The sequence below is a fragment of the Phlebotomus papatasi genome, chromosome 3 (genome assembly GCF_024763615.1).
Source record: "Phlebotomus papatasi isolate M1 chromosome 3, Ppap_2.1, whole genome shotgun sequence".
NCBI classification, from domain to species: domain Eukaryota; kingdom Metazoa; phylum Arthropoda; class Insecta; order Diptera; family Psychodidae; genus Phlebotomus; species Phlebotomus papatasi.
The window spans coordinates 85,688,891-85,802,785 of NC_077224.1; the positions used below are offsets into that span (position 1 = coordinate 85,688,891).

The window sequence follows — 113,895 nt, forward strand, 5'->3', positions numbered from 1 at the left end:
ATATCCTGTAATTTAGTTTTAGTTATTCCCGATTGTTTTCAGTAGCAAAACCATCTCAAAGAATCAACTACTTATTGCATTTAGGGGAAACTGGGGTACCACCAAACATTTTTTTTAAAGATGCGATTTTGACTGAATTTCCTAAGAAAACTGAATTTTAGAAAAATGTTGCTTACCCCATGTTATAGTCTTAGGTATAGGCTGCATATTAATGTATACAAGGATGATGTGAAATACTTCAATTTTCCGTAAAAAGAAAAATTGTATTACCATGCATTTTTCGCTTTTTTTCAACCACCCGGGGTACCAATAAACACTTTCTGAAGCACCAAAAAACACCTCATTTTCTCACTCATTGAAGTTATTTTGGGCATTCACGACAACTCTTAATTATAAAGAAGGTATTGAAAATGTAAATAATTCTCAAAAAAGCACTGCAAAATTTAGAATGAGTGACTAAAATAGCAAAAAACTAAAGCACTGCACACCGAACATATTTTTCAATGGATTTTTCATCATTTTGACAACATTCGACTTCTGAATGGAAAGCAACGCCACTAAAATCGTGGCAAACACTATACCTAAAGTTCAAATTTTGCGCGCTCTTCTGATTATTTGTAATAAAATCGAGAAATCATTCGTCAATCCTTGATTAAAATCATTTAAGAATCATTAAGAATCATTTAATGCAAAATTGGGTTCTTGAAACTATATTTCTCCTGAGTCTTGAATGAAAATCCCATGAATGGATATAAATTTCAGAAATCGAACAAAGAGGGAGATGAAGAGTAAGAAAGATAAGAGGAAAAATTTTGCCATTCAAGCTACGCTCGCGACATCTGCAATTGTGAGAAATTTGCCTGTTTGTTGGTGCCCCAAACTCTATTTTGTGATGGATTTTATATTATTTTTAAAAAATGTGAACATTAATTTCTTTAGTAGATACATAAATAAATCCCAAAACATGTAGGAAAGTACTGGTGTAGTGAAATTTGATGTAACTTATTTCAGTTTTATTTTCCAGGTAGATATATAAATGACTAAAATGATCAGAATCTCACAATTTTGCGAAAAAAGATTCTTATTTCTAAACTACTTGAACTATGTGGATTATTATTTCTCTGGACAAGCATCCCTATAGTATCTATGATTTCATGTAAGTCTCATTCTCTGAAATCTTATATCTATTTAAAAAATCTCAGTGTTTGGTGGTACCCCTGTTTGGTGGTGCCCCAGTTTCCCCTAATATTTTTAATAGAAATTGAATTATCTTATTACTTCTTGTTCAGGAGTGTTCACTGGAACTTTGCAGACAGTTTATCTTCATTATTTTCTCTAAAATCATTTTTAGTACATTTTAAAATGAATAAAAATGTAGACATAGAATTAGTGGCCTATTCCGGCCACCTTCATTCTTATAGTTTCTTCTCCCTCCGGAATTCTACCAATGTCTCTTTCAAGCCATCTTGTTCGTCGATGCGACATTTTTTGTTATTTTTTTGCATAGTATAATCTGTAGAAAATGCAAAAACTGAAAAAAATTCATGGAAATTCGACGAACAAAAAATGTGGCTGAAATTGCAAGCTGGACGGAATTTGGCACACTTACCCTATTTGAATTTTTTAACGAGGATTTTAATTAGGAATTGACGATAATTGCGATCAAAAACGACATAAACTTAGTTTTCCAGGACAAGCTTTAAATGCGCTAAATGTTTCTCAGCACTTTTCGTATTGTAATTAATTTAAAAAAAAATTCAAAGATCATTTCATTTTTTGAGATTTCCACTTCCGCAGTACTTCCATCTCAGTGTACACCACTTCCAAGAATATCTCCCCCTTGAGTAAATCGCGGTTTACCGCAGATGTCGCTAGGGTCTGTCGATGTGTCATTTGTTTGTCAGGAAAATTCTCTGGAATTTTGCGGGTGTGAGGAAAAAAAAGTGTCTTTTTTGTGATTTTTAGTGAAAATTGCCCCGTTATCTGAAGCATGGATGGAGTGTCGCCACAAAAGGAAGCTCCTCCGCTCTTTGACAATGTAGACATCACAAGTCCCGACGAGGAAAACGACATTTTCGAATCTGCCGTGCAGGTAAGACAAAACATTCTTCTGCATCTTTATCTGCAATTCCTTCACACTTCTGCCCATATTCCGTCCACCACGAGTCTCTCAAATGTTCCGGTGGAATCTCTAGAAACTTTCTAGTGCAATTGATCCGGTGTGAAGGTTACACGTGAGGAGGAAAAGTGACTAACAAGGACACGTTATTGGTTTTTTTTTATTCCACACGATACTCCCTTCCGGAACCTCCTTTAGAGCTTCCCTGCTCCCGTATTCCCGGCCTCTGGCCCCAAGAATCTCATGATGCCGAATTGTATGGGCGTATTTGTATCAAACAATACACGATAATTGAATTAGTGCAAGGGAATGCGTCTCTGTCTCTCACGCGTCAATTTGCCCAGATACCCAAATGTTTTCTCTCATCCACTCCCGCGATAAGATACCCCATCCCCGCCCGGACAAAGATTATTCATCCTCCATCCAGTTGTACAAGCAAAAGGAACAAAAGAGAGAGATTAATATAAGTTTTTATTGGAATTTTCTGCCACACAAACAACTTCCATGGATCCATCCGGATGTCCGCAGGAGCCACTCTCGCCCACGATGGAGGAAGTGGAGACAAATGACAATGGGGACCAGTACATCGAGATCACGGTGTCAGAACCACAGAAGATGGGCGACGGAATTGGCTCTTTTATTGCCTACAAGTGAGTTCTTTAAGTGTAATCATTGGGCTGCCTTTTGCTCACGAGCCATGGGAATTTTTTGTGGGCAACAGAGTGCAATATTGGGCATAAAAAAGCGCTTTTTATCTCAGCTACAGGGTTGGGTAATTATCTAAGAAATTGCAAAATTTGCCAACTCTGGCGAAAATAAAAATTACTGGGTTGTTCATAAATTCTTGCGTATTTTTCGGAAGTTCCTTTGAGGTCACAATGAATATTATTAACCTATAATTTCCAGTCATTTGAGATTGCAAACTGATAAAATGTGAAATTTTAATTAGTCAGGGAAGAATTGAAATATTGAAGCTTGAAATTGAATGAGTAATGGTGCTATTCCAATGAAAAATGAAACGGAGAATTTTACTCCTGAACATTTTTTTAGTACATGACTGTTCTAAAAAGATTAGTTCCTATCACGACTATTTAGTGATTTTAGAACACGACGATGACTAGGGAAAACGGTCGTGACAGGAATCAACACAAAGAAAAATCGATAACGCATAAGCACACGAAACCAATCAAGTACTAAAGAAATTGTTCAGGAAATAGAATACCCTTTTCATTTTTCATTGGAATAGCACTATTGTGGTGAATTTTTTAGTACAAAAAATGTTCTGGAGAAAGATTTCTCCCTTTTTGAGATATGAAAAGAGGAAATCTTTCCTGAACATTTTTTAGTACATGACTGCTTTCATGTGCTTGACTTTTATTTGTGTTGGTTTCTTCAAAGAAAAATCGACAATGCAGAGGCACATGAGAGCAATCATGTACTAAAAAAATGTTCAGGAGAAAGACTTACAATTATAGTCTTTCACCGTGATAGCACCAAAAATCAACTGCGATCTCTGATTGATTTAAACACTGAGAAAAATCCGAAAAAGTTAAAATAACATTCCGGAAATGTTTATTTTACCCTGCATTATTGTTCCGAAATCGGTGTAAATATTATATTTTTTAGGTGTATTAGTGGTTAAAGTTACCCTTTTTATGTTAATTTTACCCTTAAAAAGGTGTAAAATTAACATAAAAAAAATGTTGATATATTTTTACACCTATAAAGTTTTAAAATTCTGAGGAAAAAAGTTAATCACACCCCCTTTTTTTCTCAGTGAAGACACTTAAAGCCCTCACCAATCAGAGAAACAGACTGAGATTAAATATTTTAAAGGATTAAAATATTTAATAAAGATGTTGATAATGCTTAAAAACTGATAACGTAGATTTCCTTTTTTCTCTTTATCATCATCTTGCATATCTTGTATCTAACTTGAACTAAAAAAAAATTTAACATTTTTTGAACATAGGGGAAGTGCTCATAATTTTGGACAGTCTGCATATAAGCATCGATATCCTAAGTTTGAAGTGCGATATTTTCAATACTAATTGACTTTTTTTGTTACTCTCTTTTCAGAAGGATTGTTTAGAAACTTGGCAAGCCATTTATCATCTCATTTTTACTAAAATTAGTTTTAATACGTTTAAAAATGAATTGATATGTAGAGGTGAATTTGACTCTTATTTTGGACAACTTGATTATTAATTTTTACAACTTCTCTGTAAATTTGGACAGATAATCCGCCTCGACAGGATGCCCATTGTTCTTCATTTTATGAACCAATCTTACCAAGTCCTCTTCCTGTTCATGTAAGGGAAACGTAAAATGTCACAAGAAACCCGGAAACTTTCCATATCATTCGTTAAAGTGAGTTGACTTCGGTACTCCAAGTACGTGCGGATTCGCTCATTCCCTGCCCTTTCCGGGAGCCTTTCAAGGCATTTCTCACTGCATCTCTTTCGTAGAGATGATGCTCCTTTGTTTCTCCAGGCATTTGTCCAACCTAGTCATCACGAAAGCTAAAACTTTACGAAATTTCGTGAGAAAAACACCTGTCCAAAATAAGAATCATCACCTCACTGGTGAATGTCTTAAAAAATTTCCCATTTTTCACACGAAAAATATAATTCACAAGGCAAATCTCACTTCAGGTCAAATGTACAAATCATCAGTAACGTGAATCAACACAATATTCAATGAATATTCAATAATATCACTCAAAAACAGCGAACAAACATTGTTAGTACTTCACCAAAACTAAATAAGACTGAAGTAAGCCACGAAGTTCTGTCATATTTCTCGTAAGCAATTGCTCACACTGAATTTTCAACAAAGCAATTTCAACTCAAATCATATTCAAATTTTAACGTATTTAGTGTTAAAATCTTCCAAAAAGAACAAATATTTAGATAGAATTCATTATTCATCAAATATTGGAATAAAAATCCATCATTTTAATCAATTTATTTTTAGTGTCCAATGTTATCCTCAAAGTGTCCAAAATAAGAAACTGGACAAAATTATGAGCATTTCCCCTACTGGAAATTTAATACGATTCCAGAAAACCTCTGTAAAGCTTTCATGCTGCAATACTAATATTTACAGTTTTAGAACATTACTTAAATAAAGCTACGTGAAGTACTAAAAATGAAATCTGCAGAATAAAACCTATCTAAAAAGTATTTATAAGCATTACTTCTGATTTTTTTAACATTTTGTATGACTTCTCAGAAATATGGAATAAAATTATTAAGAATTGATAATCATGCTGAGTTCTTCTGTGATGCTTCTTTCGTGCTCCTTTTATTAAATTTCGTAATTTCTTAGAAATGTACTAAAAATTAAATAGTTATTTTTGATGCGAAATCCGACGGGTTAATTCAAAATAATTTACTCACATTTTGGTCACTTTTCATTTTTTTATCTGTGCTAAATTTTTAATTCTACTTTTCGGGTTTTAAACATATATTTTTTCTATTTTTGTATTTATTATTTTGTTTATAAAAATTGTATTTGTGATAAAACAATTCTTGATAATTAAATGAAATTATTATTTGTTTCTGAAATATAAAAAAAAACGTCTCAACTAAGCCAATTTTTATAGCTCTAAAAAATATTTACAATTTGTTTCCTTGGTTTCCTTGTATTAAATTCATAAATTTTAGGTTATTGCATCTTATATTGATCGTCAAGACAAAAACCTTAAATTTATCTTCAATTCCAAGCTTTTTAATTGCAAATCACGGAAAATGTCAACGTTTTTGACATTAGAAAACTTGCTGTGTTTTAAGAGTGGAGCGGAGAAAAGTTTTTGCCTAAGATTCTTTACAATCCTTTAGAAACAATTTATGATATTTTATTGATTTGTTTCCACTTCAATCATTATAACGTGCATTACAATGTAAATGCTCTAAAGATGTTTTTTTTTTAATTTCAAATTAGTAAAATATTAGCGATTTTTTTTAAATAGTTCTGCGATGTAAAATGTAATCAAATAAAATTTTAGTACTTTACGAAATTGAAAAAAAGAAATTCAATGAAATTCGTCCTGGTTCCTTGTATATTGTTCCAATTATTGTGCACAATATTTGAAAGAAGTTGTCCAAAGTTTAATTACAGCTGGGTTTCAATTTTAACAAAAATATTTAGACACTCTTCTGTCATTATTTATAAAGAACTCCTTTTTTTTAGAACTTCCCAGGGAGTAGCTCTATCCCTCGTTTTGAAACGGGACTTTTTCCCAGAATTGCAAAAAATAGACAAATTCTAAATCTAATGTACTAAAATTTAGTACAATGTTCTAATCTATTATATGAATAAAAAGATATCGAATTTCAAATGCTGTTTAACTTGTTTATAAACTGTGTCCTATTAATTTTTAGAAGGATATTTTACTCTTTTTAACCTTGTTTTGTTAAATGTTAAGGAATATTCAAAGATTTTTTTTAGCACTCAGCGGAGTTTACCACTAAACTTTGCTCTGTTGGATTGTCAAATTTCTTCCCAGAAAGAATACTTAGACAAATACTAAAATTAATATTGTACCAAAATTTTAGTACAATGTACTAATCATTCTATGCTATTAAAAAATATACTCTGATTTCAAAAGCTACTTATGTTTAAATGCTTGAATGTTTGTACTCAATTAGTTTCAATTGGTTTTTAGAAGAAAATTTTTACTCTCCTTAATCTTTTGAAAGTTGGAGAATATATCGACCACTAATAACTGGAACAACTCGATTTTTTACAAAAATCGTTTTATACACCATTTGGATTTTCTTTATACCCTCTACCTTCCCTGTAAATATTATACTTGAAAGATAATTATTTCGAAAGTTATAGAGATTTTAGATCTCAAAAACCCTATACTCTACATGTAAAATCTTAGCTTCAAATCGGTCTCCTGTAAAATTTGCCTACTGCGAGTTATTCGTTTCTTATTCTGAGCGGTCGATATACCGTGAGTCTTTTTTAGTACTCAATGAAATTTATCATTATTCCTTGCTGTTAGATCATCAAACTTCTTTTCAGGAAAATTTTTCGACCAATTCTAAAAGAGTTGTAACAAAAATTAGTGCAATGTACTAATTTATGGTAGTAATAAAAACACTTGGATTGCAGATGCTATTTATGTTTAAATAATTTGAAATCTATTTAATTCGTGTTTTAGAGGAAAATATTCAGTCTAAAGTTAAGGAATATTCCGTGACCTTTTTTTAGTACTTGATGAAGTTTTATCACTATTCCTTGTTTATAGGGTAAGTGCTCATAATTTTGGACAGTTTCTAAATTTGGACACTTTGAGGATAAAATTGGACACTAAAAATAAATTGATTAAAATGATGGATTTTTATTCCAATATTTGATGAATAATGAATTCTATCTAAATATTTGTTCTTTTTGGAAGATTTTAACACTAAATACGTTGAAATTTGAATATGATTTGAGTTGAAATTGCTTTGTTGAAAATTCAGTGTGAGCAATTGCTTACGAGAAATATGACAGAACTTCGTGGCTTACTTCAGTCTTATTTAGTTTTGGTGAAGTACTAACAAAGTTTGTTCGCTGTTTTTGAGTGATATTATTGAATATTCATTGAATATTGTGTTGATTCACGTTACTGATGATTTGTACATTTGACCTGAAGTGAGATTTGCCTTGTGAATTATATTTTTCGTGTGAAAAATGGGGAATTTTTTAAGACATTCACCAGTGAGGTAATGCTTCTTATTTTGGACAGGTGTTTTTCTCACGAAATTTCGTGAAGTTTTAGCTTTTGTGATGACTAGGTTGGACAAATGCCTGGAGAAACAAAGGAGCATCATCTCTACGAAAGAGATGTAGCGAGAAATGCCTTGAAAGGCTCCCGGAAAGGTCAGGGAATGAGCGAATCCGTGAGTACTTGGATTACCGAAGTCAACTCACTTTAATGAATGATATGGAAAGTTTCCGGGCTTCTGTGACATTCTACGTTTCCCTCACATGAACAGGAAGAGGACTTGGTAAGATTGGTTCATCAAATGAAGAACAATAGGCATCCTATTGAGGCGAATTAGCTGTCCAAATTTACAGGCAAGTTGGCCAAATTAATAAACAAGTTGTCCAAAATAAGAGCCAAAGTCACCTCTACTTATCAATTCATTTTTAAACGTATTAAAACTAATTTTAATAAAAATAAGACGATAAATAGCTTGCTAAGTTTCTAAACAACCCTTCTGAAAAGAGAGTAACAAGAAATGTCAATTAGTATAGAAAATATCGCACTTCAAACTTGGAACTTCAATGCTTATAAGCAGACTGTCCAAAATTATAAGCACTTCCCCTAATACTCAGTAACTTTCTCCCAGTATTAGATAACTTCTATAAATATTGATATTTACCTTGTACTAATTTTTTAGTACAATATCCTATTGTATAATAAATTTATTTTTATCATATTGTTGATATGTAAAATTACGCAAGAAATTATAGAACGATCTAATGAACTACTGCTCTAAGTTTGGCCTATGTTTCAAGCTCTAAAAGTGCATATTTTTTTTCTAAAATTAATTAAAATTATTGTTAAAAATGGGAAAAGAAATGAATTTATTGAATAATTCTTGAGAGTCTGCCGATGAGACTCTGGATAAATTGCGTGATTTATGTGCACAGGGTATCAACAAGCACGAACATAATGAAGTTCAAGAAGCGCCAGTTCAGCGTCATCCGTCGCTTCAGTGATTTTCTCGGGCTGCATGATATTCTGGTGAGCAAATACCTGCGCTGCGGTCGGATAATTCCGCCGGCACCGCAGAAGAATATCATTGGGAGCACAAAAGTGAAGATGGCCCAGCCTCAGGCTGAGCCTGGAACTGGCTTGGGCATGGAATGGGTGGAGAATAGACGAGCTGCTCTCGAGCGATATCTCAATCGCACGGCACAGCATCCAATTCTCTGTGTTGACACGGACTTTATTAACTTCCTGGAGAGTGATCAGGATCTGCCCAGGGCTGTCAATACGGCTGCCCTGAGTGGAGCTGGTGTCATGAGGATGTTCAATAAAGTTGGTGAGACTGTCAATAAGATCACGTACAAGATGGATGAGAATGATCCGTGGTTCGAGGAGAAGAGTGCCGAAGTGGAGAATCTCGATATGCACATGCAGAAATTGCATGCTTCGATCAAGGCATTGGTGCAGCATCGGAGGGAATTGTCGCACTTGACGGGAGGAGTGGCCAAATCAGCGGCTCTGCTGAGTACCTGTGAGGAGCACACAGGACTCTCCAGGGCACTGAGTCAATTGGCCGATGTGGAGGAGAAAGTTGAATTGCTGAGGTCAGAACAGGCCAATTCTGATCTGTACATCCTGTCGGAGACGCTCAAGGACTACATTGGGCTCTTTGGGGCCATCAAGGACGTTTTTCACGAGAGAGTCAAGGTGAGTGTATCTCAGTCATTCGCATTAAAATTCAATTGAAAAAGTTTTTCGGTGACAATGCCAAATGGGGGAGGTTTAAATATTCATTATTCATTTGTGTTTTGGACTTCTCTGTCAACCATCCTGATTTATTTTGTTCCTCTTTTTGATGCCACAGCTATTGTATGCAATTTTGAATATCCAATATCCTCATAATTTTTTGATATCCAGGAAAATTAACAAATTAAAAATTGACGTAAGAAAAGAGTCATTTTGACGTTATTAAAATTACTTGCATCCCAAGTAATTTTACTGACGTAAATCTTACGTTATCCTCACCTTGAAACAATAAAGTAAGGTTTGTTAAGGTTTTCCTTCAAAGTTTATTAAGATTATTATTGCTCTGTAATCATGACGTAAATTCTTTCGAGTTGTACTCCAGAAAATGTACATTTTAATAATACACTGTGTCGGTCAAAAGTTTGTTGACAAATCTATGTTTTTCACATCAAAAATATTTGTTTTTCAAAAATTTGTTAATTTTTGATCGGCCAAAAGTTTGTTGACACATTTGTAAAACCTACTCAAAATGGTCAAATGTATGTGTTACTGGCAAGAATTATATTTTTAAGATGAAAACAGAAATGCGAAATTTTTGCCTTCAATTCCATGCAGTCAATATATTTTACTGATTTGCTACTTAGATATATTTGCAATACAGTTTCGACTCTTTTAAGATCGGGATACTTTTTAACCCTCTAACGGTGTTTTCTTTAATATGCGAAAAAAGTTCTAAAACAATGTTTTCTAGGATAAATATGATCCAATAAAGTCGAAAAAAACATCAATTCTTCATTATCTCTTTTATGGCCTCTACACATTGGGAGAAATTTTTGTCAAAAATTGCTTTTTGAAGGAAATTCCCTGCAGCATTGTAGGGGGAAACGTCAAATTTCTGTCAAAAACGCAATTTTTCACGAAAATTGCTCCCAATGTGTAGACGCCTTTAGTTTAGGCGCTAGGTGAGAAAATATAAATTTTTTTGAAACTCTTTTTGCTTCTAAAATTCACATTTTTAGTGTTTTCAAATTTTTTAAATAAAATATACAAAGTAGAATGACATATCTTTCAGTAAAAAATAAATTTATTTTAGTGAGATAACTTTAAATCGGTATTTTTATGGAAATTGAAAATGAGTTTTTTTGCACAAATATTTTTTGTTGCTTTTTCTCTGACCTGTCACACAAAACTGGGAATAGCAACAAAACGAAGAGTCAAAATGAGTTCAAACTTTCAAGAGATGTTTATAAGACTATTACCGAAGACACTATAGCACTATTAAATAAATAAAATCATTATTGTCGCTGTAAATGTGATTTTTGTGAAGACCGCCTGGAGACGGTCTTACCCGTTAGAGGGTTAATTCGGGCAGCAGTTAAATTTGAAAAAAGTTTGTTGACATTTTCCAGGTTTGATTCTGATCATCGAATGAATACATATGCTTAAATTTGCCATGGTTTGTCTTAGTTGTGATATGATTTTGCATTAAGAGGTTTTCATGAGATTTATAATAACTACACAGTAAAAAAATTTACAACCACTATCGTTGGTAATTTTTGCACAAGCGCTATGGTTGTGAAGTTTGTGTATTGGAAATATTGTGTATTGTCAATTTTATAAAATGACATCCTGCCTATAATTTTGATTGTAAAGCAATTTTGTTCGGTTTATATGCATTATCTGTGAAAAGTCTTTGTATTAAACTAAGAAAAAAAGAAAAAAAGAACAAAAAAAGAAAAATATGAAGAGAGGGTCTGAGACTTGAACCCATAGCCTTTGCATTGATGGTCTCGCGTTTTTCGGCCGCGCCACGAACTTGCTTACTTCTCTTAAGCAAATGGCCAAGAGTTGAATCGTCAATTTTTCTAATTTACATGATGCTTCCTCTGTTTTCTGTTATTACATAATTATTCCTCTTTTTTTACGACTGAGGCGTATTTTAAGAATCTAATGAATGATTCTAGAAAACAATTAGACAGTTAGGAATGCGAAAAATGACTAAAATCTTTGAAAAAATGCAATAGTAAACAATGAAATTTCTCTGGTTTCATGTGAGAATCGAACCCTCGACTTATGCGTCATAAGACCTGTAATTTCTCTATATCAGTTAATGAGGTTCAAAAGTTTCCCATTTTCCTTTTTTCTAATGAGATACTAAAATTAAACGCAAGAGCAATCTTATTACTTGGAAAGTAATAGAAGTTTTGATAATCTATCAAATTGCTCAAAATCATTAGTTTTGTTTTCTTGAAATATGAATGGAAAATTTGCAATTTACAAATTTGGAATGAGAGTTTAAGCTTTTAATGAGCTGTGATTCATGAAAAAAATGTTTTTGAATTGTTCGGGAAAAGAAAAAAAATACGACGCAAGTTGGATTCGAACCCATGACAGTCGAGATCTCCCTCAATTATCCTAGTGCGCCATCATTGGTCGTAGTACCTAAAGCGATCTTCTCTATCATCAATTGTTCAAATTACTTGGACACAAGATTATTTGTTGAAATCTGCATTTGTACTTTGAAAACTTATCTTTTGAAGAAGCCTTCAATAACTCGTTCGAATTATTAAACAAATTCAATGGTAAATTTGCATGTCAACACTTTGACTTGACTTAATCATTCCCCCAAAGGCATCTATCGATTTCCTGTTCTCCATCAAATTGAATTATGGTTAAATTGATCATTGGGAAATAACTCTGATGAAATTCAACCAAAGACATTTTGGTGATGATTCTGCAGGTCTTTCAAAATTGGCAACATGCCCAACTGCAGCTGACAAAGAAGCGAGAAAATAAGGCAAAGTTGGAACTGGCGGAGCGAAAGGATAAATTGGATCAGGCACAGAAGGAGGTGGAGGAATGGGAGTGCAAAGTACAGCGCTGTCAGAAGGAGTTTGATGACATTTCCACGGAAATTAAGCGGGAGATGGAGAGATTTGAAATCAATCGTGCTAGAGATTTCAAAGCCACAATTATTAAGTATTTAGAAGATCAAATGGCTCATCAGCAACAGGTGAGGCTTCTTCTCTCTCTTTTTTTTTGTTTTTTTTTTTCTAGCTTTTGGTTTTTGTGAGATTCTTAATGGACTTATTGGGATGGTGAGGAAATTTTATACTATAGATCAGGCTCAAACTTTTCCATAGTGTTTATTTAAACGAAAGGATTAGCTCCCTCTTCCGCTCGCGAGGTAAATTATTCTAAAGAATAATCCCCTAAAAAAATAGGGAATCGCGCAAGAAAAATGCAACACTACTAGATGCTAACTTCACCTACATTGACATATTCGAAACCAACACTTGGTCGAAAATCGTTTTTTTTTTTAATATTACTTAAAAATGTAAAACTAATGTTTTACGCACTTTATTTCTAAAGCGTAATTTCTGTATCTGTAGAAAATTTTGATATTCAACAGCTGAAAAGTAAATTCTTTAGGGGAAAGTGGCCTGTCTTTGAATGCGGCAGCCTTTGAATATTTCAATTTTTCTTTTATTTTCCAAAGCAAAAATCCCTATACTCTAGTCTAAACTATAATCAATACAACTAACTATTTTCTATTAACTTTGATTAATAAAATAGAATGTTTGGTTTGAGAAATAGGGGCGAAAAATAAATGTCCAAAGGCTGTCGCATTCAAAGGCAGACCACTTTCCTCTACTGTTTCAATTATTTCTGCTCGAACCCCACAGAGATGACAGTACCATTTACCCCTCCAATTATTTAAAAAGCTGCTAAAGGAGTTAGAAAAGCGTACTAGTGTTGCTTAATATTTGATCTTACTGGATAGAACTCTTCGCTAATTTTACTAAAGACTGTTTAATTTCCATTTTTTATCTGTAAAATAATTTGAGATGTTTTTCTTTAAAATTTGACGTTGAAAGAATTGATAGAAAGAATGAATCGAAGTTATTGCATAAGGATGAAATGATGTTCAATTGCGTTTTCTGTATATCATATTCTAAATCAATAAGAAATCTTTAGATCAGTTTTTCGGAAATCGCTTAAAAACACGCACAGATCAATCATAAAACGGTTCAAATTGAGCTTGAAAATACGCACAGCTGAATTATAAAACGGTTAAGAATGTGTTTAAAAACACGCACAGCACACGTAAAACGGTTAAGATTGCGTTTAAAAACATGCACATGCACAGTCTACACATAAAATGCTCAAAATTACGCTTAAAAACACGTACAGCACATACGTTAAACGGTTCAGGTTAATATGTTTAAAATAACGCACAGCTTAATCATAAAACGGTTAATGCGCTTAAAATCACGCACAGTTCAATCATAAAACGGTTAATACGCTTAAAAAATCACACTTGTGCTTTTTTAAGCGCAATTTTAACCGTTGTATCAGTGAGCTCTGCGTGATTTTAAGCGCATTAACCGTTTTGTCATTGAGCTGTGCGTGATTTTAAGCGCATTAACCGTTTTGTCATTGAGCTGTGCGTGATTTTAAGCGCAATAACCGTTTTATAATTGACTTTGCGTGATTTTAAGCGCATTAACCGTTTTGTCATTGAGCTGTGCGTGATTTTAGGCGCATTAACCGTTTTGTCATTGAGCTGTGCGTGATTTTAGGCGCATTAACCGTTTTGTCATTGAGCTGTGCGTAATTTTAGGCGCATTAACCGTTTTGTCATTGAGCTGTGCGTGATTTTAGGCGCATTAACCGTGTTGTCATTGAGCTGTGCGTGATTTTAGGCGCATTAACCGTTTTGTCATTGAGCTGTGCGTGATTTTAGGCGCATTAACCGTTTTGTCATTGAGCTGTGCGTGATTTTAGGCGCATTAAACGTTTTGTAATTGAGCTGTGCGTAATTTTTAGCGCATTAACCGTTTTATGATTGGACTGTGCGTGATTTTAAGCGCATTAACCGTTTTGTCATTGAGCTGTGCGTAATTTTTAGCGCATTAACCGTTTTATGATTGGACTGTGCGTGATTTTAAGCGCAATCTCAACCGTTTTACGATTAAGCTGTGCGTGATTTTAAACGTAATCTGAGCCCTTTTATGTTTAGGCTGTTCGTGTTTTTAAGCGCAATCTAAACCGTTTTGTGATTGGTCTGTGCGTGTTATTTTACACACAATTAAGATCGTTCATGCTGTGGCAATTGGGATTTGATATATAATATTAACCTTTTTCTTTATGCTTAAGGTGTGCGTGTTTTCAAAAAATCGATTTGTGAAAATATAAGCTTAAGGGTTCTGTGTCTAAAACTAACCGGAAAAGTTTATATAATTAATCCTGTAAAGCTTCTAAAATTATGTCTTAAGTTTCTAAAAACTTAAGGTTCATAAGATGAACCAAGAGACGTCCAGGCACACAACCAAGACACTGTCATCGAGCAGAGAAGGCCAAGGGGGACCCCAGGGAGAATGTACTGATTATAATGATTTAATTTTAATTAAATCCAAAATCTTAATCTAGAAAGCAAGTTGTGAGATAAACGCGTTTGAAGTTTTCTTGTCATAGTGCGAGTTCGGTTTATTACAGCTCTGTCATTTTGTATATTTTTCAAAAATATTGCTTTAAGCAATAAAATAGTGCATTTTTAAAGGGTACTAGGGTAAATTAAGCTAATTCAAAACCTGCTCCAAATGGAAATTTTTCGCTATTCCAAATGGAAACGTCACTGTTTTCATGATAAATACAGTACTAAATTGCTATTTTTTATATATTTTCTATACCACAGTTTCATTATTTAGTTAATTTTGCTCCAAATAAAGCGAAAATCAATTCATATTCACAAATTTTAATTTGTTAATTTCTCAGAAAAATTAAAAGTGTACCTTTTCACCATCGAATTTTTCATCGATCGACCATGTTTTCCAATGAAAAACACAATAAAGTGACTGTTGTTTATTCATTTTGTTTAACATTTATGTCATATTTCTGGCTAATTTTAGTTAAATTAAGTGCTAATTTTTATTGTTAACGGTATGTGAAGTTATCAAATGAAATAATTACCTATTTCGTAAACAAAAAGGGTTTTTCTGAAGTGTCTTCAAATGCTTCAATAGGAAACCCAGGAAATATTATTTTTCTTTGGAGAGATTTTCCTATTGTTTTAGATGGGAAAGGAGAAAAGACCAGGAATAAGAACAAATCCTGCACACAAGAGCAACTCAATAAAGTTTTGGAAGCCTTTCGTCGCGGTTGCACTTACACTGTTTGTCTCCAATTAGAAACTTTCCCTTGTCTCCATTTGGATTAATATGTTTCCAATAGAAGCATTTTACGCTCGCGTGTTTTTCTTGTATTTAACAAGTTTTCAAATTATATCTAAAGAATTTTTACTAAACAATAACATTCTAGAAAAGTCAAGGAGCAAATTTATGTAATTCTCTTCAGAAAAAAATTGAGCTTAAAGTGTTTAATCTTTTGTAAAAGTTAGAGCGTCTGGAAATGGTTTTGAATTAGGATATTTACCCTACTATTAAGCAACTCGAAAATTCTTTTTAAAAAGTAAAATACGTGAAATGATTACTCGAGTCAGATCTTAGTAAAAAGTAAATTTCCAATAGATAAAGGTTTTTATGTCAAAGTTCTACAAAACACTCTTATTTGGCTAAAAAACAAATTAAATAAATGCATATTTTATGATTATTCGTGCATTTTTATGTCGCATATTTTGAAGATTTTTTTTGCATATTTTGGCCAGCTCTAGTTATTACTTAACAGAGCCAACTTTTCCATTTATACAACATTAAGAATCTCATCAGAAAATAAGCTAAAACAAGTTCATCTACTGCCTTTTATATTGATTCTCAATTTTTTATCCTGCAATTGTTACAGTTGATTAAATACTGGGAAGCCTTTATTCCATCCGCTCGAGAGATTGCATGAAAGTTGGAGGATGATCTGAGAGCATCCGGTGTAAATAGACAGCAATCCAATAAGGTAATTATTTCTACATCTAAAAATAACCTCAAAGCAAATATTGCTTTGAGTTAAAAAAAAAGAAAAACAAATATCTGTGGATATAAAAACAAAAAAAAAAGAGAACGCGAAATATTGTACATTGCTGTAATTCAATCAATTTCTTGAATTACTGAATAATTCTGTGCAAAATGACAATTTATTATTTTTCACCTTGTTCTCTTTATATAAATTTATATATTTTTTCGTGTGTAAAAAAAAAGTCACCCAATGATAGCAATTTTTACTGAAAATTATTTTTTCTCCATAGCACATCTTCACGAAGAACAAATCTCTTTCACTCAAAAAGTAAATATTTTTGTAAAAAAATGAAAAATTTTGAAAAGAAATATTTCCAAACTCGCCAAGAAAAAATGCTAATGCTTTTTTCACCCACAAAAAAAAAAAAACAATCTTTTCCACTTTAAAATCTTTGAAAATAAAAAAAAGATTTTCCTCTTTTAGAAACAAAGTGAAATCACTCGATGATAGAAAAAATAAAAATATCATTCCATTTAGTCGGAGAGAAAGAAAAGAAATAAAACAATGAATATTGCTAAATATAAAAAAAAATATATTAAAGTAAGATTTTTAAAAGTAATTATAAAAAAAGGAAGATAAAATTCATTAGAATAATGAAATAATATATTTTTCCGTCTCGATTTTTAATTTGACGTACGTTTAGGTGATAATTAAAAAAAAAAGAAAGAAAGGAAGCAAGTTAAGAATCAGTCAAAATGAAGTTTTAGAAGAGCATTTTGTAAGAATTAAAAGATTGAGAGAGATAATATATATATAAATATCTCTTTGATGACTAATTAAGGAAAGTATAGAATTTAGAGAGGATAAAAAAATGTGAAATAGATTCCAATATAATTGTTGTTTCTTATATTACGAAAAAAAGAAAAAAAGAAATATTAAAAAAAATGAATGATAAAATGAGAGGAAGTAAAAAAAAAAGCTTTTTTTCATCTTTAAACACTTCGAATATGCGATAAATATATAGAATTGTAGTTAAAATTAATAAAAAAAGAAAAATATATTCCTTTCCTCTGTTGATAAAAAAAAAAGATTTTTTTCGCAAAGATGGACATTTTTTGCAATTAAATAAAAAGTAATTGTGAATGGAAAATGTTTGTGGTTCTTTCTCATTTAAAGTTGTATCTGGCTCCTCCTAATCGCCCACTTTTGCATGAATAACCACTCTAAATTCAATTCAATTGGGAAATCCTGCACAGAACTTTACAGTTGGAAAAATTTCCCCTTAACAAATGCTTCCACAGGATTTCAGCGGTGTGGAAGTTTCCATGGAGAATTCTGCAATATTACCACGCGGATTTCCAAGGTACATTTTTCACAAATGAGTAACTGTTCTATGGAATTTTAGAGGAGTTTTCCTTAAAATTCCCATAAGCTTTCGAGCAATGCCTTTTCTGTCCCAATCCTAACACTGTAAAATTGCAATTGAGCAAAAGAAAAACCATAGAATTCATTGCAAAACCATCCACGGAAAATTCAAAAAATATTCCTCAGAAACCCGGCTGACACCATTAGCTGAGTTCAGCGCTGAAAGCTGCTGACTATTGAGCTAGAATATCAGCAAGATTGAATGAAATCAGTGCTGAGACAATGAAAATGTTACGAGTCAGCGCTCATGGTGGTCGATCACCCGAACTAGCTGCTGACTTTTTAGCTCGTTCTCAGCAGATATTATCAGCAAAATTATTGACATTTTTAGAATTAAAAAAAATGTATTTAGAATATTTTATTGCTTTCAACATTTTTCCGATAATAAAACAAAGTGTAAAAAATACAATTGCAGGACATTCTAACCAGAATTTTTTTTCAACTATTTAAAAAGTACAGTAGACTCTTTCTCAATTGAGCATTTGAGGCAAAAATCGATCAAATTAATCGCAAATTGATCGTAACGGCAAATAACCAAAGCCAGAGGAACCACCACTAAAGGAAAAAGTCATTTTTGCATTGAAATCTGGCAACCCTAAAAAAAGTGGCTGATGTTGCATTTATTTTTTAATGTTTTTAGGAATTTTGATTATTCTTTAGGTATTCTTCTTGCCGAACTTTGTTGAGAGAGAGCTAATAAAGTTAAAAAATATGATAATTGTGATAAATTTGTGAAATTTGCAGGTTTTTTCGAGACCAAAAGACAGTGGGTTAACGAACACTGATAGAAAATTGGAAAATTTTAATCTTTCTTGTAACTTTTTTATTCTCTTCTTCCTTCACAAAGAAAAAGAAACTATTCTAGAATCCTTACAGTGCAAAGGATGTGAAATTTTTACAATTCTTGAAGGACAAAAAGGAATTTCTTTCTAATCAATGACACTTCTGGTCATATAATGGAATTAGTTTCTGTGTCCGGAAGGCTTTCTAACAGTACACGGATTCTCTGGGAGGCTGCCCAAAACTTCTAGGGCCTCTTCCCGAGAAGATAGAGTATCAGGATGTCTAAAAAAAAGCCACCGAGAGCCCCAAAACAGATGACAAATACGGTCTGCAGGGCAATTTTCGAGGACAGATTTCACACTAAAAAAACATAAGAAAAAACAGTAAAATTCACAGAATTTTCCCACAAATCACTTCACTGACCACTTCTTTAATAATTTTTGATGAATTAACTACGGGAATTTGCTTACATCCATGCAAAATGATGTGAAAACATCAAGAGAAATGTCCCTTGCCACTGTACTAAAATTCAAAGTTCTTGGGAAATGGTGAAAATACTCGCATATTCACCAAAACGGGGAGAATACTCGCATATTCACCAAAAACGGGAAGAATACTCAGTATTCACAACATAATTGGTCTGTATTCACCAGTTATTACCCCCTTGATACCGGAACGATTTTCTGAACTATCTCGTAAGAACGGTGGAAATATTGGTGCAGTGTAGACCGTAACAAACTTTTGATGGATGAAGTCGACGATTCCATTCCATAGGGGAGACTGGGGCAAAAGTCACAAAACGGATATTTTATTTTTTTTTTACAAGCTACTCGAGCGCTTCAAAAATTTCTAATTAGCGCAGTTTTATAGGAACTTTACCGCTCAACAACTTTGTGAAAGTAATATTCCTCTCTTTTGTAAGGAAATACGTCTATCGAGCCAATTTCTAAAAGGTAATTTTGTGACTATTCTCAAAAATGCTGGGGCAAATAGTACCAGACATTGGGTATTATCATATTTTGATTCGCTTCATTACAGGCTTCCGTAAATTTGAAAAAATACCTAGAGGACATATTTTCATAGAAAATTTATTCATTTACACCTTTGTGAAACACTGTTTTCTCTGCGAGAAAAGTGAGAAAGCGAGAAAAGCGCTTTTCAAGCTATTTTAGAGAAAACACACAAAAGACTGCAAATCGTTTGACCAATGCAAACAACAAACAGCAAGACATGATAATGACGTTTCTTTTCACCGTGAAACATCAGAAATTGCTTCGCTTTTTCTTACTTTTTGTTCTATACCTTTTGTTACTTTTTACCCCAAATGGCCATTTTTAATAAAAGGTTTTCTGGGAAAAAGAACTTTTGTGAAATTCTAAAATAGATAGTGGATTCATATTCAAAAATCCAAATTATTTAGAAAATATTCACCAGTGCATCAATTTTGGAAAATAAGTATAGGTGATAATTGTTATTTTCTGCAAGGAAAATATTTCAAAAATAGGGCTAAAAATTTCCATATTCTTTATTTTCTAAATTCCTTGTTCGAATTCTAAGAAACTTACGACATTGAAGAAGGTCTATGGAGGCTATCTATAGAAAAAAATTTGAACCGCTGTCTTTTTTATCTTGGAAGATATTGAATTTTGAATTTTTTGATTTGTGACTTTTTGCCCCAGTCTCCTCTATCAAATTTTGCGGGCCAAGTCTACCTTTTTATCAACAAATAGATCAAATTTTGAATATAAAATGATACAAACACACAAATTACACATTTGGACTCTCACCAGCGACAATTAATGTGAATCATATTAAAATTTTAATGTGCAAGTGTGATAACACAGTAAGTCAACTTGGAATTATCTTACTCTGAAAAAAATGTTGTTCCTAGAACCGAGATCTACAATTGGTGAAATGTAAGGAATTTCCACAATCTTTCCACATGAATTCCATAGGACTTTCCATGGAAATGTGCTAGTAGGTTGTCTTCTTTCCCACCTCCAATTGGGGATGTAATGAAAATAAGAGAAAATTGTCAAGTTAAACACCTCTTTGCCATCTCAATTTCACTTCTTCCGCAACACAAATGCCACAGGATGGATTTGAATGCGATTGAATTGCAAATTTTTTGCTTTTTGCTAAAGAGGAAAAAGATGTGAAAAAGCTATAAATAGGGCACAAAAAGGGGTGAGACATTTAACGACGATTGGGGTGCAATAAATTTTGAATTTCCAAAGGAGAGACGACCACAAACAGTTTGAGATGGAAATGCATTCAGTTTAGCATTTACATAACAACATTTCAATCTCTATCAGAAATTAACATCAACATCGAGCAAGGGAGTTATAGGGGATGAGGTGGAGCTTAATGAGAAATCTATGGGATATATCTCATCAGCAATTCACATGCATCTCAATGAGGAAGCCACATTTGAAGCATTGTTTCTTAGAAGTTGTCCAATGAAGTCTTATGCTGCTAAAGCATCTTATATCTAAACTTTTGTTATCTCAAGTGATTAACAACAACAACTATACCCTTATGACCTATAAATAAGTACTTCGCGTCAATCAAAATTACAGACGTTTCCACGCCCAGGCATGGAAATATCTGTGTCATATCCTAAACATTTATAAGGATTGGAATTTCTTAGGAAATCCATTAGACATCTCCATGCCATTTTCCTTTCGATGTCCATTCATTTTCAAAGTAATTTTACAAAATATTCATAAGGATCAATTCGGAATTCTACAATTATGTACTGACGAAAAATAAAGGTTTTGCTCGTCTACAACTTATTTACTAACCAAAAGAGATGGCAAAGCGTCCCAGCTTTGCGGAATGCTCGAACTCACGAGACTGTGAATTAGCTTTTTGCATAATCTTTTGGAATCACTGATCTACTAGAGATTAAATTGATTCATATAAATCAATCACAAAAGCATTTGAAAATCAAAAAATCGGTACTTAACCGATTCATTACCGCTGAAAACCGATGCACCCGGATTCTAATTTGCAATACTTTTCTAAAAAATCAAATTTTAAGCAAAAAGAAAAATGAGCCTTCCAAAGTAGTTGACCTTTGACCTTCAATAATTCAAAATGGCGAATTTTCCGGTCATAAGTATGTTTGAGCGAAATGTTCACCTAGACTAGCTCTAAAACATATCCGAAAATCATTGAAAAAGCTTGGGCCAATTTTTTGCAAAATTGGAAAAACTTTGTTTTTCGGGAATGTTAATAATATGGGATGTAAAAATATTCAAAAATCGGTACTTAACCGGTTCATTACCGATTATGACCGATGCAGTCGGGTTCAAAATTTCAATATCTTTCCAAAAAATCTAAATTTAACCACATCGGTTGACAAACGGATCCTCCAAAGTGATTGAACTTTGACCTTCAGTAATTCAAAATGGCGAATTTTCCAGTCATAGATATGTTTGGACGAAATGTTCGCCAGGACTAGCTCTAAGACATATCCAAAAATAATTGAAAAAGCTTGGGCCAATTTTTTGCAACATTGGAAAAACCTCATTTTTGACCTATTTTGAGGAATAGGGAACGTATGAAAGGGGAGGGGGGAAAAATAAAGAGGTTGGGTACGAAATAATGTCATTTGAGGAAAGGTCACCGAAGACCGGAAGTCGATATCTCTTACCGTTTAAGCTCCAGAACAGTGCAAAGTTGAAAAAAAGTCGATTATATTACTGCTCTCTCTTTGAGTTCGAGCAGTAAAATATCAATCGGAAATTAGTTAGGAAGACAAATAAACTGAAGTTAGCCATACAAAATTGATAATAAATTGAATTCATAGATTCTATTCATTCCATTTTACTAAATTTGAACTAGAAAATTTCCATATTGCAGTTTTGGTAAATTATGTAAATTCCTAGAAGCTTTAATTTCTAAAGTCAATTTAATAAATGGAATCACCTTTAATATGATATCTCCGAGGCGAAAAATCTGCAACTTTTGCCGAAATTCTCACAATATTTCTTCACTCAATGTTGACTAAATGGAAGAAACTCAATGACAAACACAAACTTCCGCAATAAAAAAGACTTTTAATAAGTTTTTCGAATTATAGATAAAATTGGGGAGAAAAATCAATAAACTTATGGAAGATGGCAATATTTTCGCTTCAAAAAATGTCACTACAATTTAACTCTCATTCACTGTCAGAAACAATTATGCGCTAATACAGTAGGGTTTATTTGCGACTAATAAAATTTAATGCTATCTCCGATAGTTGTCAAAGTAAATTATCCATTCTACGGCAAAACTTTTGATATTCAAGGAGAACGATTAATTTGAGAATCTGAATATGCGTAGCGTATAACCTCAAAAAATAAGTAGATAACATAACCTAGAAAAAAATTAAGGTTAATATACTTCTTAGAAACCTAAAAATATTCAATTGAAACATTGTATTGGCTCTCTAACACATCAACATACCTTTCTTTTCCACAATTTAATTGTTTTTCGCGAATTTTCCTGGAAAGCTATAAAAGGAAAATCTTTGTCCATCTTGGTCACTTTTATGGAAGAAGTGTATTGTGCAGTGCAAGCGCAATATAAAACGAATTTTACGACAATAATGGCATTAAATGCTGAAAATAATTGACCTCCCAGAATAATAATATCATCGAACGGATCAGCTATTGTTGTAATTTCTTCATCACCTGTGCCAGCAATCATTGTATAGAGTTGTTTATTTCCATGTTGAAATAAGAATTGCTGTTAAAAGTGCTGAGAAAATTACGGCAATTGTTGATACAAGCAACGATATGTTGATGAAATAAGAGAACAATTTCCTGAAAGATAATTACCGATAAACTAGATGATTTTTAGTCAGAGACAAAAACGGCAATGGCTTCTGGCGCCTTGTTTCTTTTGAACAATCGAAACGAGGAAGGAGCCAAAGGTCATTCAAAGGTCGCATTCATTTTATATACCTTAATGTCGATTATTCTGCACCCCTGCTTTTCGGAAGCTTTTATTTAGTTCTAACACTTAAGGATGGTCTGAAGATCATTCTTAAGATCTTCATGACCATGTCACATATAAAATTAATATTAAGATTAAGACTGCGAAAATGCCAAAAAAAGATAGCAAGTGTTTTATCATGCCTCTCTTTCGCGTTTCGCTCGAAAACTGACCGAATCACAGTTGGCACGCATGGAAAATTGCTCGAATTGCCTGTAATACGATTCAGAAAACAATAAATACGAACAGTAATATCTTACTCATCGTATTACTCGTATTACCACACTAGAGTGTACTCTTTCTTACACATGTGATTTTTCATTTGAAATTTTGCATACTATATACTTCTCTTTCCGGCTTTTCTTAATATTAATCTTATATGTGACACCACGGTCAAGGAAACCAGACCGATCCAAATTAAATAATGAACCGTTCGAAACCGAATAAACGTCAAAATACGTTTTGACCATTTTGACGTACATGTTTCATTTAAAGTTTATTCGGTTTCAACGGTTTTTGCATGCCTCGGCTCTACTTTATGTAGCAGAATCTTAAATTCTGTACAAAATTAGTTACTGAGCCAAAATCCACGCTCAGATGAGATCCTGTCAATTTAAAGAAAAATCTCTTTCGAAAGGACATTGGGCAAAAATGTAGGGGAGTTGGCCTATGTGGCGACCACAGATTTGACTAGGCATAATGGCGTAGGATGAAAAACTACCGAGACCCACGACGATATTCGGCGGGAGTCCTTGTAAAAACGCCTTTATGTTTTCGAAAAAATACCATTTTAACAACGAATTAAATATATGACTTAAGCTATTTATCCATGGATACTACCCCCTCCCAACATCCCTCCTTCCAGTAGCCCCCATATAAAATATGGACTTTTTTCATTTTAACTTTCCTCTGAGAAGAAGTAGAAAGCTGAAACTTGGTATGGGATCAATGTTTATGAAAGGTTCCTTAACTATGTATATAGGCTTCTCTCCTCTCCACTCCTTCTTGTAGCCCCCATACAAAATAATGACTTTTTCCACTATAACTCCTCTGTGAATAGAAGTAGAAATCAGAAACTTGGCATAGGATCAAAGGCAATGGATGGCTCTTTAACCATGTATATATACGTTTCGCCGCGCTACTCCTTTCAGCAGTCCTAATACAAAATGAGGACTTTTTCCACTATAACTCTTCTCTGAGAAAAGGTAGAAAGCTGCAACTCTGCACGGGTACAAGGTTTATAGAAGGCTACTCAATCACATAAAATCTGATTACAATTTCATAAGAAAATAAATAATAAAATAAATAAATCAGTTACAAAAAAAAGTCAAAATATGTAATGATTCTACTGAAATTGATGAATACAATGAGACCATATCTCTCTCTATAACACTAAGAGTATCAGATATAGATAAGATAATTAAAATCGGTTGAATAGTTCCGAAACTTAACATTTTTCTTATTATTTGAAAACTTTGATGACCTGGCGCGCCCCTTGCGATTGACTTGTGAACTTATCTATACTGTTCTCTTGCAGAATTTTTCGAAACCTTTCGATTGAGTATTCATTGATTTAATTCTGTTGATAAATCTCTGAAATATAAGATTTCAAGTTTTGACTTTGAGCCGTCATGTTTCAATGTCCTACGCATGTTATGCATTGTATCGACATATGATTTTATGTCCATTTCGAGAATATGCAGTCATTTAACATATTTTATGTTACAATTTATTCTTTTCCTTAAAAAAAAAGACAGTATAAATGCGCACAATGCGCACATTTCGTATAAGAGATTATTTTTCTTGTACGAAAACAGTTTTTATGCTCTAGAACTTTTCCCCCAAGGTTTAGAGAACTTTGATCCCGGAACAAAAGTTGTTACCTACCATGGCCTATTCAATGATATAGGCCTTATTGGTGGTCGCACCATAGACCACTTTTGCCCATTGTCCTTTGCATTGTACATAGGGGAGGGTGGGGTAGTTTCACCCCTAAATTGCAAAATTGATTTTGAGACCATTTTGCAAAAAGATGATAAACAGAAGTAAAACTTTTTATATTCTGTGAATTACAGTTGGGTTTAGGGTTAATAAACATAATAACAATATTCTTTTCATTTCATTAGCCTATTGTGGAGAAATTCATTTCACTTGAAAGGCAGAATGTGTAAAAGTCCCCCATTGTGGGGCAATTTCAATATAAATATGAGACAATTTTTTTAAAAAATAAAACGTGTTTATAGGAAACTTGCGATATTAGATAATTGATTAAAATTACTATTTTGAAGTCTTCTTAGACTCTAAAACATAAAAATATAATCGAACAAGAACTTTATAACAGAATTTTAACACTAATTAATCATACAGAGAAAATAAAACATCGCCAAAGATTTGCAATCCTATTATTAGCCTATTATTCTCATTAATTGAGCAACTTTCTTTAAATTTTTACGAAAGAAATGTCTTTTGTAGTGCTAAGCTAATTCTGTACATTATTGGATCATTATATCGCCTTAGAACATGTATTTTTTAGTATAACAGTTTTATAATATTATTTTAAAGTCTTGAATTTTTATAATACTAAAAAAAATTACAATATCTTGCTGAAAACATTCTGAAAAGATATTATAACAATTAAATTCATAATTTTTAAACACTTAAAAAATACTGAAAGATTATTTTTTTATTATTTTTTTATGAACTTTTAGGAAATACTACTTCCCATAATTTCGAACTTTATGGACAAAAACAGCTACAAAGCGTTTTCAATGATCATTTTAAGTTAATTTTGATTGAAAAAGTAAATTGTTAGACACTGGAAACTTCTTCGTGTGCTTATATAAAACTGCCCCTCACGCACTTTCGGAACTCAAATCTAAATTGTCAGAAACTTCTTAGAACTCATTCGACGCTAAATGCTTTATAATAACACTGTGCGACACGTTGTGGGTGTCTTTGACGAGAGTGCCAAAACTTGTTAGAGGGTCATTTAAGGACCTCAAATCTGCAATCTGTTTGTCCGGGTCACCTCTGATTTTTTTGGAAAAGCATTTTTTTGTTTTTTTGCTGTTTTATAAAATTCAAAAATTCATATCTCCGGTTCTAATTATCCGGTGGTAGTCACTTAAAACTAAACTGACGCGTAATTTCATCCTCTATAACTCTTGTGAACATATCAAGCATCTACGATGAAAATGAAGTATATTTTTTAAAGATTTTTTGAAAAAGGACACCCAAAATGGTGCATTTTTCTGTGTTTTTTCCATCTTCTAGTAATTTTCCCACTTTAATAGAGCATTTTATATGTCAAATAACTATGCCTAAAAGTTAGAGAATTTAATATTCTTTCATATCTCTTTGGTTTAAATTTTCTATCCTAAATCGTTTATTCACAATAATTTATTGAAAATAAAATGCATTATTATAAAAATAAAATCTCTTATTATATATAATTATTTGGTATCTTTGTCTAACCTACTGAAGAGCATTCTCTTTTGCACTCTCACTTACAAATTTCATATAAAAAGAGGCGAAATGAAAAAAAGAGACGTATATAGAAATAAAGAGAGAAGAATAGTTTTTTGGCACTCATAACAGCTATTCTTCTCTCTCTATTTCTATATACGTCTCTTTTTTTCATTTCGCCTCTTTTTATATGAAATGTGTAAGTGAGAGTGCAAAAGAGAATGCTCTTCAGTAGGTTAGACAAAGATACCAAATAATTATATATAATAAGAGATTTTAATGCACTTTATTTTCAAGAAATTATTGTGAATAAACAAATTAAGATAGAAAATTCAAACCAAAAGAAAATGAAAGAATATTAAATTCTCTAACTTTTAGGCATAGTTATTTGACATATAAAATGCTCTATTAAAGTGGGAAAATTACTAGAAGATGGAAAAAACACAGAAAAATGCACCATTTTAGGTGCCCTTTTTCAAAAATTTTTTAAAAAATATACTTTAATTTCATCGTAGGTGCTTGATATGTTCACAAGAGTTATAGAGGATGAAATTACGCGTCAGTTTAGCTTTATGTGACTACCACCGGATAATTAGAACCGGAGATATGAATTTTTGAATTTTATAAAACAGCAAAAAACAAAAAATGCTTTTCCAAAAAAATCTAGAGGTGACCAGGACAAACGGTTTGCAGATTTGAGGTCCTTAAATGACCCTCTAACAAGTTTTGGCACTCTCGTCAAAGACACCCACAAAAAGGTAAATTTTGTCGCACCGTGTAATCATATAACCACTGGTAATTTAATACAATTATTTTACTTCAATAGAAAAGTGAAATAGTTCAGAAATTGTTGAAAATAAAACATTATAAAAAGTTTCATTTTGATGCAGTTTTATAAAATCAATTACAGAATTTAAACGAGAAACGACACGAACATAATTATTTTTATGAACATTGGTCTCAGTTGTCTCTTCAATAACATAAAGGCTTTATCCTATTCCTTTCAAAGGGATAAGAAGAATATGCAAAAATTGAAACTACTCCGTCGTTAAACTGCCCCACCCTCCCCTAACCTTAAATGCGCGAATAACCTCTTTGCCGTATAAAAAATAGAGAATTCACGTTCAGTAAAGTGTCTCTAAAAAGTTTCTCCGTGTAATTAATTTGGTGGATTTCTTTAAATTAATTGACCGTTTGAGTTGTAATTAGTGTGTTCTCGGGGTAATTTTCCGTGAAAGTAAATTTGCGATTTTAGCGGACTTCTCGTGAAAGTGACCTACGGAGGTTTTCCTTAAAGCCACCAGTGAAGCTCAGTTGAGAAAGTATTTAATTAATTTTGAAGTTAATTGCTGCCACTCTCGGGATGAAGAGTTTTATGATAAATCTGAAAGTATGGTGAAAAATTTGAAATATGTGGACTAACAGATTTTCCACTTTTCCTGTCCATTTTCACCTCCTGACACTGTTACAGTGATGTCAAAAAGGGATTCTCGAGGGAAAGTTTCATGATTTTCCGACAGATGAAATCCATTTCAGTAATATCACTTTTTGTGCATATAAAATTTTTATTGAGAGAATTATTAAAATGGAGAGTCTCTTGTGAGTTTGGCAAAGAAGTTTTTTTTGTGTGCTATGAAAAATTTATTTGCAATTCCGGGTATAAGGACAAAGCGCGGAAAACCACATGGAATATTATGCTGATGCTGAAATTAATCCAAAGAGAGCTTTTTGCTCTTATACTTGGTATTTATGTTTGGCCAAATATCTACCATGTAATGCACTCTGAAGCACAATTTGCATCATTTATTGATCATTTCACCATGTAAACTCTGCACAAAGAACCTCATTCTACTTCCAGTCACCAGGAAAATGTGCCAATCTCTGCATTCCACCCCCAACCCCTCACCCTGTATCCAACATGCAACAAAATTGGGACAATTGCATTGAGTGACGATTTTATAAAAGCTCTCACTGGTTCTAGTTTCAATTGGAGCGAAGCATTTAAATTAACTCCTGAATTACATACACATCAATTGCAAAATTTTCCACTTGTGTTGGAGGATGTGTTGGGAAATTCTTCGAATTCTGTAAAATAGCAGAATTCCGTAAAACATTAACTATCAAACTGTAACAATTTTATTTTTCTGAAAAGGGTAGAAAATTTCTTTCTCAACTTTGATAGTTTGTTGACTATTTGAACTATTCAGAGAATTTAAAGCTAAGAAATACCCTCTTTTGCTCTCTGCTTTCGTTTTCTTAATACTCTTATTTCAGTAAATTAAAAAAAATCATAGAAGTGAGGTTAAATTACATTTCATTACGTAATTTTTACTTTTAAGAAGATAGAGTCTTCTAATTTCTTGCCAAATTGAAATTAAAGCTTCGTATTAATAAATGTCGACAACTTTCACGAAGATTTGTTAAATACACCGTGAGAAAAATCCGAAAAAGTTGCATTATTGATCCGAAATCGGTGTAAATTTATGCTTTTTAGGTGTATTGTGGGTTAAAGTTACCCTTTTCATGTTAATTTTACACTTAAAAAGGTGTAAAATTGACATTAAAAAATGTTTATATATTTTACACCTAAAAAGTGTTAAAGTTACGAGGAAAAAAAGCTAATCGCACACACTTTTTTTTCAGTGTAAGAACTCTCAAAGATTATGAACATAACCTAAAAGTTTCAAATATTTCTTTTTCTTACAGATTGAACTCTATCGATGTGAAAAAAGATAGAAAGATATTTGAATACAGAATGTCTTCCCAAATTAATTAAATTTTATGCTAAAACTTCTTTAACATAACCTCAATGAATGATCACAACGTTGTAGTATCATAAACTATGAACATCTACTTAAATATAGGTTAAAAACGACAAAATAATATCAATTAGGGCAAGTGAGGGATGCTTCGCACGCGCGAGCCTTCGAACAATCCGAGTTTTCTCTTTGTTTGAAAAGTGCTAGTTCCTCATTTCATAGGCATTAGATAGATAATCATAAACCTCATCTTCACTGCAAAAATAGGCAACCTAGCCCTTCTTTGCTAGGTTCTAGAATCACAAATGCAAAAATCGCCCAAAATGGGAAATTTTGATGACTCACATTTCGTGTGATTTCTCACAGTTAAATTGATTTTCAGAAATAATCACTTACACCAATAGATGAAGGGTTAATTTGGGTTGATATTTACGTAATATTTTTTGCATCGTAGGAAAATTATTTTCCGAGTGGCGAAAAAATCCTAAATACTACACTGCGTATTGGTTCAACCACTGAAAGTGTTATGGTTCGCCAACTCATCAGGTGCTTAAAATCACAACATAACCTCAAAGAGGAAAACAAAGGAAAAGGAAGATGAAGAAAAGACAGCTGATAAATTTTTAGGGTTGTCACATTTGAAATTTTCACATTTCAGTCGATTTTTAGACATAAATTTGCAAGGAAAACAATGCTTCAGAAAAATTAGAAGGAAACTGTTTTAGATACCTTCTTTTAGTGAAATAATGGTTTCCGTGGATTCGTGGAACTTGAATCTAATAATCGGTAAATAATTTTAATTGTGAGCAAGAGTTATTCCAGGTAAAAAAGCAAAGACGAACCTTAACAACCCATCGTGCGAATCTTGCTTCCACAGGCAAGGTTCGCACAAATCATCATACTTTTTTCATTTTACTGTCCAGGAAAAAGAACAGATTTTACGGCAGTGAATGAGGCACACATAGAAAGTTAAAAGACCACATATTCTTGTGGTATAGCGCATTTGATTGTCCATTTTACCGTTCAGCCAGAGAAAAATCTTGAATATTGAATTCCAAAAAGTGTGCGAACCATCCCTCACTTCCCCTACCCTCGAAAATTTTCTCTTTGTCTCTCAATTTGTCACATTTTTGAAAGTACTGCTTCATTTATAAAGTGAGATTCTCTTTCATTCGCAATTTTATCAGCTATTTAAAGGTTAAGTTCGCCATAACCTCAAAATGCTTACACTTATTGAGTTCACATACTCTTATTTATGGTAAATTTCATGAAAACTCCATAATAATGTAAAAACACATCATAACTAAGACAAACCATGGCAAATTTGAGCATATTTGCTTCATTTGAATCAAGCTCGAAAAATGTCAACAATCTTTTTTCAAATTTAACTGCTGCCCAAATTAAAAAGTAGCCCGATCTTAAAAGAGCCGAATTAGCGAGAGTCTACTGTAATTAAGAAAAATAAGGTTTATGAAAAACTGTTGAAATAATTTTAGCCATTGTAGTTCAGGGATAGTTCGCAAATTAACCTCAAACACTAGAGTAGGGTAAATTATGCTAATTCAAAACCTGCTCCAAATGGAAATTTTTCGCTACTCCAAATGGAAACGTCGTTGTTTTCCCGATAAATACAGTACTAAATTATTATATTTATATATTTTCTATACCACAGTTTCATTATTTAGTTAATTTTGTTTGTTCCAAGTAAAGCGAAGATCCATTCATATTCACAAATTTTAATTTGTTAATTTCTCAGAAAAATTAAAAGTGTACCTTTTCACCGTAGAATTTTTCATCGATCGACCATCCCAAGGAGCATTTATCGCCATAAATGAGTAGAGATGTCTGATATCTATACGAAAATGATGGCGAAGACTTTACAAATTTCTTCTATATAACCGCATAAAACAGGCCCATATTCGGGTGAATCGGGAATTTTTATAGCCGAAATATAACAATTTTTTGTTTTAGAGTTAATCAAGTCATCGTGTACGGTAAAATGTATTGTTTATAAATAAATAAAATATAATCACTCTGTCATACCAATATTATAACTATTGACTGAAGAACTATCATTTCTTGTCCATTTTTCTTTAAGTCTTGCTCAAATATTTTCCTCAAATGAATAAATATATATCCTTAACGATTCAGTCACATTTTTTTTGCCTCGTGCACTTTCATCGCGTATGAAAGTTTAATGCAATAATTGTTTTCCGTTAGAGGCTAAAATATTAGTGAACAAAATTTCATTCCCGACTTGAAATTTTTAAAGGAAAGCTGAGAAATTAAATAAAACAAAATTGAATAAATTTATTGCTTTTTACATTACATCATTTAAAAAACTTATGGTTCCCCAATTTTTACTGCGTGTATTGATAGAATACAGTCTTTTAAACAATAATTTGGTCAAATATAATTGCACTGCAATGTTTTGTGTATAATTTTTCCATTAATTTGAGTTGGCGTCGCCAATTTTCTGTATTTTTCCACGCCATAATCTTCTTTTTGTTCTGATGAAATAAAATCAAAGTATTGTAACCCAAATAAGTAAGAAAAGCAGAAAATAAAACACATTTATATATTTTAGTGATTATATTTACAAGATGTCGTATATCATATTTACATTTTGTAGACTTCTTACGTCAATAATATCACTACACAGCAAAAATGTCAAAACACTGAAAGATTATGCTTTTGATAAACTTTTCTGCATTCTGGCCACTCATTCTGCAATTTGATTTCATAACAAATGATCAGGAAGCTGTCCTACCGCTTGTACTTGCGGTACACTGCAATTAAAGGAAGAAAATATTAGCTCTTACAAACGAAGTGTTAATTCACTACTTTTTCATAATTTGCACTTACTTTGTAAAATTTAATGCCTTTTATCTGTATACTCGATTTTTCTGCACACGCTGGTGCATTTCAGGACTCTAATTAATGTGAGACATCACTTTTTTCACAAATTTTCACTGGGAGATGATCATCTGCTTAGTAAACAAAGCAGATTTTGACAATATGACAGGGTCATACGAAAAGAAGACAAGTTGTGTATAACTTGTGTCTTTTATGGAGCAAATGTAACTAAAATATACCACAACATGATGTTCATACAATTTCACGACATTATGTGAACATAATGGCAAGAATATGTAAGATAAATATACTTTAGAAATATTTGACATAGTTTTATACATTTTCACTCAAAAATAGATTATATTATGACTTGTTTATAGATCCAAAAATGTTTGGTTGTAATTTTAAGGGAAAATAACAATATTTTAACTGGAATTTATCAAACAAAATGTATTATATGTATTAATAGAAAATAACTGATATTTTCTATACAAATTTTAGTCAAGTTATTATACTGGCATTCAACGCACATAATTTTCATATAATTTACATCTAATGCGTTCATACATTAAATTTTTAAGAAATAGCTCGATTACGTTGCAAATATGTTGGTTACATTTGAGACATACATTATTTGGATATCAAATGCCCCTTGGGTATGTTTTCCAATGAAAAACACAATGAGGTGACTGTTGTTTATTAGTTTTGTTTAACATTTAATGTCACATTTCTGGCTAATTTTAGTTAAATTAAGTGTTAATCTTTATTGTTAACGGTAAATGAAGTTTTCAAATGATATAATTGCCTATTTCGTGAACAAAAAGGGTTTTTCTGAAGTGTCTGCAAATGTTTCAATAGGAAACCCCAGAAATTTGATTTTTTTTTGGAGAGATTTTCTCATTGTTTTAGATGGGAAAGGGGAAAAGACCAGGAATAAGAACAAATCCTGCACTCAGGAGCAACTCAACAAAGTTTTGGAAGCCTTTCGTCGCGGTTTCACTTGTACACTGTTTGTCTCCAATTAGAAACTTTCCCTTGTCTCCATTTGGATTAATTTGTTTCCAATAAAAGCATTTTGCACTTGTGTGTTTTTTTTTTGTTTTTAAGAAGTTTTCAAATTATATCTAAAGAATTTTCAGTAAACAGTAACAATCTAGAAGAGTCAAGGAGCAAATTTATGTAATTCTCTTCAGAAAAAATATGAACTTAATATGTTGAATCTTGTGTCAAAGTTAAAGCGTCTGAAAATGGTTTTGAATTAAGACATTTACCCTATATTTTATTTAGTCATAATCAATATATTTTAACGTACAAGATGACGTGATTATATCTCAAATAAATAATTGTTATATTTTTGAGGTAAAAATTCCCCATTCACCCGAATATGGACGTCTTTTATTCAGTTTTTCTTCAGTTATTCAGAAGAAATTTGTAATGTCTTCGCCATTATTTTCATACAGATATTAGACATCTCTACTCATTTATAGCGATAAATACTCCGTGTGTCTTCTGTTTTTGTGGTTACGACTGGAGCCTTTAATTTAAAGCCTTTTCCAGTTGTCTAATCTACATTTGGTTTTATTACGATATTTATAATGGTTGCGTTTAGTAAAAAAGACTTCAAAATCACCAAAGAAGGTTGAGCAATCACTTTGCTTAACTTTCTTATTCTTCTGCTTCACGCTTAGGTGTTCAACTTGAGAATTTTCACTTTCATAACCTGTTTATTTGAGGTTAGGACAAACATAACCCATATAACCTCAAACTCCGAAATAAATTCCTTGTAAATAAGAAAAATCAGATTCATAAAAATCTGTTGAAGTGATTCTAGTGATTGTAGTCAAGGGATAGTTTGTAAATTAACCTCATATACTAGAGTATGCCATTAGATATTTTAGGTTAAATTTTTAAGGATTTTAAAGTGAAAGTACGTGTGCTACAAATACAAGAAAGATCTTTACAATAAACCCAGCGCTAAACATTCTACTCCGATATAAATTTGAAAGTTTGTGATGCTCAAATAATTTTGCAACATTTTTAGGTTAAGTTTATAACAATTGCCAACAAATGCTCTGTTGCAAAATCTTCTTAATGTCTTTGTAATTTAAAAAAACACTTTCTTCCAAGAATTTTCTCAACCAGACGTTACAAAGCATTTTCCCTGGGAATGTATTTAACTGAGAACCCCTACTGAAAAATTTCCATCTAGAATGATGATGGTGGGAAAATTCGAAAGGAGCTTTTAATTGAAATTTTAAGTCAGTGCACAATTTTGGTGTTTCTAACTCTAATTATCTAATCAAGCCATTTATGAATTTCATGTTTCTCATCCATTTGGGTGTTCCTTACAACCCCCCAGGGTATCATTTATGTGCGGTGTGAGACATTCAAGTTCATTGAAATGAAAATGTTTTGTTAAGCAAGTCATCTTATGCTGTTAGAAAATACCTCGGGATTCTCACAGTAAATTCCTCAACACATTTCTTCATTCTTAACTAAAATCCAAGAGGAGATTTAATTATGGCAGAATTTTTATTTTATTTTTCTCGTAACATTTGGTGGAGAGGATCTTGAGAAAATTCCATGGGGATTTTCTTCAGTAGATTACTCAATTGTAATTTGTGTGAGAAGACAACATGTGTTTTTTAAGAGCTCTCAGGTAATGTTAAACAATACCTTTAAACTTTTAATTAGATCAAGTTAAACGTAAGAGTATCTCTGCATCACTGTTGATACACTACACCTGCAAATCTTTAATCAGATTGAGCATGTCCTTTATATAAAGTTAAAAGCATTTGATTACGAAAATTGAGTTTAAATTTAATACATCTTAAAATGTAATTTGCAATGAAACCTTATCATCAGAATTTATATAGCATCTACTTAAGAATTCTAATTTTAATTCCCAGTAAGATTTAACAGAAAATACAGTGTGTTTTGTAAACAAAAATGAAGTCTGGTGTAACATAACCTCAAGTTTTACCATTTTTGAGGTTATGTTATAAATATTTTACAGTAGCACTCTCACTCAATCAGCTCTTTTTCAATCGAGCGACAAATTTTGTTGACAATTTTCACGTTTAATTATGAAGCTAATTCGCTCAAATTCGCTGTAGTTCTTCCTATTTTATCGTGATTCTTTATAATTAAGCGCGTTTTGTGGAATTTACAAAGGCTTTGACGCTCAATTCTATCGCTAAACCGGATAACATTATGCCTCATATTCCCGATTGAGAGAGAGTCTACTGTATTGTGTTTTTTGTTAAATGATGCTCATATTGGCTGAAATGTTAGATAAAAATTAGACTCATTTTAGATTTAAAGAACTGAGATTAGGTTTTTTTACAAAATGGGTTAGGAGATTCTTTTATGTAAATAATATTTTACTCACTGTAAGACAAGCTTAATATAACCTAAAATAAATTCAGAATGTTTTTATACAAAAATTGACTATTCTATATTATAACCTCAAAGTTTATCATTTTCAGGTTATATTTGAAATATTTTTATGGATATAACTAGTTATATTAAATGAAGTTAATGTTGCCTCAAATTCAGATGAGGATTTAATTCACTTAAGAATTAAAAAACTAAGATTCGTTTTTTACTATTGCTATATTAACGATTTTTTTTCATAAAAGAAGGTTATAATATTCTACACTTAATGATAAGTCTAACATAACCTAAAATAAATTCAGAGTGTTTTTATACAAAAATGTATTAGGGGAAAGCGCGCTACTTTCGGACGACTGAAGCATCGGACAACTCATTATTTTATTCTATGTTCTTAACCCTTTAACGACGAGACAGTTTTCGCTGACCGAAAATCAGCAATAAAAGAAAATCAGCAATCCCTGTCGTTCATAGAGACAATAAATATGCTAAATCAGACTTTGTTGGATTTTCTAATGTTAGATGTAAGACATTTTACTGATTTTGTTTATCGGTTTCATATTTATTATTATTTAATAATAATAATAATAATAAGTATGAAACCGATAAATTTAAGTAATTTTTCTGACAGTACCAATGACTGATAATTTTCACTCTAATGAAAAATAATATGTTTGAACATTTTAGTTTCTTTTACCAAAACAGTTTTTCAAAAAAAAAAATTAATTAGTCAAACTCATTAAAAAGGTATTTAAAAATATGAGTTGTTCGGAGCTTCAGGCGTCCGAAAGTAGCGTGCATTCTCATATTCTATAACTTAACCTCAAAGTTCATAATTTTGAAGGTTATGTTTTAAATATATTAATGAGTCTAGAATGATTAGGTTAAAGGATATTCTTATTGGCATTAACAACTAAAAGTACCTTTAAAAAAAGGTTAGATAGGTTAGGTTTTATGTACAAAGAAGGAGAGTTCCATAACATAACCTCAAAGTCTATCATTTTATTATTTATCAGTTTATCATTTATGTTATAAAAATTTTAATGAGTCTAGGTCTAGAACATTCAGGATTTAGGATGTTCTTATTGGCTCAAATAAAATTTAGAATTTTATTCATCATAATCATCATTTTCAATCGCCTATCCCTATTGGGGTCGCGGGCCCATGACATCAAAGTTAACAGCCCACGCCTGTCGATCCTCTGCCACTTCAAGAAGCTATTCAAGTTCGATCCCAAGGCGCTCCAAGGCAAGATCCTGAATTTAATTCAGCCACCTTGTCGTAGGTCTGCCCCGAAGTCGAAAATTTTATTAACGACTTCACTAACTCTTCATTAACGACCAGAAATCCCTTTATAAGGAAGGTTAGACAAGTCTTAATAATAATAATAATAATAATAATAATAATAATAATAATGCTGGCACAACATTCTCTGAAAGAACTAGGCCTTCGCGCTAGGGGATTTCTAGACACGCATTATTATATTTTCTTATAAGTGATGAGATTGTCAGTCCCATGCCACGTGAAATCAAGTACAGTGAAGCTCACTGGATGCAATTCAAACAGTTTGAACGTCAGAAAAATTCCCGGTGACCTGAAAAGGATTCGAACCCAGAACGCTTGCAACACAGAGCGAGTGCTCTACCACTTGACTCATCACTGAGAGAAATCCGAAAAAGTTAAAATAACATTCCGGAAATGTTGATTTTACCCCGCAAGATTGATCCAAAATTGGTGTATATTACCCTTTTTAGGTGTATTTGGGGTTAAAGTTATCCTTTTTCATGTTAATTTTGTCCTTAAAAAGGTGTAAAATTAACATTAAAAAATGATGATATATTTTTGCACCTAAAAAGTGTTGAAGTTACGAGGAAAACAAGTTAATCGCACCCCCTTTTTTCTCAGTGATTGAGTGCCCTTAGAGGTGTCTTACATAACCTAAAATAAATTCAGCGTGTTTAACATACAAAGATAAAGCGTTCTTTGACATAACCTCGATGTTCGTATTTTTTGAGGTTATGTTCTAAACGTTCAAATAAGTCTTGGGCTAGGATTTCTTTCAGTGAAGTTCATACGTGTTCAAATGAAGATAAAATTGTAATTTCTTTAAGATTTAAGTTACTGAGGTTAGCTTTTTTATCCTGGCACAGTTAACAATTTAAAATTCGTTTATAAAACAATTCAAAAGATTTTATTAAACAATACACATGTTGGGGATTAAAATATAAGCCTGGGATAACCTGAAAAATCTCAAATTATTCAATTTTTTTTTGAAAAATAATTTCTGGTTGTGATTACTGACCAAATTTGTCTTTGGTTTTGAGGTTACTTTCGACATAACCTCAATATCCAAACCAATTACTTGACCGAATAAAAAAATGAGGCCTAGGGGAAAGTACTCTCCCTTCGAACGTTCATGCCTTCTAATATTGTGAATTTCTTTAATTTTTCTTAAGAGATTTACACATGATTATCGCATAATTATGAATAATTGGTGATAAGTTAACTAATATTTAATAGAAATATGTAAGTTTCTTAGGAAAACTAAAAGTAAATTCATATTATTCGAAGGCATGAACGTTCGAAGGGAGGGCACTTTCCCTTATATTTAAAACAACTTCTAAATTTGACGAATTCTAACCTCAAAATTCAAAGAATAAATCCGGTGATCGCCGCGTGGAAGGAGATTCAGCCCAAAATAAAAATTTCTTTCCAAAATTTTTATTCTGGGCTGGACTTCCTCTCATCCGGCGATTGTCGGATTTGTTCTTTGAATTATTGTCAACGTCGATTCCCTACATTCTAACCTCAAAAACTCGATAAATCATCACAATAGACAGCTTTATTAGATTTTCATAACACTTTTCTTGTTAAAATTGAAATTAAAAAAAACAAAAACAATTCTTTTTAGGAAATATTAAAGAACCAAGCTCCATGAATAAATTTGTACTAAAAATAAGTTAAAATTTAGGTTAAATTTAATATTTGGGTTAAGTTTACTTCTACCTTACAAATTTATGGCCTTTGAATGGAATTTATTGTGAATTTTCTCCTAGAAACAACTAAAATTTCCTTTCTATTTGACGTTAAATATTGACAGAGAGCGCTAGGAAATTTCCCGCCCTCGTTGAAAAGCCCCCCAATCAAGTTGAAAATCTTTGTTGAAGACAAAGATTTTAATAGTATGCAAATTTGTGATAAAATTGGCTAAAAGGGAGGAAAACTCGTCAAAAGCTCGGGAAGCTTTCAGTCAGGGAGAATGTCCCTTAAATTTATGCTTTAAAGATAATGCCCACCCACGCCAATATTCTCTGACTATTTTCCACATTCTCTGATGAAAATCCACCAGGAAAAGAGACATCACAGAAAATAAAAACGATAGAGATAAAAAGGAACAAAATCAAACCAAAAAGCTCTGGTGATTGTTGATACTTTTATTCTTCTATTCGCTTTCACTCTCATGAGAAAAAAAAGCTCAAAAGTTTTCGCACTTTTCCTTCCATGGAGAATACCAACAAAAAAAAAGGTGTATGCTTAAAGGAAAAGGAGATTTTCCCTTCGAGGTCTTTACGAGTTAATCTCTCAGAATAAATCGATTAAAGTTGAATAAATATTTCTTTCCTCTCCCATGAAGCACAAAATACGTGATAGAGCTTTAAAGCTCCAATTGAGAGTGATTTCGATTTCACAAAGTTGGATGGTGGGGAATGAGTTGGGTTGGGGGGTGGTGGAGACATTTGTTTGATGATAATATTGTGCAGTCACTTGAGTCTCTCTCTTTCTCTCCTTTCCCGCCTTTTTCAGGTGCGATTCTGTGGCCCCAATTCAACTGACAGCCGTCGTCTATCTGCATGAAACTATGAAAATCCACCCCAACCCCCCACAAAACTGTTTCACAGCATTTTGTGGGGCAAGGGGTGGCAGAGGGAGGTGAAATAGGCAGAGGGTTGCACACGGAGTTGAAAGTTTGTCTGGATGAGATATTAATATTGAGGGGAAGTGAATTCGATCGATAGAGCTATATTAAAAGCTTAAAGCTGCATAATTACGCTTAAAAAAATATATATACTTGTCCTCCAGGAGCATAAATTAATTGGACGCATTGAACGTGAAATTCAATTGAACTGTTTTGAGTTCATTTGAGCATAAAGTTTAGATTACAAAATAACTTGCTAATTCTCTTGTTCTAGAATTCATTGCTATAAATTTAAATTGGAAATTAATTACTGCTATAATTTAAGATTTTAAGGTTTTCCAATTGGATAAATTGGATTAAATACACCTAGGTTTAAAGCCTAGACTTTTTATTCTAGTCGAGACTCATTTAGAAGGGATTCTTACCATTCAGAAGTAGATTTTGAAAAATTCGAAGATCTATTTGACAAATCAAAAAAAGTTACACTCTTACTTCTTGATAATACTGCAAGATGGCAGAAGTATTTTCTGTGCGAATATCGAAATTCTTAAAGTCGAAAACACAAACCAACAATGTTTAATGCTTCTGTCCCATTATGCAATCACTTCATAATCGAAAATTCGAAACTGAGTTTGAGTTCTTCGAACATCTACAACTTTTTGTACTTTTTTATCCAAGACACTTTTGGAGAATCAAACACTTTGGGAGCATCTAAACGGAGGGATTTTATTTCGAAACCGCCATTTTGACACAAAAGTCCCCCACTGAGCTTTAGACCGGTGCATTTTTGCCTATCTTTTGGCGCTTAAAAATCTCCCTCTTCGAAAGCTCCATTTGTTTATGTTCGAATATTTTGACATTTCAAGCGATTTCAAGTTTTTTTTTATTTTCAAGAGAAGTTTTTCTCGCGATCTATTTTCAAAGTTATCAAAAGTTGAAATGCAGGTGAAATAGACACGGTGTCGATTTCTCTTCTGAATGTATCGTCTAATCTTCTTAATTTGATGGAATTGTTAAATAAACATCCTTAAATAGAAATAAGAAATAGTTAAATAGAATAAAGTTGATTTATAGAAAAATAAAAACTTAGGATATTTTCTTAATTTAGCAACAATATTGGCATAAAATCCTGCGGTAAAACAGTTTTGATATAGAGGATGGGTGCCTCATCTCCTCTTGCTTATGAAGTGTTCGTCACCGGGCATAAATATTAACTTTAACAAATTCTTTGATTGTAAAACACTGTGTGATTGACTTTTCAAACGTTTCGAAATAAAATAGAAAGTCTTCCAGACTATCTATTTTAGTTAGAGCACCCTTGGAGAATTTATAACAGATAGTGGAGAAAATTTATCCCAGGCATGAACCACTAGGGGAAATTTCCCGAGACTCACCGGTGCATAGCACTGTGGGGTGCATTTCGAAAAAGACTAAAACTAGGGTGAAGTAATCACTTATCGTCACTTTTAGGAAAAAGTGAAATTGCATGTATCATAACTTTTGATCCTTTATAATCAGATAACTCAAATTTGACACAAAGTTACTTAGATATATTAGCTCTAGATTCGTTAAAACAAAGGTCCAACAATTTAACGCGGGAGTACCAAAAAACTTATTTTTATTAACAATGCAAAAATAACCACTTCGTCGCCATTTTTTACCACTTTCCGCCAGCTCTGTAACCACTTCTCGCCACCCACTTGGAAAAGTTCAAACTCGATTATTTTGAGCAATATTATGCAAAGAATACATTCAGCATTTCTTTTTCCTCATGATCACCTTATTATTACTCACATTAAATGATTTTTCTTTGCTTTTATTTAAGAAATCAAATTATTAGACTATTGCAGAATGTAAACAAAGCGGATTTGACAACTGAGAATCTATGAAGTGAAGTTAGCGTAGCCTATTGAAAACAATGGCGACAGTGGTGAATCAATTTTAGAATATTACCACTTTCCGCCATGACTCATTTTTACATAAAAATAATATAAAATGAAACATTAACTAACTAAATACAAATTTTATGTATTAGTCGAATGTAATTAAACGTTCAATAGACAAATTATTTATTCAAAATCGAAAATTTTGTTAGATAAAAGTTTAATGACACTTGCTATATTTGGTAAGAAATATTGGATTCGATGCACTTACTTAAAATATTCCTCTAAAAAATGCTTAAACATTTAAATTCGAAACAAAAAATTAGTGTTTTTCGACTCTATGTAACAGCATTAGAGATACAAATAATTTTACCGCTAATTTATTTCACAAATAATGGAAAAGTTGGGATTTCAATATAAGTGGCGAAAAGTGGGGCACTGGCGAGAAGTGGTGATTCCACTCTAATAACAAAATTTAATGACACATATCATCTGAAAATTTATTAAATTCTCTTTCTGAGTGCATACTACTTTACTACTAATTACATTGATTGATAAATTTAAAAAAATGATTCCGAAATAAGAAATTGCCTAAGAAAAGTAGGGTTTAGAATACTTTAGTTGAGTAATAAGCATACGGACAAATAAAAAAATAAACGTGAGAAAAACGAATTCGGCATAAAGAGATCTGTCGATACAAATACACATTCACTGCAACTGATCCAACCAAGACTGGTCTGCCGCAAAATGCATAATGGGCCCAAATAAGTGGACTGGATGCAGCAGAACCGATAAAGGTTTAAGCCGACCCATAGACAAATCATAATCTTAACCCGAGAAAGATAAATCATTTACGGGTACTATACCAACTCATGACCGATTAAGTCCGATGAAATCTGGTTTTGACTTTGAAGATCTTTCAAAAAATCCAAATTTAAGCAAATCTGTTGAAAAATAAACCCTTCAAAGTAGTTAAGCTTTGACCTTCGAAAATTCGATATTGAAATGGTTTTCGAACATAGGTGTTCAAGGACGAAATATTCGCTTTAACTACCTCTAAAAAATATTCAATAATGAAAGAAATCGTAGGGTAACGTGTGGTATTTCGGGATACTTTTTAGCACTTTCAAGTATCAAAGGTTTTAACGACTTCTCAATTTTTTTTTTCTTTGTTGATGCAAATATTTATGTTCCTTATGCTATCCAAAATAAGATTCTTATCGAAAAATGTTGAAAAATGCATCTTTTTTTATACAAGATAGCAAAAAATGTAAAAAAGTAAGAGTGGTATATTTCGGGACAGTTGGGTATTTCGGGACAGACAAAAATCGCTATTATGCAAATAAATTTCACCGTGCCTGATTATTTACCTTTAAGTAGAATTTCTAAACTTCATTCTTCCATAAAAATTTTGTTTAAATTTCACTTTTAAAATGACTTAAATCGAAAAAATTAAGCACTGTTTGTGTTGACATCTGCAAAATTGATCACACTGAAGGTTTGTAAAAAGTGGAATGTGACACTCAAAATTCATGCGTATTTCACGCTTTAAATAAAATAAAATTTCAAAAGTTTTATGTTTATCTGATACTTATAGAGCTTATTATTTCATATAGAACTTAAAAATAATTAGAAAACAAATATTTATAGGATTTTTTATGTGTCCCAAAATACCCATATTATGTTCCGAAAAGCACCTTGTCCAGAAATACCACACGTTACCCTAGAAGCCTTTTTTAAAATAAACCAAAAATACATAGTTTTTGAGGGGGTGGGGGAAAAACTGTCCTAGATAATGTTGACTTATAGGGGGGCTCGTCGAAGACCAAAGGTCGATATCTCTTACCGTTTCGCATCTAGCCGTGACACAAGTTGAAAAAAGTGAATTATGTAACTGCTCTCTATTTGAGTTCCTGTAGTAAAATATCCTTACTTAAAGGATCTTTAATAGAACATTCCTATGAAAAAAGCTTTCTACTAGCACGTATAATTTCCCCAAGAGTGTCTCGACTAAAAAAAATCTCTGAAAAATTTTCTATCAGATGTTATTTCGTAATTACATCTATTTAATTTCGAAACGGTAATCAGTTGCCCGGAGGAGTATTTTACAAAAGAAAATTTTACATTACGTCTCTCATCGCCAAGATACTTTAATGCAGGGGGTCCTGGGATTATGCACATTTTCGAAATTGAAGAAAACCGCACGAGATGGCTTTACATACCGTAAGTCTGGGTGACTTAAATATGATTAATATACATATCTGATTATGACAATAAGTTTTAAGCGCCAAAAGATAGGCAAAATTTTAAAAGGGAGATTTCGAATCAAAATACCCTCGTTTAAATGGGCCTAAATCAATCAACTTTTCTATTTTCTTTTGAGTATAATTTTAGGAATAATCCTAAAGTGAATCCTTAGCAAAATCTCTTCTAGATCCTTGTCAGCTCTGGCTAAAAGTCAGTGGATGGCAACTGACATCTCCTCTCATTGTGTGTATATAACGTTCAAATAGTGAAAGAACGCCAGTCAGTTGGCTGGTAATCGTTGGACGGGAAGGATCACGCGCAAAAGCTCTTGATTTTCATCTCGCAGATTTATCGTAATTTCTTTTTGTCGTCAGAAAAATATAAAATCCCCTCGAGAACAGTACTTAAGACATATCCTCTATTCATTAAGTGCAGTGTCAGTGGAAAAATTAAATCTATATCTCTTGAGTGAGAAAAATGAAAAATCCCTGAAATGTGAGCATGAAGTAAATTCAATTACACTTGAGTGAGAGTTTCTGATGATAAAAAAAAGAGTGAATAAAATTGTAAGTGATGCACTGAGCTTTTATACAGAAAGAACCCTTTCAAATTGTCTTGCAATTTATTTTTTTTTCTTCTTCTCCCGGGAATCCTTTTTTCTGTTCCCACTTCTGGCGCGGAAATTTCATTTCCTTTCGCCACTCAAACACTCTATTATTTTGCTAGTTGCAGGAAAATACAAGAAAAAGAGGCAGAAAAATGGCAGTGAATTAAGAGAGTGTATAAATATCGGAATGTTTAGTAAATGTCTTTGGCGTGGAAATTGATGGGGTAGGAAAAACGAGAGAAAATTGGCGTCTTTTACTTCGACTTTCTGACGCACTATTGAACTACCTTTAAGGGCAAATCAGTCACGCACCTTTGAGCATTGCGTGAATGCGGCAATTTGTGAGTTAGAGCCAAATTTAGGATGATAAAATATAGCAATTTGCATCTGAATTTCAAATTCGAACCTTCTTTTTTGTACTCAAAAAAAAAAGGCAAGGGTTTCTGGTTAAGCGAAATCGGTACAGGACACAGCTTTCAGGCTTTGCACACATTCTGGCTTTGAATACTTTTTATTATTTTTCCTATCAGGTAAGATGGGGAAACTTGGAATCATATCTAATTTGGATTAGTGAGATTTTCTAACAGTTTCAAATAGAAAAAGGAAAGTACAACGAAGAAGTACGAGGTAGTTCTTCGTGGTTTTCCTTTTCTCTTTGACCATCTGAAACAGTGAGAAAATCTCAAAATTCCTAAATAGGCAGGACTCCAAATTACCCCATTTTACGCCGTTATTACACTTGCACATTAAAATGTTAATGTTATTCACAATTCACATTAATTGTCGTTTGTGAGCGTCCAAATATATTATTTGTGTCTTTGAGTCACTTAATATTTCGGGTTTTTCTATTTATTGATAAAGAAGTGGACTTGACCTGCAAAAATAAGTTTAAATTCACTTAAGGCATAAATATTTTTCACATTAAAAAATTAAAGAGAAAATCGCATTAATTTTTCGCATTAATGCTATAAATCAATTTATATCAAATTTTGCGGGCCAAGTCTACCTTTTTATCAACAAATAGATCAAATTTTGAATATAAAATGATTCAAAGACACAAATTACACATTTGGACTCTCACCAGCGACAATTAATGTGAATCATATTAAAATTTTAATGTGCAAGTGTGATAACACAGTAACATTAAACCTACCGACCGTTTTTGATCGTTTTTCCGTCAAATGACAAACCTCGGCAGGGTAGGATACTCAACGAATTTGTCTTGGAAAAGAGCAAAAAATTAAAATTTGAACAATTAAAAATATATTACATGCATATTTTAAGAAATTCATAAAGTTTGGCAGTGACATTGTACCGTTTAAATGTGTGTTAATTTTAAACCGGTCAATTTGACCGGGTCTTGGTAGGTTTAGTGTTAAAGATACGATCTAATTTTTTCAAGATATTGAAATATATAGCCACAGATAGGTCAGGTTTATTAAAAAAAAAAAAAATGTGTGAAAAATATGAAGTCTTCGAAGCCAGACTGTGTGCGAAGCTTGAAGCTAGTTAGTTTGAACGTACACCATTCAAATTGTCTTTTTCTCAGAATTAAGAGGACTATTTCAAATTTCACTCAATTATATCTCTGATAACATTTTAAAGAGAAACTAGGGTAAATGTCCTAATTCAAAACCATTTCCAGACGCTTTAATTTTGACAGAAGATTCAACACATTAAATTCATATTTTTTCTGAAGAGAATTACATAAATTTGCTCCTTGACTCTCCTAGAATGTTACTGTTTAGTGAAAATTCTTTAGATATAATTTGAAAACTTCTTAAATACGAGAAAAACACGAGAGTGTAAAATGCTTCTATTGGAAACAAATTAATCCAAATGGAAACAAGGGAAAGTTTCTAATTGGAGACAAACAGTGTAAGTGAACCCGCGACGAAAGGCTTCCAAAACCTTGTTGAGTTGCTCTTGAGTGCAGAATTTGTTCTTATTCTTGGTCTTTTCTCTTTTCCCATCTAAACTAATAAAAAAATCTCTCCAAAAAAATCATATTTCCGGGGTTTCCTATTGAAACATTTGCAGACACTTCAGAAAAACCCTTTATATTCACAAAATAGGTAATTATTTAAAAACTTCACGTACCGTTAACAATAAAGATTAACAATTAATTTAACTAAAATTAGCCATAAGTATGACATAAATGTTAAACAAAACGAATAAACAATAGTCACCTCATTGTGTTTTTCATTGGAAAACATGGGTCGATCGATGAAAAGTTCGACGGTGAAAAGGTACACTTTTAATTTTTCTGAGAAATTAACAAATTAAAATTTGTGAAAATGAATGGATTTTCGCTTTATTTGGAGCAAAATTAACTAAATAATGAAACTGTGATATAGAAAATATATTAATATAATACTGTATTTATCGTTACTATTAACTAACTAACAAATTCGGTGTTTTTTTTTACCTTTAAGGACGATTGGGTCATATATGACCCATGAAAATTATGAAGCTTTCCTGAAAATACCAATAAACTACAGTTCTGTCTCTCTATATGCACACTCTCTATATGCACAGCTTTTGTGTCGGTTGCATTCAAAATCAATTTGTTTACATTTTGACAAAGTAATAAAGAAAATTATTTTCTTGGTAACTAATTTTTCTCGTTTTTAATTATCTTAATTTTATTTTTTCTGTCTTATATTATATTTAAAATAACACGGGAAATTCTAGAACAATAAAAAATGATAATTTATTAAAAGAAGGAGAAAAACCGTTGGGAATTTCAAAAAAAGTTGTGCATATTCAGAGAGAGAGAACTGTCAAAAAAAGTATCCAAACTGTGCATATAGCGAGACAGCACTGTATAATTTTTACTTTGTTGAGAAATATTATGTATAGTTATTATAGTTTCTAGTCCCAAGAGGTTTTTGCTTAAAAAAAATTAGAAATATTAAAATTTAAGCACCAATGCGAAAATTTGAAAATTCGTTATTCTTGAGCTCAAATATTTCTTATTTAGCAAATAGCTGGAGATTTGCAAAAAAATATCCTAGATTCCTAGGGTAAGTGTGCCAAATTTCGGCATGTAAGCACCGAAGTCCTAAGTTTGAAATGCAATATTTTTAATAAATATTGATATTTTTTGTTTCTTCCTTTTCGGGAGGGTTGTGTGGAACCTTCAAGACTAGTTTATCATTTTTGTTTTCTTTAAATCACTTCCTAAAATATTGAAAAATTAATAAAAATATGGACATTGCTTTGGGTAGTATTTCGGCCACTTTGTGTGAAATTTCGGCCACCTTTTATCTGACCACCTTTTGTGACGAAACGGATAGAAAATTTCAAAACGTCAAACGGAACGAGTTTAATATTTAAAACGTATTAAGTTTATATGACCCACAAGCCCTGAGATCTTCCGTGTAATTTGTCCTAAAGATCTGAAGAGTAGCATCTCAAATTTACGCGCAGATTCCCGTGGAAATTTGCACTTCCTGAACTCTTCCAATGCCTTTTCCACATCATCTTTTTCATAGAAGCGATAGTTTTTTTTTCTCTGGACATTGTAGAATTCAGAAATTGAAAAAGAAAACATAAAATTAATAAGAAATTTAGGAAAGCAAAAGATGTTGCCGGAATATCCAACACTGCCTCACCGGAGAGACGCTCACAAAGTATATACTTTTTTACGCGAAATACAGGATCCAGCTGGGAAATTTTACCCGAAATTTAAAGATTGATTCACTACTAACATAAACAGAAACAATCTTTAATGAAAACTAATCAATTTTCATGAAAAACACCGAAGGAAAACCTTCTGCACTTCACCACAAATCAGAAGACTGCTAGAAACACAATCGATCTGTCACATTTTTTGTAAGACTCTTTCCACACTGAGTTTTTACAACGCAATTTAAATTCAAATTATACCTAAAATTTAATGGGTCTTTGTGTTAATACATCCTAAAATGAATAAATATTTGAAAGCAAAATGAATTCATTGACTATTCGAAGATTACATACATAATTTTAATTAATTTATTTGCATGGCCGAAATTACACTCAAAGTGGCCGAAATTAGAAGCTGGCCGAAATTTGACACACTTCCCCTATATCTTTCTACTTTGTGATTTGGTAAAAACATTAGAAAGAAATAACTTCAGGTAGTCAGGAAAAATTATTTTCTCTATGGGTCACGGGTGACCCAATCGTCCTTAAAGGGTTAATAATATCCTGCTCCCAAATTTATCACGAAGTTTTGTCTTATGACATTGTCATATCGTTACAGAATTCCCCAACTGGATAGATAACCACCATTACTGATCAATTTAACGAAAATCTACTGCCCAGTCTTCTGTAAGCTGATTTTTAACTCGAACTGAAGGGGCCACTTATCCACCCTTCGGCGAAGAAACGACCCAACCTTTGTACTTTTGCTTTAGAGAGCCTCTATCTAAATTCTTGTTATGCTTTCGTCAAAGAAAATCCCAAATGGACATTGAGGGGGCTTATCAAATATGCTTAATATGTGAAAGTTTTCCACAAAATTTTCTGCAAATTTAAAAATCATCCAAAATGCCTCAGAGAAATTTTTGGAGGATAGAAAATTCACACAAGAAAAGCTTTTTCAATTGATTTCCCAAGCTTTGAAGCTTAGGCAAACAAAAAGAAATATTTGCCATGGGAGAAAACCCAAACAAGAAATCCCTCAGATGATACGGAGTTTTAAGGAAGTGAAAGCTTGAGGAAATTTGTTTCGGAAATCTCCTGTTTTCATCCCTTTTTCCCCATTCCGCACCCCACTTCCGTTGTCTTTTGCCATTAATTCAGGAGACACAGAGGATTATCCACCCCACTTGGAAGTTATTTTCCCATGTGCCCCTCCACTTAAACATTTTATCCTCCATTTGAGTTTGAAAGTCTCATTAAAATTGCGAAAATCATTAAGTCAAGTGCATATTGCAAGGACGCCCTTTTTCCGGGAAGATGCCACGAGAAAAGGAAGACAAGAAAGGAGCTTTTCTGGAGTGGGTGGAGGTGGTAAAACTTGAAAGTTCCTTGCGGTGGCGCCAAAGATGCCACTCTCCTTTTTGCAAACGCATCTTGATGCTGATGTTGCACTATTTCACCATAATCCCATTTTCTTGTGGGCGCAGGAAAATCCCTTCTGCTCCAATCATGTGGAATTTTTCTGCCTAATGACACAAATTCTATTCTACGGACTTCTTTTTTTGTGTATGAGAGTTTGAGTAACATGAAAAAAAGCTCGTTGAGAGAGCTTTCATCAATTTTGAGAGACTCGCACTCAACCCACTTTTCTGCCCTTTTTTCCCAAGCATTTTCCAGAGTCATACTCTGATCCCTTGGAGCTAAACACAGACAAAAACCATTTTCCCAGAGACATTTGTTCCAAAATAAATGCTTGTGAAGGAAAAGGGACAAGATACTCTAAGTAAAGGGGCTGACAAGGGGTTACTCATTCCCGCATTTCATGGACAAGGGTTTCTGGTTTCTCATGTCAATCCAAAACTTTTGAAAGCATTCCTCGGCGTTTCTCGGCATTAGTGGAATATGCCTTGAAAGCTTTTTCTTGTGTTTAACGAAACGTCCTACAGGTTATTCTGGTTTCGCAAAATATTCCTTAAGGCATCTACACATTGTCAGTTAAATCAGTATTTGTCGTAACTTCCTTTTGACAACTTTTCAGGAGACGAAATTTTCAGTTCAATATTATTTTTCTTAAAAATGAGCCCCGAATGCGATACTTTTGAGTCAAAATAATAAAAGTGGCACTAATAAACTGTAAGTTAACTCGAGAAAATCTTTATAAAATTATTTAAAAGCTGCAATATTGAGAAATATGTTAGAAGAAACACAATAATATTTTATCGTAACTTCCATCTTTTATAAAGCCGTAACTTCCAATGTATGGAGATTCTGGAAGTTACGACAATTTTCTAAAATGCATTATATCAATTTCAATGACTCTAGTGATAATAAGCGCCTTTATTTGACTTAATTAGATAATAATACTGTTATCCCTGTCCCTACAAGGTTTTATTTCATAACTTTTATTGAATAAATTTTGTGCGCCACGTCGCTTGTTTTGTTTTGAATTAATGACAGATGGGTAGGGATTTTTTCTCACTTTTTTCTCACAAATATTGAATTAAAATGATTTAATGTTGCATTATTTGCACTGTCTTTGGATATTTGGAAGAGTTTATGAACGTTTTATTGAGAAATATTACATTTTTGCTGCAAATTACAAGCCACGCAAGTGAGCAAAAGAAGTTACGGCAAATGCTGATTATTGAAAATTTTGTATGGAAATTTATCGTAACTTCCCCAAAAATGGAAGTTACGACAAATTCTGATAAATTTTTGTTAATTAAAGGCACTTACGATAATTTTTGTTTAAAATAATTTTTATTGGGCTTATAAAAGTTTCTTTTTCACAGGTGCGTTTAATAAACAAAATTACGCTGATTCCAAATATGAATATATCTCAAAATCGCAAAAATGAAGTTACGATAAATGCTGATTTAACTGACGACATTATAAAGAGCATTTTGGCGTTTCCATCTAAATCACAGCAGGTAGATTCCTTCAGAAAATTAATTTTTAACGAAAATTTTTCACAATTAGTTAAGACCAAGCATCCCAGTTTTTTCCAAATATTTCTGAAGTTTCGTTAAACATTTTTAAATCGAGACCTAGGGTAAGGGCTCATAATCTTGACCAGTCTGCTTATAAGCATCGAAGTTCGAAGTTTGAAGTGCGATATTTTCAATACTAATTGACTTTTTTTGTTACTCTCTTTTCAGAAGGGTTGTTTAGAAACTTGGCAAGCTATTTATCGTCTTATTTTTACTAAAATTAGTTTGAATACGTTTAAAAATGAATTGATATGTAGAAGTGAATTTGACTCTTATTTTGGACAACTTGGCTGTAAATTTGGACAGCTAATCCGCCTCAATAGGATGCCCATTGTTCTTAATTTCATGAACCAATCTTACCAAGTCCTCTTCCTGTTCATGTAAGGGAAACATAGAATGCCACATGAAGCCCGGAAACTTTCCATATCATTCATTAAAGTGAGTTGACTTCGGTACTCCAAGTACGTGCGAATTCGCTCATTCCCTGGCTTTTCCGGGAGCCTTTCAAGGCATTTCTCGCTACATCTCTTTCGTAGAGATGGTGCTCCTTTGTTTCTCCAAGCATTTGTCCAACCTAGTCATCACAAAAGCAAAAACTTCACGAAATTTCGTGAAAAAACACCTGTCCAAAATAAGGACAGACTTATTTTAACGTTTATTCAATTTCAACGGTTCTTGCACACTTCTGTTTTGATAGTTAATTGGGTTTCGTAGAACATTTCTTAAATATCCACATTTTCTTCTAAATATTTCTCAATTTTCTAAAATATAATGTATCATGGAACGTTTCTTAAGATTTCTTGAGTGTCATGAAAGTTTTGCAAAGTTTCTAAATTTAATACGATATTATGCCTTTAAGTTTCTCATCGAGTTTTGCGAAACCTTCTCAAGGATACTTAAATTTCGTGAAATAGTTTATAAAGTTTCTTTCAAGGGAAGGTCATTCCCATTTTTTTTATTTATTGGTTAATCGGGTTTCGCTATGCAAACATCGGGTTTCTCGGGTTTCGTCACGTAATTGTTGGATCTCTCGGGTTTCGTGATACAATTCTTGGGTTTCTCGAATTACTCAATGCAAAAACTGCGTTTCTGAAGTTTCACGATGCTAAGAATGGATTTCTCAAGTTCCGCGATGCCATTCTTGGATTTCCTGGGTTTCACGATGCAATTCCTGGCTCTCTCGAATTTCGCGGCACAAACGGCACAAACTTTTCGGCGTTTCCAGTAAGATTTCAAGGTTTCACGAAACATTTATTATGGTTTCTTAGGATTCATGAAACACTTTTTGTTTTATTTTTGAAGTTTCAAGAACCATTTTGAAAGTTTCTCGGTTGCACCGAAAAGTTTCAACGTTTCACGAAACATTTATTAAGGTTTCTCGACTGTCACGAACTTATTCAGGTTACTAAGATTTCGTGAAACACTTTTTTGTTTTATTTTTGAATTTTCTAAAATCATTTTGAAAGTTTCTCGGATTCCTCGAAAAGTTTCAACGTTTCACGAAACATTTATTAAGGTTTCTCGACTGTCACGAACTTATTCAGGTTACTAAGATTTCGTGAAACACTTTTTTGTTTTATTTTTGAATTTTCTAAAATCATTTTGAAAGTTTCTCGGATTCCTCGAAAAGTTTCAACGTTTCACGAAACATTTATTAAGGTTTCTCGACTGTCACGAACTTATTCAGGTTACTAAGATTTCGTGAAACACTTTTTTGTTTTATTTTTGAATTTTCTAAAATCATTTTGAAAGTTTCTCGGATTCCTCGAAAAGTTTCAACGTTTCACGAAACATTTATTAAGGTTTCTCGACTGTCACGAACTTATTCAGGTTACTAAGATTTCGTGAAACACTTTTTTGTTTTATTTTTGAATTTTCTAAAATCATTTTGAAAGTTTCTCGGATTCCTCGAAAAGTTTCAACGTTTCACGAAACATTTATTAAGGTTTCTCGACTGTCACGAACTTATTCAGGTTACTAAGATTTCGTGAAACACTTTTTTGTTTTATTTTTGAATTTTCTAAAATCATTTTGAAAGTTTCTCGGATTCCTCGAAAAGTTTCAACGTTTCACGAAACATTTATTAAGGTTTCTCGACTGTCACGAACTTATTCAGGTTACTAAGATTTCGTGAAACACTTTTTTGTTTTATTTTTGAATTTTCTAAAATCATTTTGAAAGTTTCTCGGATTCCTCGAAAAGTTTCAACGTTTCACGAAACATTTATTAAGGTTTCTCGACTGTCACGAACTTATTCAGGTTACTAAGATTTCGTGAAACACTTTTTTGTTTTATTTTTGAATTTTCTAAAATCATTTTGAAAGTTTCTCGGATTCCTCGAAAAGTTTCAACGTTTCACGAAACATTTATTAAGGTTTCTCGACTGTCACGAACTTATTCAGGTTACTAAGATTTCGTGAAACACTTTTTTGTTTTATTTTTGAATTTTCTAAAATCATTTTGAAAGTTTCTCGGATTCCTCGAAAAGTTTCAACGTTTCACGAAACATTTATTAAGGTTTCTCGACTGTCACGAACTTAATCAGGTTACTAAGATTTCGTGAAACACTTTTTTGTTTTATTTTTGAATTTTCTAAAATCATTTTGAAAGTTTCTCGGATTCCTCGAAAAGTTTCAACGTTTCACGAAACATTTATTAAGGTTTCTCGACTGTCACGAACTTATTCAGGTTACTAAGATTTCGTGAAACACTTTTTTGTTTTATTTTTGAATTTTCTAAAATCATTTTGAAAGTTTCTCGGATTCCTCGAAAAGTTTCAACGTTTCACGAAACATTTATTAAGGTTTCTCGACTGTCACGAACTTATTCAGGTTACTAAGATTTCGTGAAACACTTTTTTGTTTTATTTTTGAATTTTCTAAAATCATTTTGAAAGTTTCTCGGATTCCTCGAAAAGTTTCAACGTTTCACGAAACATTTATTAAGGTTTCTCGACTGTCACGAACTTATTCAGGTTACTAAGATTTCGTGAAACACTTTTTTGTTTTATTTTTGAATTTTCTAAAATCATTTTGAAAGTTTCTCGGATTCCTCGAAAAGTTTCAACGTTTCACGAAACATTTATTAAGGTTTCTCGACTGTCACGAACTTATTCAGGTTACTAAGATTTCGTGAAACACTTTTTTGTTTTATTTTTGAATTTTCTAAAATCATTTTGAAAGTTTCTCGGATTCCTCGAAAAGTTTCAACGTTTCACGAAACATTTATTAAGGTTTCTCGACTGTCACGAACTTATTCAGGTTACTAAGATTTCGTGAAACACTTTTTTGTTTTATTTTTGAATTTTCTAAAATCATTTTGAAAGTTTCTCGGATTCCTCGAAAAGTTTCAACGTTTCACGAAACATTTATTAAGGTTTCTCGACTGTCACGAACTTATTCAGGTTACTAAGATTTCGTGAAACACTTTTTTGTTTTATTTTTGAATTTTCTAAAATCATTTTGAAAGTTTCTCGGATTCCTCGAAAAGTTTCAACGTTTCACGAAACATTTATTAAGGTTTCTCGACTGTCACGAACTTATTCAGGTTACTAAGATTTCGTGAAACACTTTTTTGTTTTATTTTTGAATTTTCTAAAATCATTTTGAAAGTTTCTCGGATTCCTCGAAAAGTTTCAACGTTTCACGAAACATTTATTAAGGTTTCTCGACTGTCACGAACTTATTCAGGTTACTAAGATTTCGTGAAACACTTTTTTGTTTTATTTTTGAATTTTCTAAAATCATTTTGAAAGTTTCTCGGATTCCTCGAAAAGTTTCAACGTTTCACGAAACATTTATTAAGGTTTCTCGACTGTCACGAACTTATTCAGGTTACTAAGATTTCGTGAAACACTTTTTTGTTTTATTTTTGAATTTTCTAAAATCATTTTGAAAGTTTCTCGGATTCCTCGAAAAGTTTCAACGTTTCACGAAACATTTATTAAGGTTTCTCGACTGTCACGAACTTATTCAGGTTACTAAGATTTCGTGAAACACTTTTTTGTTTTATTTTTGAATTTTCTAAAATCATTTTGAAAGTTTCTCGGATTCCTCGAAAAGTTTCAACGTTTCACGAAACATTTATTAAGGTTTCTCGACTGTCACGAACTTATTCAGGTTACTAAGATTTCGTGAAACACTTTTTTGTTTTATTTTTGAATTTTCTAAAATCATTTTGAAAGTTTCTCGGATTCCTCGAAAAGTTTCAACGTTTCACGAAACATTTATTAAGGTTTCTCGACTGTCACGAACTTATTCAGGTTACTAAGATTTCGTGAAACACTTTTTTGTTTTATTTTTGAATTTTCTAAAATCATTTTGAAAGTTTCTCGGATTCCTCGAAAAGTTTCAACGTTTCACGAAACATTTATTAAGGTTTCTCGACTGTCACGAACTTATTCAGGTTACTAAGATTTCGTGAAACACTTTTTTGTTTTATTTTTGAATTTTCTAAAATCATTTTGAAAGTTTCTCGGATTCCTCGAAAAGTTTCAACGTTTCACGAAACATTTATTAAGGTTTCTCGACTGTCACGAACTTAATCAGGTTACTAAGATTTCGTGAAACACTTTTTTGTTTTATTTTTGAATTTTCTAAAATCATTTTGAAAGTTTCTCGGATTCCTCGAAAAGTTTCAACGTTTCACGAAACATTTATTAAGGTTTCTCGACTGTCACGAACTTATTCAGGTTACTAAGATTTCGTGAAACACTTTTTTGTTTTATTTTTGAATTTTCTAAAATCATTTTGAAAGTTTCTCGGATTCCTCGAAAAGTTTCAACGTTTCACGAAACATTTATTAAGGTTTCTCGACTGTCACGAACTTATTCAGGTTACTAAGATTTCGTGAAACACTTTTTTGTTTTATTTTTGAATTTTCTAAAATCATTTTGAAAGTTTCTCGGATTCCTCGAAAAGTTTCAACGTTTCACGAAACATTTATTAAGGTTTCTCGACTGTCACGAACTTATTCAGGTTACTAAGATTTCGTGAAACACTTTTTTGTTTTATTTTTGAATTTTCTAAAATCATTTTGAAAGTTTCTCGGATTCCTCGAAAAGTTTCAACGTTTCACGAAACATTTATTAAGGTTTCTCGACTGTCACGAACTTATTCAGGTTACTAAGATTTCGTGAAACACTTTTTTGTTTTATTTTTGAATTTTCTAAAATCATTTTGAAAGTTTCTCGGATTCCTCGAAAAGTTTCAACGTTTCACGAAACATTTATTAAGGTTTCTCGACTGTCACGAACTTATTCAGGTTACTAAGATTTCGTGAAACACTTTTTTGTTTTATTTTTGAATTTTCTAAAATCATTTTGAAAGTTTCTCGGATTCCTCGAAAAGTTTCAACGTTTCACGAAACATTTATTAAGGTTTCTCGACTGTCACGAACTTATTCAGGTTACTAAGATTTCGTGAAACACTTTTTTGTTTTATTTTTGAATTTTCTAAAATCATTTTGAAAGTTTCTCGGTTTCACTGAAAAGTTTTAAGGTTTCACGAAACATTTATTAAGATTTCTCGACTGTCACGAACTTATTCAGGTTACTAAAGTTTCGTGAAACACTTTTTTGTTTTATTTTTTGAATTTTCTAAAATCATTTTGAAAGTTTCTCGGATTCCTCGAAAAGTTTCAACGTTTCACGAAACATTTATTAAGGTTTCTCGACTGTCACGAACTTATTCAGGTTACTAAGATTTCGTGAAACACTTTTTTGTTTTATTTTTGAATTTTCTAAAATCATTTTGAAAGTTTCTCGGATTCCTCGAAAAGTTTCAACGTTTCACGAAACATTTATTAAGGTTTCTCGACTGTCACGAACTTATTCAGGTTACTAAGATTTCGTGAAACACTTTTTTGTTTTATTTTTGAATTTTCTAAAATCATTTTGAAAGTTTCTCGGTTTCACTGAAAAGTTTTAAGGTTTCACGAAACATTTATTAAGATTTCTCGACTGTCACGAACTTATTCAGGTTACTAAAGTTTCGTGAAACACTTTTTTGTTTTATTTTTTGAATTTTCTAAAATCATTTTGAAAGTTTCTCGGATTCCTCGAAAAGTTTCAACGTTTCACGAAACATTTATTAAGGTTTCTCGACTGTCACGAACTTATTCAGGTTACTAAGATTTCGTGAAACACTTTTTTGTTTTATTTTTGAATTTTCTAAAATCATTTTGAAAGTTTCTCGGATTCCTCGAAAAGTTTCAACGTTTCACGAAACATTTATTAAGGTTTCTCGACTGTCACGAACTTATTCAGGTTACTAAGATTTCGTGAAACACTTTTTTGTTTTATTTTTGAATTTTCTAAAATCATTTTGAAAGTTTCTCGGTTTCACTGAAAAGTTTTAAGGTTTCACGAAACATTTATTAAGATTTCTCGACTGTCACGAACTTATTCAGGTTACTAAAGTTTCGTGAAACACTTTTTTGTTTTATTTTTTGAATTTTCTAAAATCATTTTTGAAGTTTCTCTGGTTTTCCTAATATTTCTGAGGTTTCAAAGTATCGTAAATTTTATGAAATATTCCCTAAGGACTTGGTATGAATTTTCTCCGAATTAGTCACCCCTCCGGGGGGCGAATGATTGACAAATTAAAATTAAAATTAAAATTTTTAGCGCACCTGACAGATGTTTGAAATGAAAAGATTCTCATGCATTTTCAATGAATTCCCAAATTGACGATTTTAATTCAATTCTCCTTGCTAATAGCTGTCTCTTAGACGCGAAATCTGGGGTATTAAATATTCAAGAATGATCCACCCCGCACACAAAGCTGAAGAGATGAAAAATCACCATAATTGTTGATATTTATTCTCGTGTAATTAAATTCATTTGCAACTCTTGGAAATTTCCCATTTCTTTTCCCACAAACATCCACTCAAATTTATACCTTTTTCTCTCCCAAAGCCCAATGGCAAAAAGCATCAGCCCCAAAATGAATATGAAATTCTGAGTAAAATAAAAGCAAGTAGAGAGGCATTAATTAAAATTTCATGTGAAAGTTTTTTGGCTCCTTGCACGCGTGTTTTCCCGCATGAAAAAAGGTGCTTTAAGTTCGTTCTTTTTGGGGTATATAGCTAAAAGCTCCTCTTTCATAAGCTTCTAAATCAATTTTCTAAGCTCACTAATGAGAAAAAAGCCCCCCAAAATATATGAATTAAGTAAATGTTATTAGGAAGCTCGCGTGCGCGTGACTAATGATTGATAATTTGCTTAAATGTGTATTACTAACACTTAATTTTGATTTTAATGTGTTGATTTAATACATAAAAGTGTAAAATTTTACAAATTATTTTATATAGCTATATCTTTATCTTGTACAATAAAGTAAGAAGATATTCAATAAAAGAGTAAAGCGAGAAAATATGAGCAATTCTGAGAAACATATTGTTCCAGAGTATGTTTATTATTCAAGAAAATAAAATTACAATCGTTAAAACGAGAAAAGTTATGAAATACACCAAATGGTACAACGGTGCGTCTTGGGAAATTCCCTTCTTGCTTCGTTCCCAAGATAAAATCCCCTTGTCGTCCATTATAATACCCCAAGTGTGTCTCGGCTAAAATAGAAATTTTGATAGAACTTTTATTAAACTTTTTAGTGACATGAACTTATTACGTAATATATTATACAATCATACAACACTAACTGGCAGGCTAAAGTACCATCATTTAAATGAACCATTAGTGAATTAAAATCCATAAATATTTATTCTAAAATATGATGTCAAGAAACTTTCACACAGTTTAATTTTTTCGTCTGAAATTTCATGCACAAACTTTCCCCAATAAATAATTCATTATTTACCTGAATCAGATTCACTTTAGATAGTTCTAAAGTTGAGAAAACATCTTTAAATTCATAAATTGTTTGAAAACTTTTTCCTCTATCAAATATATGTAAAAATTTATAACCAGCCTGCAAGGTTGTACAAGAATTTGAAGATAGAAATGAATTTTAGCATTTTTTAAATTTCATAAATGTTCCAAAATGTTCTATTTTTATGCGAAAACAACCCAAAAACTATTTTCCTGATAGGAAAAATTGTCACTTGAATTAGTAATAAACTTTGGGAAGCATTTTGCACATTCCATTGAAGTTTTTCATATTTGAACAAGGGGTGAACAAGTATAGCCAGCGAGTGAACCGTGAGTGACAGATCGGCAGATTGGCAGATCGCGCCGATCAGTCTCCAAGATCGCAATGATCGCGCGATCAGTCTCCACAATCACGCTGATCGACACCCAAACAACCAATTTCGGATGATAGACTTATTGTCTTAAGCAAGACACAAACCATTTTTAGGGTGATAGTCATTTGGGTGAGTCGAGATACGAACCTAAATTAGATGGATTGGGTGTAAACACAAGTACAATTCATATTCAATTTCGAATTTTCTTACTAAATTTTCGAACAAGGTGGAAAAATTTATCAAATATCACACTAAAAATCTGGCAAAAGAGTTACTCAGTGATTATGGAGTGACTAAAAAATGGCACAAGAACAGTAAGCGTCGTTGTTCTGTTTTTTTTCCACAACAATGTGAAGACCGACATATTTGAGACTTGAGCATTTCGAAATTCGAACAGGATATTTCAGCCACCTTGAGGAATTATCAAAAAGTATAAATGGCTCTTTTTGGCTTTTCAAATATATTTTCGAATTTTTCAAGATATACTTGTGGATGATAAGAATGAAGGGATTCTTTCCATCCACAAGTAGATCTTGAAAAATCCGAAAATCTATTTGAAGATCCAAAAAAGAGACTTTTTTACTTTTTGATAATTCCGCAAGGTGGCTGAGGTACATCCTGTTCGAATTTCGAAGTTTTCAACTGTGAAAAATGTATTAGTCTTCACGTCCCAGTAACGCAAATTCGGTGTTTGTACAGTAGTACGACAAGTAGTACTCTGTATAGTACTTGCCTTATGGAAATTTTAATGACCGTGACACAAGACGTTCCAGGAACTTTGTTCGGGGTTGAGTGGTGAAAATGCTGTGGGGAATTCGCAATTTTTGAATTTTAAAATAACGACATTTTTTTAATTTCAACTGACCAACGGTTTTTTACCGGTTTTAACCGTATTTTTAATAATAAATCTAAAATATATACTAAAATTAAATTTATTTGCATTTAAATTTATAAAATACAATTAATTAATTTAATTACAAATTTTTATGTTATTTATATCGTACTTTCGCGATTTTAGTGGCATTTTGAGCATTTTTGGGATTTTTTAATTTTTCATTACATAATTAGATAGAAAATTGTGTACATTTTAAATCCGGTTTTATCTTAAAAAGGTTTATACTGAACATTTTCCTTAATTTTAAATTTTCATAAATATTTTTTGCTGATTTTCTTAAAAAGATTATTAAAGAATGGCGTTTCATTCATTCTAGTGATAAAAATCAAATGATAGTTAGGCACAAAAAACTATTTCTTTCAATAATAATTAACTATTGATTAATATTTTATTAAAAAAAAAGTGTTCTTGTATTAATCCATGCAAAGTGTCACATTTGTGAAAAATCTGAGTCAAATCTCCAGAAATATTATGTGTAATACTGGTATTTTCTAAGAATAAGAGTGGCGTATCGCGCTAAAATAATATGTTTTGCATCAAAGATTCATTTTTTCTCAAATATAGAAACTGTTTTTTGTTATGTTTTAGAAAGTTGTATAATATAAAATTATTTACATTTAAACGCAAAAACAACGTAGGGAAAGACAGAAAATATGTCCAGGAAATGACATTTCTGTATCTCAATAAGTGACGGCAATTAAGTTACTTATAGAAATAAAAACAAAAAAATAAATATTTTAGAACGAAAGTTATGTGTTAAATATGAGCAGTCCAATCTAAATACTTGTAAAAAGTTCCACTTGAAATATTAATTATTAAAATACGAAAGAAGTATAATGTTTTAGGGTTGCCATCTCAATATACCCAAATGCAAAATGTGCTACTTAAATCGTGAAAGTGCGAATACCATACAAAATCGAGAAAATTTGAAAAATTTATTAAAATTAATTAGAAATTATGTTTTCTGCCGATGTTTTCCTAACCGCTTATGTCCGTCCTTCTCGTCATTTGACGTAAGTTTATAGTTGCTGGCTCTCAATAAGTGCTAACTCGGTGCACTCCAGTTTTTCTGTAACGATGATACAAAATAGTTTTAAAAATCCCATATAAAAATATTTTCTTATTAAAAGTAAATAACGAAAAAACTATCAAATAAATTATTTTTAACATTTTAAAGACGATTGGGTCACCCGTGTGACCCGTAGATAAAATATTTTTTCCTGACTACCTAAAGTTATTTCTTTTTAATGTTTGTGCCCTTTTTTCGCTATTTCTTAACTTTACTCTTCAAAAGTTAAAATAAAAGGAGGGGAGTGAATGGGTAAAATCAGAGGCATGACATTTCCTATGTTTCCCATATGTTTCTAGCGCGCCGAAAAAAATTTTGGGTTTGTTAGCTGTTTTCTGTCAATGTAGAATGAATTAGCAAAAAATATAAATCCAAAATAAAAGCCAACTTAATATTGAATAGGCAACCGAAAACCCCAAATTGGCAACCTACGTAGTTTTGGAGATATCTCGTGAAATGTGTACGAAATCAGGGAAAAATTTACACTAAAATTGGTCGTATTTTTCAGAGCTAATGTCACGGGTAAAATTATTTGTATTCAGTTGTTAGTGAATGGATTTTGTTTCATTAGAATTTATTTTATAAAATTTTACTATGTAAAAAATTAAGAAAAAAGCTTACATTTGAGATAAGGTGCAGGTGACTGCACTTTCTGATAAATATTAAAAAATCAACAATTTTTAATAATAAACGACATTGAAGATCTTCAATCTAAGGGTAAGATGCATGAGATCTATAAGATCACCTGTAACTCATCCGATTGGGCTGAAATTTTACTATGTTGTAGCTGATGTCAAGACCTTTTCAGAACGTATCTATGTTTCAGTCTACGTCAAGCATTTACCTAGGCTCACAGTTTTAAATTTTGAAATATTCATATTTTGGCGGCCTTTATTTTTTAGTCTTAATTATTTGAGACCTAAATGAAATATCTCAGTAATAATTAAAAATGGTGAAGACTTTTATTTTAAATATTTATTTACTTTTACATAATTGAAAAGATATAAACGAAAAATTCATATATTCATATTCTTTATTTTTCAATCTTTGCGACAACAGTTTTTCAGATCCTCAAATAATTTGCTGTTATAAGCAAAAACGTTACTTTTCTTTTTCTTTGTTTGTTAGACCACATCTTCTAACAATAGTGCTGTCTTTTTGTGATGGTTTCAATATTGGAAGCGCACCATAGTTCTGTATTCATGAGAGTATCATATTTTTTAAAGTTGTAGGAATTTAGGATATTTTTTACAAATGTCCAGCTATTTGCTATATTTAAGTTCAAAATTGAGCAATTTTCGAATTACTTTTTTTATATTCCAATTTTTTTAAGCAAAACCCTTTTGTGAATAGAAAGTTAGTACGCTCATATACATTATATTTTTCATTAGAGTGACAATTATCATTCATTGGTATCGTCAGAAAAATTTCTTGATTTTTTAGGTTATTTTTGTCCCTATCATGTAGAGGTAAAAAATGCCCCGAATCAGACTGTTAGATTTTACAAGGTTAGATGTAAAACGTGTCACTGATTTTGATTATCGGTTTCATTTTCATTGTTCATTTTCGGTCAGTAAAAAGTATTTCGTCCTTAAAGGGTTAAACATAATACGCAGATCCACAAGGATTGAGGAAATACGATTATTTCATCCTTAATTACGATCTGAAACCCTAGAAAAGATACTTCCGGACAGAAAGTGTTTGAGAAATGAAAACATGTTGCCCTAGATTACCCTAAAAAAAAATTAAAGAAAAAATCCTATCAAAGAAATCCTTTTTAAACCCAATACACTTATCCATGGAGATTGAGGAAATTCTCACACCTTATTATAAATTGATTGTGGGGCCCAAAAAAGGCTTCCGGATGGAAAATGAATTAGAATGAGGTTAGAGCTTCCTAATGCAACCTTTTTTTCATCTACTGCCCAGATATTTTTTTTTTCTTATTAAACAGCACTACTAACTTGAATTTGGGACTCTTAAAGAATATTTTATAAAAAAAATTTGCCTTGGGAGCCCCAAAAACCAATGGACGCTCACTAAGCGTCACTTTTATATTTCAGTGTTTTTAAGACCTAAAAAATGAAAAACTCAACAGAATTGCAATCAAATTATCACGTACCTGTACTGCTCTCTGGAATCCTGCTGGTCAATTGCTTGAAAAAACACTAATTTATCATTTTTCACTAATAAAAAAATCACAACTCTGAGGATTCAGCCATCTGACAGACGAATCCGGAACAAAGTTCCAGGAACGTCTTGTGTCACGCTGTACAAATTTTCCATAACACAAGTACTATACAGAGTCCTACACGTCGTACTACTGTACAAACACCGAACTTTTGGTGGTGAATGTGGGGAAAATACCGTAGCGCCGCCGCATTGGTGGCCACCGCACAGAATTAAATTAGTTTTTGATGGTGACCACCACGCTCTGAGGAAATTGGGGGGTCGCCACCGTCAAAATTTTTCGAACCCAAAACTCTTTCGTTACTGGGGTTGTGAGGAAAAAACAGAACAACGGCGTTTACTGTTCTTGTCCAAGTATTTAATCACTCCATAATCACTGACTAACTCTTTTGCCAGCTTTTTAGTGTGATATTTGACAAATTTTCCCCACATTGTTCGAAAATTTAGTATGAAAATTCGAAATTGAATCTTCGAACATCAACGACTTTTTGCGCAAATAGAGTTCCATTTACCTTTTATCCAAGACACTATTACAGAATCAAAATCTACTTGAGTTTACACCCATTTCGGCTAACTTTAAGGCAGAAAGTTTTCATAAGTAATTTCTTAAAAAAAAATGTTAGTAAGGTTTAAAAATAAAATTCCGAAAAGCTTTTTTCATGCCCTTCACAAAGGTAATACTTCAAATAAATCCTAAAATTATGACGTAAGTCTGAATTGATTATATAAAAGTTATTCACCCGATCATGCAAGTGTTCATTTTATCAGAATTCAAACAGTTATTTCTTTTCTAACCAACCACATAAATCCTGGAAATGTTTTTTTCGGCATCCACAAATCGTCAAAAGAAAAATAGAAGGAAAAACACGTGAATTGCGTGTGATGGCAAATGAAGTAAGAAAATGTAAATCTTGGGTGGATTTTTCTTTTTTTTTTCTTTGATGGCATACCAAAAGAAATTCCTTCTTCAAACACCCGTACGGTTTATCTCCTATCTCTCCTGTACTTCATATTTTTTTTTTACATTTGCCAGAGGATGGGTTTTATCCTGAGTGGGAGTATGTGAAAGAAAAGTCAGCAACAAATCTCTGTGAGAGAGAGAAAAGAGCTACAAGAAAAAAAGGAAAACCAAACGCGAAAGTACTGATATTTCACTGGGATTTTTATGTCTTTCAGAGGTCTTTCAACTTGCAAGGCGCGCTTTTTGTCCACCCACAATTTTGCACTGAGATGAGGAGTGTTTTTATTTCTATTGAGTCACCAAATAAAAGCTCTAGCTTTCCCTGAGTATTTATCTCACTATGGTATTTTGCAACTCATTCACTGGATTTTCCCATCCTCCAGCCCAATTTTCTTTCACTGACTTTGTCTCCCTATCTTTTGGTGCTATTTGTTCGGGAGGCCAAATAAATTTTATTACGTTGTTTAGAGACTTAAATTTTCATCCCTCTGATTTCTTTCAGTTTTTTTTTTTTTTGTTAAAGGCAACAGAGATAAGAGTTTCATAGATTGAGATTAGAATATGCTTAAATACTGCTACAGTTTAACATTTGAATTTGATTGAACTGAACTTGGCGAATTTGAACAAGTTCTTCAGATTTCGAAAAGTAATTCAAAAATTTAAATTTCGTACTTTTATAATTGGTAAATGGTGCTATTCCAATGAAAAATTGAAGGGGGATATCTTTCTCCAGAAGTTTTGGTTTTAGTACATGGCCGTTCTCATGTGCTTCTGCGTTATCGACTTTTGTTTCCGTTGGTTCCTATCACGACTGTGTACCGTAAACAAAGCCACAAGTGAGGCTGAAAAATTCGAAGATCGATTTGAAAAGTAAAAAAAGAGCCATTCTACTTCTTGATAATTCCGCAAGGTGATAGAAGTACATCCTGTTCGAATTTAGAAGTGCTCAAGTGTTAAGATGTATTTGTCTTGACTTTGTTGTGAGAAAAAGCACAATGCAACGACGCTTGCTATAATTGAAGTATGAATGAAGTACCATTATTTAATCACTAAGGAAGTCTTTTAAAAGCTTTTCAGTGTGATTTTTCATAAATTTTCCCCACCTTGTGCGAAGATCTATTATGAAAATTCGAAATTGAGTGAATTCTTCGAAGATCAACGACTTTTTGTACAAATAATGTTCCATTTATCTTTTACCCAAGACACTATTGAAGAATCGAACTCTACTTGTGTTTGAATCCATTCGATGTAAACAGAAGTAGATTTTGATTCTCCAATAGTATCTTGGATAAAAGGTAAATGGTTTGATCTATTTGTGCTCTATTTGCACAAAAAGTCGTTGATGTTCGAAGAATTCAAATTCAATTTCGAATTTTCACACAATTGTCGAACAAGATGGGGAAAATTTATGAAATATCACACTAAAAAGCTCGCAAGTTACTCAGTGATCACGGAGTTATTAAATAAAGAAACAGAAACAATAAACGTCGTTGCTTTGTGTTTTTCCTCACAATAAAGTGAAGACCAACACATTTTGACACTTGGGCACTTCGAAATTCGAACAGGATGTACTTCTATCATTTTGCGGAATTATCAAGAAGTAAGAATGTCTCTTTTTTGGCATTTGAAATAGATCTTCGATTTTTCGAGCTCTACTTGTGAATGTTAATGAATGTGATTCTCGTCATATTTCAAAACTCTAAAAAGTCATGACAGGAACTAATACAAAAAAAAGTCGATAACGCAATAGTATAAGAGTTTAGCTATCTACTAAAAAAGTATTCAAAATATTCAAAATTGCCTTTATGAAGGAAATGAGTATCTGGGGTAATATGATAACTCCTTCTCGATAATACTTTTTGTAGCCAATATAAGTATTAATCAAGAGTCACATTCTTTTAAGAATGTCACAATAAATGGCCTAACAATTTTAAAAAGTCGTTATTCACTTACCTTAACACATTCAGATTTATCGACACTATCGATTCGATATCGTAAAGTTATCATTCCACCCCTGAATTTGTCATGTTTTTGACATCTGTCATCAGGATTTAAATTTACTTAGGATTTGATTAAATTTAATTTCTTACGGCATTTGCACACCTTTTTGATCAAGAAAATTTCATGAAATCTAAATTTACATCCTTTTCTTTCTCAAATTGTTTGTTTTAGTCTATCCTATTCTTTCGCACTCTTCTTCTTCTTCTTTTGAATATCACACCAAATTAAATTTTGTTCAATCTAATTTAGATTGGGTAAGAATGAAATGGACATAAGGAAAACGTTTCAGAGAGAACAAGATGTGAATTTTAATTTTACAAAATTTTAATTTTACAAAATTTTCCTAACCTAAAAGATGTTCCGGATCCATTAAGAATAAGCAACCTTCTACAGATTCTAATTAAAGTGCCCCAAAAAAATGAAATAAAAATATCCAAAAATAGTTTAAATACTGTTCCATTCTTTGGAATATAATAACATTCAAGCAGTGTCTGCTAAAATTCCGAACGCCAAAAGCCCAAAACCAAAATCTCGAAGGCCAAAATTCCGAATGCCAGAATCCCGAATGGGCCGAAATCACGAATTTCCAATCATTTCTCTTTGCTGAAAGTGACACTAACAATTTCCAAAAAGACAAAAAAATTATTTTCCGGAATTTTAGATTTTCGTAACATTAGATTTTTGCCCACTCGGGATTTCGGTTTTCGGAATTTGGGCTTTTCGGAATTTCGGTCTTTTTAGAATTTTGGCTTTCGAGATTTTGACTGGGACCCAACTTGAAAAGACCTAACTCGGGACCTATCTTCTCGTCAAGATAGGGAGAAATGGTTTTTGAAAAGTTGTAGAGGGTTGAATTTCCTATCAAAATGTGTCAACTAATGGTTATTTCTTTCACTTACGAGACCTTGTTAAAAATCGAAACATTTTTTTAAATATCCCTTATGTGATTCAGAGAAACTTTTCCGAATTCCATTAAATACGGTTCAGAATAATCAAAATCGTACACTTTAATTTGTAAATAAAATCTACGGTGTATTCTGAATTTTTAATATTTGATTTTATGGAACTTTCCTAAAACCTGAGGCACACACATGTAATTTAATTTTTTTAAATATCCCTTATTTGATTCCTCAAATTACATGTGCGTGTCTCAGGTTTTAGAAAAGTTCCATAAAATCAAATATTAAAAATTCAGAATATTTATTAAGAATGCTTCGTAGATTTTATTTGCAAATTAAATTAAATTTTGATTATTTTGAACCGTATTTAATTGAATTCGGAAAAGTTTCTCTGAATCAAATAAGAGATATTTTTTAAACAAATGAAAGGAAATATGAAAAAAACGTAAAGAAATATTTTTAAAAAAATCTATTCGTACAGCTTCGTAAATATTCGGAAAAATCATTTAAAAATATTTATTATCTTAATTTTCAACTTAAACAAAAAGACTTCTGAAAACATAGCTTAAATCCCCGAATAGTCTCAGGCTGATCCTCGAGAATATTTAACCTGAAAAAATTGACAGTAAAGATTTATAACAAACTGTCAGTCACTGAGGGCTTGGAATCATCGATTAGAGGTCCTGTGCCAAATTTTACAAAATAAATGGAGGATCAGACAAAGTCTATTTGGGCCCTAAGATGAAGAGCAAAGCATTCTTTATTTAACTGACATTTTTAAATGTTTAAAGTGAAGTTAAACAAAATAATGCGAAATACTATTAAGTGTTTTAAAAATTAAATCAATTTATTTTCTTTTTTTTTAATTTTTTTTCAAAAAGTTAAGAAAAAATCTCTTTTAAGTCCATTTCAAATATTCTCCTTTTCAACTTTGACAGATCTCAATCGTATTACATCGTACAGCTTCGTAAATCTTCGGACAATGATATCAAAAATTTAAATTAACGACTATTTCTAAACTTCCAACTGAATTTTTGTCAACTCAGCATGAAAGAGTAACGATGATTTTTGCTTTTGCCAATAAAATGAATATTCCTCAAATTGAAAATCGATTCATTTTCCACCTTTATCGCATCCTTTATGCGAATTTTCCGTTTCACCTCCGCATATCCATCTTCTGGCACGACAATTGGGTTTGGCGTGGAGGAATGTAAACAAATCTCATTGCTTTTCATTGGAAGACTTTGCGAAAAAAAGTGGAACAGCATGGAAGGAGTATGAGAAAAACGAGTGGAATTTTCATGCAACATTTTCAAACAACAAAACAGCGTCCCAACCCTCCTCATTATCAGTTCACTGACGCCATCAAAATTGTGGAGAATTTTCCTCTGGAAGGGGTTTTTTTTCTCGTCCTTCGCACTTTACTCAGGCGTATTTGTGGAAAAAGTTCTTGTTGTGTTGCCAGTCCCCTGCCATTGATTCCACGAAACAAGGTGCTCAGGTTATCTATTATTTAGGGTGAAGGAAGAAAACTTTCATCTCAGAAGATTGGTAGATAATGCTTTTCTCATGGTGGAAATTGCACTTCTGATGCCTCTCTTTATCTCCTCATTTACCATTAAACCTTCCAAAAAGTGTTAATTGAAGTGAATTTTTGGGCTCAGGAAGAGAACAACATCACAATCACCAAGTTAGGGATCAATTTTAATATTTCATTCAGACGAACCCAATTCCATTACTTTTTATTTTTTGCTTCTTTTCAAATAAATACATTTGGAAGGAATTTTTCATAAATACATTCTTATTATTAAATTATGTTTTTCATTTTTTTTTTATAAATCACTCATAGGAAAATAAAAAGTGAAAGTCTAATGCTCAACATTAGACTTAAAGACATTATTATTAAAGATAAGTGACCTATTAGGCTCTCAAAAAGCAATAAAATTGCACGCTATTTAGGATTTTGAGACCTTCGGGAACTGGGCTAAACCTCTATTTAGTCGAAGACCGCTTTAGGCGGGCATTATAGGGGGGACTTTTAATTCGAAATAAAAAATTTTCACTGAGCTTTCCCTCAGTGACAATTGCCTACCTTCTGGTGCACAAAAATAACTCTGTTGGAAAGCTCAATCACCAGTGTTCGAATTTTTCGAGTGTTAAAGCTTTCAAGAAGTCAGGTGTTTCTTGTGTTTTTTTTTACAAACATTAAGTGCTATCAATGCAGTTTTTTTCAAGTTTTCAAGTTTCATCAAGTTTTAGATTAAGTTTAAAAAACGACACTAAAAAATATTGAATTAAAGAATGAAGAAAGAGGGAGATGATAATGATCACTTCTCTGGGCATATCCTAAATCTTCAACAGAATGCGATCAAATTACTTTAGGGATATTCTTGTGATATTGCGACTTTTATTGACTCTAAAGTGAAAAAAAGTTTTCATAAAAGTTAGCTTAAATAAAAATTACATTATTATTGTCTATGATTTTAAAGCGATTAACAATACTTTCTTAAATTTCTAGCAATATTATCATAGTCTTGCGGTGGCACGACTTTATCGAGTTAGTTCCCTATTCACTTGGTATCATTCAGACTTCTATTACGAAACTATCAATATCACATATCTCGACACAAGTTCGTAAAGTTTAGAAATAAAATAGAAAATCTGCTAGACTTTCTTTTTCAGTCGAGACACAAATAGGGGAATTATAACAGCTTATTGAGAGATTTTATCCAGACACAAACCCTAGGGGGAGATTTTCCAGAATTCACAGGTGCATAGCACTGTAGGATACATTTTTGAAATACCATCATTTAGAAGCAGCTTAATGGTTTATTCCTAGGATGAAAGCTCTCTTTAGCCTGTTATAACATGTCTAAAACTGTCTTGACTAAAAATTGAAAGTATAACAGATTTTCTATTTAATTTCGAAAAGTTTCTTCGTGGCTTAAGTGAATGTTTTATCCACAAAATTTTATTTTATTTAATAACAAGGCTATAAGTTAGGAATAATGATAAAAACTTAAGGAAGAGGAAGATATTAATTATTCATTCTCTGTCGTTACATTTTAGCCGTGACACACTATGGAATATTTTTATTAGATATCCGAGACTCACGGTAGTTTAAAAAAAAGCATATTTTCATCATATTTAATAAAAGCGATTATCTTTAATTAATTATCAACTTCATAAAAAAAAATAGTGCATTAAAAGAAAAGAAATAATGAAACTTCTTTAGAAATTTTCTGCTTTTAAAAATCAACGTAGCTGAACAGAAAGTAAAAGTTATTCAACAAATCTACATTATTTAATAAGCACTCATCTTGAAAGTTTTGATAAAATGAATCAGCAATTACATAGTGGAAGTTCAACAGTTTTCTTTTACTTTTAGTAACTTCAAAGTTCTTTTTCCTTTCGTTGAGAGTATCAGTGTTTAAGAGATTATAATCATTTTAGACCGAAAAAGGGGTGCAAAAAAAAAAGATAAACACTCAACCATGAATTTTGAAAGTCAGTGTAACTGAAAGTGGAAAAAGTTCAGAGAGTGTGAGGGAAAAGTTGTGAAAAAGTTAGTGTTCAGAAGGCAAAAAAGCACACGATGGATTACATCAAGGAATTGGATATTCGTCTAGACAAAGAATACTACTATGCTGGAGAAATTCTTGTGGGACGAGTAATTCTGGATACTTCAGAGAATTTCAAATTGAAATGTAAGTGATACAAATATTCGCATTTTCCTTGCTTACAGAAAAGGATGAAAAATCAGTTGAATGGTGGATTATTTTAAAAATCCTTCCTCGGGAATTTCACATTGAATTCATATCCTTAGGGTGCTTAAGGGATTTATTCGAGAAATCCTCGAGAGAAAAAAATCTCGGAAAAATGAGTATTTCGCGAGATAATAGAGATTTTAAAAGGAAAAATATTTGTTGTTCGAGAGGATAACTTCAAAATAAATTGCCATGGACTTTCAGTTAAAAAACGTTTTAAATGTTTTGAACGTTCTGAACGCAGTGCCGGATTTAGGTGGGTTCCCTGAGGCCATGGCACCGGGCCTCCACATTTAAGAAGTCTATCATGGTTAAATTGTCAGAAATAAAAATTATTAACGAAAAAACTGCAAATTATATTGCTATTAGCGATTAGAGCATTTAATGTCACGACCCCCTATCTTGCGATTTTTTCAATTTTTTAAAAGATCTAAAATCTGCTCTAAAACCATAGGGTAAGGGCTCATAATTTTGGACAGGGAGGGTGCTTATAAGCATTAATGTTCTAAGTTTGAAGTGCGATATTTTCAACGCCAATTGTTTTTTTTTTGTTACTCTCTTTTCAGAAGGGTTGTTTAGAAACTTGGAAAGCTATTTATCGTCTTTTTTACTAAAATTAGTTTTAATAAGGTAAAATACTCTGTGTCGACCACTTAAAGATAGATTCTGTGAAAAACTTATGAAAAAATAGTTATGTTAAAATGATCCAAAAAGAACAAATATTAAGATAGAATTCATTATTCATCAAATATTAAAATAATAATCCATAATTTTAATCAATTTATTTTTAGTGTCCAACTTTACCCTCAAAGTGTCCAAATTTAGAAACTGTACAAAATTAGGAGCTCTTACCCTAATTCTTAATATTTCTGGATGAAATCAACACGAAATATTTTTAAAGGTACCTTTAAAGCTTTTAAAGATATTGTGCTCCCGAGTCTGAGAATTTAGTAAAATTTCTCGTTTTGCGTATTTTTTGTATCAATCTGTAAAATTTATATAAATGAATTGAACCAGAGTTCGAATCACTCAAAATTTCAATGATATAATTTCACTGAACTTGTCTAATTTATAGGCAAAAAATTGAGGAATTCTACTGTTTTCTCGGTATAGTTCTTCAAGTAGAATAAACAAAATCAGGTTTTAGGACTTGGCATAGTTCACACTGTCGCACTGTTGGAAAACATAAAATTTTTGGAGCCCCACAAATGGGCACTAGGCCTCCACATTTCTAAATCCGGCCCTGTCTGAACGTTATCTAATTTTAAGCAGTAAAATATATGTTTGGCATGTTTAGCGAAAATTAAAAAATAATTGGTTGTTGCAAAAAGATAAAATTTTTATTCAAAAAGTTTATTATAAAATATATGAAATATCTATTAAACTTACTAAAAGGAAATTTTATTTAAGGGAAACTGAGGCAGTTGTAAACACTGATCTTTTTGACTTATGGCAACTATTTACTCAGGGAACAAGGATCCTTAACTATCTATAAATTCGCATAGGTCTTGTCCTCTTAAATCTGTTATCTAACTAAAAATATCGCAGTGTTTACAACTGCCCCATGTTTACTACTGCCCCAGTTTCCCCTATATTCATCTTGTTGAAGTTACTACTTCATGAAATCAAAATTACCATCGTTTTCTTTCTCAAACATTTATGATATCCCCCTCTTCCACAAACTAAATTGGATTGAATTAGATTGAGTTAGTTGTGATGTGATGGTCAAAAGAAGAAGAAGAGTGCGAGAAAACAGGATAAGCATATGCAGTCCGTCTGAAAAAGAAAGAGATAGAAATTTTGATTTCAAAAAAATTTCCTGATCTAAAAAATTGGATACATTGAAGACTTTAAGAAAGCTTTTAATCAACTTTTCTCAAAGAAAGCTGCATTGTTGTATTTTAAGAGCTTTTAGGCAATCTCTAAAACAGAAGTGTGCAAAAACCGTTTGAAACCGAATAAACGTCAAATGAAACTTGTACGTCAATGTTCAAAACGCTACCTGAACAAACTTATTTTGACGTTTATTAAGTTTTAACGGTTCTTGAACACCTCTGCTCTAAAACTTTCCACATCTGCCCCAAAATAATCAAAATCGGTCCAGTATTTCATTTTTGGAGATTTTTTAAGAGAAACTTTACCCAAAAACTTTTTACCCTCAAAAGAGCATTTTCTATTTAATTTTTCATCAATTTCCCGGCATTTTCGTCAAGAAAAAGTTTTCTTGATGTCTTTAGCAAACTTTCAGCTTATACGGGCTTCATACCTAAGACCGTCTTCAGACTAGAGGTTTAGCCCATTTCCCGAGGGTCTCAAAACATTAAACAGCGACCGATTTTACTGATTTTTCAAAATGTAATAGGTTATTTGCCCTTAATAATCCAATCCTAAATCAAAATTTTCCAAAAAATCTTGACTGATGAGAAACTAGAGAAATTAAACCATATGGCTTACTGCTCTAATTTCTTATCAATCAAGATTTTTTGAAAAAATCTAACTTGAGATTCGATTACTAAGCGCAAATAATGATCTGTCTGATTCTGAAAAACAATTTAATTGGTTGGTATAGGAGATAGTATGGTATAGGAGAGGTTGGTATGGAGGATAGAACATGTTAGTTAGGCTTGGTGAGGCTAGAGACAGCAGTATGTTTTAGGTTATTGAGAAGGATAGCGGTGCATTTTGAGGTGTCCCTCTTGAAAATTTACAATATGTTCAGCATAACCTAACCTTAACAAAATTCTTAAAATAAGAAAGGAATTAGGTCAATTAATAAGATTTTTTTTATTTTTTAGAAGACAGCTTTAGGTTATTTAAATTTGAGGTTATATTCTATAAAAAAAACATGAGTAGAATAAAGACATAACCTCTTATCTATTTGGGTTGTTTCCTCCGAGTAATTTTTTCCATAATTTAACCATAATGATTTTTCAAGTCCATTTGTTTGCAACTTTAACAGGTCTCTTTAAGAATTTCTCTGAATTAACGAACCTTCCCCCTGAAATACCCCAATTTTTTTCAACTTGAAAACTTTCCAATTTCTCATCCAACAAATTAATTTGAAACATTGTGAACAAAATCGGTTGTTCGTGATAGGGAAGAAAAATTATTTCCCAAAAGTACGAAAATGTTTTGTGTGCTCATAAACTGTTGGTTTTAGCATCAACCAAACCCCAATCCCTCGGGGATTATCGAGTTTAATCCCCTGAAATGGTACCACTCGAACTTTCTCGAGCAATTTTCTCGTAAAATACTTCAAAATAGTGCCGCCTTTTGGATTGGTACAGCGAGAATTTTTCTGTTGAATAATTTTCCAATTTTTCCACAGGGGTTTTTATTCGAATTGAGCATCAAATTGAGAGTATTTTCCACCACGGTGCTTGGTTAGTGTATTAGTGTCTGGAAAAGCCGTGGAAAAAAATAGCTTTGAGGGGAGCTTTTATGTGTTATTAGGAGTTAATTGAACTCATAAATTTACGTCGTGTGGCGAGAATTTGCTCAATAAATTTTCTTCATGTTATATCTACTTTAAATATTCAAAACACTTGATGAAAGTTCCCAAGAAAGTACGCAATGAAAATTCTTTAATCCAATCTTATGCATGATGTACGAAATATACTGGAAGGGTTTAGGGGATTTCATTATGGATTTTATGCTTAGCAAATTTTATTTTCAGGGAAAAAAGAATCTATAAGAACCTTCCCGACTTTCCCAAGAAGCATTCAATTTAACAAAAAAGAATGCTTGATTAAAAAGAAATTTTATTATGTAAGTTTTATGGGAAACACTTAAGATACCCAAATAACAAAATATTCGAAAAACAAAAGTAACCCTCATGTTCGATAAAAGAGCTTTGTGCTACTTTCGAAAATTCTTCGATATGAGAAATAGACTACGTTGTAATAATAACGTAACTCTTACTACGAATTATGCATTAACATAAATATAGAGCTGTTTATATATTTTTTCACAAAGGAAATTATTTAAGCTTTAAGAGGAGAGGGTTTTGTTAAACTTATGTAATTAAGCCTATTTCCAAGTGCCAAACTATCAAGTCTGACTCGATAATTACTTATTTCTGACTAACATTAATAATTAAATTTTTCAAAATTTTTCAAATGAACAAAAAGGATTTTTTTCTGAAGTGTTTGCAAATGCTTCAATTGGAAACACCGGAAATATGATTATTTCGGAGAGATTTTCTTATTGTTTTATATGGGAAAGGAGAGAAGACCAGGAATAAGAACATATCCTGCACTCAAGAGCAACTCAACAAGGGTTTGGAAGCCTTTCGTCGCGGTTTCACTTGTGCACTGTTTGTCTCCAATTAGAAACTTTCCCTTGTCTCCATTTGGATTAATTTGTTTCCAATAGAAGAATTTTACACTCGCGTATTTTTCTTGTATTTAACAAGTTTTCAAATTATATCTAAAGAATTTTCACTAAACAGTAACATTCTAGGAGAGTCAAGGAGTAAATTTATGTAATCCTCTTCGGAAAAAATTGAACTTAATGTGTTGAATCTTGTGTCAAAGTCAAAGCGTCTGGAAATGGTTTTGAATTAGGACATTTACCCTATACTTTGACTATTTCTTTTCGTTGATATTAAAGTCTGAGAATAAATGATATACAAGTTAACAAACGACGAATTCGTCTGCTAATTGTGACAAAACAGCATAAGAATCTCTCCCGAATGTTAAATCACATGGAAAAGCAAGAAAATTGTGTTGCAAAATAAACTTTTATGATAGTATTTTATCATACTTTCCTCAAACAATTTTGTTTTTTCGTCAGAAATCATCAGAAGGGTGAGAATTTTCATGAGAAAAAAATAAAATGCAAAGAAAAATAATGTAAAAACTTACAACATTAAAAGTAAAAGACATTTAATATAGTCGAGACACTTATTAGATAACTGCATTACTGAAAATTTATCAATTTTCTCTTGATCAAAAGTGGTAGTCTAAACTACGGATCAACAATAGAATTTGTTTCAAAACCGAAATAAAAGGTTTATAGCTATTTTAGTGAGTATTTGGTTTGTGTCTCGGGTTAATACGGTTTGCATCTTTAATCATTTCATTACGAAAAATTAAAAAAAAAATGGATAATAGATAATCAACCCTAATCTAGATTTTTTACCAACTCTTAACAAATCAAACCGAAAAAAACGCAATGTTACAAAATCAGAATTAATGATTTTTTCCACTTCCTCTGTGATTGGGAAAATTGGATGTTGGCCGCACGAAAGGCGTAAAAGTGACAAGCTTTGATGGTTGGAGATGATTTTTCTGGTTTTGGGTGCTTTTAATAACATTCATGGGATTTTTTCCCAGGTCATCCAACCCCACGCAATTGATGACGCAGCACAAGAAAAACGAATTAATGGGCAATCTTTCACTGTCTGGGAACTTTTTGCTACTCCGCAACTCTCCTCACATTAATAGTCTTCAGGATGAAGCTGAAATTGCGCAAAAATTGTTGTCCTAATTGCTGTGGAATTTTAGATGAGATTTCTGGGGAAAATGTTCCCCAAACAAATCACCAGCACAATGGAAGCATACTAATTGAAGGAGCGTGTGACATGGAAATGGAGATTGAGTGATTTTCCCAATTATCCTGATGTCTCTGTCGATCAGTCAATTCTAAATTTTTCCGCGAATTGTGCTAAAATAGAGCTACAACAGCTATAGGACAATATATTTTGGTAAAAATGGTCAGGAAAAATGAAAATTCATAAGTAGGGAAATATTATTGGCAAAAAGAAAATTGAGAAGTTATGACTGCTGCACAGATTTTAGATCAGGAAAATTTCATGAAATTAAAAAATGCACATCTCTGTCTCTCTCAAACGTTTTGCATCTATCTCTCGCATTTCTCACTCTTCTTCTTTATTTGAACGTCTCAGTAAATTCAATTTACTTCAATACAATTTCAAGTTCGAAAGAGTTAGGATAGGAAAACATTAAAAAAAAACAAGGATGTGAATTTTGATTTCACGAAATTTTCTTTATCTAAAACAGGGGTGAGCAAGAACCGTCAAAACCATTTCCAGACGCTTTAACTTTGACAGAAGATTCAACACATTAAGTTCATATTTTTTCCGAAGAGAATTACATAAATTTGCTCCCTAACTCTTCTAGAATGTTACTGTTTAGTGAAAATTCTTTAGATATAATTTGAAAACTTCTTAAAAACAAGAAAAATACGCGAGTGTAAAATGCTTCTATTGGAAACAAACTAATCCAAATGGAGACAAGGGAAAGTTTCTAATTGGAGACAAACAGTGTAAGTGAAACCGCGACGAAAGGCTTGCAAAACCTTGTTGAGTTGCTCTTGAGTGCAGGATATGTTCTTATTCCTGGTCTTCTCTCCTTTCCCATCTGAAACCACAAGAAAATCTCTAAAAAAAAATCATATTTCCTGGATTTCCCATTGAAGCATTTGCAAACACTTCAGAAAAAATCCTTTTTGTTCATTTGAAAAATTTGCCAGAAATATGACATAAATGTTAAGCAAAACGAATAACTAACAGTCACATTATTGTGTTTTTCATTGCAAAACATGGTCGATCGTTAAAAAATTCAATGGTGAAAAGTTACACTTATAATTTTTCTGAGAAATTAACAAATTAAAATTTGCGAATATGAATGGATTTTCGCTTTATTTGGAGCAAAATTAACTAAATAATCAAACTGTTATATAGAAAATATATAAATATAATAATTTAGTACTATATTTACCATGAAAACAATGACGTTTCCATTTGGAGTAGCGAAAAATTTCCATTTAGAGCAGGTTTTGAATTAGCTTAATTTACTTTACTGTTCGTATTAATTGTATTCTAAATCGTATTAATTCCTTTCCGAATCGTATTACAGGCAACTCGAGCAATTTTCCATGCGTTCCAACTGTGATTCGGTCAGTTTTCGAGCAAAACACGAGAGAGAGGCAAGATAAAACACTTGCTATCTTTTTTTGACATTCTCGCAGTTTAGAAAATATTAATCTTATCTTAATATTAATCTTATATGTGACATAGTCATTAGCCCTGCAGCGCAAGAGCGGCGAATACGTGAATTTCCTTGTTATACTTCCGGTTGATCAACGAAAAGATTTGATTTTACTTTGTTTTTTTTTCGAAATCCTTCTCGAAATTTGAACACAGCCAATATATAATTTTCGATTTAGGGCAGAATCACATTGACAGTAAAATACTTACCGTCACCGTCAAAGCCTCACCGTATTTCGTTAATTTACGCATTTTCATTGCATTTCTTACGTAAATTCTCAATTAACCTCATACTCGGTGGCACTAGGTGAAAATAATATAAGAAAATTGAAGAAATAAAACGCAAATACAATAAACGGTGAGCAAAAAAAACTGTACGAGAAATTAATCGTACAGTTATTGCTCACCGTTTATCGTATTTTCTTTTTATTTCTTCAATTTTCTTATATTATTTTCACCTAGTGCCACCGAGTATGAGATAATATAATACGTTAATTGAGAATTTACTTGCAATGAAAATGAGTAAATTAACGAAATACGGTGAGGCTTTGACGGTGACGGTGAACATTTTACTGTCAATGTGATTCTGCCCTTAACTCTTTCGCGTCCCACTTTTATTCAGCAGATGAATTCATGTAAAATTGAGTTTTTCCTAATGCTTTATGATCAAATATAATAGTTCAGAGAGGAAAAAAATTTTCCATTGCGTGAAAACTCGGAAAAACCCCGGGTCATATATGACCCTGTTGTCCTCAAGGGAAGTGTACATACCATTTTTAAAATCTATATTACGGGCTTTATGAGAGTTTTTTTTGCTTGAAGTTGTTAATTTGGCCAAAACCATGGTAAACTGGATTGCTTTGATGAACACTGTACTCCTGGTTTTCAAGGAATCTTCCTGGTAATCCCTTGAACAGTCACTGTCATAATATTTTGAGTGGTATTTGGCAAAAATAAACTTATCCACATATTTATTCACTCACAATACAATTGCACAATATAAGACGCTTGCGGAATACTCTAAAATATTACAAAATATGTTATAATTCATCAGATATAAGATGAAATGTCCAGGAGCAAGATGTCCCACCTGCATTTCACGAAGAAAAACAATGTCCCAACTACATTTCGCTATAGATTTGGGACGAAAACACTGTTACCCTTGGGGACCATAGGGTCATATATGACCCGGAAAATTCTACACGCTTTTCTGGAAAATTGAGAGTAGTTTATTATATCAAAATATGCAATATACAATCTTTGGATATTCTATTTTGTGTTTCTAAAGAACTTTTTGCTGAAAAAACTAAATTAATATAAAAAATTTTGAAAAAGAAAAGTCATTTCACAAAGTTCGAAATTCGTGATTTTTGATCTCAAATATTTTCTTTTCCTGAATATCTGGAGTCTTGAGAAAATTAGCCAAGAACTTACATCCTTCTATTATGATGTCGTGCAAAATCCGATAGATTTCAATTAATGCAAATAGTCAAAAAAAATTGTTTTTTCCCCGGGTCATGACCCTAATGACGCGAAAGAGTTAAAGCTTTTTTTCCTAAAATAATAACTCAAACATTTTTTATGAAAATCCTCCATGAATTTATTGCATACTAGGAAATTAGATAAAAGCATATATCTTGTGATTCTTAGGAATTCCTAATGTATGACTTTGTGAAAGACAAATAATTCAGAAAAGTCATAAAATTGAGGAAAACGGCACCCATGCGACGAAATGCAGCTGAAGAAACTTGCAATAAAATATATTATTGAATTTTCAATTTGAGAGCTGTCCTTTGAAGTAAAATGCGCTCTTTTCCTTTGCCATAAAACTCGGTGCATTTGGTGCACGGATAAAATTTTCAAGAGGGAAGGAAGTTGCTTGGTTAAATGTCTCATATGTTCTCTGATTCACTTGCAGCTATTCGGTTGGTGCTTCGGGGTAAGGCTCATGCAGAGTGGAAGGTATTTGTGTCTGGTGACAAGAGGACTGTCAAGGATGATCAGTACTACATTGACGAGAGGGCAGTCATTTGGGGCCAGAAGTCCAATGATGGGGATCACGAAGCTGTTCCCATCCTCCAGCGTGGTCATCATGAATTTCCCTTTCGTTTTGGCATCCCCGAGACCAATCTACCATGCAGCTTTGAGTCCAGAGCCTGCCAGATTCGATACTACATCAAGGTGACTCTGGACATTCCTTACGCTTCTCCTCCTCAAGGCATCAAATACTTCACCATCATTGGACCTCATATTGACTGCATGGAGGAGCAGTACCTGGTAAAGTTATTTTTTTCGATTAAAGCTTTTTTTTTTAATATTTCTTAATGGAAAAATCCTCCTTGAACAGAAGCCACTCAGTGGGCAAGACAAAAAGGTGAAGTGCTGTTTGTGCTGCGCCAAGGGACCCGTTACGCTCAGGTGAGGCAATGAATGTCCTGAACATGTTAATGAAGTGCTTAAAAGGTATCATTTCAGCTGTTCTCTGGACCGAAGCGCTTATTGCTGTGGAGAGACGCTCAAACTAAAGGCCGTGATAGACAATCAAGGGGAGGATACTACAAGGCTAAAGGTCCGGCTTCTACAGGTTGGTTTATTTCAAAATTATTTATTTCGATTATCCTCATTCCCTATCGTTTTGCAAGCAATTGGTCGCTCTACAACTTCAAAATTGAGGCATTGCATTAAATTAAGTACTTATTAAGTACTTAATAAGTACTTAATTTAATATTTTAGCAGGATCCATTCAAAATTTAACGAATTTTGCAGAAATATAGGATAAATGTGCCAAATTCCGGCCAGCTTGCAATTTCGGCACCTTTTTTGTTCCTCGAATTTCCATGAACTTTTAGATTTTACGTACTCTAGAGATTATACAATGCAAAAGAATAACAAAAAATGTAGCTACGACAAACGAGATGACGTGAAAAAGGCATTGGAAGAATTCCTAAAGGGAAAGGAACTATGAGAATGAAGGTGGCCGAAATAGGGCACCAAAGCTATGTCTACATTTTTATTCACTTTAAAATGTATTAAGAATGATTTTAGAGTAAATAAAGACGGAAAACTCTTTACAAGGCTCCAAGCAACACTCTTTCAGAAAAAAGAATAAAAAAAATCAATTAATATTTAAATTATTACACTTCAAACTTGAGACTTTGACGTTTGCATGCAACTATGACGAAATTTGGCACACTTACCCTACACTCAATCCCGGCATTATGCACATTTTCGGGACCGAAAAAAACGCGCGAAATGTCATTAGGGTAAATATCCTAATTCAAAACCATTTCCAGACAAACTTTGAAAGAAGATTCAACACATTAAGTTCATATTTTTTCCGAAGAGAATTACATAAATTTGCTCCTTGACTCTCCTAGAATGTTACTGTTTACTGAAAATTCTTTAGATATAATTTGAAAACTTCTTTAATAGAAGAAAAATACGCGAGTGTAAAATGCTTCTATTGGAAACAAATTAATCCAAATGGAGACAAGGGAAAGTTTCTAATTGGAGACAAACAGTGCACAAGTTAAACTGTGACGAAAGGCTTCCAAAACTTCGTTGAGTTGCTCTTGAGTACAGGATTTGTTCTTATTCTTGGTCTTTTCTCCTTTCCCATCTAAAACAATAAGAAAATCTCTCCAAAAAATCATATTTCCGGTGTTTCCTATTGAAGCATTTGCAGACACTTCAGGAAAACCCTTTTGTTCACGAAATGGGTAATTATTTCATTTGAAAACTTCACGTACCATTAACAATAAAAATTAGCACTTAACTTAACTAAAATTAACCAGAATATGACATAAATGTTAAACAAAACGAATAAACAACAGTCACTTTATTGTGTTTTTCATTGGAAAACATGGGTCGATCGATGAAAAATTCGATGGTGAAAAGGTACACTTTAATTTTTTCTGAGAAATTAACATATTAAAATTTGTGAATATGAATGGATTTTCGCTTTATTTAGAGCAAAATTAACTAAATAATGAAACTGTGGTATAGAAAATATATAAATATAATAATTTAGAACTGTATTTATCGTGAAAACAATGACGTTTCCATTTAGAGTAGCAAAAATTTTCCATTTGGAGCAGGTTTTGAATTGGCTTAATTTACCCTACGCATCGAGAAAATTTGCATACCCGCAGGGGCTTTCTTTTGAATAAATCGGCCGTAGCACGAATTTCGCGCGTAGTAAAAGTAGTTCAAGCAAAAACATTAAACTGTTTAATAGAAATGCATTAACAAACAGTACTTTTTGGCCAGAATTCTTCAATAAATATTTAAAATATTTAAAAAATTTACCGTAATAAAAGAAATTAAAGTTATATTCTGAAAAAGTAGGAAAATGTTTTTAAATTTTCCACGTCGCAACAGTATACATTCAGGCGTTTTTCAAAAATGATTTCATAAATTGACTCCCAATGGTAGGCAAACTTGCATAATTGTATGTGCATAATTCCGTCAGGTGCATAGTCCCGAAGGCCTTAATGCCGGGACTGAGTGTATTCTAAAAAGAAAAGAAATGTTTCTGAAGGAACACTATTAAATATTCGAAACAAATTCCATGATTTTAATTATTTAAGTTGCATTGTCCGATGTTTCACTCAAAATGGATGATATTGCAAACCGTCAAAAATAATTTCTCGTTACCTTATTACTTTATTATCCCAAATTTCATAGTTCCGAAAGTCATAGATGCCCTAAGCTGTCCCAACTATCTCTATTTAAATTTAATCATATACTTCAGTTGAGATAATTTAATCTGACAAGTTTTAGTAAGAGGATTACCCCTTTGTCGAGTAAAGCTTCTGGACAATGCAATAACGCTTCTGTTATTTTTAAAATACGAGAAAAAAATATAAACGAATTTTCCATCCAATTATCTATCGTCCATTGTCAAAATTATGTAACAAAAAAAATATTTACATAAAATATCAGTTTGTAAAGTTTTCCATAGACAACGTGTAACCAAATATTTGCATTCATGAAAATTATAATTGGAATATTTTCCAATAAAACACAACATTCATTGAACTCATCATCAAATACTACAACAAATTTAATTAATAACTGATACATAATAAATATGGAGTGACCTTTTCCATTTTCATTCAACAAGTTTCAATGAAATTTGTAGATACGCTCAAACATTTCATTTAAATTAATTTCCAAATTAATCTGCATATCATGGTGCTCTTCCATGAAAGAGAAATGAAGTGAAAAGGATTTTTTCCTGTAAAAGGAAATCTTATAAATCTCATTTGAAATATTTTTTTTTTCATTTTTTCCTCCTGCAGCTGTGTGAGTTTTTCGTTGAAAGAGGTGTTCTGGGGGTCACGAAGGAGGTGCAGCATCTGGTGCTGGAGTATAAGGGTGAATCCATAAATCCCACGGAAAAGTCAGACACGGTTACTAATCTTCGGATTCCCACTCTGCCCACTACCATGATTAATGTTTGTCGTCTTGTGCAAATCTACTATCAATTGGTGGTGAGTATTTTTTTCTCATTTCCTCCAGAGAGATTTTTCTTGGACATTTACCAGAAAACCAGGTGCCAATGTTATTCAGACTTTGCGAAATGCTCGAACTCACGACTTTACTTTCTTGAATTGAATATTACCAATTCATGACCGGTTCAAATTTGTCCGGAATTCAAAGACCTTTCGTATGAATCCAAATTTGTCCAAATCGGTTAAGAAATATGCCCTCCATAGCCTTTTTAAATCTTTTACCTTGAAAAATTCAAGAGGATACTCATATAGGGAAACAAGGGACATATTCCTGAGAAATGTTTCACAAAATATTTCTCGGTAAAGTCTAGAAATCAATCCTAAGACAAAGGGTGATGCATACACTCAGTCCCAGCATTATGCACTTGACGAGATTATGAACAAACAATTATGCAAATTTGCCTACGATTGGGAGTCAATTTGTGAAATCATTTTTGAAATACACCTAAACGTATACTATTTTGTGTCGGCATTGTATAAATGAGCAGTAACAAGTTAAAATTGAGCAGTAACAAAAAAATTTGAAACAGTGATATTATCGTCCAAATTTTGGCAAAGGGAAAATAAAGGGCTTCTCATTATATCTGCAACAATTATAAATGTTAAATATATAAATTAGATCCTTTTTTGTAAAGATTTAAGTTTTTTACTGACCATAATTAGATATTTTACTGCTCATTTTTAATTTTTTACTGACCATTTCGTATTTTTTACTGCTCGTTTGTTTTTTGCCTTTTGCGTCGCAGGAAATTTGAAGACACTATGCTTATTTTTTCAGTATAAAACTTTAATTTCTTTTATCAAGGTAAAAAATTTAAATATTATTAAAGAACTCTGTCCAAAGAGTACTGTTTATTGATGAATTTCTTTTAAACAGTTGAATCTTTTTGCTCCAACTACTTTTACTCCGCGAGAAATTCGTTCTATGGCCGATTCATTCAAAAGAAATCGCCTACGAAATTGCCTACAAAAGAAAATGTGCATAATCCCGGGACTGAGTGTACGTATTCAAGATATTTGAGTTCCTAGTTTCTGGTTCATGTTGTTTCGTCGAGTTCCTCGCATGTTCTTCAAGTTCCTCGCACATTCCGTGAATTCCCCAACGTTTACCATTCCTCATTGATTCCCCAAGTTCACCTTTTCTCAATTGTTCTTCGGTTTCCTCATCCATTTCTTCTTGGTTTCCAAAGTTTCTGATTTGAAAACGTTCTACAAATTCTTTGCTTAATCTTCGCTGATTCACTAAGTTTTACGATTCTCACATGTTCAACAGGTTGACCGCACGTTCCACTTTGGTTCCCCAAGGATCTAAGGGTTTCTTGTTCGTTCCTCGTTGGTTTTCTAGACTCACTGATCCCCAAACGTTCTCCGGGTTTCTCACTCTTTCCTTGTTGGCTCCGAATTTCTCTGATTCGAAAGTATTCTCCGGATTCCTTGCTTGTTCCTCGTTAGTTCCCCTAAGTTTATGGTTCTCAAACGTTCTCCAGGTTCCCCTTATGTTCCTAAAGTAACCCGAACTAGACCCGAACCCGTTCTCTAAGGAACGAGTAAAGGTTTACCGAGTTTTCCACTCGTCCCTCGTTGGTTTCCCAAGCGTTTTCTGGGTTCTTCACCCATTTCCTTGACAGTTCCCAAGTTTTTCGATTCCCAAACGTTCGCCGCAGATTCACCTCATTTTTCACTTCAGTTCCTTGTTCGCTCTTTATTCGTTATCAAAATTCTCTAATTCCCAAACATTTCACGGATTCCTTCTTCGTATTTCGTAGGTTCCCCAAGTTCACTGATTTACAGACGCTTTCCGGTTTCTCTACCATTCCTACTTGATAACCAAACTTGATTCCCAAACGTTCTCTGGGTTCCTTATCCTTTCCTTGTTAATTTCTTAGTCTTCTGATTCCCAAACGTTCAAGTTTCACTCACAAACGTTTTCCGGGTTCCTCTCCCTTTCCTAGTTTGTAACCAATTTCTCCGATTCTGAAGCATTCCATGGGTTCTTTGCCCATTCTTTGTGGATTTCTCAAGTTCGCTGATTCCCAAACGTTCTCTGGGTTCCTCATCCTTTCCTTGTTGATTTCCTAGTCTTCTGATTCCCAAACGTTCAAGTTTCACAAACGTTTTCCGGGTTCCTCTCCCTTTTCTAGTTTGTAACAAATTTCTCCGATTCTGAGGCAATCCACGGGTTCTTTATCCGTTCTTTGTAGATTTCCTAAGCTCGCTGATTCCCAAAAGTTCTCTAGGTTCCAAACGTTCTACGAGTTCTTTGCTGGTTCCTCATTGGATCCTCGAATTTTCCGGTTGGCAAATATTTCCCGGGTACTATACACGGTCTATGTTGGATCCCAGATTTCTCTGATTCCCAAAAGTTCCCCGAATTGCTCGTTCCTTGTTGATTCCTTAAGCTTTCCAATTCTTAAACGTTTTCCAGATTACCGAAAATTTCTTTGAAAAGCACAAAGCAGAGATGTGCAAGAACCGTTTGAAACCGAACAAACGTCAAATGAAATTTGTACGTCAAAGATCAAAACGCTACCTGTATAAATTTATTTTGACGTTTATTCGCTTTCAAACGGTTTTTGCACACCCTCCGACATAAAGTATCCTGATTACTTTCATTATACTTCTCCCTGAAAGTTCGAGCACTAAAACAATGTCTGGTAAATTTATCTGAATATTTTGCAATTCTGTGCTTAAGCTAAAATAGTCATTTTATGCTCAATTTCCAACAATATTGGCTTTTCCGGCAATTTCTCCGCAGGTCTGCTTGGAATTCGACAAGACTGGTGACGATTTGCAAATAATATTTCCAATAACAATCGCAACAGTTCCCTTTAGAATACCAAATAGCAATCTACAGCCAATTCTCGGATATGGTGAGAGACTAAATCAAAAATAATAATTTAATATCGATCTCTTGTGGCTTTTTGTGTGCATTTTAATTAAAATTGACCCGATTTTCTCATTTTTGCTATTTTCATATCTTTCCCGGCAGATTTGGCCTGTGATCACGTTGAGGGTGGCATCTATATAGGGCCGGAATTTTTATTAGGCGAAGTTTATGACGGTTTTACGAGCAATGAAAATGAACCACGTGAGATATCACCCCTCTATCGTCCAGTGTACATCACTGTGATTAAAAGTTCACAGCAAATGGCGTCAAATTCTGCTGATAAGAGATTCAACAAGAATTAATTTAACTGAGGGGATACACATTGTTGAAACACTTTCACACACGCAATAAGGATTTGGGATCCTCCTTGGGACCTATTCTGACCATTGAGACACTTTACGTTTACTCTCTGCTCTGAATACAAAATTCCGTTAGCACTGTGCAACAATTTATTTATTTTTTTACTTCACTTTATTTGCTCTTTCGCCCCTTGCGCCTTTAATCTAGGCAAATTCATGTTTATTATTTTTTCTATATAAATGGTCATAGTTATGATTCTGCATTTAAAAAAAATAAACATCTTTTAGGATTCTAAAAATTTGTATGTGCAAATATACAAATATGTATTATTATATTATTTTATTCATTTTAAGGTGAAAATAAAGAACAATATTTCGTTTAACTGGAGAGTAAAAAAAACTAATACAAATCCCGGGTAACATGAGGTAAACTATTGCTCCAATTATCTTATTTTGATACATTTGGTAAATAGTGAGTTAACAATTTAAAATTAAGGCATTGCTTTGAATTAAGTACTTATTAAGTACTTAATTAAGTACTTAACTAGTTAACCCGGATAGTAAGAAAGACAATACTGGTAATTCTTGATAGGTAATAATTTAAATGTTTACACGTTTATAGAAAGGGGTCAAATTTATAAAATTAGCAACTAAGATCTTTGAAAAGGAAAAAAAACACTAAATATTTTTCCAAGGGGTAACTCATTCCTATTTTATTTGACAAGGGTTTCTCAGGTTTCGTGAAGCAGAAAGTGGATTTCGCGATGTACTTTTTGGGTTTTGTCATGCAATTTTTGGGTTTCCCAGGTTTAGTAATACAGAAAGTGGGTTTCGCGATGTAATTTTTGAATTTCTCAGATTCAGCGATACAATTTCCGTGTTTCTCGAGTTTCACGATGTAACATTCTTGGGTATCTCAAGTTTCGCGATACAGAGAGTGGGTTTCGCGATATAATTTTTGGGTTTCGTGATGAAATTTTTGGGTTTCTCTAGTTTGAAGACACAGAAAGTGGATTTGGCGATACAGAAAGTGGGTTTCGCGATGTAATTTTTTAGTTTTCCGGGTTTAGTGACACAGAAAGTGGATTTGGTGATGCAGAAAGTGGGTTTCGCGATGTAATTTTTTAGTTTTCCGGGTTTAGTGACACAGAAAGTGGATTTGGCGATGCAGAAAGTGGGTTTCGCGATGTAATTTTTGGGTTTCTCGGGTTCGGAGATGCAATTTCTGGGGTTTTCGAGTTTTACGATGTAATTCTTGGGTATCTCAAGTTTCGCGGGTTTCGCGATACAGAAAGTGGGTTTTGTGATGTAATTTTTGAGTTTCGTGATGAAATTTTTGGGTTTCTTTATAGTTTGAAGATTCAGAAAGTGGGTTTGGGGAAAGATAAGTGGGTTTGGCGATGCAGAAAGTGGGTTTCGCGATATAATTTTTGGATTTCTCGGGTTCGGCGATCCAATTTCCATGTTGCTCAGGTTTTACGATGCAATTCTTGAGTATCTCGGGTTTAGTGACATAGAAAGTGGATTTGGTGATGCAGGAAGTCGGTTTCGCGATGTAATTTTTGAGTTTCCCAGATTTCGCGATACAATTTATATAAATTTCCGAGACGATTTTACTTCAATTTAATATATTATAATCGGCGCATTATATAACTAGACCACCTCTATTGTTCTTTTTATAAATTTGACTTGTCTTAATAAGTTGTTCAAACCTTTCATTTTTTTATAAAATGATTGAATTAGGTGCGATAGAATGAAAGCTATGGCAGATTGAGTACCTCAATCTCATAAATATCAAAATCTCACTTTCTCATCAATTATTTGTTTCTTTCTTGTAAATTTTTGTAAACTTTTTACCAGATATGTAAAAAGTTATCCAAAATTCCATTAAAATTTCTAATATTTGTTCAAGTACTTTTTAGTTGTCTTCTGAATCTCAAGAAATCTTTCTTAATTTATATTTCAATCTCTGCTTGACGCAATCTTATTAATAATTACAGTAAAAACACAGTGATTTTATGCATTTTGATCTTTTCATGCGTGCTTTCAATGGTGGAATAGATCCCTATTCTTCCTGTTTTTGTGTAACCTTAAACACACCCACAGCAATTGTTAAGAAATGTATTTTGACTACAATGTAAGAAAACTCGACATGATTAAAATAAAGGGTAATTTATTCGCATACAGTGAGTCTTTTTCTTGGAAACTGCAAGTTTTTGGATCTTGATTTTGATTTTATTCAATCAATATCAATTTTCAATTTTATTCAATTCGGCAATTATTCACAATCAACTTAAATAACTATGTTTTCAACTAAATTATTAAAAGCATTTTCTTGTGAAAATGACTAAACTCTAAGGAATTAAACAATTTTAACATTAAGAAACCTCTCATTTTCTCTACGTGAATTTTCGCGGCATTTCGAAGAATGCCAACAGGCACCACCAAATTCACTTCGGCTTTTCTTTTAGCTCAGGCCTACCCTAGAGGATATTACGGCGAATTAAACGATTTTTGTAAAAAAAAATCGATTTACTAATATTCTGAGTGGTCGAAATGCCCTCTGAGTACTGCGATTTTATAATGACAAACCCCTTGGTGTGCCAAAAAGCATGATACCGACCGTTATTTTTGAATTTCATAAAATTAATCGGTAAACCGCAGTAGTGGAAAGTCTCCAAATGTTAAACCGCAGATGGCGGTTGGGGTAGTCAAATTGTCAATTTTCAGTGTCGTCACAACATGGCCGCCACTTTCTATTTTCTTAATCATTTTGTACAAACGTAAAATCTCTTTTTTCTCTGGAAAAACCCACGAAAATCTCTGATAAATTGTGGGTTAGAGTGTCGTGCGAGGGGTGTTGAATCTCAGGGTGGTGCAGACGGACAATTTGGTGTGGGTGCGTGCGTGCTGGGTGAGTGAAAGTGAGGGGGAATGGAGCAAACATCATCGCCAAATGGACGATTCCTGACTGGTGACAAGACGCAGAAGGGCAATGAGACATCCAGTGACTCCGACAGAACACCATCCGGCAGCAGCACAGCGATGACAACGAACACAGTGGACCCCAAGAGTAGCCCAGCAGATGGTTCTGGGCAGAAACGCATTGGATGTGCTCACTACAAAAGACGCGCTAAATTTGTGGTGAGTTTTGAGGCCATTCCGGAAGGTCATTCCATGGGATTTGTCTCCCCCCTTCACCCACCTTCCTGCCAATTGTCACTGACTGGGACCTTGTCTTTCAGACTCCATGCTGCAATAAGACGTACATGTGTCGCTACTGCCACGATGAGCACGAATCCCACTACTTCAATCGCCGGACAGTCACGCAGCTGATCTGCACGGAATGCGAGACGAGGCAGCGTGTCCAGTCTGAGTGTGAGAAGTGTGGGGTGCGCTTTGGCAAGTACACATGCCTAGTGTGCAATTTGTTTGACGATGAGGAGAAGGATCAGTACCACTGCGACGGATGTGGCATCTGTCGTGTTGGCGGGAAGGACAGATTCTTCCACTGCGAGGTCTGCAACATGTGTCTTCCTCTGCAGCTGAAGATCGATGGGCACAGGGTGAGTAATTCAAGTTGTCTTCCCCGTCAAAAATTCCCCAAAACACTTCATGCCCTTGAGTGCCATTAAATTACGTGATTTTTAACACCATTTAATTACGTCAAAGAAAATAAATTTTCCGTGTCAATTATTGTGTAATTTAAACCTTTAACGGCGAGACAGTTTTCGCTGACCGAATATCATTAATAAAAATGAAACCGATAAACAAAATCAGTAAAAGGTCTTACATCTAGCCTTAGAAAATCCAACAGAGTCTGATTTGGTGTATTTTTTGTCTCTATGAACGATAGGGACAAAAATAGCCTAAAAATGTAAGTAATTTTTCTGACAATACCAATGAATGATAATTTTAATTTTCACTTTAATGAAAAATATTATTTTTGAGTATTGTAGTTTCGTTTTCCAAAACGGTTTTGCATAAAAAAAAATTGGAAGTATAAAAAATCATTAAAATTAATTTATAAATTCCAAGAGATATCTTATTGTTTCCAAAATTCGACAATTTTCAAGCATAAAAATTTACTATTATAGCAAATAGCTGCAGATAAGCAAAAAATATCCTAAATTCCTTCATCCTTCTACTTTGCAATTACGTACAAACATTAAAAAAAATAACTTTAGGTAGTCAGGAAAAAAATTATTTTCTTTATGGGACACCGGTGTTTCAATCGTCCTTAAAGGGTTAATTAATTCAATAACTATGCTTAAATTAAGAAATTATTTTGTGATCAATAAAACGATTTTCCTGTAACCCTGTAAAAATGTTATAAACATAACCTTAAAAGCAAAACACTGAAAAATTGGCAAAAAATAAAAACGGAAAATAAAAAATGGCCATTAAAAAACTTAAAAAATGTCAGTTAAAAATTAAAAAAAGCGGTAGAAGATTAAAAATTAGCAAAAAAACTAAATTTTCAATACAGAAAATTTTCCTTTGCTCCAGCTTATAAAGAAATTCCAGAAACTAATAAATTCTAAAAACATATTTCGATTTGACGAATTTGAAAAAAAAATCGTGAATATTTCCAAAACTTCATGAAATTTTCATAAAACTTTTCTTGAAATTTAAAGTTGTTTGTTTAGTTATTTTTGATTTCATGAATTTTTTTTTTGGACTTCTTCAAATTTTAAATTTTTGGTTAGTTTCTGTAATGAGACAATTCAAACAGAAAATTCAAAATTTGCTTACCGATTTTTATTTTTATTGATCAATTTTTAATAATTTTTCACTTATCAAAAATTTTTTTGCTGCTTATTTTTTATATTTTACTTTTCGATTTTTAAATTTAAAAATTCAATATTCAATTTTTTCTTTTTGCTTGTACAAGTATACTTACCTTAAATATGCTAATAAATTAGAGAAATATTGTTGCTGGGTCAATTGCAATAGCTGTTATTCCGTTTGTGAGCAATTGCAAAATTTTATTGCAAACTGAAGTTACTATAAGAATGCTTGAACTATTTAGGAATTTTAATTTTTCATAGAATTTTTGTGTCCATGGCGGTTGACTGTGGATTTAAACTGGTTCATAAATATCAATCATCTCAAAATTGACAAATTGTTATAAATTTCAAATTTTTAAGATTTTAATATGTAGGAATAATATTGTTATAAAAAATATGTACCAATTTGTTCCTGATAGTGGGAACAAAACAGCCGAGTGCAACAAATTTTATTCCAACTTTAAGGAACAATTTTTTTTATAAAACGAAATCAACTCAAATTTGTAGACATTCCACCGTATCAAAACGGTTCCAAAAGAGAACTCTAACAAAATTTTAACTATACTTCGTAACAAAACTGTAAAGAACAAACAAATATCTTCTCTAGGTACAAATTGAATTAAAGAAAAAATAAATCGATTACGATACTTTACCGATTCATTACCGATTGAAACCGGGTTGAAAATTTCAAGACCTTTCCAAAAATTCTAAATTTACAAAAAACGCTTGAAAAATAAACCCTCCGGAGTCCGGAATTGCTTCTTTGACTGACTTTGATCCTCGAAAATTCGATGTCGGTGATGTTTTTGTTTTGTAATTTGAGAATCACCAAAGACCGAAAGTTTTAGGCTCCAGATTGAACAAATAAAAAAAACCGATTGTAAATACGTATTTAAAAAAATGAATGTATATTTCTAAATTAATATTAACACTAAACCTACCAAAACCCGGTAAAATTGACCGGTTTCAAATTAACACATATTTAAACGGTACAATGTCGCTATCAATTTTTTTTTAATTACTTAAAATATGCATGTAATTATATTTTTTAGTGTTTAAATTTTAATTTTTTGCTGTTTTCCGAGACAAATTTATTGAGAATCCTTCCCTACCGAGGTTTGTCGTTTGACCGAAAAACGAGCAAAAACGTTCGGTAAGTTCAGTGTTAATAGAAAAAAAATGTCTCAATAAAATTCTTGTACAAATTAATTAAAAAGTGCTGAGTTTTCATAGAACCACCGTTAGTAACTCTATTTTTAAAAAGAAAATTTTCCAAGAAACCTAATAAATTGAACTATATTTCGGTTACCGAGCAATCAATAAGATCAGATTCTTTGGCAAAATTATAGAAGGCATTCCGGTCTACATTTCACCCATAAAAGAGACACTCAGAGCAAAAAGGGCCTATCGCATTGTATATGCATTTTCCTAATGGCTCACGTTAAGAATCTCACCTACAAAAAGCTAATCTAGGTTTATCTGTCCATTTCCATTTTAAAAAGAATCCCTTGTCTTTGCAGTGCGTGGAAAATGTCTCGCGATCCAATTGTCCAGTTTGCCTGGAAGACATCCACACTTCGAGGATTCCCTGTCACATTCCCGACTGTGGCCACTTAATTCATCGCACGTGCTTTGAGGAATTGGTGAGTTGATTTATGATTTTTATTACATTTTTATGTACAAAATATTGCACAAAATTTGTTGCGAATGCGGAACACATTGTTACCCAATTTTTTTGCGAAACTAATGCAGACATCTCACGAAAAGTAACCCATTTTGATGATAATTTTTAAAAAGCATTGCTATTTTTTCCCATCAATAGTGAATAAATCTTGCAGATTTTATAAGAAAAAGAAAAAAAAAAACTACAAAAAAGATTCCACAGGATGCGTATAAAAAACTCTTGAGAAATTTAACATGAAAATAGAAGTTTAAAATTCAATTATTGTGGATTTTTTGGGGGGTTTCTGTGCAAAGAAGAAAAAACTATATAAATTATTGAGTAGAATTGATGTAATTACGCACATTAAACCTTGGACCTTGATGACCAAATAAAAAGCCGAAAGTAAATTTGGTGGATTTTCAAGCTTAAATCACAATTCATATCACATTGTTTTATTTGCAAATTTATCACTGTGAACAGCATTAATTGTTTTGCAATAGCAACCGCAAGGACTTTAAATCTAAATTTAGAGACCATTAATCTCTGTTGAAGATTTTCCAACAAGGAAACTGCGGATTAGAAGCTAAATAAGTTTTGCAATTTAATTGATGTGAAAGGACTTTATTGGTATTCTCTAAATAAATGGATATTTTATTAAGATCTAATAGAAAATAGTAAAATATTTGCACAGAACTTTGTTAAGATAATTTCGTTTGGATTAATTACTTTCGGTCAGTTCGAGGTAAGAGCCACATTTATTTCGGGCAAAATCAGTTGAATATCAAAGAAGAGCTTAGTGAAATAATAAATTACGATAAATTGTCCTTTCATAACGTAGAAACTTTTTCGAGGTTCCAAAATACGAGTCCGAATCGGTTGAGAAATATACCCGTCAAATAATTTCGTAAGATATTTTGCAGATTTCCGAAGAAAATATCTACATCTCTGCCGAAAATCTGCCGAGAAATCTGTAGATATTCCTACGAATTTTATTTGGGCTTGAGACAAATTTCGTCAGAAATTTTTGCAGATTTTCTGAAGAATCCTGGTGCATTACTCTGACGAATTTCTGTAGATATTTTGCCGATTATCTGTAGATTTTTCTACATTCCAGACTTTCCAGACAGATGTGTCTGAAAAGATGGAATATTTTTCACTGAAGTTTGCAAAATTCAATAGAGTTATTCTTGGTGATTTCACAGTGTTTATATAAAATGAAGAATTCTGCGACGCCGTGTTATAAGTAGAGAATAATGAAGTGAAAACTTTAAACAGAGTGTCAACCTAAATTTCGTGTTTTTGTATCATTCCATGGGCGATTTTTAAGAAATTTGTATTTTTGTTCGCATTTTTTTTTTATTTATCTAAAATGTTTAATCGGTAATGCTTGTTAAGCAGAGCATACCATTTTCTTTGTAACTTCTACAGTTTCTTGATAAATCAACAATATTTTTGTTGAGACAATGAAGAGGAGACTATGCAGATTTCCTATGCAGAAATTCTGCCGAAAATCTGCAGATTTTCAAGCAGAAATTCTGCCGAAAATCTACAGAATTTCTCTAAATGTACTAGAATATACCGTTACTATCCAAAAAACCTCCGAGTAAAATCGGCAGGTGGAGCAATGACTTGACGGGTTGTAAAAAAATCTCCCGAACTTTGACAGTTTATCATTGGGATCATTCCCCATAGCAAAAGAAAGCGGAATAGGAATAACAAGCGAAAAATTCCTCAGAATTATCCAGTAGTTTTCCTTGAGAAAATCCATACGAAGTTTCCATAACGAATTCCAGTGAAAATTTCATGGATTTATAAGGGATTTTTTTGTGGAATACATCCAAGGAAATGTTCGTGGAATTTATGTGAATTTTTCCACCTAAATAAAATGGAGAAAAAATGAAGCTGTCAAATGCACCTCATGCTTTTATTTCCGAATATTAGAGAAATGGCAAAGATCACGGGGATTTTAATAAGTTTTACTGAACCAGCGATAACGAATTACCACTTTAGATAAAAAAAAAACTATTTTACAAAAAAAATATTTTTTTTTCTAAAATAGATATTAAATAACATAAAAACAGTTTTATTTTAGGTTGGCGACCTATTTTATGTAATCACTTCACTATTATCCACGCGAAACACAGTGTCGCATAATTAATTATATTGTAAACCACATGAATCACTAAAAATGTTTGCAGAAGGTTTGGAAACAAATTATCCATGTTGTCACAACACTATTTTATTTGCTTGACATTCGAAAAAAAATAGTGGAAAAAACCTTGGAAAACCCCGTGAACAGATAGTGGAATTTTTCATAGGATTTCCTCAGTGGAATTCCAGTGGATCCTACTTGAAATTCCATGGAGATTTATGATTCCAATGGAATTTCCGACTCCAAATTCCTTGGAAAATTTTCTGTAATTTTAGTGTCAAATTGTTGCAATTTGGATAGTTTTCCACTGGAATTTCCGCAGAATTTTGCTAAGGGGAAATTCATCTATTTTGTAGTGCCACAAACATATTCTAGCGGTAAAACGAAGAAACAAACGTGTGGAATTTTCTTAGAAAACTGCATGGAAAGGTAGTGGAATTCTCCGTGGAATTATTCCTTGGATTTTCCCCTGGAAATCATCAGGAATTTTCCTTCGAAAAAGGAGGCGTGTTGCGGTAAAATCCATGGAAAATCCATAGGAAAACTTCTGGAATATTTCATGGAAAATTTCTACGGAATTTTCCAAGGAAAAATTCTGGAAAATCCCGAGGAATTTTTCGCTTGTTATTCCTATTCCACTTTCTTTTGCTATGGGGTTTCCATACAAACCTTCCATGGACTTCCATAGATATTGACGTTGGATTTCCTTTGTATGTTGTTTAAAGTTTTCATAGAATGGCCTCTCCTAGGAAAAATTCCATGGAAGACTGCGGAAATTTAGCGTCAATTATAAACAATAATATAAATAATATAATAATTTCCACGGAAGTTCGCTATGGAGAAGTTTTGTTATGGAAATTCGTTAAGCTGACTTTATTGGTAATTTATAGCTAATTTATTGGTATCCAAGTATTAGAAGAAAACTCAATTGATGGCGCAAGCCTCAACGTTAATTGGCGATATTAATTTTTCCTGTACACCCTGAAAAGCATGCTTTTCAGAATTTTTCAAAGAACCGTCGGGAGATTTAAAGACTCAAATCAAGTGAAATTGCTTGAAATTCAGCAGAAATAAGCAAAAATTTTAGCACTTTGGTTGAATTGCTGGATTTATCGCGCGAAAAAAATGTTTGATTCATTTTTAATAATGTTTTTTTGGGTTATTGATCTTTTTTTATTGCAAATAAAAGCTGAGTTCTGGCCATTATGCTTGTCCCTCGTGCCAGACATCAATGATTGATATGTCAAAATTGTGGGAGTATCTGGATCAGGAGGTGGAGAATTCACCCATGCCAAAAGAGTATGAGAACTATATGGTTGACATTCTATGCAAAGATTGTCACAAGGTGAGAGATTTTTTAGCCCCGCCCCTTAAGTCAAAAAAATAGAAAGAGATAGAGTTAAAACTGTCAATTTTGCTCGTTTAGGAGTCAAATATTCCTTTTCATGCTGTTGGACTCAAGTGTTCTTTCTGTGGCGCCTACAATACGTGCCAGACAACTAAAACAACTGATCGTGTTAGTTCAGCGGCTAATGCCGATGGCGAAGGAAATTGAGGATTGCGCACACCTCTCAGGATCACTTCCAAAATTAAAAAAAATGAAATGAAATGGCAATTGATTTCTTTGAAAACAAAACAAAAATACTTATAGGGTAAGTGTGCCAAATTTCGGCATAGTTGTATGCAAGCGCCAAAGTCTCATGTTTGAAATGTAATATCTTTAATAAAAATTGATTTTTTTATTCCTTTTACTTAAGAAGGAGTGTTGCTTAGAACCTTTTAGACAGTTTATCGTCTTTATTTTCTCTAAAATCATTCTTAATACATTTTAAAATGAATAAAAAAGTAGACATAGCTTTGGTGCCCTATTTCGGCCACCTTCATTCTCATAGTTCCTTGCCCTTCAGGAATTCTTCCAATGCCTTTTTCACGTCATCTCGTTTGTCGAAGCTACATTTTTCGTTATTCTTTTGCATTGTATAATCTCTAGAGTATGTAAAAACTAAAAATTCATGGAAATTCGAGGAACAAAAAAGGTGGCCGAAATTGCAAGCTGGCCGGAATTTGGCACACTTACCCTATCACTCCTCAGAAAATTGATAGTGAAAGAGAAAAGACGATATGAGGATGAAAATTCCTCAAGATATTTTACTCAATAATCTTTACAAATTATTTTGACTCCCAGAAATTCAGAAAAAAAGTGATTTTTTTGAAAAGAAAAACTGCATGATGTGTGAGAAGGAAACTCAAATGAATATTTTAGAGAGATCTTTTGTGAATTGAGCGTGTGTTGGTTTTGTTTTTTGTTTACTTTTTTTTAATAAAAGATACACAAGATGGATTACCTTCTTTGATTTATTGAAAATAAAAGAGAAAAATTATTTTAGAAATTGTAGAAATTAAAAATTCACAGAGAATCTTGATAAATTTTGGGATTCACTGAGAATTCAATGAAGATATTGGAGAATTTAGTAAATAGCAAAGGAAATAAAAAAAAGAGAGAGAAATGGAGAGAAGAAATGAGTGAAAATATCCAATGACTTTTCCTCATTTCCTCCTTATTAAAATGAAATATAAATATTTCTTGTTATTCAATGTATAGAATTATAAATAAAATGATGCCACTAAATATCATTCAGATAATGAATGAGATTATATTTGCTGTTAAATACTTGAGAAGATGAATGATATCTGAATTATAATGATAAGGAGATAAAAAAGTTTATAATTACAAAAACAAAAATATAATGCAAAATGAAAGGACTTCACTCATGATATTTCAAAGACACTTCAAACAGTGCAAAAAATCAATGATCTAACGAAATAAAGTTTACAAAAATTAAAATAGACGACGAATTATCCCGTTGAATCTCTGAAAATTTCCACCTCATTGTTGATTTTTTTTTGTTTCTATTTTAGTGTGTTTTAAAGATGGATCTTTGATAGATGAAAAGATTCAACTGAGAAAGTATAACAATTTAATAAAAAAAAGTATATTTTACAAAAAAAAGCAACAAAAAAATCATCTTGAAAGACTAGAAAAGTAAGAATCACTGCAAATGAAGCATTATTAAAAATATTTTTTAGTGTAGATAATTTTCTGTTTATTTTTTTTTCTTGACTAGAATGTAAAATTGATAAAAAAATGAAACATTCCTAAATATTGTATAAAAATGATATCTCAATAAATATGATTTTCAGTTGAACACAAAACTATTTTTCACTGACAGTTAAAAAGTGCGTTAAAATTTAAGGGATTCATGATAAAATTTGTGGGATTGATGTAAACCTTTTCGGATCAAGTATAATAATTCTGGGAATGAATACAACGTAATTGGGATTATGAAAGCAAAATTTGGGTTTAAATAAATTTCTCTGGGATTGAATATAAAATTTGTGGGATTCATCAAAACCTTTTGGGATTCAAAATAAAATTTGTCGGAGTAAATAAAACCTTTTTAGATCATGAATAACATTTCTGGGATTAAAAATAACCTTCTGGGATCAAGAATAACATTTCTGGGATTGAATAGAAAATTTTGAAATCAAGAAAACGAATTGTCGGAATAGAAAATTTTCTTGGATTAATACCACAATTTGTGGGATTGATGTCAACCTTTTCGGATCAAGTATAATAATTCTGGGAATAAATAGAACGTAATTGGGATTATGAAAGCAAATTTTGGGATTAAATAAATTTTTCTGGGATTGAATATAAAATTTGTGGGATTCATCAAAACCTTTTGGGATTCAAAATAAAAATTTGTCGGAGTAAATAAAATCTTGTGAGACCATGAATAACATTTCTGGGATTGAATAAAACGTATTGGAATCAAGAAAACAAATTGAGGAATTAAATAAAATTTTCTAGGATTAAATATAACCTTCTGGGATCAAGAATAACATTTCTGGGATTGAATAGAAGATTTTGAAATCAAGAAAACGAATTGTCGGATTATAAAATAAATCAAAAAAAATTTTTTTAGGCATATTTTGTATGCAAATCTTTAAACGCGAATATCTCCTAAACTAGAAGAGATAGACCCCCCAAAGTTGGCATCAAAAAAAAATTTTTTTAGGCATATTTTGTATGCAAATCTTTGAACGCGAATATCTCCTAAACTAGAAGAGATAGACCCCCCAAAGTTGGCATCAAAAAAAATTTTTTTAGGCATATTTTGTATGCAAATCTTTAAACGCGAATATCTCCTAAACTAGAAGAGATAGACCCCCCAAAGTTGGCATCAAAAAAAATTTTTTTTAGGCATATTTTGTATGCAAATCTTTAAACGCGAATATCTCCTAAACTATAAGAGATAGACCCCCCAAAGTTGGCATCAAAAAAAAATTTTTTAGGCATATTTTGTATGCAAATCTTTAAACGCGAATATCTCCTAAACTAGAAGAGATAGACCCCCCAAAGTTGGCATCAAAAAAATTTTTTTTAGGCATATTTTGTATGCAAATCTTTAAACGCGAATATCTCCTAAACTATAAGAGATAGACCCCCCAAAGTTGGCATCAAAAAAGTTTTTTAGGCATATTTTGTATGCAAATCTTTAAACGCGAATATCTCCTAAACTAGAAGAGATAGACCCCCCAAAGTTGGCATCAAAAAAAATTTTTTAGGCATATTTTGTATGCAAATCTTTAAACGCGAATATCTCCTAAACTAGAAGAGATAGACCCCCCAAAGTTGGCATCAAAAAAAATTTTTTTTAGGCATATTTTGTATGCAAATCTTTAAACGCGAATATCTCCTAAACTATAAGAGATAGACCCCCCAAAGTTGGCATCAAAAAAGTTTTTTAGGCATATTTTGTATGCAAATCTTTAAACGCGAATATCTCCTAAACTAGAAGAGATAGACCCCCCAAAGTTGGCATCAAAAAAAATTTTTTTTAGCCATATCTTGTATGCAAATCTTTAAACGCGAATATCTCCTAAACTAGAAGAGATAGACCCCCCAAAGTTGGCATCAAAAAAAATTTTTTTTAGGCATATTTTGTATGCAAATCTTTAAACGCGAATATCTCCTAAACTAGAAGAGATAGACCCCCCAAAGTTGGCATCAAAAAAAATTTTTTTTAGGCATATTTTGTATGCAAATCTTTAAACGCGAATATCTCCTAAACTAGAAGAGATAGACCCCCCAAAGTTGGCATCAAAAAAAATTTTTTTTAGGCATATTTTGTATGCAAATCTTTAAACGCGAATATCTCCTAAACTAGAAGAGATAGACCCCCCAAAGTTGGCATCAAAAAAAATTTTTTTTAGGCATATTTTGTATGCAAATCTTTAAACGCGAATATCTCCTAAACTAGAAGAGATAGACCCCCCAAAGTTGGCATCAAAAAAAATTTTTTTTAGGCATATTTTGTATGCAAATCTTTAAACGCGAATATCTCCTAAACTAGAAGAGATAGACCCCCCAAAGTTGGCATCAAAAAAAATTTTTTTTAGGCATATTTTGTATGCAAATCTTTAAACGCGAATATCTCCTAAACTAGAAGAGATAGACCCCCCAAAGTTGGCATCAAAAAAAATTTTTTTTAGGCATATTTTGTATGCAAATCTTTAAACGCGAATATCTCCTAAACTAGAAGAGATAGACCCCCCAAAGTTGGCATCAAAAAAAATTTTTTTTAGCCATATCTTGTATGCAAATCTTTAAACGCGAATATCTCCTAAACTAGAAGAGATAGACCCCCCAAAGTTGGCATCAAAAAAAAATTTTTTTTAGGCATATTTTGTATGCAAATCTTTAAACGCGAATATCTCCTAAACTAGAAGAGATAGACCCCCCAAAGTTGGCATCAAAAAAAAATTTTTTAGCCATATTTTGTATGCAAATCTTTAAACGCGAATATCTCCTAAACTAGAAGAGATAGACCCCCCAAAGTTCGCATCAAAAAAAAATTTTTTTTAGGCATATTTTGTATGCAAATCTTTAAACGCGAATATCTCCTAAACTAGAAGAGATAGACCCCCCAAAGTTGGCATCAAAAAAAATTTTTTTTAGGCATATTTTGTATGCAAATCTTTAAACGCGAATATCTCCTAAACTAGAAGAGATAGACCCCCCAAAGTTGGCATCAAAAAAAAATTTTTTTAGCCATATTTTGTATGCAAATCTTTAAACGCGAATATCTCCTAAACTAGAAGAGATAGACCCCCCAAAGTTGGCATTAAAAAAAATTTTTTAGGCATATTTTGTATGCAAATCTTTAAACGCGAATATCTCCTAAACTAGAAGAGATAGACCCCCCAAAGTTGGCATCAAAAAAATTTTTTTAGGCATATTTTGTATGCAAATCTTTAAACGCGAATATCTGCTAAACTAGAAGAGATAGACCCCCCAAAGTTGGCATGAAAAAAAATTTTTTAGGCATATTTTGATCTAAATTTTAATCCAATTAATTTTGTTTAATCGAATTTGAAGGAAATATAAACAAGTTGAATGCCACAAATTCTTTTGGTGATTTTTTGTTATATTTTTTAAATAAAAAAATCGTTTTGAATTTTAGAACCAATTTATTTTACACAAATTATAGACATTTTTTCTGTACATATTCGCAGAATTGAGGATTTTTAAAGAAAAAAAAATTATTTATGTATATTTTTTTGAAATGGCAAGCACTAGAACTAGAATGTTAACTTTTCTAATCCTCACTATCTTACAATAAACTACTAAAGTAAATTTTAAATGAGAAATGCAAATGTCATCAATTTTTTTCACAAATTTATCTATTCAGACAATTAGTCTAATTAGACTAACAAGCTTAATTAGTTATTTACAACTAATTAGACGAATTAGACCAAATGTTCCAATCATGAATCACAAAAATAATGCCAATTTCAGTTCAAACATTTATTAAATTTAAATATTGCACTTTGGAATTTTTGTTCATGATTTGTCTTTTGAATTTAAATTGTTCTACATTTTCTAAGATGGATAAACCGGATAAGGAATCTTGATAAGGAATACACTTGGGGACATTTTGATCATTCTAAATAGATTATTATCCAAAGATACTGATCCCAAATTTCAATGTTTATCCAGATACAAAAGAACATTTCTAACTTCGATAATAAATCTGGATAAAAATAAAATATTCGAAGAGGATAAATTAATTGCAATTTTGCGTCTAATGATTTTTATTTTTAACCGGAATCATAGTTGTGATATTGTAGAAACTTGGATAATATTTATCAAAAATACTTTTATCCAAATTCTTTCAAAATGTTGCAATTGTTCAATTGTCACTGAAACTCAAATTTTATCACCGCAATAATGGAGATTTATGATATTTTCACTTGTAAATTATTCGGATAACACTTTTCAATCTTGGATAATATGACACATCAAAATACATTATATTCGCTCCTTGGAAATTACAAGGGGCCAACTCACTTTTTGGCGATTTTGAGGTTTTAATACACTCAGATAGAGAATTTAATAAAATTTCAGATGATATGAGTCAATAAATTTCGTTATTAGAAAAGTTTTTCAAAATTTTACTCTTTATGATTGCTTGCGCGGTTTTGTTTGAAGTCAAGGAACACAAAATAGATTTATCGTTCAAATTTTTGTGAAACATTTCATCTAATTTCATGAAAATTTGCGCATCATTTAGAATGACAAAGAGCTAACTCATAAAAAAACATATTTTGAAAGGTAAAAATATGTATGTTCCGATGTTTATGATAATGCTCATACAAATAGAAAGGAATTAAATTGTTTTTATTAACATACTTAATTAAGATAGTTATTTATACAAAGTTGAATCTTTCATGCTGTCTCCTGAAAAATGGCTCAGATTGAGTTGCCCCTTGTAATTTCCAAGGAGCGATATCAAGACGTACAATTGATTAATCGATTAAATCCTTCAAGTATTGTCTAGAAGTTTTATCAAAATAATATGGATTTTGTTTTGAGCTCAAGTTTGGATAACATGGATAACCCGGATAAGTTGGATACTGGTATATATGACCGCCAAATAAATTGTAAGAAAAAAACTTGGTGAACTAGAATACTCATAATCTGGATAATGACAATTGGATAATAATACCAAAAACCTTCCATTACCTAAAATCCTGGATAACGACTGCGGATAATCCTAAAACACCTGGTAAAATCAAAATTTCCTAAATCATGTAAAACTTTATCCCAATTTAAATATTTCTTACAAAATTTTATCCAACAACTTTATCCAAAAAAAATGGTTAAGAATATCCCTTTTATTGATTCCAAAAAGGGATAAAAGTGGGATTTTTTGGAGGGTCCGTAAGGAATACTTCTTACCTTGATTCGTCCTGATCCACTTTAACTACTTTTGTCCTCCTTGGCTTTCTCGCTGTTTCTGGGCTTTCCGCCAAAAATCGCTTTGGAGATCTTTGGCCAGAAAAGAGCCACTGCATATTGGCAGGCCCAAAGGAGGTAGCCAAAGTGAAGGACTGAATTGTAGTAGTTCCAAATCCTTGGGAAAGTGATCAGTTGGAAGGCAATGGCCATGTAGGAGAAGGCAAAGAATTTGCTAATCCACACGCAAACATTGAGCCAGAGAGGGAAGCTAGGAATGGACGATCTCAGTCGTTTGAGACAGAGATCCTCAATGGCAACGTAGAAGGGTGCCGCGAAGATGCAAAAGTAGTAGCCGGGATTAACTCCATGCCAATAGGCTGAAACCAGGAGAGTAGCTCCTGTGCGGAGTTTACGGCTCGGAAAGCGTTTGTAGACATTCATAGCCAACCAATATTGAACACACATATTCCAGCTCTTCATAGCTTCCCGGAATGTCCAGCAGGTTTCGGTAGTGTAAACATCGCTATTCTTGATGGTATTGAAATCATAACTCTGATCCCAGGCTTCCAGGAGCTGTGGATCTTTGGTTTTCGGACCTCCTCCAGCCGTAGACTGGAAGACAGTTGGATAGGCTCCAACTCCAGCAGCTGAACAAACACACTCACTCAGAGTCAATCCGATATACATCCTCATCCGGAAGATGAAAAACGCCGGCCAAACATACCACAATCGCAAAAGAATCGACTGAGCGTAAAATTCATCATTGAAAATCCTCCCAAGAGGCCAAAAGTAACTCGTTAGAAGGTACAGAGCCACAAAAATTGGGATAGACTTGAATTTTTCCAAAGTCGTCTTGTCGCAAGCTTCAAAACGCTTCTCATTGGAAGCATACGTTTCTACAAAGGAATCCCTGTAGGTTCTATATGTAAGATAGGGTCCAGTAAGGACTCCAACATAGTTAAAACAGTACCCAAAGATATTTTTTGGAGTTATTTCGGCTAATTCTTTTTCATGGTAAGGGATCTGTTCGTATTCCTCCTTGGAAGCTTTTCTGCACTTCAATGTAGCATCTTTCACCTCAAAAGCTAATCCCACGAGCTACAAAACCATCGCAATTACCAAGGAATCACCCTAAAAAAACTGTAAATTAACTTACCTTGAGCGTCAGGACCATTTGAATGAGGTTTGTGTGGCCAGGAGGCGATGGCAGGCCAAAGTAGTAAGTCATCCGGAAGAACAGGAGGTATAGGAACATAAAAACGGAGACAATAACGTGGCATTGTCTGGAAATATCCAGAAAATAGCCCTTATTAAGATCTAAAAAATTGTAAGAGGCGTGGCTTATTTTTAGAGGTAGGGATCTGTTCTTGACAAATTCTTCCATCGGAAATTATTTCTTTATTCTCTTCAAGTATAACCGTATCAAACTATTAGAATTGGCGATCGACACTGATTTAAGATCTGAAACAAAAATGGGGGTCAGCCACCCATCAACTCATCGATCCTCATCGAAAATTTTATCGGCATCACATCGATTTTTCGATTTATTTTTGCCGCACTAACGGGTTTTCTCGATGAACTGTTGAAAGGAAAGCAAAGTGCCGAGTGAAAACCGCGAGAGAATGCATTGACAATAAACCACCTAAATATCGCATTATGGGATTGTTTTTATCCCACAATGTGATTGAATCTATCCCACATTGTAAAGAATCTCAGCTAAAATGGTGAGTATCTCAACTAACAGAATAATCCCATCACTCGAAAAATGATTGCTGTCTTGGCCATTTGTCGCATCACAGCGACTGACCCGAAAAAAATTATTTCATTTTAAAAAATGCATTCTTCTACAAAAATTGCTTTAGAAATAATTCTTTAAAAGCCTCCTTTATTTATCAATTTCCTGGTGAAAATAAATTGATTGATAAATCTATTTATCAATCCCATAGCTGAAGTTTACCGAAATCCACCCGAAAAAAGGTTCGTGTCTTGGCTTATCAGAAAGGCTACAAGCTGACAAGTGGTGTGTGTCTTGGCTAGGCCACATAAAGAAGTACATGGCCCGAAAAATGGTAGGTGTCATGGCTAATAAATAAGCCATTCCGTTATTTTTTTATGCAAAAAAATAAATAAATTAAATTTAACGGAAAGTATGTTTTTTTTTATTATTTCTTTCTTTTGATTTAAATTTTTCGGGTGTCGCTGTGATTAACGACAAAGTGGCTTTTTATGAATTAAAAACGCAAACAGGGGAATCGCTAATTAAATGACGAAAACCCCTTAATAAAGTGAAATGAAATGAAAATGAAAAACCCAAACGCACTTAAATTGGAAAGAAATTAATTAGGCAGTGATATTTTTAATCAAAAGAATTAATTTTAATGTAATTTTGTATAGAAGATGGCATTAAAATAATTTTTTCAGTTGAAATATTTTTTTTTCGGGCACGTCGCTGCGATCAGCGACAAATAGCTAAGACAACAACCTTTTTTCGGGTCAATTGCTGTAATCAGCGACAGCGTTTTTCGGGCGTCGTTGGGATCAGCGGACAAAATAATAATTTCAACAAGTAAACATAAAAATGCGCTTGAATTAAATTTTTAATTCGAATTAAATTAAATATTTATTAGAGATTTTTCCAGTCAGTTTTTGATTGGGTGAGTCACTGAGATCAACGAGCGAAATTTTTCGGATTTCGCTATGATCACCGATAAAGTGATTTCTAAACAAATAAAGTGAAAAAAACATTGAATAAAAAAAGAAAATAAAAACATTCCACTTCCTGTTAAATTTAATTTCTTTGTGATTGTGTTATTTGCCTGAAAAAATAATGGAAAGGCCTATTCATTAGTCAAGACACCCACCATTTTTCGGGTCATGTGCCTTTTGGACTAGCCAAAGTACAAACCATTTGTCGATTTATAGCCTTTCGAGTGAGCCAAGACACAAACATATTTTCTGGTGGATTTGGGCTAACTTGAGCTACTTTGTCGAGTATAATTTAAATTAAATTAATAAAGAAATTGTGTTTTTTTTAATAAAAATAAATTACTTCTAATGCATTTTTGTGTAGAATACATTACAGTAGAGCCCCGCTATAGGCCATCGCTCTATAGTCTACAATTTATCGACCGTTGATTTCAAAACAAACACTGATTTTAAGTTAGGTTATGTTTTTTAGTACGCGACATGCAATGTTGTCATAATTATTTTAATATTTTTCGCAAACTTTATTGAGTAATTGGGATCCATATAGTGAAGATAGCAATGACAAGTACCACAATCGCAAAGAAAGTGGAAGCCGTCGAGCAATTTTAATACTAAAAGTCGTTGATAATTTAAAAAAATTACATGGACTATAGAGCGACCCAAGTGTCAAATCTGGAACCAAATATGGCCTATAGCGGGGCTCTACTGTAGATTTTTTTTATTGAAATTGAAATTAATCTTTTTGGGACAGTTGCTGTGATCAGTGACAAATTGCGAAGGCAGCAACCATTTTTCGGGGAATAAGCCCACTATTTTAGCTAAGACACCCACCATTTTTCGAGTGTTAGCCTTTCGGGTAAGCTAAGACACCAACCTTTTTTCTTTTATTCGTTTCATTTCAGGGCAATTAAGAGAAAAAAGAGTTCTTATGCTATACTTTATAAAATTACATATATCAGATTAAATATTCTGTCCTGCCTTGCTTCCGGTTTTTTTTTTAGGTTTTCCGGGTTTTCTCTTTTTATTTTGAATAATAATAATTGTGCCTCTTTGATCTATAACCCGCGATAACCTCAAAAATTGCCCTGTCAAAGACGAAGGATCAAAGTCCAACAAACAACCCATTTCCGGCCAATCAACTTACAATTGTTTATGCAGGAGTATAATCCCGGCGGATGCAGCAAAGGAGACGAAGATGTGGAGAGTATGGAAGCCGGAAACGATGACAATGATGAGAACTCCCAGGATATTCCCGAATTTCTCTTTCTCCGCACAGTCGGCGATTTTTCTATAATATTTGCCAACTGCTATGCAGGATAGCAGTACTGTCACGTAGATAATATCATCACGGTTGTTTACTATCAAATTCAGAAGATTTAGTGCACTTTCACTCATGTTTTTGGTCTTTTTTCTTGGGGGTTGCACAAGAATTCACTGAGAAAAACAAGAGACTGTGGCGCTGCCAGCGGTGGACACTTGAAGCTCTGTTATCATTTCATCGAGAAATCGATGGAGTTATCGCGGGAAAATTGCAAATTTTGGAAAATTTTTAATTAAAAAATGTATATTTTAATTGGTTTTTGGTGTATTAAGCACATTGGCTCAGATTACATTAAAATAGTATAATACCACAGTTAAAAAAAATATAAGTTGCATCCAAGGATGTCGGAATAAGAGAGATAAGAAAATGCACACGAATAACTTGACTCCGGCGGAAGATTTTTTTCAGTTTTCCTCTAGTAGAGGCTGGTTTTCTTCATAATCCGCAGGAATTCATCCTGATTGACTTCCCCGTCCCCATCTAGGTCAGCTTCATCTAGCATTTCTCTGAGCTCTTCGTCTGTTAGATTCTCACCCAATTCCTTGGCTACCCTCTTGAGGTTCTTGAAGCTGATCTTCCCAGTCTCGTCGTCATCGAAGAGCCTGAAGGCCTTCATGATTTCCTCCCGGGTGTCCTTTTCAGCCATCTTTACGGTCATCAGCTGCAGGAATTCGTCGTAGGAAACCTTCCCTGTGCCATCTTTATCGATTTCTGCTACCATCTTCTTGATCTCTTCCTTCTTGGGTTCGAATCCTAATGCCCTAATGGCCACTTTGAGCTCCTTCACGTCGATGAATCCACTGGCTTCGGTGTCAAAGAGATCGAAGGCTTCCTTGATGTCTGCTTTCTGCTCATCGGAAAGCTCAAACTTCGGTCCGGATTTCTTCCTACCTGCTATCACTGCAGCTCCTGTACCCTTCTTGCCACCCACGGACATTGCCGGAGCCAAGGATTCCTGGAAAATTAGGGTAAAGGATTAGCAGGAAGCCCCAGAAATCAGGAGGATGTCGCTAGATGGTGAAATAGCGAGAGCAACAGATGGACTTGGAGAACATGCAATTTTCTAACCGATTTCCCCAGAGATTCCATGGGAAGATGTGTGAAAAAGATGCCTGAGATTGTGGCAGAAGCAATAGTGAATGAGAAAAGTGTGAAAAAAGCGTTAATTAATTGTTTATTGGAAAAACTAACTTGATTGTTTATCGATACAAACAACTCAACGCACACCAATTACCAACCGATGTCGCGACAGTGAAAAAATGGCGAAATGTCAGGGGTGTTTGTGAGTGTGTGTGTCCTCGAGAAAGAGACTTCCTTGTGCCCAAGAAAGCGCGTAGAAGGGTATTTTCGGGCATTTTCCTCCATTTCCGGTGCCTCTCCATGTGGCACTCCATCACTGGCATCCACCGCTGTGGACAACATGTGTAAGCATGGCAATTTTCCCGCTCAAAACATCCCAATTTTGCCCTAACCTCACTCTCTGCAGATTCCCAAGATACCCAGGAAGTCTCTCAGGCAGCCTCAGGTACCTCAGCAATGCAGAAATTGCCACAGCTCTTAGGCCATTCTACTTTGTGGTGCATCCGGATTTGTTTGGACGCTTCCCGGATCAAAGGGTGAGTGCAGACTTCTTCAAAAAGACGAATTTTTGGCGGGAAAATTCATCTACTCGATCTACTCAAAGATTTCCTCCCCCGCAGGCTGTTAATGAAGAATCCCTGAAGCTACTCAGTGCACACCTGGAGGCGCTCAATAAACGCAGAGTACTCCAGTCAACCCCAACAGCTCTGCCCTTCTACCTGAGATCCGCCCAGGCCAGTAGTCCTGGGAAAATGGTCAGAGTGCCCGTGGAGAGAAGCGCTGATGCCAAGAAGGTCCTCCGACGGATCCTTCAATCATGTGAACTCTCCACTGAGTATCTCGATAAGATGCCCCAGATGGCAGAAAAACCTGAACAGAAACGTGCCAATTCCACTTTTACTGCACGCGAGCCTGAAGATATCTTTTCGGATGAATATGTGATATTCCAGAACATCAATAGGACCAAGGATGAAAAGACACTGAGTGGATGGCTGAGAAACAACATTAACACAGCCCTCCAGAGGAAAAATTCCCTTTTGGGCTTGCGGGAAGAAATCAAGAAGCTTGAGGTAAGTATCTCCTCAGTGCAATCCCCTGTGCTCAAAACTAATCCTCCGGATGTCTAGAAAAATGTTGCCGAGAGACTGAAACTGAAGGATTTGAGGTATGAATGTGGTTGGAATGTTGAGCACTACAGAGCCTGCCTCCGAAGCCTTGAGAGTCTGGCCAATTTGCATCCAAAAGACCTGTTGCATCTTGAGAAGCGAATTCTGGTCTTTGCTCCCTTTACCGGAATCAGCCTGGACGGGCATGTGATGCTCTTTACTGGAGATGTCCAGCACAATTGGATAGATGTGAGTCCTCTGAAGTTTTTAATCCCTGATTGGAAAGACATTCTTCCCTTTGTAGTTCATCCGGAACATCCCAAAGCACGATGCCTACCTGAAGAAGATCCCAGCCTATGAGTATGCCCTATCCCAGATTCTGCGAAAAATCAAAATCGGCCGAAGGAAATTCATGCCAAAGACTCAAGCGGGATTCTATACGAATCACTTGAGAAAGGTCACAACGACTCTCCTGGATTATCTGGGAAGGCAGCAGTACCCAAGTTCCTGGCCCGAAGAACTCAGTGAATATGAAATTGTGATAGAATCGTAAGGAGATTCCCAGGAAACTTTTTTTCCCTGCAGAACCACAAAGGCTTCAAAAGCTTCAAAGGCTTATCTTCTTTTCAGGGAAGCCGGTCCGTTGATGGTGAGTCCAACTGGTCAATTTATAGCCCCTTCAACGTGTCCAGGAGGCATCCTGGTGGACTTCATAACGAACAACTTGGCAGAAGCACGTGATCGAGCAGTGCTGTACAACAGCACGAAGCACGTGGAGAAGGATCTGCACAGCAGCTGTGTGAGAAGCTTGAAGCTGTCCAGCCTCACAAAAGACGACTCTGTGACGCCAGAGAAGATGATCAAGTGCCTCGAACGTCTTCTTCGAGAGAATCATTTGAATTTTGACGGATGTGATGTTTTCATCACTCACTACTATTCCGTACTGTCCGATGGGACTGTATGCATCCCCTGGGACTGGAAGATTTAAATAAATTTGTGAGATTCCGCTGATTTTTGGTTTTTTTCTTGACATCATCCACTACGTATTTTCATCTCCTGTTTTGCCAGTTCTTCTCATTGTTTCCTTTCTCATCTCGTTATTCTCGTCCCTGCAGGATCTTTGTCAAGTAGATTTCTTCACCTTTTACTTACTTTTAATTAACTTTACAACCAATTCCTGATCTTAACCTTACTTAGGACTCGTCACCATCTTTGTTTTGCGTCACCTACATTACCTTTGTGTTTGGTTGCTCACCTTTTATAAAGAGCTAGCGGACAGGCCACGTGAATCTTCCCATCGGTTCCATCTGATGTCGCCTAATGACGAAAAACTGTAAAAGAAAGGTTTGACGGGTTTGACAAATTGTTTTGCAGATCAAGAAACCTTTCAAAGTTCAGTACAAGTCTAAAGAAACCTAATAATTTCTCCGAGAAACCCTCAAAATTCAAAAGGCTCAAAAGTTTCATAAAAATTTCTCTTTTATCGATAAATTTCTTACTTAGGGTAAGTGTGTCAAATTCCGGCCAGCTTGCAATTCCGGCCACCTTATTTGTTCCTCGAACTTCCATGAACTTTCAGAATTTACGTACTCTAGAGATTATACAATGCAAAAGAATAACAAAAAATGTAGCTTCGACAAACGTGATGACGTGAAAAAGATATTGGAAGAATTCCTGAAGGGCAAGGAACTATGAGAATGAAGGTGGCCGAAATAGGGTACCAAAGCTATGTCTATATTTTTATTCATTTTAAAATGTATTAAGAATGATTTTATAGTAAATAAAGACGGTAAACTCTTTACAAGGTTCCAAGCAACACTCTTTAGGTAGGAAGAAAGAATAAAAAAAATCAATTTGAATTCAAAATATTACATTTCAAACTTGAGACTTTGACGCTTGCATGTAACTATGCCGAAATTTGGCTCACTTACCCTAGATTTTTTGTAAAATTTTCGAAATTTGTGAAACTGAGTTTTAATTGTTTCTATGAAAGAATTATTTGGAAAACTGCAGCCCGGATTTCTCTGCAAGATAATTGAACTGTAAGTTCACATTGAACTGTAAGTAGTTGGACCTGAGGATGAACGAAGGATTTTTTAACACTTTACCCGAGCCAAAAATATCACGGAAAATACCAAACTGGCATAAAATGCCAGTGCAGATATTCTCCACAAAAAAGCAATTTTTCAATAGTTTTTCGTTCCGTAAGACTTCTACAGCCGTTCTGGGACTCAGAAATTATTTTTTCAATAAATATTTTCCCATTTTTCTTGTCATTTTTATATAAATTTTGTGCAAATTGACAACAAATGCCAAAATGATCTTTTACAGATTTTCGTAGCAAAAAGCCAATTTCTATTGAATTTCTTTTTTCCTAGCAATTTGGCAAGAATCTTAGAACTCATTACGATAAATTATACAGGGCATAGGGAAATAAGAGCTATAACAAGATAATGTTTAAAAAATAAGATGAATTTTCAAAATTTGAAGGCTAAGTGCATTCGATTCTCTATTTTTTATTCTTGCTATGTTGTTTCATGGTCCCAATGTTGACATAGGTAGCAATTAGCGCATTTTTCTTTGTCTTTTTCGTTTTTAAAAACTCTAAAGGAATTCTGTAACTGATTCTGAAAATCATATTCTTATCAGTTACTAAAAGTTTCACAAAGTTCTTTGCAATGTCTCTATTCGATGCTTATTGGGCTTAATTGCTGTCCTGCTCCTGAATTTACCACGAAAATTTGTCATATGATATTGTCATATTGTTGCAGAATTCCCCTGATGGTTTTGGTCGTTTTGGTGTTCTGGATCAAAGAATTTGTATTAAACTTTAAATGAAACAATAAATGAAACAGTCCAACGCACTTGAAGCAATAATTTTGGTATTTAAGGAGTCTTTTGAATAAAAACAACAATTATAGCTGATAGCAGGATTTTCTCATGAGGCCCAGAATATATTATAATGCTACCCTGGGACGTTAAAAACCGATTGAAGCAGTGAAGACAACTCATAGAAAATTATTAAATCACTATTAACTCTTTCCGTACCACAACATATCCAGCGAACGAATTTCAGTAAAACTCACTTTATTGTAAGTCTTAGTGGTCAAATATGATACTTTTGTAGAGAAAGAATTTTCTCCGCCTCTGGGAAATTGGAAAACTCATGGGAACTCTCGTCCCCTAAAGAACGAAAAGGAGACAAACTTCAATTTTCCAAAAGCCAATAATATCAATTTTGTGAATTATTTTTGCGTGTCAAATGACTCCTTTACCATGTTGATCACTAAAACAAGAAGAATTATTGACCAGTATCTTGTGGGATGTCCAGGAAGTGGTCAAGAAGACACCAAGTGTCTGCTTGCCTACAGATACCTCAAAATGTTTCACATAATAATGGCCTCTACACTTGGGAGCAATTTTTGTCAAAAATTGCTTTTTTGAAGGAAATTCCCTGCAGCGAGCGGTAGGGGGAAACGTCAAATTTCTGTCAAAAACGCAATTTTTGACGAAAATTGCTCCCAATGTGTAGACGCCTTAACACTAAAGATTCCTTTTTTTGTTCGGAACTTTCAAAGGTTTCCCGACTTTTCCAAAACGGGCAACCCATTGCAGTTTTTTCTTTATTAGACGACGAATTAAGTCTTGCC

At 32.8% G+C, this 113,895-nt stretch overlaps 6 protein-coding genes across 13 annotated transcripts; 4 read left to right on the forward strand and 2 right to left on the reverse strand.

Annotated features, from left to right (window-relative positions):
* Window positions 1-1,866: 1,866 nt before the first annotated feature.
* On the forward strand, window positions 1,867-17,214 carry LOC129806168 (sorting nexin-2). Of its 2 annotated transcripts, XR_008752151.1 has the most exons (6): window positions 1,867-2,092; window positions 2,648-2,769; window positions 8,774-9,539; window positions 12,319-12,591; window positions 16,380-16,484; window positions 16,774-17,214. XR_008752151.1 is itself a non-coding variant. In XM_055854558.1 (5 exons), the coding sequence occupies exons 1-5, from the start codon at window positions 1,991-1,993 to the stop codon at window positions 16,428-16,430; spliced, it is 1,314 nt and encodes a 437-aa protein (XP_055710533.1). In that variant the 5' UTR covers window positions 1,867-1,990; the 3' UTR covers window positions 16,431-17,214. The 2 variants fall into 2 exon arrangements, 1 of the variants encoding a protein (XP_055710533.1); XM_055854558.1 differs by having other exon boundaries at window positions 16,380-17,214.
* Window positions 17,215-44,493: 27,279 nt separating this feature from the next.
* On the forward strand, window positions 44,494-87,770 carry LOC129806169 (arrestin domain-containing protein 3-like). Of its 4 annotated transcripts, none has more exons than XM_055854559.1 (8): window positions 44,494-44,763; window positions 71,030-71,348; window positions 80,339-80,697; window positions 80,768-80,838; window positions 80,896-81,004; window positions 83,724-83,915; window positions 86,692-86,806; window positions 86,926-87,770. In XM_055854559.1, the coding sequence occupies exons 2-8, from the start codon at window positions 71,237-71,239 to the stop codon at window positions 87,123-87,125; spliced, it is 1,158 nt and encodes a 385-aa protein (XP_055710534.1). In that variant the 5' UTR covers window positions 44,494-44,763; window positions 71,030-71,236; the 3' UTR covers window positions 87,126-87,770. The 4 variants fall into 4 exon arrangements, with proteins under 4 accessions (XP_055710534.1, XP_055710536.1, XP_055710537.1 ...); XM_055854561.1 differs by having other exon boundaries at window positions 71,095-71,348; XM_055854562.1 differs by having other exon boundaries at window positions 44,494-44,692; window positions 71,095-71,348.
* A 2,057-nt stretch (window positions 87,771-89,827) lies between these two features.
* On the forward strand, window positions 89,828-98,068 carry LOC129806171 (RING finger and CHY zinc finger domain-containing protein 1). Its single transcript, XM_055854565.1, has 5 exons — window positions 89,828-90,266; window positions 90,368-90,688; window positions 93,433-93,555; window positions 96,917-97,072; window positions 97,154-98,068. Exons 1-5 carry the CDS (start codon window positions 90,057-90,059, stop codon window positions 97,280-97,282), a joined length of 939 nt encoding a protein of 312 aa, XP_055710540.1. The 5' UTR covers window positions 89,828-90,056; the 3' UTR covers window positions 97,283-98,068.
* Window positions 98,069-102,248: 4,180 nt separating this feature from the next.
* On the reverse strand, window positions 102,249-108,202 carry LOC129806165 (lysophospholipid acyltransferase 7). Of its 2 annotated transcripts, XM_055854552.1 has the most exons (4): window positions 107,883-108,193; window positions 105,189-105,315; window positions 104,033-105,130; window positions 102,249-103,856 (listed from the first exon to the last, which is right to left on the reverse strand). In XM_055854552.1, the coding sequence occupies exons 1-3, from the start codon at window positions 108,131-108,133 to the stop codon at window positions 104,054-104,056; spliced, it is 1,455 nt and encodes a 484-aa protein (XP_055710527.1). In that variant the 5' UTR covers window positions 108,134-108,193; the 3' UTR covers window positions 102,249-103,856; window positions 104,033-104,053. The 2 variants fall into 2 exon arrangements, with proteins under 2 accessions (XP_055710527.1, XP_055710525.1); XM_055854550.1 differs by lacking the exon at window positions 102,249-103,856 and having other exon boundaries at window positions 103,872-105,130; window positions 107,883-108,202.
* A 101-nt stretch (window positions 108,203-108,303) lies between these two features.
* Window positions 108,304-109,327, reverse strand: LOC129806174 (uncharacterized). Of its 3 annotated transcripts, XM_055854570.1 has the most exons (3): window positions 109,251-109,314; window positions 109,128-109,171; window positions 108,304-109,014 (listed from the first exon to the last, which is right to left on the reverse strand). In XM_055854570.1, exons 2-3 carry the CDS (start codon window positions 109,146-109,148, stop codon window positions 108,475-108,477), a joined length of 561 nt encoding a protein of 186 aa, XP_055710545.1. In that variant the 5' UTR covers window positions 109,149-109,171; window positions 109,251-109,314; the 3' UTR covers window positions 108,304-108,474. The 3 variants fall into 3 exon arrangements, with proteins under 3 accessions (XP_055710545.1, XP_055710546.1, XP_055710544.1); XM_055854571.1 differs by lacking the exon at window positions 109,128-109,171 and having other exon boundaries at window positions 109,251-109,327; XM_055854569.1 differs by lacking the exon at window positions 109,251-109,314 and having other exon boundaries at window positions 109,128-109,186.
* Window positions 109,328-109,408: 81 nt separating this feature from the next.
* LOC129806164 (T-cell activation inhibitor, mitochondrial) lies at window positions 109,409-111,256 on the forward strand. The gene is made up of 6 exons (XM_055854549.1): window positions 109,409-109,483; window positions 109,546-109,675; window positions 109,760-110,209; window positions 110,267-110,494; window positions 110,550-110,794; window positions 110,876-111,256. The coding sequence occupies exons 1-6, from the start codon at window positions 109,440-109,442 to the stop codon at window positions 111,231-111,233; spliced, it is 1,455 nt and encodes a 484-aa protein (XP_055710524.1). The 5' UTR covers window positions 109,409-109,439; the 3' UTR covers window positions 111,234-111,256.
* The last annotated feature ends 2,639 nt before the right edge of the window (window positions 111,257-113,895 follow it).

What these genes read in the sequence shown, in the direction of transcription:
- LOC129806174 (XM_055854570.1), bottom strand. Translation starts at nt 109,148, where the DNA reads ATGGAATCTCTGGGGAAATCG. An exon ending in TGGAATCTCTGGGGAAATCG is followed by an intron (nt 109,015 to 109,127) that starts GTTAGAAAATTG and finishes CTAATTTTCCAG; the next exon opens with GAATCCTTGGCTCCGGCAAT.
- LOC129806169 (XM_055854559.1), top strand. Translation starts at nt 71,237, where the DNA reads ATGGATTACATCAAGGAATTGGATATTCGTCTAGACAAAGAATACTAC. An exon ending in GCATGGAGGAGCAGTACCTG is followed by an intron (nt 80,698 to 80,767) that starts GTAAAGTTATTT and finishes CTCCTTGAACAG; the next exon opens with AAGCCACTCAGTGGGCAAGA. An exon ending in AAGGGACCCGTTACGCTCAG is followed by an intron (nt 80,839 to 80,895) that starts GTGAGGCAATGA and finishes GTATCATTTCAG; the next exon opens with CTGTTCTCTGGACCGAAGCG.
- LOC129806165 (XM_055854552.1), bottom strand. Translation starts at nt 108,133, where the DNA reads ATGAGTGAAAGTGCACTAAATCTTCTGAATTTGATAGTAAACAACCGT. An exon ending in ATACTCCTGCATAAACAATT is followed by an intron (nt 105,316 to 107,882) that starts GTAAGTTGATTG and finishes GGATATTTCCAG; the next exon opens with ACAATGCCACGTTATTGTCT. An exon ending in AAATGGTCCTGACGCTCAAG is followed by an intron (nt 105,131 to 105,188) that starts GTAAGTTAATTT and finishes ATGGTTTTGTAG; the next exon opens with CTCGTGGGATTAGCTTTTGA.
- LOC129806171 (XM_055854565.1), top strand. Translation starts at nt 90,057, where the DNA reads ATGGAGCAAACATCATCGCCAAATGGACGATTCCTGACTGGTGACAAG. An exon ending in TGAAGATCGATGGGCACAGG is followed by an intron (nt 90,689 to 93,432) that starts GTGAGTAATTCA and finishes TTGTCTTTGCAG; the next exon opens with TGCGTGGAAAATGTCTCGCG. An exon ending in GCACGTGCTTTGAGGAATTG is followed by an intron (nt 93,556 to 96,916) that starts GTGAGTTGATTT and finishes TGCAAATAAAAG; the next exon opens with CTGAGTTCTGGCCATTATGC.
- LOC129806168 (XM_055854558.1), top strand. Translation starts at nt 1,991, where the DNA reads ATGGATGGAGTGTCGCCACAAAAGGAAGCTCCTCCGCTCTTTGACAAT. An exon ending in GGCTCTTTTATTGCCTACAA is followed by an intron (nt 2,770 to 8,773) that starts GTGAGTTCTTTA and finishes TTATGTGCACAG; the next exon opens with GGTATCAACAAGCACGAACA. An exon ending in AAATGGCTCATCAGCAACAG is followed by an intron (nt 12,592 to 16,379) that starts GTGAGGCTTCTT and finishes CAATTGTTACAG; the next exon opens with TTGATTAAATACTGGGAAGC.
- LOC129806164 (XM_055854549.1), top strand. Translation starts at nt 109,440, where the DNA reads ATGTGGCACTCCATCACTGGCATCCACCGCTGTGGACAACATGT. An exon ending in CACCGCTGTGGACAACATGT is followed by an intron (nt 109,484 to 109,545) that starts GTAAGCATGGCA and finishes CACTCTCTGCAG; the next exon opens with ATTCCCAAGATACCCAGGAA. An exon ending in TCCAGCACAATTGGATAGAT is followed by an intron (nt 110,495 to 110,549) that starts GTGAGTCCTCTG and finishes TTCCCTTTGTAG; the next exon opens with TTCATCCGGAACATCCCAAA.